Here is a 144,108-nt window from a genome sequence, read left to right on the forward strand (position 1 = left end):
CCTTTCATTTTCTAATGCAAGTGTCTTTTTTTCTTTTGGCCCCATTGATTGGGCATCCCAATCATGATTTTGAATGAATGTCTCAAAGGGTACCCAAATTTTGAGTTAGGTGACATGTCGTAATTGGGATATTTAATCTGTCGAACTTCAATTATATTAAAAAATTTTATATATTTATATTATTGAAATTTAAAAAATAGAAAAAAAAAATCTTATTTCCATAACAAAGGTAAGATGGGGCCACTTCCATTCACACTAAGCCTGTTTATTTGAAGCTTTGCACTTGGATGGAGTAACTAGTGAGCTTGCTCTTGGACTACCACCATGTGATTTGCTTAGAGTTTGTCAGCCAGATATTTACATGAGCTTCTTCTTCTTCTAATTTTTCTCTTAAGATATTCTTATAACAAGCACACAAATCTAAGATACACACATAAAATGTACAATCACACAGTATTGAAAATAAAAGAAGAATAATACAGGATTTAACGTGATTCAATCATAAGATTTACGTCCATGGTCAAAACAAGAGAAAAAGTTTAAGAGCAAGATACAATCAATCAAAACTCTCAAACTCTAGCTCCACTGTGTTTTCTGAATATCTCACAACTTTACTGTAAATAGTAAAATATTACAATATTTATATTGGTCAATACCGCGGGGGCGTTGCCCTCGCACCCCAAGGAGACCAGTGGTGGGCTTCGGGCCCAGATCTATCGGCCCGTGCTCTGCGCAACCATCACAAATCTCACTTTTTATTTCAATCGGATCGCTATGCTAAACTTTAAGTTGGGTCATAATTCGGGCCCATGAAAACATATCTAAATATTAAAGCCACAAAAAATAAGAGATACCAATTAAGTGATAAACTGATTAGTTTTTCTCCACCTTTAAAATACAAAAATAAGAAATCTCGTGTTCACAGATTGACATTTAATTCTATCACATAACATAATAAATACTGTTTGAAGAACTTTTTGTTGGAAATAGGTACTAAAACTCATATCGGTTCTCTAACTTTTCTTTTAAACACTAGGGAAGTCTTTAGTGTTTTTTGTTCTGGTAATAGTTCTTTTTTTTTGCCTCTTCAAATGGCGAATGATGGGTGTTTCTAAAATTGATTACCTTTAACCGAACAATATTCAAAAATTAAATCACATTAATCAACATGGATTGATTACTTGTTTTTATGTACAATGAGAACACAAATTAAAACCTACTGTATGCATGCGGATTCCCTTATTAACCCCATGATTGAGCTGGTTTAACCTTCGGATTGATGGAGCAATATTAACACTTTGGATTCTTGATAGCCACAAGACAATGATTAGCATATTGTAAATGATTAATTATCAATCGGATGGTTATAATCATTTTTTGTAGGCCACTTCATGGACTGATATATACATCTCCAATTGTGTATTTGCTGACCCACATTACATTTGCTCATAGGAGCATGATAAGGGTTTCTTTGTGTGAATAAAAAGAAGGAGTTGCAGGATGCAGATCAGCTAGCAAAACATGAAAAAGATTATGAAATGCCCCACTTTGACTTGGTTGCAACTTACACATCAATCCTGTTCTCAAGTTCCCACTTGTTTCTTTTGACAAGGATGGACTTCTTTACAAGTAGTCACCTGTTTGGTTCAGCAATTTTGATTAATTGTTGGTTATGAACTGTAAATTATTTAGACGAATGTCTGACTTAACGGATTCAATTAACCAGCAGATCCTATGATTAGAAGGAACATTTGTATTTCCTTTAAACGTCCATGCTTGCAAGTTAAAAATTGTTGTGTAGTGTGTCATGCCGAGTTCATAAATGACATCATATAGATTGTTCTTCATGCTAACTAACAAAGTATAATTGCTATATTGTAGAAACTTTTGCCACCCTGATACGTTTTTTTCAAAAAAATCCTATAAATTAGTGCTTCTATGAGTATGGAGAGACCCACAGCATTACGTTGCATGATTGACACCCATACTTCAATTTTCTTCCCTGACAATGAAATTCTCCATTTAAAAGTAATGAATTTTTGGTAATTGGTACTACCAAGTTCCTTAATGGATTTATATTCCCCGTTTGGATTTAATTCAATTCATTTTAATTTGATTAATTTTGATATTTTAAATGAAAAAAAAAATTAATTTTTTAACTTATTTTTTTTTTTAAATAGAAATTAAGTGTAGAAATTTGATTAAAATTCTTTTTTTATAAATAAATTATTTTAAAAGAAGCCATTATTTTCTGAATTATGATTGTTAGCATGTTTGATGATAAATGATCATTATATTGAATTTTCAATTTTTACTTGTGCCCATGATCAATGCATATCTATTTTGATTCTGAAATTTTATTTATTTTCCAGGAAAATAAAAAGGTATATTTCATTTTTTATTTTAAATTAATTAAATAATTCTTTTCAGGCTTATCAATTTTGTCACGACCCAACCTATGGGTCGGACCGGCACTAGGACCTGGGCCAGCCTAAAGCCCCCGAGGCCCGTAGTAAGCCTAACTGTTCATTAACCCAACTCTAAGGCCCATTTGGGCCCAATTTCAAGAAACCAACCGGACAGAGTCCGGCCATAAAGTGAACCTTTCAACGGGGAGTTTTTGACTCACCCGACCTGTAAACAAAATATATCATCAATTGGGGAGCTCAGCTCACCCTCCACATACTCATATCGGCATAAAAATAAATAGGAGCTCAGCTCCCTCATCCAATCCATCAAACATGCATATAATTTTACAGGTCCACATGACAATTTATGTTACAGACCCGAATCATTTAAATATTTCTAACACATGCGGAAATTCTAGGAGTAAATAAAATTACAAAACTATTGATAAACAACCTGCGAAGGAGAAAAGCAGGTTAACCACAATAAAATCCTCCTCATTCTGAGAAAAATATTGAGCGAGGAGTGGCGTTCGACTCGAGAGTAAAATATCAATTTTAACCATAATCTCTATAACTATCTAGAACTAATGCAACCTTTGTGGAGTGAAATGCAACAACCATATTTTCACATCATAACAACAAAAGGTAATTTGAAGCACTCACGCACCTGTAACATCAATCATAATATATGGAGCCGATCCCTATCTGACTCTCTTAAATCCAACTTGGTGCCCGAAGAACTCATTTCGGACTTCCAATTAATAACCAAATCGGGGTCCCAATGAAGAACTCAAGCGTGTCTACCAGAAGGACCGGGTCCCATGAAGATCTCAAGCGTGTCTACCCGTCCTATCCATAGTCCACACCACATCACACGCACGCCAACGCACGCGCACCGCTCCAAATTACCACAACAACATCCATGGCACGCTATGATTATGAATGCAACATAAATCGTGCCTAGAGTTTAACTACATAAATATTTGCATATAAGTGATGCATGGGCATGCTTGAACATATAATAATATCGAAATTACAATTAAAATTAATATTTTACTCACAGACTTGACGGCAATCACTGTGGCGGCTGGGCGGAGGAAGAAGGCTGTCCCAGCTCACCTGACAATTATATTACAATTATTTAATACAAATGACCCAATACAAATCAAGAAAAGACCCAATACGTCCTAAGTCGTGCCGAAAATCCGGCAGAATCTCCCCTATACCTAGGACCTACCCAACCTGCAAAAGGGCTCAAAACACACTTCTATATCCACAATCCATATATCCACAACTCAATCACATCACACAGCCCCTCCTGGGCCCATCAAATCAATCATTCATCACAATATGTAAAATTTCAATTTAGTTCTTATAATTGATCATTTTTGCAAAAACTGCTCAAATAAGCTCTAAAAATTATAAAACTCTGCCCCGCGGTCCTTAGAAATATTACTAAGCTATTGCAAAAAGAATCGTAATTTTCTAAGCTACCACGAATATTTTATGGATTTTTAATCCTATTTAAGCACTAGAAAATTACGAAAAAACAAGGTTCGGGTTTACCTTTGCCGATTCCGACTTCGGGAACGCTCTCGAGATGCCTGACAATGGTGGGGTAGCCAAAACCTCGATCCAATTCGGAGACTTTTCCGGTAGTCGATGCATGTAGGAAATTCACGATCCGGACAAGCTCGAATTTCCGTGAATTGAGGATACCTACACGAAGCCCAATAATAATATATAAAAAATCAGGGGTGTTACATTCTTCCCCCCTTACAGAAAATTCGTCCTCGAATTTTACACAAGGCAGAATAAAGTACATGATTACACATTGAACAGATAAGGGTACTTGCTACGCATGTCCCGTTCTGACTCCCAGGTGCACTCTTCCACTGACTGGCTCCTCCACAAAACCTTAACCATAGGGATCTATTTTGATCTTAGCTGTCTCACTTGGTAGTCCACTATGGCTACAGGTTGCTCCTCAAATGTCAAGTTCTCCTTTAGTTCTATTACATCCGACTGTAGTACATGAGAAGGATCGGGAATGTATTTCCTGAGCATAGAGATGTGAAACACGGGATGAACGTGAGAAAGGTTGGGTGGTAGCTCCAACCGGTAGGCAACTGCTCCAACTCTATCAGTAACCTCAAAAGGTCCAATATACCGAGGTGCCAACTTGCCCTTCTTTCCAAATCTCATGACTCCCTTCATTGGAGAAATCTTCAGGAATACATAGTCGCCCACTGCAAACTCCACATCCCTCCGTCTGGGGTCTGCATAACTCTTCTGCCTACTGAAAATTTGTTTTGATCGTTCACGATTAAAGGAACTATCTCTGAAGTGTACTGCACTAGGTCTACATCATGCACCTTTGCTTCCCCCATTTCCGTCCAACACAGAGGAGACCTATACTTTCTTCCATATAGTGCCTCATAGGGTGGCATCCCTATACTGGAGTGATAACTGTTGTTGTAGGCAAACTCCACCAAAGCTAGCTGCTCATCCCATTGATCTCCAAAATCCAAAACACTCATGCGAAGCATGTCTTCCAGTGTTTGGATTGTCCTTTCGGACTGTCCATCTGTCTGAGGGTGGAAAGCCGTACTGAAGTTCAACTTTGTGCCAAGTGCCTCCTGCAACTTTCTCCAAAACCGAGAAGTGAACTGGGGCCCTCTGTCAGATATTATGGAAGCCGGAACTCCATGCAATCTGACTATTTCTCGAATGTAGAGCCGCGTCTTGTGCCACGTAATATGTAGTCTTCACAAGAAGTGAGCTGATTTGGTTAGGCGGTCAACAATTACCCATATCGAATCATATCCTCGCGTGGTACGAGGCAACCCAGTCACAAAATCCATAGAAATCATTTCCCACTTCCATTCTAGGATAGGGAGCTCTTGTAACTTCCCTGACGGTCTCTGGTGTTCAAACTTCACCTTCTGACAAGTCAAGCACTTGGACACAAAGTCTGCTATGCCTCTCTTCATGCCATTCCACCAATAGCTATCTCTCACATCATGGTACATCTTGGTGGAACCTGGGTGGACACTGTACAGTGTATAGTGTGCCTCTCGCATGATTTCATTCCTGAGGTTGTCCACATTGGGCACACATATCCTAGAACCTTGCACTAGGGCGCCATCATTGGCAAATCCAAACTCACCACCTTCACCCTGCTGTACTCTTTCTATGATCTTCATTAATTGTTGGTCTCTGTGTTGGGAAACTCTAACTCTATCTCGCAAGTCTGGCCTCACTGAAAAATGAGCCAACAAGACCCCCTCATCTGAAAGATCTAGGATTAAACCTTGATCCATCAACTCATGTACTTTCTGAATCAACGGTCTCTTCTCTGCTGAAATGTGCGCCAAACTGCCAGAAGATTTTCTGCTTAAAGCATCTGCTACTACATTGGCCTTCCCAGGGTGGTACTGGATGGTGCAATCATAGTCTTCCAGAAGCTCCATCCATCTCCTCTGTCTCAAGTTTAAATCCCTCTGTCTCAAGTTTAAATCCCTCTGTTGGAAGATGTACTTATTCCTTAATTTTTAGTCCTATCTCATCCTTACACATTTTCCTTCAAAGATGTCTATCCCATCATCAACTTTAACTTTCATTTTGTTTCTTAGTCTTATCTTGATTACTAGTTCTATTACTTCAGGAATTCTAACCTTACGATTTACTCCTATCAGCACATTCTTCACCTTATGTAACACTTGTAATTAACCATAGAAAATTTTCCTTGTATCCCCCTTTTCCCAACTTAACTATCAGAATATTATCATTCCCTACCAGCCTTAGTAGGAAATTGCTTATCCTGGATGGATATGAGCCCCAGAACTATAAGTTCCATCTGAACTAACACGGCTATGGAAAATGTGTGCCATGCCTTAATTCTAAACAAGATACTTCACATGTTCATTCTCCTTAATATAATCACATATATTGCCCATAGCTTTCCAAACTCCAGCCTCAACTTTTCCCATTAGTAACAATTTCATCTATTGAAACTCATCCATAAATAGTACTTCATCTAGCTCATAGTTTAGAACAGTCGCAAACCTTAGTAGCTAACTCAATTTAACTCTGTCATTACTCGATCGTCCTTTCATACTTAACACTAGGTATGCACTTACTGTCATTCTCATATCAGAAATTGTATATGAATTGGTGCCTATTAAAATCTCAAATAACTAGGTCTCCTTGCCTCAATTTTTGTTCCTTATCTGACCCTCTAGAACCAATAGCACAAGCTAAACTTGGATAGAAAGAAAAATGTCCTCTTATATTCAACTACGCTGGATTGTCCATATAACAACATTTAACCTATGTTTCTTGGTCTTTCTCTTAAAATTTCATCATCTCCTAGCACAATTGTGCTCTACCTATAAGATGTCATGCATGAACTCTTTACCGAACCATTGTCCTTCCTGACATAATATTTTATAATTTATTAACTTTACTTATACTCGACCTCTGATTCATATCCATCATCGTTTATATTGTGCCTTAACTTTTGTTGATTCCTGAAAGATTTCTCTTACTAATAGATTCTTCCAACACTAATTCTAATCTTATCTATGGTCATTAGTTTGATCCTTGAACTTTCTAGTGATTTATAACCACCCAGACTTGTCACTTCTCGTTCTACCCCTCTTTGTCATGTCGTTATTGCTTCACTACAAAGTGATTATGTTGATCACACTAAAAATGTTTGCCTGACATTCATAATGAACCTCTAACTACCTTGTCACTATCTCAAAAGTCTAACTTAAAGCCTCTGTGTCATTATCTATCATTCTTTTCCTCTCATCATACCTTTTTGATCCCTTAGATTAATTTTTATTAAACTTACTACTTACTAACTTCTTCTTCTCTGCCTAATTAGATAGTCCACAATATCATCGCACACCTTCTAGCTTTTACTCATTATTATTGTATTCCATACCTCCATCACTGTTCTTACTAATGTGGTCCCATTTTGGGTTTTCCATCATTGTCATTCTCCTTGCCAAGAATAACACTTAGCCTACCCTATATCTTAACTTCGTTCCTTTTGTTACGCGCCCTTTAGGTTGTCCTTTCATTTATTTCCTTTTTCTTATCCAAAATAGAACTTAACTATTCTATCCCTGGTTCCATTCTTCTTCCTAACATGACAGCTGGACCTGCTAACTATATCTTTCAGAGTCTCTACCACGTTATCACATATCTGTGCTACTCAGATTTGGTCCTTTGACCACTCTAGCTAGTACTTCCACTGGCATTTAGATTATATTGCATCTGTAATCAATTATCCAAACCTTCATTCTGCACTTCCTCTATCCATTGGCCTTCTATAATTTATCTTCGCTAATTTATTTCTCTTAACACTATTATAATTAGATTATACTATTGTTTTGAATAATGTGAAGTTAAAAAGGAACTCAGGAAATTACAGTCATACTTTTATTGTAGGATCTCTATTCTTATCCTTTAGCTTACATAATATCCTTACTACCTCGAGAACTGATTCTGCAATAATTTTATTTATTTGTTATTATTATTATTTTTTTTTTTCTATATTTACTCAATTCGCCAATATTTAAGATTCCGGGCACCCAAACCTGCCATCCAATTTAAAGGATTTACATCCATCATGATCTTGACTATATATGATTCCTATAATGGGACTTGTATCCTCTCCAGGATACCCGAGCCAACTACTCTCTACCACACTCTACAGTCCCATCTGGGGCACTATTTTGTTGGTCCCCATTGTTAATAATAACTTTCGATCCCTTCTGAAAATATAGGACTATACCCTAACTTGCTGCAACAAAGGTACTACATTTACCACGTTGCCCAAACCATGTCAAATTAATGACTCTCCTATCATATTATAGCTCTGTGAATCATTAATTCATAGTTTCGACCTTCCCTAAGTAGTAGGGTTGTACTTTATTCCATACTAATACACACAAGGTATACTATTCTCACTAAGCTCTAAGCAAAATATTTGTCATACTGCAAAAATCATCCAAAATTCCATACCGAAGACTAGATGGTCTCACTCTATAGGTGTCACCTTTACTTTGCAACTAGTCCGAAACCTCTGGTCTGATGGCAACTCTTACTGTAACTCTAGCTCATGCTAGGGTAACTGAGTCACTGACTCTAGTTACCACCCAACTGTGACCTTTCGATATTTTAGCTCTAGACTCTTAACCAGGAGTTCCCAACTCCTCTGCAGATATAAAACTCTGTTCTGGTATTACTGTACCAAAACAGAGACTGCCTGCAACATCCTCATCATAAGCACTACAGGGAAGTACGTAGCTCTACACAATAATCTCATGTCGGTACTGTAATCTGCAGCTTACAGAGCAGACATCGAGAACATTGTATAGTTACTACGATACGTCCTGACCGACTAGGTCTCCTAATTTCTTATCTCTCTTGAATCTTCTATTATCATAAACTTATTCTGACTGGGTCACCCACTGATGACTGCCAGCAGTGGTATCCTCATCTTTATCTAGGGCAACTGTACTTTCAAGACTCACCTTTATGTACTCGTGCCTTGCACGAAATAGGCACACCATTTAAACCCATACAGACAGAAACATAGCATTTCTTGGAGTACGTATCTTCATGATAGACCTCAACATGTCTGCTAACTCTATTTCACATTTCTATGTACTCCATGAAAATCAAGACACTAACTGAGGTACTTTTATATTTCCCGAGGTATAACGCAGAATCTAGAAACAAAGAATTACAGAAAAGACAAAACAGAATCCTATGCTCCGCATGTAACATCCTAACAAGACTCTTTTTTACACTCCCAATTATATTCTTTCCCATGAATCTAGAGCCTAAGCTCTGATACCACATTTGTCACGACCCAACCTATGGGTCGGACCGGCACTAGGACCTGGGCCAGCCTAAAGCCCCCGAGGCCCGTAGTAAGCCTAACTGTTCATTAACCCAACTCTAAGGCCCATTTGGGCCCAATTTCAAGAAACCAACCGGACAGAGTCCGGCCATAAAGTGAACCTTTCAACGGGGAGTTTTTGACTCACCCGACCTGTAAACAAAATATATCATCAATTGGGGAGCTCAGCTCACCCTCCACATACTCATATCGGCATAAAAATAAATGGGAGCTCAGCTCCCTCATCCAATCCATCAAACATGCATATAATTTTACAGGTCCACATGACAATTTATATTACAGACCCGAATCATTTAAATATTTCTAACACATGCGGAAATTCTAGGAGTAAATAAAATTACAAAACTATTGATAAACAACCTGCGAAGGAGAAAAGCAGGTTAACCACAATAAAATCCTCCTGTAGCCTGAGAAAAAATATTGAACAGGAGTGAGCGTTCGACTCAGAGAGTAAAATATCAATTTTAACCATAATCTCTATAACTATCTAGAACTAATGCAACCTGTGGAGTGAAATGCAACAGCAATCATATTTTCATATCATAACAACAAAAATGTAATTTGAAGCACTCACGCACCCTGTAACATCAATCATAATATATGGGAGCTGATCCCCTATACAGCTCTCTTAAATCCAACCTGGTGCCAGCGAAGAACTCAGCTCGGACTTCCACTTAATAACCAAATCGGGGTCCCAGCGAAGAACTCAAGCCGTGTCTACCCCGAAGGACCGGGTCCCAGCGAAGATCTCAAGCCGTGTCTACCCGTCCTATCCATAGTCCACACCACATCACACGCACGCCAACGCACGCACACTGCTCCAAATTACCACAACAACATCCATGGCACGCTAACAGTTATGAATGCAACATAAATCGTGCCTAGAGTTTAACTACATAAATATTTGCATATAAGTGATGCATGGGCATGCTTGAACATATAATAATATCGAAATTACAATTAAAATTAATATTTTACTCACAGACTTGACGGCAATCACTGTGGCGGCTGGGCAGAGGAAGAAGGCTGTCCCGGCTCACCTGACAATTATATTACAATTATTTAATACAAATGACCCAATACAAATCAAGAAAAGACCCAATACGTCCTAAGTCGTGCCGAAAATCCGGCAGAATCTCCCCTATACCTAGGACCTACCCAACCTGCAAAAGGGCTCAAAACACACTTCTATATCCACAATCCATATATCCACAACTCAATCACATCACACAGCCCCTCCTGGGCCCATCAAATCAATCATTCATCACAATATGTAAAATTTCAATTTAGTCCTTATAATTGATCATTTTTGCAAAAACTGCTCAAATAAGCTCTAAAAATTATAAAACTCTGCCCCGCGGTCCTTAGAAATATTACTAAGCTATTGCAAAAAGAATCGTAATTTTCTAAGCTACCACGAATATTTTATGGATTTTTAATCCTATTTAAGCACTAGAAAATTACGAAAAAACAAGGTTCGGGTTTACCTTTGCCGATTCCGACTTCGGGAACGCGCTCGGGATGCCTGACAATGGTGGGGTAGCCAAAACCTCGATCCAATTCGGAGACTTTTCCGGTAGCTGGTCTGTCTGGCCGGAAATTCACAGATCCGGATAACTGTCGAATTTCCGCGAATTGAGGATACCTACACGAAGCCCAATAATAATATATAAAAAATCAGGGGTGTTACAAATTTTTTTTTCAGTTTATATATGTAAAGATAATTAAAATATGTTTCTATTAATTAAAATATTAAAATTAAATATATAATATATATACATGGTATAGCCAAGTTTTTCTCATTATTAATTAAAATATTTAAATTAGACATGCAATTGAGTACTTGGGAAAAAGAATATTCCAAAGAGCTTTTCAAGCTTTAACAAAACTTGATCTCAATAAACCAAGAAAACAAGAGCTTTTAGTGTTTTTCTGATGAATAGTTAATTAAAATTTAATACACATGCAAAGGATCAAACGAAAAACAAACTAATGGGCTAATTTGAGCTCTTGAACCTGAAGCAGACAAAGCTTTTAGAAAATTTAGTATTTTAATAGAAGATGAGAACCCAAATCAGTAATGGTTTGTTTTGATATGGGAGATTCTGTTGATCCACTAACCACAGTGACATTTGGAACAAAAAGGAAAAACGTTCAAGAAAAGAGAGAATCAAGAATGGAATGTCAATAAACTTGCAGGAAATAATAAGGAAAAGAATCATGTAGCTTCGTCCCAGCATGGATTAATGTGTTGGTTATGATTTTCCATCCATACTTCCCTTCCCTCCACACGTATTCTTCGCCACTTTCCTTTTATATTTCAGGTCCATTTTCAACCTTCTTCCAATAGCTAGTCAGAGAAACAAAGAAAGATGGCAAATCTTAACGTGCTTTTACCTATTCTGCTGATTCTTCTCACTGTTTCTTCAGGTAATTAATAAATCTTTTCTAATTTTTATTTTCTGATCTTTTATGTTTAATGGGTTGGTCATTATGTATGCCTTTCTATTTATGTAAGTTCTTTTTAGCTCACTTTAATTTATTTTTTTTTTTTCCCTGGATTCTCATAGAGATAAAAGTGATTGAATGTGAACGAATTTTTACCATGATAAACTATTGCAAAGAGACAATATGGCCTGCAATCTTCCCAGGTAGTAATTTCAACGGAGGTGGATTTGTATTGAGATCAGGTCAAGCCATTGTGTTCGAAGCCCCAGTTAGTTGGGATGGCCGGATATGGGCTCGAACCGGTTGTAATTTTGACAAAAATGGTAATGGATCATGTCAAACGGGGGCCTGCGGCACATCACTCAAGTGTGGGGCTTCAGGTCAAACCCCTGCTTCACTAGCTGAATTCAATCTTCCAGGAGGACTGGATTTCTATGATGTTAGCCTTGTGGATGGGTTTAATGTGCCAATAGTTGTTACACCAATTAATGGCAAAGGAAATTGCAGTATTGCTGGTTGTGATATGGATCTAAGGTCCAGTTGCCCATCCGAGCTCGCCGTGAAATCTAACGGAAAGGTTATCGCTTGCCGGAGTGCTTGTGATGTGTTCAATACTGACGAGTATTGTTGTAGAGGAGTCTATGGGAATCCTGTAACATGTAAGCCTACATTTTATTCCAAGAAGTTCAAGGAAGCATGCCCGACTGCTTATAGTTATGCATATGATGATCCCACCAGCATTTTTACCTGCTCTGGAACTGATTATATCATCAGCTTCTGTGCATTTAGGTGAGTGATGAACATGAAACACACCAAAAAAACAAGTGAAATCTAACATTATATTAATAAAAATATTATTTTGTTTGGGTGCTTAATTTCATATGATTTGTGTGTTTACTTGTTAATAATTTCAGGAATCAACAATCTTGCACGTATCATGATCACAAGCTTGTTTGCGGTGGTGGGTCTCGTTCTCAAGGATTAAAATTGTCGATTGGAAGATGGTGGCCTCTGATGCTTGCGTTAATTGGTGGATTGTATAGTATTTAACACACATCTTTTGGTTTTTGATTAAGCAGAGCCTAGTGCTTCTCATTCTTTGATGATTAAGATTGCCTTTTACTACGTGTGAAATGATTTGCTCTTCTCTTTTCCAGAGAAGTGTCTAATTCAATTTTAAAATAATTAATAAAATTATCATAAACAAATTAAATTTTCAAATTTCATCAACGTTATCATATGTTATCCTCTAAACTTACCTTTCTTATATAGTCATATTTATTATATAAATGTATATATAGCTCAATGATTAAGTAATTATCATATAATGCAAAGTTAAAGGTTAAAAATATGATAATTTCATTCTTTTAAAAAAATTTTCATTTATATATATATATATATATATATATATATATATATATATATATATATATTGAATTGTATGGATTTAATTAAGAGTAGGTCATAATTAGGATTCAACCAGACCAATAAAATTGAAGCACAAAATTATTGATTGTTCATTATTCTAACCCAATTTAAAATCAGCAATTCCAAGAATTGGACTCAATTTTGCCATCCTCTGGATCATAACCAACAGTCAATCCGGTTTAACCCATTAATTTCTTGAAAAAAAAAAATCAATTGTTGGATTATTCCAACCAAAATCCAACTGCACTTAAATGCTTATTTTATATTATGTTTAGAAAGTTAAAATTATTTTTTTAAATAAAAATAATATTTTAAATATTAAAAAAAATTATTTAAAAAAAATTATTTTATTATTTTAATATTTATATAATTAAAATTTATTAAAATTAATTTTAAATTATTTTTAATATTTTTTATTCAATATATTTAAAAAAATAATTTTTTTAATATTAATTTTAACAATAACGGCAAATAAACCTTTAAACTAAAATCAGAAATCTCTGGAATCAAGAAGCAGTTTTAAGCTCATTGATTCCAGTCATCTCTTTCCAATCTCTCCGATTGGTTCACTTTATTAAGTTTCAGGTCCAACGCATGTCTAAGAAATTCCCTTTGGCAGAATCTAACGTCCTCAAAATTCTAATAAATTAAGGGTGTTTAATATAATTATTGAATATATCTAATAATTAATAAGTATTTAAATAATTAAAATAAAATATAATAAATCTTTAAAATAATAATTAATGGATAACTGATAATATTTTGTATAATTTTATAATTTGAGTCGTTCATAAACTGCTTTATTTATTTGATATTTTGACAAAATTAACCCTACTCTAAGTTACTCTAATGTTCTCGTCGGTGCATACGAGGTTCATCAACTAGGGGCAAATCCTTCTCAATTTATGCATGATTTAGGAGTGATCTTGTCACGACCCAACCTATGGGCCGGACCGGCACTAGGACCTGGGCTAGCCTAAAGCCCCCGAGGCCCGTAGTAAGTCTTAACTATTCATTAACCCAACTCTAAGGCCCATTTGGGCCCAATATCAAGAAAACAAACGGACAGAGTCCGGCCATAAAATGGACTTTCCAACGGGGAGTTTTCGACTCACCCGACCTGTAAACACAATAAACAATCCATTGGGGAGCTCAGCTCACCCTCCACATACTCATCAACATAATAATAAATGAGAGCTCAGCTCCCTCATCCAATCCATCAAACAGACTTAAAATATTAAGTTTACAGGTCCAACATGAATATAATATTACAGACCAATTTCAAATAATTACTGCTAACACATGCGGAAATTCTAGGAGTAATTAAAATTACACAATATTGATAAACAACCTGCGAGGTAAAAAGCGAGTTAACCTGAACAAAATATCCTCCTGTGGCTGTAAAAATTTTTGAGCGAGTGGCGTTCGACTCAGAGAGTAAAATATCAATCTTAACTATAATATCTATAACGATCTGAAAATAATGAAACTTTTAGAGTTTAATGCAACATACACAACATTTTCACATCATAACATCAAAAGGTAATTTGGAGCACTCACACACCTGTAGTATCAATCATAACATATGGAGCCGATCCCTATCTGACTCTCTTAAATCCAACCCGTGCGTGAATTACTCAAGCTCGGACTTCCACTTAATAACCAAATCGAGGGTCCCAGAATTACTCAAGCCGTGACTACCCCTCGAAGGAACGGGTCCCCGAATTACTCAAGCGTGACTACCCCGTCCTATCCATAGTCCACACCACATCACACGCACGCCAACGCACTTACCGCTCCAAATTACCACAACAACATCCATGGTACATCATGATTATGAATGCAACATAAATCGTGCCTAGAGTTTAACTACATAAATATATGCATATAAGTGATGCATGGGCATCTGAACATATAATAATATCGAAATTATAATTAAAATTAATATTTTACTCACGGACTTGTGACAAATTCTTGTGGCGGTGGCGGAGGAAGAAGGCTGTCGGCTCACGACAATCATATTACATTTATTTAATACAATCTGACTCAATACAAATAAAGAAAAAGACCAAATACGTCCCTAAGTCGTGCGAAAATCGTGAGTCTCCCTATACCTAGGACCTACCCAACCTGCAAAAGGGCTAAAAACGCACTTCTATACTCACAATCCATATATCCACAACTCAATCACATCACACAGCCCCTCCTGGGCCCATCAAATCAATCATCCATCACAATATGTAAAATTTCAATTTAGTCCTTATAATTGACCATTTTTGCAAAAACTGCCCAAATAAGCTCTAAAAATTCTAAAACTTTGCCCCGCGGTCCTTAGCAATATTACTAAGCTATTGCACAAAGAATCATAATTTTCTAAGCTACCACGAATATTTTACGGATTTTTAATCCTATTTAAGCACTAGAAAATTACGTAAAAACAATGTTCGGGTTTACCTTTGCGATTCCGACTTGAGGCAGCGCTTGGGACGTCGACAATGCGGGCTAGCCAAAACCTCGGTCCAATTCGAAGACTTTTCCGGTAACGGGTCTGTCGGGCCGGAATTTCACAGACCCGGTCAACTGTCGAATTTCCGCGAATTGAGGATACCTACACGAAGCCCAATAATAATATATAAAATCAGGGGTGTTACATTCTTCCCCCCTTACAGAAAATTCGTCCTCGAATTTTTACACAAGGCAGAATAAAGCACATGATTATACATTGAACAGATAGGGGTACTTGCTACGCATGTCCCGTTCTGACTCCCAGGTGCACTCTTTCACTGACTGACTCCTCCACAAAACCTTAACCATAGGGATCTGTTTTGATCTCAGCTGTCTCACTTGGTAGTCCACTATGGCTACAGGCTGCTCCTCAAATGTCAAATTCTCTTTTAGCTCTATCACATCCGGCTGCAGTACATAAGAAGGATCGGGAATGTATTTCCTGAGCATGGAGATGTGAAATACAGGATGAACGTGAGAAAGGTTGGGTGGTAGCTCCAACCGGTAGGCAACTGCTCCAACTCTATCAGTAACCTCAAAAGGTCCAATATACCGAGGTGCCAACTTGCCCTTCTTTCCAAATCTCATGACTCCCTTCATTGGAGAAACCTTCAGGAATACATAGTCGCCTTGCAAACTCCACATCCCTCGTGCTGGGTGCATAACTCTTACGCCTCTTGAAAATTGTTTTGATCGTTCCCTGATTAAAGGAACTATCTCTGAAGTGTACTGCACTAGGTCTACATCATGCACCTTCTATTCCCCCATTTTCATCCAACACAGAGGAGACCTACACTTTCTTCCATATAGTGCCTCATAGGGTGGCATCCCTATCTTTGGAGTGATAAGCGTTGTTGTAGGCAAACTCCACCAAAGCTAGTGCTCATCCCATTGACCTCCAAAATCCAAAACACTCATGCGAAGCATGTCTTCGATGTTTGGATTGTCCTTCAGTTGTCCGTGCATGCGAGGGCGGAAAGCCGTACTGAAGTTCAACTGTGTGCCAAGTGCCTCCTGCAACTTTCTCCAAAACCGAGAAGTGAACTGGGGCCCTCTGTCAGATATTATGGAAGCCGGAACTCCATGCAATCTGACTATTTCTCGAATGTAGAGCCGGGCGTACTGTGCCACAGAATATGTAGTCTTCACAGGCAAGAAGTGAGCTGATTTGGTTAGGCGGTCTATAATTACTCATATCGAATCATATCCTCGCGTGGTACGAGGCAACCCAGTCATAAAATCCATAGAAATCATTTCCCACTTCCATTCTGGGATAGGGAGCTCTTGCAACTTCCCTGACGGTCTCTGGTGTTCAAACTTCACCTTCTGACAAGTCAAGCACTTGGACACAAAGTCTGCTATGCCTCTCTTCATGCCATTCCACCAATAGCTATCTCTCACATCATGGTACATCTTGGTGGAACACAGGTGGATCTTGCATGCGATGTATAGTGTGCCTCTTGCATGATTTCATTCCTGAGGTTGTCCACATCGGGCACACATATCCTAGAACCTTGCACTAGGGCGCCATCATTGGCAAATCCAAACTCACCACCTTCACCTTGCTGTACTCTTTCTATGATCTTCATCAATTGTTGGTCTCTGTGCTGGGAAACTCTAACTCTGTCCCTCAAGTCTAGCCTCACTGAAAAGTGAGCCAACAATACCCCCTCATCTGAAAGATCTAGGATTAGACCTTGATCCATCAACTCATGTACTTCCTGAATCAATGGTCTTTTCTCTGCTGAAATGTGCGCCAAACTGCCAGAAGATTTTCTGCTCAAGGCATCTGCCACAACATTGGCCTTCCCAGGGTGGTACTAGATGGTGCAATCATAGTCTTTCAGAAGCTCCATCCATCTCCTCTGTCTCAAGTTTAAATCCCTCTGTTGGAAGATGTACTTTAAACTCTTGTGGTCGGTGTATATCTCGCACACTTCACCGTACAGGTAGTGTCTCCAGATTTTAAGTGCAAAGACTACAGCCGCCATTTCCAAATCATGGGTGGGGTAGTTCTGCTCATGCCTCTTCAGCTGCCTTGAAGCATAAGCCACTACCTTTCCATTCTGCATCAAAACACACCCTAGGCCAACTCTGGAGGCGTCACAGTACACGGCGTATCCTTCACCACTCACAGGTAGTGTCAACACAGGGGCAGTGGTTAGACACTCCTTATCCTCATTATTATAACTGACTCTATCGAGCTCTCTTCCTGTCCTTTGCATCTTATCCACTTCCCTTTTCCTATTTTTGGTATTGTTGGTATCTTTTCAACCTGCTGTACTTATTCCTTAATTTTAGTCCTATCTCATCCTTACACCTTTTCCTTCGAAGATGTCTATCCCATCATCAACTTTAACTTTCTTTTTATTTCTTAGTCTTATCTTGATTACTAGTTCCATTACTTCGGGAATTCTAACCTTACGATTTTCTCCTACCAGCACATTCTTCACCTTTTGTAACACTTATAATTAACCATAGAAAATTCGTTTTTGTAACCCCTTTCCCAACTTAACTATCAGAACATTATCATTCCCTACCAGCCTTAGTAGGAAATTGCTCATCCTGGATGGATAGGAGCTTCAGAAACTATAAGTTCCATCTGAACTAACACGGCTGTGGGAAATGTGTGTCATGCCTTAATTCTAAATAAGATACTTCACGTGTTTATTCTCCTTAATATAATCACATATACTGCCCACAACTTTCCAAACTTCAACCTCAAATTACCCATTAGCAATAATTTCATCTATTGAAACTCATCCACAATTAGTATTTCCTCCAGCTCATAGTTTAAAACAGTTGCAAGCCTTAGTAGCTAACTCAATTTAACTCATGTCATTACTCTATTCGTCCTTTCATACTTAATACTAGGTATGCACTTACTGTCATTCTCATATCAGGAAATTATGTATGAATTTGTGCCTACCAAACTCTCAATAACTAGGTCTCATTGACTCAGTTTCTGTTCCTTATATAACCTTCTAAAACCAAAAGCACAAGCTAAACTTGAAAAGAAAGAAAAATATCCTCTTATATTCAACTACGCCAATTGTCCATATAATAACGTTTAACCTATGTTTCTTGGTATTTCTCTTCAAATTTCATTATCTCTTAGCACAATTGTGCTCTACCTATAAGATATCATCTGCATGAACACTTTACCGTACCATTGTCCTTCCTGACATAATATTTTATAATTTATTAACTTTACTTATACTCGACCAATGATTCATATCTATCATCGTTTATATTGTGCCATTAACTTTTGTTGATTCCTGAAAGATTTCTCTCACTAATAAATTCTTCCAACACCAATTCCACCCTTATCTATGGTCATTAATTTGATCCTTGAACTTTCTAGTGATTTATAACCACCCAGACTTGTCACTTTTAGTTCTACTCCTACTGTTGTTCTGTCGTTATTGCTTCCCGCAAAGTGATTCGGTTGATCACACTAAAAATGTTTGCCTAACATTCATAACGAACCTCTAACTACCTTCTCACTATCTCAAAAGTCTAACCTAAAGCTTATGTGTCATTATCTATAATTCTTTCCACTCATCATACCTATTTGATCCCTTAGATTGACCTTTATTCAACTTACTACTTACTAACTTCGTTTTCTCTACCTAATTAGGTAGTCCGCAATACCATCGCACACCTTCTAGCATTTACTCATTATTATGTTATTCCATACCTCCATCACTATTCTCACTAATGTGGTCCCATTTTGGGTTTTCCATCCTTGTCATTCACCTTGCCAAGAATAACACTTAGCCTACCCTATATCTTAACTTTGTTCCTTTTATTATGCGCTCTTCAGGTTGTCCTTCCGTTTATCTCCTTTGTCTTACCCAAAATAGAACTTAACTATTCTATCCCTGGTTCCATTCTTCTTCCTAACATGACAGCTGTACCTGCAAACTATATCTTTCAGAGTTTCTACCACGTTATCACATGTCTATGCTACTCAGATTTGGTCCATTGACCACTCTAGCTAGTACTTCCACTAGCATTTAGATTATATTGCATCTGCAATCAATTGTCCAAACTTTCATTCTGCACTTTCTCTATCCATTGGCCTTCTATAATTTATCTTTGCTAATTTATTACTCTTGACACTATTATAATTAGATTATACTATTGTTTTGAACGATATGAAGTTAGAAAGGAACTCAGGAAATTACAGTCATACTTTTTTTTGTATGATTTATATTCTTAGCTTACATAATACCCTTACTACCTCGAGAAGATTCTGCGTAATTTTAGTTAATTGTTATTATTATTATTATTTTCCATGTAAAATCAAATAGAAAAAACTAAAGATTCCGGGTACCCAAACACGTCATACAATTCAAAGTATATAAATCCAACATGATCTGATTATATATGATTACTATAATGGAACTTGTATCATCTGCAGGATACTGACCAACTACTCTCTACCACACTCTACGGTCCCATCTGATACTATTTGGTTGGTCACCATTATTAGTAATAACTTTCGATCCCTTCTGAAAAGATAGGACTACACCCTAACTTGCTGCATCAAAGGTACTACATTTACCACCTTGCCCAAACCATGTCAAATTAATGACTCTCCTATCATATCATATCTCTGTGAATCATCAATTCATAGTTTCGACCTTCCCTAGGTAGTAGGGTTGCACTTTACACCTTGCTAATACACACAAGGTATTCTATTCTCACTAAGTTCTAAGCAAAACGTCTATCGTTCTGCAAAAACCATCCAAAATTCCATACCAAAGACTAGATGGTCTCACTCTATAGGTATCAACTTTACTTTGCAACTAGTCCGAAACCTCTGGTCTGATGGCAACTCTTACTGTAACTCTAGCTCATGCTAGGGTAACTGAGTCACTAACTCTAGTTACCACCCAACTGTGACCTTTCGATATTCTAGCTCTAGACTCTTAACCAGGAGTTCCCAACTCCTCTGCAGATATAGAACTCTGTTCTGGCATAATTGTACCAAAACAGAAGCCACCCGCAAACACCCTCATTATGGAGCACCACGGGGATGCACGCAGCTCTATACAATAATCTCATGTCGGTACTGTAATCTGCAGCTTACAGAGCAGACATCGAGAACATTGTATAGTTACTACGATACGTCCGGACCGACTAGGCCTCTTAATTTCTTATCTCTCTCGAATCTTCTATTATCATAAACTTATTCTGACGGGGTCATCCACTGATGACTGCCTGCAGTGGTATCCTCATCCTTATCTAGGGCAACTGTACTTTCAAGACTCACGTTTATGTACTCGTGCCTTGCACGAAATGGGCACACCATTTAAACCCATCTGCATGAAACATAGCATTTCTTGGAGTCGTATCCTCATGATGGACCTCACATGTCTACTAACTCTATTTCACATTTACGTGTACTCCACGAAAATCAAGACACTAAGCGAGGTAATCTTATACTTCAGAGGTATAACGTAGAATCTAGAAACAAAGAATTACAGGAAAAGACGAAGCAGAATCCTATACTCCATGTGACTCCTAGTTGACTCTTCCGTACCCTTTGATAATTTTTCCCTATGTATCTGGAGGCTAAGCTCTGATACCACCTCTTTAACGACCCAACCTATGGGCGGACCGGCACTAGGACACAGGCCACCTAAAGCCCCGAGGCCCGTAGTAAGCCTTAACTATTCATTAACCCAACTCTAAGGCCCATTTGGGCCCAATATCAAGAAAACAAGCGGACAGTCGGCCATAAAATGGACTTTCCAACGGGAGTTTTCGACTCACCCGACACTGTAAACACAATAAACAATCCATTGGGAGCTCGGCTCACCCTCCACATACTCATCAACATAATAATAAATGGGAGCTCGGCTCCTCATCCAATCCATCAAGCAGACTTAAAATATTAAGTTTACAGGTCCAACATGAATATAATATTACGGACCAATTTCAAATAATTCTTGCTAACACATGCGGAAATTCTAGGAGTAATTAAAATTACACAATATTGATAAACAACTGCGAGGTAAAAAGCGAGTTAACCCGAACAAAATATCCTCTGTGGCTGTAAAATTTTTGAACAGAGTGAGCGTTCGACTCGAGAGAGTAAAATATCAATCTTAACTATAATCTCTATAACTATCTCAAAACTAATGCAACTGTAGAGTGAAATGCAACATACACAAGATTTTCACATCATAACATCAAAAGGTAATTTGGAGCACTCACACACACCTGTAGTATCAATCATAACATATGGGAGTGATCCTATCTGACTCTCTTAAATCCAACACGTGCGTGAATTACTCAAGCTCGGACTTCCACTTAATAACCAAATCGAGGGTCCCAGAATTACTCAAGCCGTGACTACCCCTCGAAGGCAGGTCCCAATTACTCAAGCCGTGACTACCCGTCCTATCCATAGTCCACACCACATCACACGCACGCCAACGCACGCTGCTGCTCCAAATTACCACAACAACATCCATGGTACATCATGATTATGAATGCAACATAAATCGTGCCTAGAGTTTAACTACATAAATATATGCATATAAGTGATGCATGGGCATCTTGAACATATAATAATATCGAAATTATAATTAAAATTAATATTTTACTCACGGACTTGACGACAAATTCTTGTGGCGGTGGGCGGAGGAAGAAAGGCTGTCCGGCTCACTGACAATCATATTACATTTATTTAATACAATCGACTCAATACAAATAAAGAAAAAGACCAATTACGTCCTAAGTCGTGCAGAAAATCCGTGAGTCTCCCTATACCTAGGACCTACCCAACTGCAAAGGGCTAAAAACGCACTTCTATACTCACAATCCATATATCCACAACTCAATCACATCACACAGCCCCTCCTGGGCCCATCAAATCAATCATCCATCACAATATGTAAAATTTCAATTTAGTCCTTATAATTGACCATTTTTGCAAAAACTGCCCAAATAAGCTCTAAAAATTCTAAAACTTTGCCCCGCGGTCCTTAGCAATATTACTAAGCTATTGCAAAAAGAATCATAATTTTCTAAGCTACCACGAATATTTTACGGATTTTTAATCCTATTTAAGCACTAGAAAATTACGTAAAAATAAGGTTCGGGTTTACCTTTGCCGATTCCGACTTCGGGAACGCGCTTGGGACGTCTGACAATGGGGGCTAGCCAAAACCTCGGTCCAATTCGAAGACTTTTCCAGTGCATCGGTAGAATTTCACGCACCAGTCAATCGTCGAATTTCATGAATTGAGGATACCTACACGAAGCCCAATAATAATATATAAAATCAGGGGTGTTACAGATCTCCCTGATCAATTATTTTGTCATTTTCCCACTAGACTTGTGTGCCTTCTAGTTTCATCTTTATGTAAAACTACATAGACGCCAACATAACATATTAACCATGTTGATTTGATTGGAATTCGTAGTCTAATATTGACAAATAATAATTATTAAATTTTCATTAATAAATATTATTCACTATAATTTTAAATTTAAATAATATATAATTTAAGCACATTTAAATTATGTATTACTTTAGGTATTTTACTTTTTATTTATTTACTTTAATAATAAAATATATGATAATGATATGATATAATAAATTGATAATTATATATTTATTTTAATAAACTCAACTCAACTAGATCTTTATCTTAAAAATTTAGAGTCGGCTATATAAATTATTTTTTTTCTCTAAATGATTTTGGGTTAAATTCTCGAAAATGTGTAATGCTTTTAGGTCATGTTGTACTATTCTCCTAAAAGTCAGTTTATGTCTACAACTTTTTTTCTTTCTATTAATGTATTTTACTTGTCTAACTGGAGTCTCAGTATGTCTACGCTTCACATGACCAAACCATCTTAATCTCTCTTATCTCAATTTATCCTCTATCGCTCCTATCTTTTCTCTATTATTATTTTAATAATAAAATAATACATATAATATATATTTTTATTAATTATTTTATATATTAATAATAATAATTAAATATAATTTTATTAAACACAATCGGTTATCTTTAAAGCAAACAGAACTTAAATAGTATGGAGAGTTGTATTAAGTCCTTTAGTAATTAATTACAAAAGAAAGGACCAAACAGTATTCCAGTACCATTGTACTGGAGTTGTATTAAGCCCCAGTAGGAACCAAAATAATGGTAGAATTTATTTTTTAAAATGAAGGCAATAACCAAGCAATTGTCTTGATGTGGCAGATTCTGTTGATCCACTGACCACAGTTAAATTTGGAATCAAAAAGTATAAAAAGGGAAGAATGGAACCTGCATAAGCTTGCAAGAAAGGATTAGGGAAGGAATCATCTACCTTTTCCTACAATGGGCTAATGGTCGGTTGTGATTTTATCATCCCTCCCTCCGCACGTATTCTTCACCACTTTGCTTTATATTTTAGCTTCATATTAAATCTTCTAGCACAAAGAACAGACAAACCAAGAAAGAGATGGCAAATCTTAATGTGCTTTCAGCACTTCTGTTTATTCTGCTCATGATTTCTTTAGGTACATATTTTCTAACACCTTGTGTTTTTTTTTTTTTTTTTTTTTCTTTCTGTTTAGCTTTCTATTTTATGTAAAGTGATTAATTTATTTTAAATTATTGTTAGAGACAAAAATGATCGAATGTGCACGAGTTTTTACCATAATTAATGACTGCAAAGAGACAATATGGCCTGCAATTATGCCAGGCGAAAACTTCAATGGAGGTGGATTAGCATTGAAATCAGGACAATCTATTGTTTTCAATGCCCCGGTTGGATGGGTTGGTCGAATATGGGCTCGCACCGGTTGCAAGTTCGACAAAAACGACAATGGATCATGCCAAACCGGTGCCTGTGGCACAACTCTAAAGTGTAAGACTTCAGGTCAAACCCCAGCTTCGCTAGCTGAATTCACTTTGGCAGCTGTGGATTACTATGATGTTAGCTTAGTGGATGGGTTCAATTTGCCATTAGTTGTTACACCGATTAATGGTCAAGGGAATTGCAGCATTGCCGGTTGTGACATGGACTTAAGGTCTGATTGCCCATCGGAACTCGCTGTCAAGTCGAAAGGAAAGGTTATCGGTTGCCGAAGTGCCTGTGATGTGTTCAATACTGATGAGTATTGCTGTAGAGGAGTTTATGGGAATCCTGTTATATGTCAGCCTACATATTATTCCAACAAGTTCAAAGAGGCTTGTCCTACTGCTTATAGTTATGCATATGATGATCCCACCAGCATTTTTACTTGCTCTGGAACTGATTATGTTATCACGTTTTGTGCATCTAGGTGAGCAAACCTTTCGGATTACGAGTTTTAATTTTGACAGGAATTGAGTATATTTTATTGTTATTTTTTGTTGATAATCTTTCAGGAAGCAGCCAGTTTGCACATACCATAATAACAAGCTTATTTGTGGTGGATCACAAGGATTAAAATCCTTAATTGGAGGATGGTGGGCTCTCATGCTTGCACTGCCATTGATGGTTAATTGGTGAATTGTATAGTAGTTTATCTTTTGGGTTTTCAATTAATCAGAGCGTAGTGGTTTTATTCTTTGATAATTAGGCTTTCCCAGTACAATTTGTGGAAGGATTTTGTTCTTCTCTTTGCTGGATAAAATGTCCAACGGGGAAACTGTAATTATAGATTTGTTATTGTTTTTTTTTTTTCTTCTTGTCCAAGGCCATAAACCATTTGCAATTATCCATCCAGATGTAATGTTCAATTCAATCTAACATTTTTAATTCTGATTTTCTCTTTATGTGCTTGCTAATTAAAGGATATAGTTAAATAAAGTTTTAATAAAATAATAAATAAAATTTCATTTTAATTTATTATTTATATTATATTATATTATTCTAAATATACACTAAATTTATATAAGATCCATTGGGCGTCAACAGATAGAAAATAAATGACAAAGGCCCAAAAAAAAAAAGGACAGTACCGCCTCCGGGTTGTGTCATAAATACGCGCCGAATACACGACAGTATGTACCATATATTAATACACTGGAATAAGAAGGACAAACATAGCGGAAGTAAAAAAGTTCGACATGGCGAGCAGTGGTGCTGCTACTGGCGGTGGAGGAAAGGTCTCCTTCAAAGTGACGCTCACCTCCGATCCCAAGCTCCCTTTCAAGGTGTACGTATAATCCTTTCGATTTTATACTTTACTGATTCGCTTCTGTCCTTGTCTTCTTTGTTTTCCCTTTCCGATTATGCCTAATTGGAGTTTTTGTTGTTCTGATTTTAGGTTTAGCGTACCGGAAGCAGCCCCATTTACCGCTGTTCTGAAATTTGCAGCCGAGGAATTTAAAGTCCCTCCCCAAACCAGCGCTATCATCACCAATGGTATATGATAATCTTTTTTGTTATTCTAGGTGTGAACATTCACACATTGATTATGGTTGATTTTGTGTTTTTGTCTTTTTTCCCGAAATTCTTATGAAAAGAGATCATTCTCAGGACTCTCAATTGATTTCTTTTCTACTTCTTTTAATGCTTTGGGGAACAAAGATCTTAATTTTTACATGTTGCGCTAGTGATGCATGAACACTGAACTGAGTTACCATATACGATGTGGTATTTAGAGCCTGGAAGATAATGTTATCCTGAAAACTAGCTGCTGTTTCACATTCCGGTTCCTGTATTTCTTTTCCTTCCAAAATTTTTCTAAGGTTTCAGTTTTATTGTTTTATAGATTGCATATGTTTTTGTTGAGTGCCAATCTTGAGTTTGGAAGAGAATGTCATTATTTAAACTACGTGTTGTTTAACAATCTAGTTTCTGTATTTCCTTCTTCTTCTTCTTCTTCTTTTTTTAATTCTTCTGTTTATTTCTTCAGCAAAGTGATAATTTTCAGGACTTTAAGAAGCTTTCATTTTTATTTTTATTTTTTTAAAGATTGCACATGGTCTCATTGAACACTTATTTTGTTCATAGAAGATAATGTTATTCTGGAATCTAATATTTCACAATGCTGTTCCTGTACGTTTTTTGTTTTCAAAATTCTTCTTGTTTTTCTAGAAAACGTTTTTTGTTTTCAAAATTCTTCTTGTTTTCTAGAAAAATGATGATTCTCAAGGCTTTCGGAAGGTTTCATTTTGTTTCCCCCATCTTTCACAAGCAAAGTTCCTGATTTGTGCAAGCAAACGATTAGGCCTATATTAAGTCTTCTTTTGAAGTTGAAAACTTACTCCACAACCCAGGGGAAAAAAATTCTGAAAACTACCTCATCCTTCACAATCTAGTCCCTTTATTTTTCCCCTAAAATTCTTCTCTTATTTCTCAGAAAAGTCATAATTTTAAGAATTTTCAGAACGTATCATTTTAATTTTTCTAAAGATTGCATATGGTTTCATTCGGTGACAATTTTGAGCTTGAAAGATAATGTCCTTTTGAAAACTACCTGGAGCCCCACAATCCAGATCCTTTATTATTATTTTTTTTTTCAAAATTCTTCTGCTTTTTTTGGTTTTAGAAAAATGATCATTCTCAGGACTTTCAAAAGGTTCCGTTTTGAAGTTTTAATGTTTTGAGGAACAAAGATTCAATCTTCTCTGCAAGCAAATAATTAGTCATGTATTAGCTCTTTTACGGAAATTGAAAAGTTGCTCTACTGATGCATAAACACTAAACTGAGGTGCAACATGCAATTTGGTATTGTAGATTGCATATGGTCTCTGGTAGTGCCAATTTTGAGCCTGTAAGATAATTTCATTCTGAAATCTAACTGGTGTTTCATAATCCAATTCTGATTGTCATTGGAAATATGGATGTCTTTTGGACTTGGATTGTCTATAGGCCTTGATTATTATATGTGATAATAGCAATTGCATTGGTTTGGCATTTGCTTCATCCTCCCCCAGATACAAATGGAATCTAGTCTCTATATTTTTTTTCCCTAAAATTCTTCTTTTTTTCTCTGAAAATTTATAATTTTCAGGACTTTGAGAAGATTTCATTTTATTTTTCTAAAGATTGCGAATGGTTTCATTGAGTGACTATTTTTTTTTTTTTAAATTCTTCTGCATATTTTTTAGAAAAATGATAGTTCTCAGGACTTTCAAAAGGTTCCCTTTTGAAGTTTTAAGGCTTTCAGGAACAAAGATCCTAACATTTTAGTGTTTTGAGGAACAAAGATTCAATCTTCTGCACAAGCAAATAATTGGTCATGTACTAGTTCTTTTACTCAAATTGGAAAGTTGCTGTACTGATGCATAAACACTGAACTGAGATGCACGTGCAACGTGCAATGTGGTATTGTAGATTGCATATTGTCTCTTCAAGTGCCAATTGAGCTTAATCTAACTGAGTGTTTTACAATCCAGTTTCTGAAGTGAGTCTCATCAGAAAGTTGGATTTCTTTGGACTTGCAATGTTTCCAGGCCATGATTTTTATAAGTGATAATAGCTATTTCATTAAAATCAAGTACACTTTCTATTCCTCTTGGACATAATTGGTTTGGCATTTGCTTCATCCTCCCCCAGATACAAATGGAATCTAGTCCCTGTATTTTTTTTTTCCTAAAATTCTTCTTATTTCTCAAATAATTGATATGTTTCAGGACTTTCAGAAGGTTTCATCTGTATTTTTCGAAAGATTGCATATGCTTTCGTTGAGTGACAATTTTGAGCTCTGAAGATATTGTCATTCTAAAAGCTGCCTGGTGTCCCACAATCCAGTTCCTGTATTTCTTTGTTTTCAAAATTCTTTTCCTTATTTTTTAGAAAAATGATCATTCTCGGGACTTTCAAAAGGCTTCATTTTTATGTTTTAATGCTTAACAAAGATCCTAATGCTTTTAGGAACAAAGATTCAATCTTCTGCGCAAGCAAATAATTAGTCCTGTATTAGTTCTTTTACTGAAATTGAAAAGTTGCTCTACTGATGCATAAACACTGAACCGAGGTGCAACATGCAATGTGATATTGTAGATTGCATATGGTCTCTTCAAGTTCCTATTTTGAGCCTGGAATAAAATTTCATTCTGAAAGCTAGCTGATTTTTCACAATCCAGTTCCTGTAATGATTGTCATCAGAAAGTTGGGTTTCTTTTGAACTTGCAATGTTTCCAGGCCATGATTTTTATAAGTGTTAATAGCTATTTCATTAAATTCAACATTCGTACGCTTACTATTGGACAAATTTGTTTGGCATTTGCTTCATCCGTCCCCAGATACAAACGGAATCTTGTCCCTGTATTTTTTTTCCTAAAGTTCTTCTTATTTCTCTGAAAAGTGATATGTTTAAGGACATTTGAAGGTTTCATTTTTATTTTCAAAAGATTGTGTATGGTTTCATCGAGTGATAATTTTGAGCTTCAAAGATAATGCCTTTCTGAAAATGATCTGGTATCCCACAATCCTGTCCCTGAATTTCTTAGTTTTCAAAATTCTTCTACGTATTTTTTAGAAAAATGATCGTTCTCAGGACTTTCAAAAGGTTCCATTTTGAAGTTTTAAGTCTTTCAGGAACAAAGATCCTAATGTTTTAGTGTTTTGAGGAACAAAGATTCAATCTTCTGCACAAGCAAATAATTGGTCAAGTGTTAGTTCTTTTACTCAAATTGGGAAGTTGCTGTTCTGATTCATAAACACTGAACTGAGATGCACGTGCAACATGCAATGTGGTATTGTAGATTGCATATTGTCTCTTCAAGTGCCAATTTTGAGCTTGGAAGATAATTTCATTCTGAAAACTAAATGGTGTTTTACAATCCAATTTCTGAAATGAGTCTCATCAGAAAGTTGGATTTCTTTGGACTTTGCATTGTCAAGGCCTTGATTATTATAATGTATAATAGCTTTTGCATTGAAATCAATTTTCTCACACTTTGTATTCCTCTTGGACAAAATTGGTTCAGCATTTGCTTCATCCTTCCCTAGATGCAAATGGAATCTAGTCCCTGTATTTTTTTTCCCTAAAATTCTTCTTATTTTTCAGGGAAATGATAAGTTTCAGGACTTTCTGAAGGTTTCATTTGTATGTTTCTAAAGATTGTGTATGCTTTCATTGAGTGACAATTTTGAGATTTGAAGATATTGTCATTCTAAAAGCTGCCTTGTGTCCCACGGTCTGGTTCCTGTATTTCTTTTGTTTTCAAAATTCTTTTCCTTGTTTTTTTAGAAAAAAGATCATTCTCGGGACTTTCAAAGGGTTCCATTTTTGAGTTTTAATGCATTAATGTTTTGACGAACAAAGATTCAATCTTCTGCGCAAGCAAATTATTAGTATTGTGATAGTTTTTTTACTGGAATTGAAAAGTTGCTCTGCTAATGCATAAACACTGAACTGAGGTGCAACAAGCAATATGGTATTGTGGATTGCATATGGTCTCTTTGAGTGCCAATTTTGAGCCTGGAAGATAATTTCATTCTTTAAACTAACTGGTGTTTCACAATCCATTTGCTGAAATGATTAAAAGTTGGATTTCTTTTGGACTTGCATTGTCTCCAGGGCTTGATTATTTTAAGTGATAATAGCTATTGCATTGAAATCAATATTCTTACACTTACTATTCCTCTTGGACAAAATTGGAATGGCATTTGCTACATCCTTCCCCAGATACAAATGGAATCTAGTCGCTGTATTTTATCCCCCTAAAATTCTTCTTATTTCGATGAAAAGTGATAAGTTTCAGGACTTTCAGAAGTTTTCATTTTTATATTTCTGAAGATTGCATATGGTTTCATTGAGTCACATTTTTGAGGTTGGAAGATAATGCCAAAACTACCTAGTGTCCCACAATAATGTTCCTGTATTTTTTTTTTTCAAAATTCTTCTGCATATTTTTTAGAAAAATTATCATTCTTGGGACTTTCAAAAGGTTCCATTTTTATGTTTTAAGGGTTTGAGGAACAAAGGTCCTAATGTTTTAATGTTTCAAGGAACAAAGATTCAATCTTCTGTGCAAGCAAATTATTTGTCCTGTGTTAGTTCTTTTACTGAATTTGAAAAATTGCTCTACTAATGCATAAAAGACTGAACTGAGGTGCAACTTGCAATGTGTCATTGTGGATTGCATGTGGTCTTTTTGAGTGCCAATTTGAGCCTCGAAGATAATTCTTCTGAAAACTAACTGGTGTTGCACAATCCGTTTCCTGAAATGGTTGTCACCAGAAAGTTGGATTTCTTTTGGACTTGCATAATCTCCAGGCCTTGATAAATAGCTATTGCATTTAAATCAATATTCTTACAGTTTCTATTCCTTTTTGACAAAATTGGTTTGGCATTTGCTTCATCCTCCCCTAGGTACAAATGGAATCTAGTCCCTGTATTTTTTTTTCCCCTAAATTTCTTCTTATTTCTCAGGAAAGTGATGAGTTTCAGGACTTTAGAAGGTTTCTTTTTATTTTTCTAAAGATTGCGTATGGTTTCGTTGAGTGCCAATTTTGAGCTTGGAAGCTAATGTCATTCTGAAAGCTACCTGGTGTCCCACAATCCAGTTCCTGTAATTTTTTTTTTTTCAAAATTCTTTTGCTTATTTTTTTAGAAAAATGATCATTCTCGGGACTTCAAAAGGTTTTATTTTTAAGTTTTAATGCTTTGAGGAGCAGAGATCCTAATGTTTTAATGTTTTGAGGAACAGAGATTCAATCTTCTGCACAATAAAATAATTGATCCTGTATTAGTTCTTTGACTGAAATTTAAAAGGTTTTCTACTGATGAACAGAGGTGCTACTTGCAATGTGTTATTGTAGATTGCATATGGTCTCTTCGAGTGCCAATTTTGAGCCTGGAAAATAATTTCATTCTGAAACTTACTGGTTTATAACAATCCAGTTCCTGAAATGATTGTCATCAGAAAGTTGGATTTCTTTTGGACTTGCATTGTCTTCAGCGCTTGATTATTATAAGTGATAATAACTATTGCATTGAAATCAATATTCTTATACTTTCTGTCCCTCTCGGGCAAAATTGGTTTGGCATTTGCTTCGTCCTCCCCCAGATATAAATGGAATCTAGTCCCTGTATTTTTTCCCCCCTAAAATTCTTATTTCTCAGAAAAGTGATAACTTTCAGGAGTTTCAGAATGTTTTATATATATTTTTCTAAAGATTGCATATGGTTTCATGGAGTTACTATTTTGAGCTCAGAAGATTGTCATTCTGAAAACTACCTGGCATCCCAACAATCCGGTTCCTGTATTTTTTTTTTTTTTCAAAATTCTTCTACTTATTTTTTAGAGAAATGATCATTGTCAGGACTTTCAAAAGGCTCCATTTTTAGGTTTTAATGCTTTGAGTAACAAAGATCCCCAATGTTTTAATGTTTTGAGGAACAAAGATTCTATCTTCTGCGCAAGCAAATGATTAGTCTGGTATTATTTCTTTTACTGAAATTGGAAAGTTGCCCAAGATAGTTTCATTGTGAAAGCTAACTGGTGTTTCACAAAATATTTACTGATATGATTGTCATCGGAATGTTGGATTTCTTTGGGATTTGCATTGTCTCCTGGCCTTGATTATTATAAGTGGTAATAGCTAACGCATTAAAATGAATATTCTTACACTTTCTATTCCTCTTGGACAAAATTGGTTTGGCATTTGCTTCATGCTCCCCCAGATATAATTGGAATCTAGTCAACTATGGTTTCATTGAGTGACAATTTTGAGCTTGGAAGATAATATCATTCTGAAAAATACTTTGTGTTCGATAATCCATGTCACGACCCAACCTATGGGCCAGACCGGCACTAGGACCTGGGTCAGCTTAAAGCCCCCGAGGCCCGTAGTAAGCCTAACTATTCCTCAAATCCATAACCAGGCTCACAATGCATATAAGATAATTTAAATTAAACTGTTATAATTTCATTTCGGGCCAACTTAGCCTAGAAATTTTCAGAAAACTAAAATCAGGGGAGCCCAGCTCAACCCTGTCACGTCATTTACAAACTGTTTAAAATACCATACAAATCTTCATTTATAAATCTCAAAAATTTAAATTAACAATTTCTAACAAGGTCCACACTATTACTAACACATGCGGAGTTCTAGATTTTAACTTTAGAAAAAATAGTAAAACAATTAAATAATCGACGTTAAACCTGCGAGGAAGAAAACAGGTTGCTCTGTAAAATAACTCCTCCTGTGGCCTGGAAAAAAAATATTGAACAGGAGTGAGCGTTCGACTCAGAGAGTAAAATATCAATTTTAACCATAATCTCTATAATTATCTAAAGCTAATGCACCCTGTAGACATCAACAACAATTGCACATCATAACATCAAAAAGGTAATTTGGAGCACTCACACGCCTAGTAATATCAATCATAATATATGGGAGCTGATCCCCTATACAGCTCTCTTAAATCCAACCTGGTGCCAGCTAAGAACTCAAGTCGGACTTTCGCTTAATAAACCAAATCGGGGTCCCAGCGAAGAGCTCAAGCCGTAACTACCCCCGAAGAATCGGGTCCCAGCGAAGATCTCAAGCCGTGACTACCCGTCATATCCATAGCCAACACCACATCACACGCACGCCAACGCACGTACACTGCTCCAAATTACCTCAACAACATACATGGCACTTTAACAGTTGTGAATGCAACATAAAACGTGCCTAGAGTTTAACTACATAGATATATGCATGTAGGTGATGTATGGGCATGCTTGAACATATAATAATATTGAAATTACAATTAAAATTAATATTTTACTCACAGTACACCGATGATTATTGTGGCTACTGGATGCAGGAAAATAGCTGACATCGATCACCTAATAATTAAATTATAAATTTATTAGTACTAAGTCAAAATAAAACTCCAAAGAGGCAACAGACATATTAATTTATGCCGGAAATTCGGCAGAGTTTTCCCTATACCTGGGACCTACCCAACCTGCAAGAAGGCTCAATTAACACTTCTAAATTCAACTCATATCTCATCATCATTATATGGCCCCTCCTGGGCCCTCCAAACCAAGCAATACTCAAAACCTTAAAAATTACGTTTTAGTCCCTATAATTGACATTTTGTAAAAATCCACTCAAACATGCTCTAAAAATTTAAAATTTTATCCCGTGGTTCTTAATAATATTATAAGGTTATTGCAAAATGAATTGTAATTTTCTAATCACCCATCAATATTTTATTCAAGAATTTTACTTGATTCCATTAGTTTCCAACAGCTAACATATTCTTAATTCAACCTAATTCAATATTCACATATTTAAACCTCCATCCTCAAACTTCAACCAATTATATAAAATTTAAATATCTTAATTTCAAATAATCTTATATGCCCATATGCTAAAAATCTAACTAAAATTCATTTATATTTCTCAAAAATATTCTACAATCACTCAAAAATTTAACTAACACCATAGAATATCTCCAAATAATTTTACTTTCATCATATATTTTTCTTAGAATTTTTCTCTAATTTTTCCTGTTTAAGAAACACTGTATTTATGCTCCACAGACAGAGAAATAATAAAAATAGTCTAACCCGAAGTTTATCTGTGTCTCAAAAATTTCAAAAATTTATGAGGAAGCCTCTGGAAGTTGAATCATCTCCATAGCCCACCGGAGCCACTGCCGGAACCACCGCGCATGGTGGCCGGCCGCCGGCCGCCGTCGACATTTGCCGGATCTGATCATATCACCATGTTCCTCTCCTCTTCCTCAGTCCATAGATGGTCTCGGATCGTCGATCCAACCGTCGGATCGTCGTAGATCTAACGAAAAAGCTTGAAAAACCCGAAACTTCTCTCCTCCATATCTCACTCATCCGACCTCCATTTGTTGCAAAATTGGTATCAAAAGAAAGCTTTCGGAACAAGCTTTCCAACGCCACCTGAATCGCCTCGATCGGACGTCGGATGAAGCCGGAATCGCGTTGGAAAGTCGTTGCCTACTGTGCACGCGTTTTCTCTCTCTTCTCCCTCTCTTGTCGCCGTTTCTGGTGGTCTGGCCGTCGCCGGAGGGTCGCCGGCCGGATGGGGAGCCGCTTGGGAGTTCGCCGGCCGGTCACCGAAGAAAGAATGAAGAAGAAGAGAGGGGAGGAGAGGAGAGAAGAGAAAATGGGGATGGGGAGGGGGGGTTCCTCCTGTTTTTGATTTTTTTTTTTTTATTTTAATTGAAAAGGCTGGCTGTGACAGTGGAAGCCCACTGTCACACGCCAAAACCCCATCATTCTTTTTTAATAAAGAATGATGGGGTTTTGGCGTATGATCTCGGAACAAGCTTTCCAACACCACTTGAATCGCCTCGATCGGACGTGGAATCGCGCCGGAAAGTCGCTACCCACTGTGCGCGCGTTTTCTCTCTCTTCTCCCTCTCTTGCCGCCGTTTCTGGTGGTCTGGCCGTCGCCGGAGAGTCGCCGGCGGAATGGGGAGCCGCTTGGGAGGTCGCCGGCCGGTCACCGGAGAAAGAAAGAAGAAGAAGAGAGGGGAGGAGAGGAGAGAAGAGAAAATGGGGAGGGGGTTCCTCCTCCCGTTTTTGATTTTTTTTTTTTTTTAATTAAAAGGGCTGGCTGTGATAGTGGAAACCCATTGTCACACGCCAAAACGGAATCATTCTTTTTTAATTGATTTTTTTTTTTAATTAAAAAGCCTGGCTGTGATAGTGGAAACCCACTGTGAAACGCCAAAATCCCATCATTCTTTTTTAAAGGCTGGCTGTGACAGTGGAAACCCACTGTCACACGCCAAAACCCCATCATTCTTTTTTAAAGGCTGGCTGGGACAGTGGAAACCCATCATTACGCCAAAACCCAACCGACCTTTAAAAAAGAATGATGGGGTTTTGGCGATAATGACGATGAGTTTATAAACCCCATCATTCTTTTTTAAAAATTTGTGTGGCGGTGAAACCTTCGTCTGCGCCAAAACCCCATCATTCTTTTTTAAAAATTTGTTTGGGGACGGTTGGAAACCCATTGTCTGCGCCAAAACCCAACCGACCTTTAAAAAGAATGATGAGCGATAATGACGATGGGTTTCATCACGATAACTTTTAATTAAAAAAAAATTAATTAAAAAAGAATGATGGGGTTTTGGCAATGACGATGGGTTTCACGGCCCGACCTTTAAAAAAGAATGATGGGGTTTTGGCGTGTGACAGTGGGTTTCCACTATCACAGCCAGCCTTTTTAATTAAAAAAAAAAAAAAATCAAAAACGGGAGGAGGAACCCCCCCTCCCCATTTTCTCTTCTCTCCTCTCCTCCCCTCCCCTCTCTTCTTCTTCTTTCTTTCTCCGGTGACCGGCCGGCGACCTCCCAAGCGGCTCCCCATCCGGCCGGCGATCCTCTGGCGACGTCCAGACCACTAGAAATGGCGGCAAGAGAGGGAGAAGAGAGAGAAAATGCGCCCACAGTGGGCAGCGACTTTCCGGCGCAATTTGGCTTCATCCGACGTCCGATCGAGGTGATTCAGGTGGCGTTGGAAAGCTTGTTCCGAGAGCTTTCTTTTGATATCAATTTTGCAGCAAATGGAGGTCGGATGAGTGAGATATGGGGGAGAGAAGTTTCGGGTTTTTCAAGCTTTTTCGTTAGATCTACGACGATCCTACCGTTGGATCGACGATCCGAGACCACCTATGGACTGAGGAAGAGGAGAGGAACATGGTGGTGTGATCAGATCCGACAAATGTCGCCGGCGACTGGTGGCCGGCCACCGTGCGCGGTGGCTCCGGTGGGCTATGGAGATGATTCAACTTCCAGAGGCTTCCTCATAAATTTTTGGAATTTTTGAGACACAGATAAACTTCGGGTAAGACTATTTTTATTATTTCTCTGTCTGTGGAGCATAAATACAGTGTTTCTTAAACAGGAAAAATTCTAAGAAAAATATATGATGAAAGTAAAATTATTTGGAGATATTATATGGCGTTAGTTAAATTTTTGAGAAATATAGTTGGATTTTAGTTAGATTTTTAGCATATGGGTATATAAGATTATTTGAAATTAAGATATTTAAATTTTATATAATTGGTTGAAGCTTGAGGATGGAGATTTAAATATGTGAATATTGAATTGGGTTGAATTAAGAATATGTTAGCTGTTGAAAACTTATGGAATCGAGTAAAATTCTTGAATAAAATATTCATGGGTGATTAGAAAATTACAATTCATTTTGCAATAGCTTTATAATATTATTAAGGACCACGGGACAAAATTTTAAAATTTTTAGAGCATGTTTGAGTGGATTTTTACAAAATGTCAATTATAAGGACTAAAACGTAATTTTTAAGGTTTTGAGTATTGCTTGGTTTGGAGGGTCCAGGAGGGGCCATATAATGATGATGAGATATGAGTTGAATTTAGAAGTGTTAATTGAGCCTTCTTGCAGGTTGGGTAGGTCCCACGTATAGGGGAAACTCTGCCGAATTTCCGGCATAAATTAGGCTGTCTGTTGTCTCTTTAGAGTTTTATTTTGACTTAGTATTAATAAATTTATAATTTAATTATTAGGTGATCGATGTCAGCTATTTTTCTGCATCCAGCAGCCACAATAATCAGAGTAAAATATTAATTTTAATTGTAATTTCAATATTATTATATGTTCAAGCATGCCCATGCATCACCTATATGCATATATCTATGTAGTTAAACTCTAGGCACGTTTTATGTTGCATTCACAACTGTTAAAGTGCCATGTATGTTGTTGTGGTAATTTGGAGCAGTGTGCGTGCATTGGCGTGCGTGTGATGTGGTGTTGGCTATGGATAGGACGGGTATTCACGGCTTGAGATCTTCGCTGGGACCCGATCCTTCGGAGGTAGTCACGGCTTGAGTTCTTCGCTGGGACCCCGATTTGGTTTATTAAGCGAAAATCCGGCTTGAATTCTTCGTTGGCACCAGGTTGGATTTAAGAGAGCTGTATAGGGGATTAGCTCCCATATATTATGATTGATATTACTGGGTGTGTGAGTGCTCTAAATTACCTTTTTGATGTTATGATGTGCAATTGTTGTTAATGTTGCATTTCACTCTACAGGGTGTATTAGCTTTAGATAGTTATAGAGATCATGGTTAAAATTGATATTTTACTCTCTGAATCGAACGCTCACTCCTGTTCAATATTTTTTTTCCAGGCCACAGGAGGAGTTATTTTACAGAGCAACCTGTTTTCTTCCTCGCAGGTTTAACGTCGATTATTTAATTGTTTTACTATCTTTTCTAAATTTAAAATCTAGAACTCCGCATGTGTTAGTAATAGTGTGGACCTTGTTAGAAATTGTGTTAATTTAAATTTTTGAGATTTATAAATGAAGATTTGTATGGTATTTAAACAGTTTGTAAATGAGGTAACAGGGTTGAGCTGGGCTCCCCTGATTTTAGTTTTCTGAAAATTTCTGGGCTAAGTTGGCCCGAAATGAAATTATAACAGTTTAATTTAAATTATCTTATATGCATATTGGGTCTAAATTGTGGGCCTGGTTATGGATTTGAGGAATAGTTAGGCTTATTATGGGCCTCAGGGGCTTTAAGCTAGCCCAGGTCCTAGTGCCGGTCCGGCCCATAGGTTGGGTCGTGACAATCCAGTTTTTTTTCCCATAATTCTTCTGTTTATTTTGTAGAAAAATGATCATTCTCTGACTGTCAAAAGGTTCCATTTTTTAAGTTTTATTGCTTCGAGGAACAAAGAATGTAATGTTTTGAGGAACAAAGATCCAATCTTCAGTGCAAGCAAAAAATTTGTCCTATGTTAGTTCTTTTACTGAAATTGAAAAGTTGCTCTACTGATGTGAGGTGCACATCCAATGTGTATGGTCTCTTCGAGTGCCAATTTTGAGCCTGGAAGATAATTTCATTCTGAAAACTAACTCAGTTTCACAATCCAGTTCCTGAAATGATTGTCATCAGAAAGTTGGATTTCTTTAGGACTTGCTTGGTCTCCAGGCCTTGATTATTATAAGTGATAATAGCTATTGCATTGAAATCAATATTCTTACATTTCTATTCCTCTAGGGCAAAATTTGTTTGGCAGCCTAGATATAAAAGGAATGACAATTGGTTAAGACTGCTGGAAAGAGAGATCATAGAAAAAAAAAATGCACAAAGGAGGAAAAAAAAAAAGGTTGTGTGTCATAAATGAATTGACTATACTAATCTCTGCTCATATATTTCTAGATTTGAGCTTTTTATAGCTTAAATGTAATGTATGTCTTCTTTCTTCAACTGGCCTACAGCATAGTTTAGTCAAATTCTACAATATAAGGACTTGTCAGCATTTTTAACTAATCCTTTATTATTTGTCGTCTTTCATCAAACTATTGTGTTTACGTCCAGATGGGGTAGGAATCAATCCTCAACAAAGTGCAGGTATGCTAATACATTCTCTATACCAATAAACTTTGTGATTTCATTTGATTTGCTTTTCGTGATACTTATGTGGGTTTTGTTGTACTCTACTTTGTGTAATACCACTGTGTGTAAGATCTAAATTCCACCACTCCAGAAAGAAGGTTATGGTTTAATCTATAGTATGAGCAGCACTTGCTTAATTTTGATAACATCAACATGACACCGCATAATAAGATTGTGATATTGTAATTCTGCAGTTGTTGCTTATTAGTCAAATTTTATGATTCTACCATGATTGAATATTTGGTGGTTCCATTATGTCAATGCTATTTTAGATATTTCTTTTCACATGAATGTGATTGGCTCAGGCAACGTCTTCCTTAAACATGGTTCCGATCTGCGCTTGATCCCACGGGATAGGGTTGGAGCTACTGAGTAAAGAAAGCAACAGTCTGGATGACTTTTTTATCATTCTGGTTAATCTAGTTTTGTTTTCTGCGTACAAACTGGAATAATGGTGAAAGCGTCCTTTTGGGCATTATAATGTTTAACTGATACCATAAAGTTTGTGAAATACTGAGATTGATACGAAAGTTGGCTACATGTCGTAGCTGTTTAGTTAATAATTGAGGCTCTAGTTGTTTACCTGCTCTCTTTGGACTTAATAAGATACTAATAGCATTGTTCTATCGTGGCCAACTTATTGAAGTCCGGGCGCTACGGTATTTAAAGCGGATCATCCAGACCCAGAAACGGCCATGTCTTACTGCAGATCAATAACTAAAATGAAGGCCCCATTCAGAAATCTCACATGATCGTATTTATGGCTTTACCAACAATGTGGACTTAGCATCCAGGCATTCAATGAATGCTCCTGTTTATAAACTGTAAAATCATTTCTAGTCTTTATCTTGTCATTTTGCATTTAATTCTAAACCTGATCTGTTCTTTGAGAGGTGTTTAATTGTGCATAAGGAGTTGGAGTTTAATACGTGCACCCGTAGACGGCTGGGAGATGACGAGCTGTGAAAACGATAGATATCCTAGAGAATTCAAAAAGGTAAAGATTGCGTTCCAGTCTCTTTCTCGCTCTTTGGTTCAGCGTTTCCTCCGCAAGCAGCCAGCGAAGCCATAATCTAACAAGTCGGTAATAGAGTGGCCTAATGAAGAGGAGGTCCACCATGAAGACCATCGTCATTGCAATTGTTATTGTGGGATCGTATAAAGTGGGTGGAGGGTGAATGAGGACGAATGCACTTGAATCTGTAAGCAGTGGGCATCATCACTTTCAGTGACCTGTTAACGTCCTAATTAGACAACAGTATGGATGGAGGGCCCCATGGTATTTCAATTGTAGTGCCCAAAAGGTAGACACGTCTCTCCATATCCTAGTGCACTCGGCACTCATGGCTATTATTTTTCTGATTTTTTATGATTTTTTTTTCTTAGTTTCTAGTCCTACTTGGTATATTTGCTATCCCTCTTGGGTTTTTTTTTTTTTTTACTACATTTGAGATTTTATTCTCGTTTTGCGCTCTAGGTGATTTGAGTTTTTCAATTTTATCTTAGATCAAGCGATGTTGTGTTCTTGAGGAGGAATCAGCTGATAAGAATTTTGTTTGGATGATCTAATGGCTAAGTAAAGGTGATATAATTAGAGCTTTGATCAAGTTTTGGTGGCATTTACGGAGGGTAATGTGACTGCTATTTAATGCTTAAGTATGTAAATGAATTGAGCGGTTTAAAATTTGGTTCGATAAAATTTTTGATTTAATTTAATTTGTTTAAAAAATAGGTGAGTTTGAGCCTTATTTTTAGAATTATATAATAAATGTGTAAAGTGTGAGCTTATTGATATTTTGGCTTAATAAAAATTGCGAGTTGGCACAGTTAAAGTTTCGTGAACATAATTATTTAATAAGTTTATGAGCTAACTCGTTGGCTCATTTAATAATTGTGAGTTAGCTTGATAAATTATATTTTAATTTAAATTTAATAAAAATTATATTTTAATTTAATATAATAATATTAATGAACTTGAGTTTAGTTTATTTATAATATAAATAAAATATTTGACACCAATCGTGTTTAAATTTAGTATATTTAAAATGAATTAAGCTCAAACTGTAATATTAAAGTTCAAGTCAAGCTTGAGCCTTAGGTTTGGGTTGCTTCATTTACGTTCCTGTTAATGCCTCTAAGTGTAATTGAGGGGGAGACTTTCCTCTCCTCCAAGGTCCAGTTTTTTTTAGCTGTAGGAGCTGTCTAATTTAATTGGAGTACCCTTGTCTTTATGAGCCTAAAAATAGATTGAATGCATAAAATAACTTTTAATGTTTATCAAAAAAAAGTTTAGTAGCATTCTTAATTTTAAAAATGTCTCATCTCATTTTTAAACTGTAATAATTTAATAAATTTAAGGATGTTGAATACATTAATTAACCTCTGATTTTCATTAAAAAAGTCTAGTGATATCCTCAATTAATTTAATCGCTCCTTTAATTTTAATGTTGATTGGGATCATAAGATTCATTTAATCTCACTTTTTTAAAAATTGAGTTATGAGAGAAAATATTTTTAAAAATTAAATGCCACTAACTTTTCAGATAAAAGTTAATAATCAAAATGTACTTAGTCCCTTAAAAATATGGCGGTCTAATAAGATTAAACATCTTCTATAGCAATAATCTATAAATTTTTTATGCCATTTCAAATGTTTTGATTGTTGTTTTCTTGACAACTTATTTTCTAGGCTTTATTGATTTTACGTGATGATATATTGATCTGTAATTTCAGCCTCCAATGACTGTTGATTAAATTATATTATGTGCAAAGAAAACTTGGTAGGACTTTATTGGGTAATTTTGATGATATATATATATATATATATTAGTTGATGATTAGAACTTAAATTCTAACGGTCCTAAATAATACTAGTTAAAGCTTTTTAAAGACATTTTTTATAAATTAAAAAATAATAGATATTACGATGATATATGTGTGTGATTTTTCATAAGTAATGAGAAGTAAATTTTACATTTATGTGAAGTAAATTTTATATTTCTGTAAAGTAAATTGAATTTATTATCCTTAATAGTAATTTATTTGTTTTTTTTTTTATATGAATATCCGATTTCACATCAGGTTTATTTTGTCTTCTCTATACTATTTCTATTTGAAGCATAGACTATAGTCTAAGTCCATATTCGACAACAATTTTTAAGATAGCGTTTAGTGTTTTGACCATAGTCAAAGTACTAGCTACCCCTCTTATTTATATCATTTAATAACAATGTTTATATTAGTGTTTAGAGATTGAGAGAGTGGTTTATAAAAAATTATCCTTCTTAAATTTTAAGGTTAAGAGAGTATTTTGATCAAGGTCAATAAGATGACACAAATATTATTATATTTAACAACTAATCTAATTATTTTTATCGAACACTTCTGCTTTTAAATGTTAATATAAACAGTTAATTATTAACAATTAGTAAAACAATTAATAATTACTGAAACATATTATAATAGTTAATATTATCAAATAAAACCTAAGTTTATAGAGTATTGAGGTAATGGCTTTGTTAGGACTAGGAGTATTATTGCAACAAACATATCTTTTATTTCTTTCAAGTTCATTTATATAGAATATATAATGTACATGGGCCAATTACAAGAAGCCATCTTAGTGGCTCACCCAAATGCTTAAAGCCCATAAGGAAAGCCAGAACTTACTCAATTAACCCTAAGGCAAGAAATGGGTATTCGACCCAAATAGAATCATAATCTAGCTATCATTTGTATCAAACCTCTTAATGCCACTACCATCACCAAGCCAACCCTTCATCCATAAAGACAGACTTAAACCACACAGAGAAGCATCGGATAAGTCTCTTCAAAGCAAAATAGTGGGCATCAAAGTTATTTGTTCCTGTTCATGCTCAAAGAATGTTCTCTTTCCCGTCACTTCCCGATAGCCTCTAGGAAGATAAACCAGAATCGAAACAACAGGTGCTCCATTGGATGCAATACAACAAAATCGATAAGAGCAGAGGACAAGCTGCAATGGTGTTTTTTAGCGTCCCAATCGTGCCTTCCAAGCCAGTCATCTAGCTTGCCCGTGAGCAACCACGACAGCCTCTCGTTACATCTTTCATCACTGGAGCTGTAAACTTGCAAGACTAGAAATAGAAACAAAACAAACCAGTGCAAAAAAATAGCAACAGATCACTCATGAAAAACTCTCCCTGCAACTCAAAATAGAAACTCAAAAATTATGTACAATCCCTATCCCCAGTGAGAAGAAGGTTAAATCCACAATGCAAGTAGAGAAGAGTAGCTCCCCTTGCTCGAAAGGGACAGAGAAGCCACATACTAATGACAGACAAAGAAGCCAACCTCCTAAATGCGAACAAAATTCAGAGAAAATTCTCTTTCTAAAAACTAGAGAGAGAAAGACCCTCCTCCCACTAACGCATGCAGCAAACTTACCTACGACTAGGACATGCTATTATTATTATTATTATTATTATTATTATAAATTTTGGCATTGAAATTGATTATTTATTATAATATTTTAAATTTAAAAGATATATTTTATTATAAATATTTTATTATTATTTGTTTACTTTAGAAAAGTAATATTCAATGAATTAATTTTTAATCAAGGATTTTTATTTTCAGTCATTTTTTTAAAAATTGTTAAATTATTATTGATTTAAATCTCAAATGAAAGTAAAAATTAGTTAGGGGGGTGACACGTAGAAAGCGGTGATGTGTTCCAAAATCGTTTGATGCCCACAAAAAACGGTGGACTTGTCAACCGAATACGTGCAGGGCACATCGGTCCAAAAACGATAACCATGAAGTGATGGAAGCGTCATGGCCCCTGGCGCTGCCCCTGTCCCTTTCCCGTGGGGGTGTTAACGGAGCCCGAGACGCACTTGCTGACGGACTTGTAACCCGTTATTTCCCGTCTCTGGCGACTGGCATGCGACACTGACATGACTGCCCGTTCCGTTCTTTCGCTGTCCGTTTATGATTCTGTCCTTTAAATTCGTCATTAATTGCATAATCACGGTTTAGCAAAATACTGTTAGCATGAGCATGACGTATTAGTCAAAGCTGCGAATGTGATTCTTAGGCATGACAAAGTGTGAAAAGTTGGTAATTTTTAATATATCTAATAACTTTGTCTATATTTCATTTATTAATAATAATTTTTGTAATTGGCCTACTATTAGAACAACAATTAAATTAAATTAATAATTTTTTGCTAAACAAATATATGTTTATTATGGGGCCATGTGGGGTTTGACGAGTTAAAAAAGTGAACTCATTAAATAAAATGTTTTTTTTTTCTCAATTTTGTTTTAGTGATGGACTGATTGTAATCAGTTCAAAAAGAAGTGATTACTTAAAATGTTTTCATTTAGGTATGTTTTGTAATAGTTTTTAAAATAGTTTTTAAAATATTATTTTTTTATTTATATTATTTGATAATATAATATTAATATTTATAATAATATTTTTACAAATTAAAAAAAATGATTCATAAAAAATTAATTTAATAATTATTTTTATTAAATATATTTATTTTAAATTATTGTATAAATAATTGACTAAGAACCTTAATATTGTAATTAAAATTAGAAATTAATGATTAATAATTATAGAAAAATAATGGTAATTAAAAATATTTACTTTTAAATATGTTGTTAAATTATAGAAGAAAACTATATTGCAGAAAAGACATGTAAGCGCTGGATTTTTTGTGGTTCAAATCAGATTGTTAATTCAGTTAAGGCATGGAAATCCAAAATCCCAGGAGTATGCCTCTCTCTCTCTCTATCTCTCTCTCTCTCTGTGCACTGTTCTAGTGTTCTCTGAACGCGCACAAAAAAAAAATAAAAATCCTGAAAACGGCATTAGAAAAAGCAGAAGCTCCGTGCGTCACTGCACCGCATATAAAATCAAAACCCATATTTTTCATTTTCTCCACTCACTAGAAACAGACTACTCTCTCTCTCTCTCTCTCTCTCTCTCTCTCTCTGTTGGCATGGCGATAAACACTGTTACTGTAGTGAAAGCCGCGGTCAACAATGGAATTGGCAATACCGGCTGCGCCAGCGAGGGCATCGCCGACAGCAACTCTCCTAGCCCTCCGCCGTCGCCCCGCCGTCGCTTCCAGACCGGCATCTCTCAATGCCGCCGTCGGCTTCGCTCTAAAGTTCAGTCTCATTTTCGCCGGGAGAACTTGACTGCTGGGATCCTTCTCCGGTGGAACATCCGGTATTTGCTGGTCTTGCCCTTGCTGTATATTTCTGGTTTGATCATGTGTGTGGGGCCCTTCTCCGCTTTGCTTCGGCCTACTCTTCCCGGTGCGGTGTATCGGAGCCATGAGTTGTTTGCAAAGCTCTGGCCTGATATTGCAGCTGATAATTCTAGTGCAATTGAGGTTTCATTTTACACCTCTTATTTTAGTTAATTTTCGCCCCTTTTTTGGTCTTATTTTCTACTGGGTTGTTGAGAAAAAGTGGAAAAAGGAAAGCAGAGGAAGAAATAAATAGTTTGTGACCGTTGAATTATCACTTGGGACCGAAGGTAAAATGAAAAAAGAAAAATGAAAAATTGAAAGCTATGATTGTTCCTGATGGAACTCGATGGAACTCAGTAAAATGACATTTTAGTATCAAATGATTTTGTTTGAACTTTTGTTTCTAATTTATTTATGATGTAAGGATATTCTAGTTACTGTTGCTGCATTTGGGCTTCTTGAAGTTGAGTTAACTAGTCTTTGTTATTTCTGATCACGAATGATTGGATCACTTGATATTTTAAAGGGGTCTTAGATTTTTCTGCTTTAGGTGAATTACTAATTTCTATTAAGGGTAGGGTTGATTTGAGATGAATTTGATGATGTTATTTGTAATGCTATTTTGCCTATTACATTATAATTGGCAAAGGTGCCATTTCTTGCTACAGTTATCATCTGTATGGAAATTCAAAAGGAGGTTGAAAGTGCAGAAACCATGTCGCAATTCAACTGCTAGGCAACAACATTTTGCTGCAAATGAAGGTTAGCTAAATTCAATTTCTGGCACAATGTTTGAATTTGTCTTACGGGCAACTTTTAACCTAGGAGTTGTAGCTACTTGCTAAGGCATATTCTTTTGGGTGTTGCAAGCAGCACGGCTTTAAACGCTCGAATTGGATGAAATATACAGAAAAAAAAAATTATATACCTTTTTCTCTTTACTACGATTATAAGCAAGGGGCCATCTTTCATCTCTTACCCTCAACCTACAAGTGCTTATGAACTGTGCGAGTTGTGACAGTGACATATTACCCCCTCTTTTAAGATAACTTTCGCATGTTGCCTTGGGAGAAATTAGCTGTGTTATGTAAATTAAAGCTTTTATTTGTCTATTGAATTGCAGAGTCAGCTGGCCCTAATGGTTACTTGATTATTGAGGCAAATGGTGGTCTCAACCAGCAGCGTTCTGCAGTATGTTATTGCTTTGATATTAATTACTTGCCAGTTTTTATCTATCTCAAGTCATTATAAGCATGCATAAAGTAACTGATATGTCAATATCTGCTACTTTCTTGTTCCTCATGGTTTATGTTTTGGTGTAGATCTGCAATGCAGTTGCTTTAGCTGGACTTATGAATGCAATACTAGTCATCCCTCTCTTTGAATTCAACAGTGTTCGGAGAGATCCAAGGTAAGACCAAGTTGCTGTTAAAGATCAGATCTGAATTAGTCTCTGAAATAGAGAGATTAAAGCAGAATTATAGAAGATTAGATGAGAAGAGAATAGAGATTTGGATGAGAAAAGAATAGAAAAATATTGAGGAAGAGAGAAAAGATTTCTGTCATTGATTCTTGAATGAATGAATACAGGAAAAGACTTCCCTTTTATACAAGAGAAGTGTAACTGCTTGTACAACAGAGTAGTGTAACTGCCTCTAACAAACAACAGAAAAGTCAATTATTAAAGTATCTTTTCCCTCCAAAAATCTCAGCTACCCAACTCTCACTACTTATTACTATTCTTCTTCCTCTTCCTATAATATATAACAATAACCACACCCCTCCTCCCCCCCCCCCCTCCCCCCTAAAACAGTATCTTCTTGTCCCCAAGAAGATTGAAACTCAGGAAATTGAGAAAGAATAAAGGTTTGATCCTCCCAGGTAGCTTCTTCTTCAGGTAAATTCTTCCACTTGATAAGTCCCTGAAGAACTTGCTGATCATGCCTGGTAATTATTCTGATATGCAAAACTTTTTCTGGAGCCACTACCATTGTATCATCCTGGAAAAGGGGTAGATCCTGAACAATCACAATATTGTCTCCTACATTTTTCTTTAATAACGAAACATGGAACACAGGATGTACAGTGGAATTAGGGGGTAGTTTCAGTTTTTAAGCCACAGTACCAACTTTAGCTTCCACCTGAAAAGGCCAATAATACCTTGCTGCCAGCTTGAAGTTTTTCCTTAAAGCTATAGAACTATGCTTGTACGGTTGTAATTTGAGATACTCCCAATCCCCCAATTCAAAAATTCTTTCATACCTCTTTTTATTAGCATATTGTTTCATTCTATTATGTGCTGCTAGCAAGTTATCTCTAATAAGCTGAGACATGTGCTGTTTATCTTTCACAAAATCAGTCGCTGCACCTACTGAAGCATTCTCAAGGGGCAAAAAAGTCAATGGAGCTGGCTTGTAACCATATAAAGCTTCAAATGGAGACAGCTTCAAGGCACTATGATAGCTGGTGTTATACCACCACTCAGCTAAAGGAAGCCATTTAACCCATGAATGAGGTGCTTGAAAACAAAGACACCTCAAATACCCTTCCATACTCTGATTTAATCTTTCAGATTGGCTATTTGACTGAGGGTAATAGGCTATACTATAAGCAAGCTTAGTTCCCATCATTTTAAACAATTCTTTCCAGAATAAACTTGTAAAAATCTTGTCTCTATCAGTGATAACAGTTGAGGCTGTGAAAGGATGTTGTAATGGAATAAAGTGCCCATACTTTGTAAGTCTGCAAATCACCACCAGAATAGTATCCTTGCCTTGAGATTTTGGTAGTTGCTCCACAAAATCCATTGTAACATGCTGCCATGCCTGAGTCGGAATAGATAAAGGTTGTAAAAGCCCTGGAGAGGCACGTGTTTCTGTTTTACACCTAGCACAAGTATCACAGCTTTTAATCCAGTCCACCACTGATTTCAATATACGAGGCTAGTAAAAATGTCTGCTCAACCTCACAAAAGTAGCATTAATTCCAGAATGGCCTCCCAGATGAGAATTATGGTAAAGAACCAGCAAATGCTCTCTCAAATTAGCATTGCTGCCCACATACAACCTATCCTTATGGAATAGCAATCCATTTCTATAGGAATAATCAGAGTGGGCTTGCTCATCTATTGACAAATGTGAGATGAATTCAACAATCTTAACATCCCCTTCATAGCTATGAATCAATTGTGTCATCCAAGTAGGCTGCAATGAAGAGTGTAAAGCATAAAGTTGACCATCCACAGTAGGTTTCCTTGATAAGGCATCGCCAACTTTGTTTTCAACCCCTCTTCTATATATAATTTTATATTGCAGCCCCAATAATTTTGAAACACCCCTCAATTGCAAATTAGTGTGCAACCTTTGCCCCAATAAATGTTTGATGCTCTCATGGTCAGTCTTAATAAAGAATGGCCCCTGCTCTAGGTAATGTCTCCATTTAGAGACAACAAAAGTAATGGCTAGCAGCTCTCTCTCATAGACTGACAGTGCTTTAGTTCTTGGGCCAAAAGCCTTAGAGATAAAGGCTATAGGATGTCCATTCTGCCGCAAAACTGCCCCCATACCTGACCCACTAGCATCAGTTTCAACAATGAAAGGTTTATTGAAATCTGGAAGTGCTAAACTGGAGCTTGAGACATGGCTATTCTGAGATGATCAAATGCTCTTTGAGCTGTCTTACCCCACTGAAAAGCATCTTTCTTAAGCATGTCAGTGAGTGGTTTACTGATAATACCACAGTGTTGAACAAATTTTCTGTATTACCCAGTTAATCCCAAAAAACTCCTCAACTCTTTGACTAAAGTTGGTACTGGCCAAGACAAAACAGCTTTAATCTTGGTAGGGTCTGTTGCTACCCCTTCCCCTGATATAATATGGCCTAAATAATCAATCTCACCCTTGCCAAATGAACATTTACTAAGTTTTTCAAACAATTGTTGCTGCTACAAAACTTAAAAGACTAATTTCAAATGGTGCAAATGTTGTTTCCCAAGATGAGCTATAGATCAAAATATCATCACAGAACACTAATACAAACTTCCTCAAATAAGGCTGGAAGATGTGGTTCATGAGTGCTTGAAATATTGCAGGGGCATTTGTTAGTCCAAAGGGCATGACAGTAAATTCATAATGCCCATGATGTGTTCTAAAAGTTGTTTTGTGAATATCAGAAGGATTCATCCTAATCTGATGGTATCTAGCTTTTAAATCAATCTTAGAAAAGATTGAAGCACCATGAAGCTCATCTAGAAGATCATCTATGATCGGAATTGGGAACTTATCTTTAATGGTAAGATCATTCAACTTCCTGTAGTCAATGCAAAATCTTCAAGTGCCATCTTCTTCTTGACAAGTAGTACTGGAGAAGAATATGGACTAGTGCTAGGCTGAATAACCTCATTTTGTAACATTTCATCCATAAGTTTCTCTATTTCTGTCTTCTGGAAATGTGGGTACCTATAAGGCCTGATATTGACAAGTAATGCAGAAGGTACCAAGGGAATTGAATGGTTGTGACTTCTGAAAGGTGGCAGCCCTTTTGGATCCTCAAAAATCCCATGATACTCATCTAATAATGACTGCAATTCAACTAAATAAGGACTTGAGGGTGCTACAGTACCTTGAAATGCAACAAAACTACTTGAGGATGCTGCAGTGTTTGGAATTACTGAAGAATGTGACTCAGAAACTTGTATACAAAACAAGGGAGTTTGAAAATCCTTCCCTGCTTATGTAAAAGTTGTTGACAACTCATACAATTCAGTAGATTAGAGTGAGAATCCAAATCACTAATTCCTTGCAAAATTACTGATTTCCCATCCTTCTTAAAACTGATTTTTGAATTTTGAAAATCAAACAGAATGGAATTACATGTTTTCATCCAGTCAACTTCCAAGATCATATCAAAACTTCCCATTTCCAACAACCTCAAGTCAAAATTGAAAGAGTATTGTTGAATCTTCCAGCTAAATGCAGTGCACACACTATTGCTTGTAATTTTTCTGCCATCTACTACTGTAACAGATATTGCAGGGACTTCTACCAATGGGACCTTCAATTCACTCGCTACTTTAGCATCCAAAAAACTGTGAGTAGTACCACTGTCTACCAAAATCAGTAGCTCCCTATTTTGATGCCTCCCAATGACCCTTATAGTTTCAGCTCCTTGAATTCCCTCAATAGCATGGACTGAAAGAGTTATTGCCTCTATACTATCAGGCATATCCCCTTCCATTACATCATGCCATTCCTCCTCTCCTTCCTCTAATCCTTGCAATTGAAAAACTTCTCCTTCTTCTTCAGACATTTGCAAGGACATTAATGTTTTTTGCTTGCATTGATGGCCAAGGAAATATATTTCTCCACATTTAAAGCAAGGTTTGGGCTGTCTGATGTAGTTAGAAGCATTGGAGTTGGTGAAATTGGGTTTAATAGCTGGTTGGTTGACAGAAGATTGACTAGTGGTGAGTAAAGTTTTCTGTGTAGACTGATTTTGATTGGTGAAATTAGGCTGTTTCAAATGGAAATTCTGGTCTGCATTAGGTGGTTTAGGGGCATAAGGATATTATTGAGAATTTTGAACAGTTCTGCGGGTAGTAGGTAATGAAGATTGAGAATTATTAGGTCTATAATTGCTTTGGTAAGATCTAGAATAGGCATTAGGTTTTCTGGTATTATTCAAAAGCTGCTCTTGCAATCTTGCAGTTTCAATAGCTTGAGAAAGAGTTGTTGGTTTGAACATTTTGACCATAGGTCGAATATCATCCCTCAATCCACTTACAAAGCTGGACAGAAAATAGGTTTCTCCTAAATGAGGTATTTCCCTTTCCAATCTAATTCTAATGTCTTCAAATTTGTCTTGATACTCTTCAAGAGTACCTTCTTGCCTCATTCTCATAAATTCTTCAATTATATCCCCCACTCCTTCATCTCCAAATCTACTACACAACTTCTTTTCAAAATCTTCCCAAGAATGTCCTCCATCCCCCTTAATCCAGTTATGGTACCATGAATCAGCCCTATCCGCCAAAAATAAACTTGCTATTCCCGCCTTTTGATCGTTGGGAACATCATACACTTCAAAATATTTAATACATTTCCTAAGCCAAGCCCTAGGTTCTTTGCCATCAAAAGTAATCAACTTAATTTTGGGCAAAAATTTGGACATACCTTCAACTTTAGTTGTAGATCCAGCACTATTAGCCCCTCTCTAACTTGTATTAATGTTCTCCCTTGGCACAGGAAGAATTCCCCTTCCTCCAAGAGTAGCCATAGAAGTACTAGCCTCCTCATTGCATGAATTTGCACCAAACAAGGATCGGAACTCCTCCAGGATAATTTTCCTGGTATCAATTGTAGATTGCTTGATTTCCTCCCTTAATTCTATTGCAGATTGCTTGATTTCCCCACGCGATTCCTCTTTATTCTTCTTAAAATCCTCCTGTAAAACCCTAACTTGTTCCTCCAACTCTGAAACCCTATATTCTTGAGTAACTGTCCCAGATCTAGTCATCTTGCGACACTCCAGATCTGAAATTGGCTGGTTCCGTCATGCTACAAGCTCTGATATCAAATTCTTAAAGATCAGATCTGAATTAGTCTCTGAAATAGAGAGATTAAAGCAGAATTATAGAAGATTGGATAAGAAGAGAATAGAGATTTGGATGAGAAAAGAATAGAAAAATATTGAGGAAGAGAGAAAAGATTTCTGTCATTGATTCTTGAATGAATGAATACAGGAAAAGACTTCCCTTTTATGCAAGAGAAGTGTAAACAACAGAGTAGTGTAACTGCCTCTAACAAACAACAGAAAAGTCAATTACTAAAGTATCTTTTCCCTCCAAAAATCTCAGCTACCCAACTCTCACTACTTGTTACTATTCTTCTTCCTCTTCCTATAATATGTAACAGTTGCTAATGTTTGTAATGACAGAAACACCTGCATGCACATGTGCAAGCACGCACAACACATTGCTACACCCTCACTTTTAGACAGCATCTTATATAGGAAGATTGCAAATGAATTTGACATCCCTGAATGTAAATTGAGACTAAATGGTTGTGGATTCCATGAATTTGCGAGGGATGGCACTTCTGTTTTTCTTAGGGTTGTATCTCCAACTGTGGCTAACTAAGAATTGATTTCTAAGCACTAATTGATTGCCAAGCATATCTCCTACCTTATAACGGACATAATCAAAATTTCTTGTTATCATCATAAGCTCATTGTTTTGGATAAAAGCATAGGGACTTGCCACAACAATCTTTCAGGTTGAACACCATTACTCATTTAATATGCATTCCTCTCTAAATTGCTAGGTGCTTCAAATTGTTCCATTCATCCACTGTCAATTGCATGATCCAAATACATACAAGTGCTACACAGACATTCCAACAAATCAATTTTTGCTGGGAGAGAAAACCTCAGCATTTGAAAGCTTGCTAAAAATGCATTTTCTGGAGTGAAAAATTATGTAAATGATGAGTTCAATGTCACCCCCTTGTCTTAATTGTGATGAGTTTGTTTTGAAATGGGTCCTTTGCAGTGAATTTAGAGACATATATGATGAGGACCACTTTATAGCCACCCTTGAGGGTCATGTGAAAGTGGTTAAAGAGCTACCTGATGAAGTGATGGAAAGATATGACTACAACAGTAGTAATATTCCAAACATCCGTGTCCAAGCTTGGGCTCCGGCTAATTATTACCTGGGTGAAGTTTATCCTGTCCTTAAGGAGAAAGTGTATGTTGGAGTATTTTTTTGTAATTCCATTTTCTCATGTCTTGTGATAAAAAAATCATTGTTTGGAAAGTGAGACTGGAAACACACAAATACTTTAAAGGATTGCCAATATTCAACTTGCTACTTCATTACATGTATCTTAATTGGTTTCTGTAACTATATTATCTAAACAATCAGTAGAAATAAAATTCCAGGTTGTTTCTAATTTTTGCTGTCTGAAAGCTGGGTTATCCGCATTGCTCCCTTTGCCAATAGATTGGCAATCAGTGTCCCACCTCATATTCAGTTGCTGAGATGCATGGCAAATTATAAAGCGCTCAGGTTCTCTTCCCCTATATCAACACTTGCACACAAACTAGTAAACAGAATGATTGAGAAGAGCTCAAGGACTGGTGGAAAATATGTCTCTATCCACCTCCGCTTTGAGGAGGTGCAAATATTATAACTTGTTATCTTTTAAACAAGTTTCTGTAGTTTTTGTGTGTTATATTTAAATATCTAGATCAACTTAAGATGGCTACTAAATATCTCTTAAATTCAGGACATGGTGGCCTTCTTATGTTGTGTGTATGATGGAGGAGAGGCTGAAAAGCTCAAAATGGATTCAATTAGAGAAATAGGGTGGAGGAGAAAGTTCAAAAGAAAAGACCGTGTCATTATACCTGGTCTCAATCGTATTGAAGGAAAATGCCCTCTAACTCCCTTGGAGGTAGGTACCCCATATATACGCATCCTCTCTTGCTTTTTGGGCCTTTGACATTTTGATTTGAGCTCTTTTTGCAACAGCTTTGGCTAGGATTTTCCTTATCATTGAAGCAGTTGCTATTGTGCTTTGCTGACAAGCTTAAAAGAAATTTCTCTGGTCTTTAGCTTTTTCTTGTAGCATTAGTTATTTATTTCAACATTCTGCAAAGCATGATGGGAGCATCAGATGAAACATTCTTTTAAGGCTGTAGGTAAGAACATAATGGCCTGGGGTTTTGTGGCCAACTCAAATAGTTATTTGTACGTTTTGATTTTTTATATTCTGGCTTGGTGTAGGCCATTTTGTTCCCCTCCAAATTTTTTTATGTTTCAAAATGTTAAGAGTTTCATTTTTTATACTTGTTTTACGCATGTAATGTTAATGTAGCCTGAAAAAGACGGACTTTAGAGCCTTTCTAAGTTCATAGCTTATTGAACTCAACTTCATTTGGATCCTTCTGTTTGATATTTGCAATCCATGCATTACCATGTGAAAAGTGAAACAAGATATTTGAACACCGTTTTATAATGTACAAACTAAAACAGAAGTAATTTTGATGCTATGTTATTTTTGCATAACATGCCATGCTTGCTACATTTGGTTAACATTTTACGTTTTCTTTCAATTACACCTTGCTGATTTTCATTCATGCTAATCTATTTTGGCAAAACATAAATCTTTTTGTTGCATGATATTTTTACTGTCAGCATAGGTTGGGATGATGCTGCGTGGTATGGGATTTGATAACAACACGTCAATTTATTTAGCATCGGGGAAAATTTACAAAGCAGAAAGATATTTAACTCCTTTGTTGCAGATGTTCCCCCTTCTTTACACCAAGGACTCTCTTGCAACCCCAGATGAGCTTGCTTCTTTTGAGGTATCTGTTAATTCTACTTGCTATATATGGTTGAAGGAATCTCCTGGTGTTGTTGGTTTTGAAAATTGACCAGTGTTAACATCTAGATGCCATATCTTAATACTATTTTTGTCTGAACTCTGAAGCATGAGTCACTGGATGGCTAAATCCAACTATGGCCTTTTCTCCCTATAAAGCCATTCTGTTTTTTCCTATATTGATTGGCTTCATAAATTTATTAGAAAGCAATGTATCAGGTAGGCAATTCATTCAACATGGTGCCATAAAAACTGATCATGGCATCAAACTGAAGTGCATCAATTAGACCATTCGATCATTAGAAAATGGTCCCCAATGTTATTTCTTTTGAATTGTTTCTTTGAAATAAATGGTCTTGTGTTTCAATCAGTTGAGTTGGATTTTTGGAATTTTCAGGGATTACTTTAATTAATTTAACAACTGACCACGCATAGACTGGCTAGATTGTTGCATTTTTTTTTTTATCTCTCAGAATTGCTCAGTGGAAATTCTCAAAAAGAATTACTGAGTGGAATGAACAGATGAAGTAAATTATTATAATTTGCTGATTCAATTCATTCTCTATTGATTTGCTCTTCACTTTTCTCTCCCTGTTGTTAGGGCTATTTTTCGAGGTTGGCAGCTTTGGATTACACTGTATGCTTGTTTAGTGAGGTTTTTGTGACAACTCAGGGTGGAAACTTCCCACATTTTCTGATGGGTCAACGGAGATTCCTTTTTGATGGGCATGCAAAGACTATTAAGCCTGATAAACGCAAGCTTGTTGTTCTCCTGCAGGATATGGAAATCAGGTATCTTACCCATGCATTATTCCTCATTACTACTGATGTTTCAAGGAATTTATGCATGTCAGATAGTGTTTCAAAATTTTGACTTGACCCTTCTATCTTGACCACTTGATGATATTATGACTTTTGCCAGACCGTAATTCAATAGGAAATAGTGCGTATCATGATGTTTGGTAACTCATAGGGATAGAGATAGGGTGGCAGTGTCGCACTTAGAATCTGTGGTTTGTTATTTAAAGTAGAAGTCCTATTGATTGGGCTAATTGGAATGCTCTAGTTACATGGCGTGGGTTGAACATCACAGTTAAACTATAGAAGAGTTTTTTTTTTTAAATTATTTTTAAATATGAAGGTTTTTTTTAACTGACTTAGGAGCTTGCGGTAAAAGTGATGTATGTTTTGTAAGATATGCTTGGGTTGTAGGCTAAAAGCTACTCAACTCAACTCAACTAAGCCTTTATCCCAAAAATTTGGGGTCGGCTATATGGATTCGCTTTTTTCACTCTGAACGATTTTGGGTTAAATCCTCAGAAATGTGTAATGCTTCTAAGTCATGCTGTACTACTCTCCTCCAAGTCAATTTAGGTCTACCCCTTTTTTTCTTTCTATCCTCTAGCCTAATGTGCTCTACTTGTCTAACTGGAGCCTCCGTATGTCTACGCTTCACATGGCCAAACCACCTCAATCTCCCTTCTCTCAACTTATCTTCAATTGGCACCACTCCTACCTTTTCTCTAATACTTTCATTACGGACTTTATCTAGTCTAGTATGACCACTCATCCACCTTAACATTCTCATCTCTGCAACTCTTATCTTAGATGCATACGACTCTTTCAGTGCCCAACACTCACTACCATATAGCATAGCCGGTCGTATGGCTGTACGGTAAAATTTTCTTTTTAATTTATTGGGAATCTTACGATCACATAAAACTCCCGTGGCACGTCTCCACTTCAACCATCCGGCTTTAATCCTATGACTAACATCCTCCTCACATCCCCCATCTACTTGAAGGACTGAGCCTAGATATTTAAAGTGATTACTTTGGGACAGTGCCACTCCATTCAAACTAACTCCTTCCCTATCACCGTTTGGCCTTCTTGAACTTGCAATGCATGTATTCTGTCTTCGTTCTACTTAACTTAAAACCCTTTGACTCTAGAGTACTTCTCCAAAGTTTTAGCTTCCTATTGACTCCTTCTCGTGTCTCATCTATCAGAACAATATCATCCGCAAACATCATGCACCAATGAATACTCTCTTGTATATGTTTCGTCAGTTCATCTAAAACTAATGTAAAAAGGTAAGGGCTTATGGCTGATCCTTGGTGTAATCCAATTGAGATCGGAAAATCTCTTGTGTCCCCTCCCACTGTGCGCACAATAGTAGTTGCTCCTTCATACATATCTTTCAATACTTGTATGTACCTAATAGATACCCTCTTTTGTTCTAACGCATTCCATAAAACCTCTCTTGGAACACTATCATAAGCCTTCTCCAAATCAATAAAAACCATGTGTAGATCTTTCTTCCCATCTCTATATTTCTCCATCAAGCTTCTAATGAGAAAGATCGCTTCCATAGTTGAACGACCAGACATGAAACCAAATTGATTGAGAGAGATAGAAGTATCATGACGTAGTCGATACTCCACAACTCTCTCCCACAACTTCATAGTATGGCTCATGAGTTTAATTCCCCTATAGTTTGAGCAACTCTGTATGTCTCCCTTATTTTTAAAAATAGGTACTAAAATACTCTTCCTCCATTCATCAGGCATTTTCTTTGAGTTTAGAATCTTATTAAATAATTTAGTTAACCATGCCACTCCCATATCTCCCAAATACTTCCACACTTCAATTGGTATTTCATCGGGTCCACAGGCTTTACCTACTTTCATTCTCTTAAGTGCTTCCTTTACTTCTAAAGATCTAATCCTTCTAGTATAATTTACATTCTTTTCTATTGTTCTATAATCTATATTCACGCTATTTCCATTTTGACTATTATTAAAGAGATCATTAAAATAATTTCTCCATCTTTCTTTAATGTCCTCATCTTTCACCAACACTTTTCCTTCTTTATCCTCAATGCACCTAACTTGATTGAGATCTTGACATTTCTTTTCTCTACTCCTTGCTAATCTATAAATATCTTTCTCCCCTTCTTTAGTTCCAAGTTTCTCATATAACTTTTCAATGGCCTGCTCTTGCTTGGCTAATCGCCTTTTTGCCTCTTTCTTTGCTATCTTGTCTTTGTTCATATGCCTCATTATTATCACATTTAGGTAATTTCTTATACCATTCCCTTTTTCTCTTCACTGCCTTTTGTACTTCCTCATTCCACCACCATATCTCTTTTGAGGGTGGTCCATGTCCTTTAGACTCCCCAAGTACTTTTCTAGCTACTTCTCTAATCTTTGATGCCATCTGTATCCACATATCATTGGCCTCCATATCTAGCTTCCATACTTCAGACTCAAGAAGCTCATTTTTGAACTTCACTTGCTTTACTCCTTTGAACTCCCACCACTTTGTTCGAACTACACTATTTCTTCTGACCTTACTTGAATTGTTCCTAAACTTGACATCCAAGACCACCAACCTATGTTGACTTGTTAAAGCCTCTCCTGGAATGACCTTGCAATCCTTGCATAGAGCTCTATTTGTCTTCCTGGTTAAGAGGAAGTCGATTTGACTTCTATGTTGCCCACTTTTGAAAGTCACTAAATGTGACTCTCTTTTTATAAAGTAGGTATTTGCTAGTATTAGGTCGTATGCCATAGCAAAATCCAGGATGCTTTTTCCCTCCTCATTTCGACTGCCAAAACCAAAACCTCCATGAACATTCTCATAACCTTGCCTATCACTTCCTACATGTCCATTCAAATCTCCACCAATGAAAACATTCTCTTCATTCGGTATGCTTTGCATTAAATCATCCATATCTTCCCAAAACCTTTGTTTACTCTCACTGTCTAGTCCTATTTGTGGGGCATAAGCACTAACTATATTTATTGTTTCTCCGTCTAGTACTAGCTTTACTAGTATAATTCTATCTCCTACTCTTTTCACAGCTACTACTGCGTCTTTCAATGTTCTGTCTATGATTATACCCACTCCGTTCTTGTTTCTCTCCTTTCCGGTAAACCACAGTTTGTACCCTGAATTACCCACTTCCTTACTTTTCTCTCCTACCCATTTAGTCTCCTGAATGCAAGCAATATTCACCCTTCTCCTTTTCAAGGTATCCACAAGCTCCATTAATTTTCCTGTAAGTGATCCAACATTCCAAGTACCAACCCTGATCCTCCTCCTATCCTGCTCCTTCCTAATTGGTCTCCTTCTATGATATCTTCTATTATTTTCTATGTCTATCTTGTGTTCTGTTCCACTATTTGTTCTATTATCTGTCCTATGGACTAACTTCTTTACCCACACCCGTCCATGATGTGGGAACCCTTGCTCACTTAACACCACACCCGGGCGCCGGCATGGCGCGTCGCTTTCGGTGAACGCCCTACACCCTTGCATATTTATCACTACACCCGGGCTCCGATGTAGCGCGTCGTTAGTAGAGGACGCCCCAACGTTTATATCATTTGAATCCATATCATAGGGTGTGACGAAATTTTTACGCTGGTTGTCACCTACCGCAACCCTCCTCCTTTATCCGGGCTTGGGACCGGCTAAGGGCAAACTACTTAGGCAGAGTTTTGTAGGCTAAAAGCTGGAGTTTAGAAATCTGAGGCAGTTGTTTCTGGGCCTTTTCTAAGGACAAAGTAGAACTCCAGGATTTTGGTGAGGGGTCATTGTAAACAAGATTGTGTTAGTCGATGATGACACAATGTCTACTTCTGATTTGCAGTTGGAAGGCCTTCAAGGATCAGATGGAAGCAATGCTTACAGAAAGTGATCGCCAGGGAGTGGTGGTACCCAGAGTCAGAAAAATTAATAGAAAAACTTCCGTTTATGCATATCCTTTACCAGAATGTTGGTGTCTCCTATCACACAAGTCATCACTTAAATTAACACGTGGTACAAGCATGCCTGATACTTTGCCAGAGTCCACTAGATAACCAACAGATTCCTTGCCCTGTTAGTTACATCAATCATGCAGCTATAACATGCGCAGCTTGGATTATTCTCTTCAATTATATTGTTCTTTCTGTGGCCCATTGATCAAATCTTGCTTGGAAAAGCGTATGGCGGCTAGATGTCATTTAGAGATTCAGGAATTCCGGTTTTGATAATTTAAGGAATTCTTCATCTTCTTTGTTTTGGTTGCAAAAGCTGCAAAAATCATTCACACTCTTCAAAAACATTGGTCAATTTTCTTTGTATCTAGAGTTTCTTTTTTCTTTGTTTTTTTTTGGGTTGATTTGGCTCCAATTAGGACTCAATTTAATATCTTATTGTCTTGGAGACGAATCTAATGACACTGAGCTTGGCTCGGTGGTTTTGTATCTAGTTTTTCAAGTGTTAATTGGCTGCAAATAGGCAATTGTTGTTTGGTGTGTGCTGCAATGCGTTTTTAGCATTCAGGAGTTGAGATGGAGAGTCACTTGCAAGCTCTGATTACTCTCTCTTTTCCCCTCTAAATTTAGATCCACATTCCCCGGTCTTTGTTTAATGTAATTATGCACAGGCATGAATCATCATCACTTCCCTCTTGTTCTTAAGCATTGATCCAGCATCAAGATTTCTGGAATGATATGATCTGTTTGGTGGTGGGTAGAGGGAAAGCATCCTTGAGGTCAATAAAAGATTGCGGCAGCTTCAGAAATTTTTGTAATTTCTTTTATTAGGTTGCAATGAAAATTGTCTATATATGTCGAATGGCTTAAAAGTGTTGGAGTTGATTTGTTTTTGGAGAATATTTGGTAGAAAATTATGCGTGGAAGAAAATGAAATATTTTGATGTCTTGTATTTAGTGTGGATTTGTTTACTTGAAGAATGCTTTCCTTAAAGAGAGTGATGCGTGGAGAAAGAGGAGGAGAAGTGTGGGGAGAGTTGATATTTAGTGTTTGTATTGTTTTGTTTTATTAATGAAACTACTGTTCTTTATCCATCTTTAATCTCTATTTGTTGTAGTAATGGGAAGCTTTTGTTTTATTTTTGATGAAAAATATTTTTTGCTCTTCTTTCTTTGTTTTTCAACATGGTATCAGAATTTGAGCCTCCATTTTCGAACACAAAGCCACTGTATGTTGATATTGTTACTTATATGAAATGCCTGATAAAAATATTGTTACTTGGATGACGATGGTCTCTGCATATACCGGCAGTGGAAAACCTTATGAAGTTTTTAAATCATACAACCAGATGTTAGATTCTGAAGCTGAGGTGCCCAATGGATTCATGTATTCTGTGGTTCTGAAAGCCTGTGGTCTTGTGGGCGATATTGAACCTGGTTAACCGATTCATAAGAGAACTTCTAGATAGAAATTGCATAATAAGAATGTCTGAATGAATACCGGAAATTGCATAATAACAATGTCTTAATGAATACCCTTTTGGATATGCATGTTAAATGTGGCAGTTCGATGAAGCAAGAAAAGTTTTGATGGTATACTTGTGAGTGCAGATTCGACTACATGGAAGGAAAATTCATGTTTAGATTCAGTCTATTATGAACTTGAGATATAAATATGCAGAACACATGCAAGGAAAGGTTTATGGAGGCAGTGCATTTTTTTAGTCGAATTCCAAAGCCAAATGCTGTTTTCTGGAATTGCATAATTGCTAGATTTGTGAATAATTGGAGTTTCTGTTCATTAGAGAATATAAAAGCTAAGAAAACTGTTGAATTTTACCAAAAGATGGTACTAATAGAGTTAAGGCCAAGTGAAGTCAGCTTTCTAGGCACTCTTACTACTAGGGCTATGCACGATTTTTCGAGTTGCAAATTGAATCGAAAAACTATATTGAATCGAATTGAAATTATTTTGATATTTCGGTTCGATTCTGATTATTTACGAAGAATCGAAACGAAATTATACTGAAATTGAATCGGAACTGTACCGAATTGGGAATCATATCGAATTGAAACTGAATCGAGAATCGAATTTATATATGTGTTTTTAGATGTATTATATAATTTTTAATATAATTATATATATATATATATATATATATATATATATATATATATATATATATATATATTTAGTTATGAAATAAATACAACATAATATTACATTTCATTTCTCTGTATTTTCTTAATAGTTTTAGTTATACATACATTAAATTACTTTATAATTATTAATTATAAATGTATTATATATGTGTGTATTAATTTATAATTATATTTGTATCTTATAGTTACATATTACATAATTAATAAATAGTTAAAATGTATATTATATGATATATTTATACTATTATATTATATAATATACTTAATTCTAAATTATATATGCACTTTATATTTAAAGATTATATATTTAAAAATAGTTAAAAGATATATTACATGATATATTATGTATTAATAATTTAATTTAAAACTAAAATACTAATTCAAATATAACTTTTTAAAGAAATAATTATATAAAATTGTTTCAAGAACTAAGAATCAAGAACTAGACCATACCAAACCAAACCAAACTAAAATCCAAGAATCGAGATTTATGAACCAGAACCAAAATAATGAAAAATCGAATTGGAATCGTATCAAAATTTTGGTTCGATTCTGGTTCTTAGACAGACTCTAAATCAAACTGCACACCCCTACTTACTGCCTGCAGACATGCTGGTTTCGTTGAAGAGGCATGAAACATATTTAAGTCCATGAAATTTGACTATGGACTTGAACCTCATATAGAACATTATTATTTCATGGTTGAACTTCTTTTGTCAAATTGGATGTTTCAAGGAGGCAGAGAAATTGAGTGGCAAGGGCCATTATGGCAACGTGTAAAAAGTATCTGTATGTAAATGCATAAAAGTTTCCTTGTAATAACATGTTGACAAATTAATAAAGTAATAGCTAATAAGGTCTGATTCGGTTGGTAAAGCTCAATTATTACTCTATTAAGTTGAGAGTTCGAGTTTTAATAAGTTTTACTTGGTGTGCATTTCGTAAATTTTACTATAATTTTTCAATGAGATATATAAATAAAAAAATAATAATAAAGCTCTATTTATTTCACAAAAAATATTTTTCATATTTTCTAACATTGAAAGCCATTATATGTTCTTTAAATTTTGATAATTTTATTAAAATGTGAACACACTTGTGTATATATATTAAATAAACATATATCATCAATTTAGCATTTCAATCAAACAACGAAAAATAATTTTTTATAGAAAATATTTTTTATATACAAGTTATTTTTCATTAAACAAATGAGTTTTAAAATTAAAATTATGATGACCTTTATGAGATTCATGTATAAATATATCACGCACAACTTATACCTCCTTCAGCATTTTCTTCTTGCCTCTTCTCTTATAGCAAGTCATTTCAAGTGCTGAAAATGACTTTTCTTTTTTAATATGTTTAGCCAAAATAGATGGCAAAAGAGGGATTCAGTCGACTTGAACAGTCGCAATTTAATAACCAATTAAGCCAATATTGGGCTGAGCCATCAAGTACCTCCTCCTGAGAGGTAATATGGCCAGTCTTAAACAGAGGCTGCCTCTCTGAGTCCAACTTTTGCAATCAAAATTTTTGCTAGGATCATGTTCTTTCCGGTGATTTTCCCAAGTCTCTCTGACTATTTTAGGTACAATTTTGATCTCATAAGAAAAGGAAAATTACAGGGGATTTTTCTACGCTCATTTTGTGATTTGCTCTCTAAAATGGTCTGTAAACGTCAACTCAAACATGATCCTAGTTTCGTTAGCAAAATGGCAATGATTAATCTTACTTATGAGCATGAACGAATGAGTATTGTACGTATTAAATGTCATTTGTCTATTCGTTCGTAGCGTGATTTAATATCACGTTGGTTAGACTGTAACACAAGCATATGCTGAATTAGAATCCTTCTAAAATTCTCAGTTTAGCAAATATATCAAATAAATTTTAATAACTATCCTTAAACTTATATAGTTGTAACATTACAGTCCTTTAACTTTAAAATATAATATAAAACCCCATAAACTTTCAAATTTTATACAGTTAGAAACTGATGTGAATAGCTTTTTCATGGCGATTAGTAACATTTCTCTCTCCTCTCTTATGCAAAGTGTAAAATTATTCTATTTATGCATGAAAAATTATTCTATCTATAGAAAGAAGAATGATTTAATTTACATATTACTTGAGAAAAATTAGAGAAATATTGACTAAGCTCTATGTTAAAATTGTCCAGGTCAGTATCTAACTGAAAACTGTTAATTGAAAATTAGAGGAATTTTACTGTGCAAAATTTGAAAGTTGATGAAATTTTATATTATATTTTTAAATTGAGAGACTATTATGTTACAATTATATAAATTCAGAGGACGGTTGTTAAAATTTATCTAATATGACCCACTCCTGGAAATTCAGTATCATTGCTTCTGACACAGACCTGCAATAGTTACTAGAGGATAAAAAATGGAATGGTCCTCGCTCTCATCCTGGTCGAGCCATATGACCACGACCCAACACAAATGAGCAAGCAACTGCAAACGGGTGTGGGTTCCAGCTGATCCAGACCAGTGAGCCCCACCAGACCATTTGTCCCAGTTGATTGCAAAGCTTCGATCCCTTGTTTTGTAAGGCTTCATTCCATTTCTGTACCAGTTGACTGTCTTAAAACACTCTTTGCAGTTTTCTCCTGCAACGTTTCTTTACTCAATCATTTCTCCCTCTATCTCTACTGATCTACATTATGAATCGTGAATGTGTTTCTTCTTGTAAGCTGTGCAATTCTCTCTTTTCCATCTTTTCAATGAATCTAAAACCAAAAGCACCGCAAAAAAGCTACCGCCAGCAGAGATAGAAAAATTCCTCTAGGACCATCTCTTTGGCGCCATAGCACAACTACAAGAACAAGGTAACAAAGTATGATAAAATTTTCCTTAGTCTAACATAAGTTGTTACGTGAACCAATTAGCCAAGGTTGAGATCTTGGAACCAAGAGATTCCAGGCTTTTGATTTATTTTATCATACTCTTTAAAGCTGTCAGAGATTTCAAAGTTGAATTTCATGTAGCTTTCCTATGAAAAAAAAATTGCTATTGCATGTTCTTGAATTGCATCTACATGATAGAGATGGGGCAACTTCATTGGCATCCACTGAGAAACCTATCTGATTTCCATTTTCAAAAACTTTTAAGTGAATTAAGTGCTTATTAAGCCCATACTTGCTCACCCTTTTGTGTTTGGAAATCAAGAAATTTCGAAATGATGAGGCAATGAGTACAAAACAAGGGTCAATTAATATAGTAAATCTAGGATGGAAAACGCAACACAAATCAAGAACCCATGCTCGACAGCAAATACAGGCTACAAAAACAAAGCTAGATATAAAACTATTGGTTATGGTGGTGCCTGACCACCCTGACCCAATGACGGTTGACCCACTAGGTATTAGCCTTGCTTTTTGGTGCATGGTCAGGGCTATATCAGCTCACATTGGGGAACAGACTGAGGGTTTCAGTCCTGTGTCCCTTCCCTCCTTCCTGATCCTGCTTCCTCAGTAACTACTCCCACTGATGTTAGGTGCCGAGCGAGCGAGTGTAATTCTTACCTACTCATGTATTCAACCAATTATCAATTTAAATAATATCATAATAATTCCATATAATAACATATTTATATAATTTTCTATTAGCATAAGTAAGAAATTTCAAGTTATTTGTAAAGTGAGTAAGTATATTTTAAATAATTCTTACTTACACTCAAATACATACACTCAGTTAATTATCAATTGTCATTTCGATTAAAATTATGATAGAGAGGGCAAATTCAAGTTTAGTCAAGGGGCACCTCTTTTTAAAAAAAAAAAAAAAAATTGCCCTCCCTTTTATGTTAAAAAATTAGATATAATGTTTTAATATTTTTGTATGTATTTAAATTATTAAAAACTTTAATTTTAATGGCTAATTTAATTAATTTGTCTTAACTTTAAATTTAAGAATAATAATTTTATATCTTACCAAAAAATTTAAAGACTCAATAAAATCAAAGGATTAAGCAAATTATTTTTATTAAAATGAAGAAAATTTCATAAAAATTATTCTATATATATATATATATATATATTCTCTCGCGATTTCTTTTTTGGCCTAGTAGTTAGTGTATTAGTAGATGAACCGAGGACTCCGCATGTTAAAAAAAAAAAGCAAATAAATAAAAAAAAATTATTGCTACGAGTGCAATGCTCTGGTAAGTCGAACAAAGCACATGCTCTACAATTAATGCTTTGTATGCTATACACCCTCCAAGCTGCACCCCAACAATTTATTGTTAATTGTTCTCACAAATCCCCAGCTGTGTTCTTGCAAATTTGCAATATCTTTTTGCTGGTGGATCCTCACATAAAGCCAAATATCATTATAAACAAAAAAAAAAATGAGATTTTCCTGGGCAAACGCACAAAGCAATCGAACAAAATAGGCAGCATCACCTTCCCTCTTATAGTCACAAATTACAAGTACTGAATTTTAGACCCTACTAAAACCCGCTATAGATAACAACAAAACAAGGCAAAATAGCCCTGGCATTAAACACATACAACTCATCCAAATTGGAGTAAACTCCCACAGCTCCAGCTAATGAGTCGTACTCCTCCATGTTACCCTCCGCGCTCTTCTTAACTCTTCCTGCTATTACCCTGCAGACCAGCATTGCCCTCTTATCACTATTGCCATTACTCTCCTCTAATATTGCAGCTTTGTCATGTGCTTTACCACTTGTTGCTGTGGTCAAAATCCCATTCCCATTGACTCCTTCAGTGCTACTGGATTCTTTAAACCCGTTCTTGATGATGCTGCATACGTTACAACGTGGGATTGAATTGCACAGATTGGATGAGCCATTTAGGCCTAGTGAGCAGGCAAAGCTGGTGCAGTAAAACCTGAGGAGCTCATTGCCATCTGCTATGCAACGTGGGTGTTTCTTTGGGAATTTGGTGGCTTTGGCTTTGATGGAGTCTCTGTACTCTTCAAATTTGGAGATGGTTCTTTGGGTATTATGGACTTTGAGGATCCTGTCTATTTGGCAAATGGGCGCTTGTTTCTTCAGCCAGCTTGACTGGAATATAATTTCCACTATGTTCTTGCTTGTGTCCTCGGGACCCAGTTCTGATACTGTAAAGTTTGATTCCAAATTGAGGGAGTTAAGGAGCTTGATTTGGTATTGGTGCATTTTCCATGGATTTATGCAATGGGCATTGAAATGAAGATAATGCAGTAAAACAAATAGCAAAAATTGAATCCAAGCATAAATAAAATGAAATTAACCCATACCTGGTTTTATCTGGCCTCAAAATTTAAGGCATATATACCGGGAACCCATGAATAAAAAATGGATCAAAAGTGAAATCAACCTATATTTGCTTCAGCAAACAAATTTATGTACTTAAAAAATAGCAGGCAAAATGAATTAGAAAATAGAAAGTTTGCAGACAGAGGAGAAAAGTGTCGTTTACAAGATGGAGGAGAGAAATTTTGATGGAAATTTAACCTGCATGTCTAAAAGCCTGATGAAGCTCCAGATTTTCAGCTTTCACGAAGATCTCACCACATTCAGGGCAAGAACAAATACTACTTCTCAAAGATGGGTCTCTGGTGAATCCAAGAACAGGATCTACCACCATTCTACACTCATAGCAGCCGGATAATCTCCTGAATGGCATTCCTCTGAAAGACCCCACATTATTAATGGATGAATTAGAAGATACAGACACTAAGGAATTAGTAGAGGAAGGAACCCCGTTAATTTCATTTAAAGGAACCTTCATGGATCTGCTTGAAGTATCATTGCTACTACTTAATCCCATTGAAGCCCTTTTTTTAAGGACTTCAGGGGAGGCTGTTTCAGGTCTGTGCATCACCTTCGTGTTGCTGCATAGTGAGCCTGAACACTTTATTTTCTTGCATTTCTTGCTGGTTATTTCCTCCAGGGCTTGCTCTTGATGTTGATGATGTTTTTTCTCCTTCTTCTTCTGCTGCTCTTGCTTTTCCTGTTGTGGTTGCCTTTGTTGCTTTAGTTCCTGCTGCTGCTGCTGCTGCTGCTGTCTTTGTTGGTCCTTACAGGTAAAAAGACTTCTAACAACGAACCATGAAGGTGGTTTTTCTGATTTTTGGGGATGCTGGTTTTGGTTCTGGTGGATTTCCTTGATGGGTTTTATTGGAGGTTTAGGTTTAGCCATTGAGCAGTTATCAAGAACTGGAGCTTGAGCTAAATAAATGGTATGGTACTTGGGGTTTTCCTCACATGCCCTAAACTGCTGGTTATTAAGATCAGAGGACTGAAGCTTTGTTTTGCAGGAGATTTTCTGTGGATTAGGGAATCATGGTGGCCTAGTGATACGGACAAATTTGTATTTATAGTAGATTAATATCACATTTACATTGTTCATGATGGGAATCTGACCGTTCAATTACGTGAGAGATACTTAGATCAGTTGCAAAAGAAATCAACATGGGTCCCTCCTATTAAATTACTGTATGAACTCTCTGCTTTGCCCAGTAAATTGATCAACAATTGCCGGCACTGTGCACATATAGTTATGCTATTTAGGTTTTTTTTTTTGTTTTTTGGTGCATTTTCAATTGCGTGACCCTATCTATTATTGATGAAGTTTCTTTTTGGTTGCCTACTCTACCTAGATCATTATACAAGATATTAATGGAGGGTCGACAGAGTAAAAAATTGATACCATGCAGGTAGCTGATTTCAAAGATTTACTACCAAAGAAGAGCTGATTTGGACTTCATAATGATTAAATTGTCATTATTTTTATATTTATGCTTTATTCAGATATTTCATAAATGAAAGCTAGCAGTAAATCCGGCTACAGTTTAATTTCGAGTTATTTGTTTGCAAAATTTTGAATTGAATTATATGATATTAGTTAAAAAGTAATTTTAGTTCGATTGAGTTTAGTGTAATTCAATTATTTTAATTAAATAATTTAAATTAAAACTTTTAATTTAGAGATTAATTGAGTATTTTGATTAGATTAATAAAATAATATTATTATTTTTATATTTAATAATTATTTTAAATTTTTAATTAATTATTAATAATTAATATTTAATAGATTAATAAGATAGTGAAACGGTTAATATTATTGAATAGAACTTTTATGGGATTTCAGACACAACCTAATCTTGGACCTTGTCCCGTGCAGGTTGAAAATTCATTGAAGAGTGCATGAAGCAGAAGTAGGCATAGGCTTGAAAACCCAAGGTGGATTTTTTGGCCGAAGAGCCACGCCCATCACCAAGAAGTCGCACACTAATTACACCAAAATGGGCTTCTTAATTATGGGGAAAAGCTGCATGATTCCTTTTGCCTCAAAATCATAAAATAACACCCCTCCCCAAATGCTCTGGAATAAAGCTTTCTACTTTAATAATTAATTACCTCAAAATTAATGGACTGTCAACTCTTGCTTTTCACCTTTACCCTCCTTTAACCCAAATATTATTCCAAAACCATTTCAACCCATGAGAAAAATGGCTCTAGTAACCGTTGCTATGAGCATTTTATCAAGACAAAAAGAAAAACAAAAAAAAAGACAAGTAGATCCCCCATTTGAATTTTGAATGCTAATGCCATGCAACATTGAAAAGCCAAAAATAAAAGAATTAAAATCACAAATTATATATATATATATATATATATATATATATATATATATATATATATATTTTGTCCACTTGGAAGCAGACTCTGAACCCACAGCAATAGTTGCCCAGAGAATATGGAGGTCTATGAAGCATTCTTCGAGGTTTTTAAAGGTCAATAGTACTATCATGTGGTAATAATTATACCCTAATTTTGCTGCCACTTAGCAAGGGGGAAATTAAATTTTCTGGCTGTTTTGATACTTTTGTAACAACTTGATGAATATAGTAAATTTTTTTTATACTAAATTTATGAATGTGATATTGGTCATTTCATGAGTGGGAAACTCCCAATACATGATGATATCTACCATATCTGATAAGAGTATTTGATGATATAGCACAAAGGGCAAAACAGTATCAGCATGTATTGGGAGAATGCTGGGCTTTGTATTACTGAACATGTTTGATAAGTAGGAAACCTCTGTGCGTACATTGCTCAGCTTTATAGACAAAACTAATCAATACTGGAGCACGCATAGCCTTTTCTATACGTGTAGGGCCTTCTCCCAAACCCAATTATTATTCCTTTAATCACAAATCAGAGCGTTGTAATGATGATCCTCACCCCTCACTTTCCCCTTTCTCGAGAAAATTTTTTTTCCAAGTTGATGCATTTAGTGGGCCTTCCATATCATATAATGTCAGGCCATTTCTCCAACAGGCTCAAGTACTGAAAACCACTTGGACCAAATAACAGGACCATTAAAGCCTAAAGCTTACAAATGAGCCCAATTACGGCCCAACAAAGCTCGAGAGCGCCAATAAGCCAATTTCAAATCAGAGTCTTCTTTCTGGCTTTTGGTTGGAACTTGGCAGTGGCCAGTTAGATCAGTGAGTGCTGTTCCGGTCCTTCACTGCTCACTCTCTGTTGAATCTCAGTTCTCCTCGATGGGCACGGCCTAAAACCTAATTTTCCCCGGTTGAATCAGTTTTGTTATCTTCATTTTCTTCTCTATTTCTACGGAAATGCCGTTGAGATCCGGCCATGGACGGGGAGGCTAAACTTCCGGTCTCAGCTGCTCCTCCACCCAGGAATTTCGTCCGTCCGATGATCAACGCTGACACGACGTCTTCCTCGTCCTCGTCTTTCTCTTCCTCCTCCCCTCCGGACTTTCTTAAGCATGTTCAAGCTGCCTTCAAGCGCCACCGCCCTCTCTGTACGTCGTTCTCTCCCTCTCTTTCTCTCTGCGTATATACGTATATGCATATGCATAGCTGTATGTGAAATGGTTTTATTGTTGTGTTTTCTTTCCCTAGGTTCGTCGTTCCTTACAATTGTGAAAAATTAGGATTTTATTTGTTGTAATTCTGGCATGCATCCCCTGTCAATTGAAGGTGAAACTTTGTATTGTTGTTGTCACTTACAGTGATAAATATAGGTTAGATGTGTTAAGTTAGTGCATTTATAGGGATTTTCTGTTGAATTTTCAACTCAGATTGTGGGCTTCTTCAAATTTTGCTCCATTCTTTCATTGCTTTGTTTTGCAAAAATGATATAGTTGTGGCGGGTGCATTCTATTAATCAGAATAAACTTGATTGGGCTAAATTATGTGCCATGAAAACTTTTGTATGTTCCATCTAGTTGATGTTTTCCATTTGGGAATGTGGATGACTATATGCATTAGTGACTCTGTGAATATAAAATATAGGAATTGCATGCCTGCTATATAAATTTGAGTTTGGAGAATTTGATGGTTGAGGAAGTTTCTTTATCCAGCAAAGAGAACACTTCAGATGTCACTTTTGGCCATTCAATTACAAAAGCTTGTCAACTTATTGAATGCTTGATACATTTATTTTAGGTACCAGGCCAACCTATAGTGTAGGGCCTAGGCGCGTGTTGGTTCAGCAACCTGAAACGTCTAAAGCTGCAGTTTCTGATGTGGATCCTAAGACAAGCATGAAGAAGCCTGAACATGTTATTCCAATGAGTCTTACTGTAAAAAATTCAATTATACAAACCAAAAATCCAGTTGCTGTCGTTAGGGAAACTCAAGAAGAGTCTATTACTCCTCCTTCCATTTTAGGCACCACCACAAAGACCTTTGATGAGAGTTTTAACCCATCTGATGTGCAGAGGAATCAATCCACATCTGTTATTGATTGTAAAGAGAATAATCCAATGATCTTGTCACATGTTGATGGCAAGAGAAGGGTCCAGTTTTCAGTGGCAAAAAATGCTAATTCCCAAGGTAATATATTGCTTGCTATTATTTTGAGTTTCTAGTCTCAAAGTCAGCTGTACTGTTTTTCTCTCACGTTCTTGAAGATGAGCAATAAAAGTTTTTGAGTTCTTGCTGATGAGAAATCATTCTTGAATTTGTCACAATGTTCTGGATATATTTTTTCCCCTTCTCTTCCAACATGCAGGGGCCGATGATGAAATGGCCACTGAATTGGAGGACTTATCTTCTCATATTGGTTCACTTGCATTGACAGAAATGGAATGGGATGTAAGCAATCAAATAGAGGCACTGAATGTTATCAATGATGAATCAAAGCATCAGAATTTTCAGAACATGGAATCTGATATCAGTTTGAGGACTGATGGTGCAACATCTTTGTTGGCAAAAAGAACGAAGCTTGTTCAGGACCAACTGCATCAATTTAGAAGCTTTTTGGGCCAACCTGCAACTCAATCTTCAGTTGTTGGCTCATCTTGTGCCACCACAACATCTGTCCATTCTACTTCAGCACCTATGCTTAACTCAATGAGTTATTATTCCCGTTCACATCCAGAGAGTGGCACTCATGGGGGAGTTGAACCATTGGGAGATATTAATATGAATTCTCAGCATGTTAATCAAAGAAATATGGAGCAGTTGTCTTATACTTCACTAAAGGACACAAATGGGCTGCTAATTGACCAGACAGCCATTGCAGCCCAAACTTCTACATCTGCTATTGATGCCCAAATTAAGGAAAATCACCTGCCAAGGGAGAAACAGGGCAATCTGGCCAAGGAGGCTGGCATTTCAAAGAATCCTTCATATGTTTGTGATAACCCAATTAAAGAGAGAGGCTCAGCAGACGGCATTCATGATGCACAAGCTCAGAATCCATTGTCAAAAAACCCATCCTCAGATGTGAAGTTGGAGCCTTCTAAACGGGAAAAGCAAGAAAAGGTCACAAGTGGTAAAGGTGTTTCAGCGGCTCGTAAAAAGAATTATGACCCTGACTTGTTCTTTAAAGTTAATGGGAAGCTCTATCAAAGGCTTGGTAAGATAGGGAGCGGAGGGAGTAGTGAGGTCCACAAAGTCATCTCTTCAGATTGTACAATCTATGCACTCAAGAAAATCAAACTCAAGGGTCGCGATTATGCAACTGCATACGGTTTTTGTCAGGAAATTGATTATCTAAACAAATTGAAGGGAAAGAACAATATTATACAGTTAATAGACTATGAGGTACTCGCTTGCTACTGAAATTTCTGCATTCATTAGCATACAGATTTAATTTACTCCAATCATGATTGCATATAGAATATTCCCATGTTATTTCTCCTATTATGCTTTGATAAGAAACTTTGGTGCGATTTGGGAAGAACATGCCTTAGATTTAATTTGGTGCTATGCTGTGGATATCAATATTTTGCTTATGATATAACATTTGATTCATCTTTGGAGCAATGTAAAATTTCCTTGCATATGATCTTTGTAATTGTGTTTCTCAATTTAGAAGTGCTATGCATATATAATGGCTTATTTATTGGTATCACACCACTTAATGCAAAATTCTTTGCATGTGGTAACTGCTGCAAATTTAAGCCATTTTTTGCTATTCTACCAGAGAGAGAGAAGGATTGTTTAAGATACATATTAATAATTAAAGATGTGATACCTCAAGGAAGACAGTTTAATGCATTTATCAATAATCAAGACATGATATATGAGGATGAATAATTGATATCTCTTGCTCTACTTCTTTATGCATATATTGGCATACTCCATAGTGGCGGTAGCACTAGTTCTCCAAGATATTGTTGAAATGGTAGCACTAGTGCTCCAAGATATTGTTGAACATTTGAAGTATCTCATGCTTTAGGGACTTACTTTCCTGCTTAATTATATGGAACTAATGTTGTTTATGAGAATCCCATATTTCAAAAGCTTAGGGTCTAAAAGGCTTTATTCTAGATTTTTGTATTGGGTGTATCTCTAATACTTCCTCTTGGTATTAGGTGACAGATAAAAATTTGCTCCGTGAAGTCGTGAATGGATCTACAAGTAACAAAGATGGTAGAGTTAAGGATGATGGGTATATATACATGGTCCTTGAATATGGGGAAATTGATTTGGCTCACATGCTTTCGCAGAAATGGAAGGAACTGGATAGCAACAATCAGATCATAGATGAGAATTGGCTGAGATTTTACTGGCAGGTACTTGACTACAATTTATACTGTCATAGTTGCTAATTATATTTACAGTATTTTGCTCTATAGCCTATAGGTCTTTTTGGGGAAATTTTTACTGGCTTATTCTGGTCAAAGTCAGTATAAACATTCAGTGATTGTGGTTACTAATTATTAAACATATGTGTTGGTCTTACTACTCGAATGAAGTCACTTTGAACTTGAAATATGGGTGCCTTGCTTTTTTTTTTTTTTTTTTTTCTTCACGGACACTAGTCTCACCAGTAGACTTTGGACTGTATAAGTTGAATAAGCTCTTACATTTGATATGAACTAGGTCGTTGCTGCTATTCATTTTCCCAATATTACATGTTTCCATTTTCTTTTTAATTTTTTTTCTTTCCAGAATAATTCTTTTAAAGGCCCTTGAACTTTAAAGAAACCTACTAAGTCCAACAACTTTTATTTTGACCTATTAAGCCCTTGAATTTTTATGTTTAAATATATTGAGTCTAATTTGTCCAAAAAAAAACTCCTAAGTCATGAGTGTCAAATATTTGTTCATGAAAGAATAAAAATGACAAGAGAAATGGGAGAGTTGGATTATTACATATCAGGATGTGGCAAAAATGGCTAGTAGTGTGCGTGTGCGTGTGTGTGTGTTATTTTGGAGATTTTATTTTTAATGTTGATATACTGAGGAGGCATAATGACATGTACTGCCATGCTAACCTTTTTATGCATATATGTGAAACAAAATCAGATCCAATAGATACAAAGAAAAAAATTCAAGGGCCAAATAGGTTAAAACAAAAGTTGAGGGTTTTTCTTAATAGGTTTTTCTTGAGAGTTTAAGGGCTCTTATATAGGTTATTCCGAAAGAGAAACTATTTTAAGTAGCTGATCATGGCATTGTCTTAATATTGTAGCACCAAATGACCTTAAGAACACAATGAACTTTTCAGTCTTTAAACATAGTGATCAATCTCATTTTAAGAAAATGAAAGACTGACATTATTTATTTAAAACATTTTGTAGCAAATACTTCAAGCTGTCAACACCATACATGAAGAACGCATAGTGCACTCTGACTTGAAGCCTGCTAATTTTCTTCTTGTCAAAGGTGCTCTAAAGTTGATTGATTTTGGTATTGCTAAAGCCATAATGAGTGATACAACTAACATCCAAAGGGATTCACAGGTAATCTTCACTTGTGCCTTCCCTGTCTCTTCAAATTATTGTTTCATTATAAGTAGATTGCACCAGGATGTAGATTGCTTCCACATTATGGTCCTCTCTGGTGACTTGCTATGTCTTGCTGTTAGGGAATACTGGCTTTTTTAAATTTTCTGGAGGCAGTGGATTGATCAATCATATTTAAGGAGCACCAGTACTACATATTTTTTTGAACGCCAAACGACAGAAACAATCTGATTACCAAGCACATTGTATTTTGTTGATTTTTTATGCTATTTTCTGTTTACCGATGTGCAATATCAGAATATAAAATGCGCATTGCTAATGCTGTCTGCCTGCAGAAGTAATGTGCTCCATATGTGTGTATATGTTTTTCTGCTTTTACTTTTTGATCTAGTAAATTTCTAAGGTAAAAATGTGCTGTTTTTAAAGGATGTTTGAATTTTTATTCCAACATGGATTATGATTTTATTGAGAATCTGGATTCATTAAATGGTAGACATGATGTTGGTCTCTTCTACAGTAGTCTATTAATTGATGTTATTGGATATTGAATAATGGTGAAAAGTTATTACGCTGGTAAATGCGTGAGTTATTTATCTTCTTATATTGTTGAATGGCTAACTTTTGCTTTTAGAATTATGAACTGTTTTATCCTCATTTTTCATTATTTTTAGTTGTCAAAGTAGCAATTGGAATTTCTAATTTAAGGTTGCTTGTTAGATCTAGAATCTGGGACTTCATATCAGCTACCAATTCTACTTGCTATGCTTTTGAGTTTATGTGGAATTCATCACCTGAGGTTTTCAGTCATACTGGTTCCTTAAAGTTTATGTTTTGCTACTGCAGGTGGGTACGCTAAGCTACATGTCTCCTGAGGCATTCATGTGCAATGAGAGTGATGCAAATGGAAACACAATAAAGTGTGGTCGGCCATCAGATATTTGGTCGCTTGGCTGCATACTCTACCAAATGGTATATGGGAGAACCCCTTTTTCAGAGTACAAGACTTTCTGGGCTAAGTTCAAAGTTATAACAGACCCGAACCATGAAATAACTTATGGTCCAGTTTCCAATCCCTGGCTTCTTGATCTCATGAAAAAATGTCTTGCTTGGGATCGGAATGAAAGATGGAGAATTCCTCAACTACTTCATCATCCTTTTCTTGTTCCCCCAGTCCCTCCCCAACTATCCTCACCCCAAGAGCAAGGCTGTATGCTGCTTCAACTTGTTGCTGAAGCTTGTGCTAACAATCAGGAGGCCTCTAAGCTCTGCTGTGGCCTCCAACAACTGCTTAGGGACCCAGTCACACCCCTAACGTTTCAGTCATTAACATCACGAGACCAACAATGTAAGTTGCTCTCAGAAATGTCTAAACTTTGCTTTCAACTGAGAGAATGTTTGACAAAGTTGGAGAGAGGCTAGGAATAGATTCAGCTGTACAAAGTGTTCAAGTGTATCAATTGTAGGAGCCATTTGGCCTGTGGGGAAATATGAAAGTCATGTTCTATCCCATTCCATTTGTTTGTAATATTTTAATAATCTCTGTTGTGTTATTGTGATCTATTGCAAAGTACAAGACCAACAAAACAAATCAATAGTGACAATGGTTATGTTTCTCGCAGAAGTGGTCAGGGTATTGTAAGCATCTGGTCCAGTTCAATTGGCAGCAGGCCTGCCTGACCATTATGAAATATAAATAAGGATATGATCACCATATCCTAAAAATATGCCAGTTGCAGATATGATCTCAGGTTTTCATGTGTTGTATCATAGAAGCCAAGAGATTTTATAGATCATTTTATAAAAACAAGAAGAATAGGGAAAAAGAAAGAACAGGAACAATGCTTGAAAACAAATTGCTTCACAAGTTGGAGCAGCTTCAGATCATTAACACAAAACCTGCCTATGCCCCATTTCTTTGGACATAATACATTCCAACCAGTTCATTAATACTTGCACCATGGCCAGTTGACAAATTGGTATAGTCATGAATTCTTCAAGACATGATTGAAAGCATTTATCTAAAGGAGATCCTAGCATAATTATAATCCACAATCCATGCTAATGTATAACAGAGTTTCTGTAATTTTAAGTTTCAAATGCCCAGTGGCAACTTTGATCTAGAAAGCAGAAAGTTTAAGCCTTTGTCCACTTCAAGCAAAGGAGATTGGTTTTTTTTGAGGGGATTTCCTCTATCCATCCTGAAGAATTAACCAAGGGAGAAAAATGGAGAACAGTGAGTTTCAGGTAACAGAATTACATCTCGAAGGGAAGAAAAACCCTAACCACTCAAGTTTTCCACTGGTTTGATATTGCAATCCAAGCAAAGGTTGAAATTCTGGATATACTTCTGCAACAATATAGAAACCTAAATTCAGGATGTCAGTGGCAATATGAATTTCAACTTTGCAACGGAATATACGGTTCAAACAAATGCAAAGTACAAGAAACATTTGATGAAAAGCACCATCCTGTGGTTATTAATAAGCTTTTGCAACCATAAGAGTGACTTCGAAGTATATACTTATGAACTTAGAATGCTGACTCAATCTGTGCAAGAAAGCTTTTAGTAGCATTTCAAGACTGACGTAGATATTTTTGTCTCTCAAAGCTTGATTCTTGAGAATATTTACCTATAAATTCATTATGTTATTGAAGGCCTGAGAATAATTAAAGCGGTGTGTTATGCATGTTCTATTTCAAGATTGAAGTTGAAGTACAGCATACTTATATGAAAACTCAATATTTTATCTATTTATTTATTCATTTATTTTAATTAACTAATAATGATTTAATATATTTATCTAAAAAAAAATATTTTATTGAATGACATGCTTATATATATATATATATAATCTAAATAATTCAGTTCAATATATATATATATATATATATATATATATATGTAATCTAAATAATTCAGTTCAATAATAACTCTTATCTCATTTTATGCCAAATAGAACTCTTAAAATATATATACCTTAATCATCTCTTTCTGCTAAATTTTGCTCTCAAAACTCGTTTATTACCTTATTTTTCTACCAAATACTCTCAACAGGTATTTTCATCATCTTTTATTTATTGTTATATATATTTACGATTTATAATTTGATGTGCGCAGAGAATTTCTAAATTCTTATTTCTCTATTCACCACCTTGAATTATGTTTTCAAGGTAAAAAAATTCTCTTGGTTCAATAATGGGTGAATTTGATTTTTATTTTCTTTCCTTAAATTGTTACAATTACTCTAGAATTTTTTTTTTCTTTGATCATTGATATTTAATTGGGTTGATCATGATTATTATGGGACATATATATATATATATTTTTATTAAATTTTTTTTATATGATATATATTCGAAGGGTCTGTCGTATTAGTTTAGTTGATCAAACTTTTACTATATTTTGAATATGTAGGAGATTCGAATATTCAATCTGTCAGCTGAAATTGTCTCTCTTTTAATTGAATATAGCTATTGTTTTGGAGGTTCAAAGTGAGTGGTAATTATAGTACATGGCACCGTTTTAATCCATTTTAAAATTTCTTAGCATTAAATTTGTTATTAAATGAAATTTTAAATCAATATTTTAATAATTATTTTATATGCGATTTTCTAGAGTATTATTTTATTATTGAATTTTATTTTGATTTTGATTAAATAATTGATTTTGTCAATTATCTTTGTATTAGAGCCATTAAGATTCCGGGAACAGACCTTTAATGTTTTTATATTGATTGATATCTGACTATAAAATTTACCGATATATTATACTGAAGTGATTTGAGATTGATTTGATCTTATTGACTCTCTGAAATTAATGAAATAAACTGTTGGAATTGCACTATCAGTTGTTATTTGCAATCTGAAATTTTTTTTGTTGTTGATTTTGATTGATTTGTGCAAATTGATCTTCTGTTTTGAATTGGTACCTATGCCCAGTATCTGTATCTGTTATCTAGCCCCACCGTGTGGACTATCACGGTATTAGATTGCATTGTTGAATCATGCATCATTGCAATTTATGGTTTGCATTAATATCATATGCATTGATAACTATGAAGGAGGAGAAATGTATCTAATATCTCGTAGCGCGCTTACCATCTGGCTTTTAGTGATGTGGAGTATCATCACCCTGGTTCACTATACCATAAAATTTTATTGAATGAATTTCTTTTATATATATGTTTTATGAAATTATTTTATTAATGATTTTGATAGCATGAACATAATTTTATTGAATAGAAAATTTATTGTAAAATTAATCAAGCGTCTGCCTGTTCCTGTTCTGTTGTGTGCTGTAATTATCATTCACTGAGCATTAGCTTAAATTACATTTTCTCTATCTGTTATCTATTTTAGATCAGCAGAATTTTGCAATTGATCCAAATATTTAGTTTATTTTCTAGAGAGAGAAAATCTTTGATTTGTTCTTATGGTATGCCCGAATTCCTATTTCCTCAGGCTAATAATTAGTTTAGTTTATTGAACAGTTTAAGTTTTTATTTGAAATCTGTAGAGACTCCGCAATTTATTTATGAAATATTTATGTTGTTTATTCAGTGTTTTGTTTATTTGGATTTTATCTATTTTTGAGATTAGTAAGTAATAATATATTTATTCAAGATACTCTGATAAGGCTTGCATGATTTAAGAATACTTAAATTATGCGTCAGTCACGACACAAAATTTTGGGTTGTGACAAAGTTAGTATTAGAGCCCGGTTTAGGTCTAGTAAACTTGCGGAGCATAGGATCCTTAGTGTCTTTTCAGTTTATCATTGCTTTAGATATTTGTGTCCTTCGTACTTTTTCACCTATCTTAATTTGGCTCACATTTTCAGATTTAATGCTTATTTATTAAAATGAATAGATGCCCGGGTCTGTTAAACGTAAGAGGAGAGCTAGGGCCAAGGGTCTTAATGGCGCAAACTTTGATCCAACAGGAGGGTACCACCTTAAACCATTAATCAGACATTTGAACAAACGCCTATGACTAAGACTGGGGCACAACCATTCCAATTAGCTACTGCAGCTCAAGCACCTAGAGTTGATCAGGTTACTGTGGCAGATCCGGTAGGAGAATTGCATGCAATGAATCGTGCTATTAATACTATAATTGAGTACCTTACAACTTAACAACAGCAACCAGTGGTTGGCCCTATTTCAGCACCAGCTCAGGATAGGGCTCAATTTCTTGACTCTACAGACTTTCTAAAGCTAAAACCAAAGGAGTTCACTGGAGAGGATGCATTAGCTGATCCCTTAGATTTTCTAGATGCAATGGAGAGGTGTTATGACACTATGGGTTGTAGTAGTGCTAAAATGGTGATGTTGGCAGGAAATCAACTTAAGGGAGTTGCTCGTGAGTGGTATCTCTCTAAGAAGAATGGGCAACCCGAAGGTTCTATCCTCTGGCATGAGTTTCACTCTCTCCTCTTAGAGCAATTTCTCCCTCCTAGTGTTCAAGAGGCTAAGGCTTTAGAGTTTGAAACCTTAAAGCAAGGCAACATGACAGTTACAGAAAATGAGATGAAGTTTACCAAATTATCCCACTTTGGTAAACACTTGATTCCAAATGAGGAGAAGAAGGCTTGCAAGTTTGAAAGGGGCTTACGAAATAGGCTAATTGATCGTGTAGCTCCTTTATGACTACCTAAATATGAGGAGATGGTTGATCGGACTAGACAGATGACGATATATAATGATGAACGTTGGGCTCATAAGCAGTGCAAGCAATTTAAGAAAGATGGTCAGGGTAATCAGTTTAACAGAGGACAGAGTCATCAGGGTTCTTATTAAGGTAATAAGCAGGGTTCTTAGTCTACAGTTGGCAATAGGGCACATCAATCTGGAATTGATCAAGGAAGTGAGCAAAGGACTCATGCAGGGAATGCTTGGTATAGTCAGATTAGCACTGGGCTTGTTTCCACTCCTTATCAGCATTGTGGTAAGCAACATAAGGGCACTTGTCATTGGGTCACTGGAGCATGCTTTGGTTGTGGATAGCTGGGACACCGTAGACAGAACTGTCCTACTAGTGGGACAACTCATGGTGTTGGTCAAGCAGAACATTCTACTCCCTTCAGGTTCAGCCAGTTTCAAAGTATAGTGGTAGAACTTAGGGTTCTGGTGGTCGTGGTCAGGGTGGTAGAGGTTCTGGTGGTAGAGGATCTGCTCAAACTCAGGGACAAACATCTGGTGGTAGAGGTCAAGCCAGGGTTTTTGCTTTGACTTAGCAGGATGCTCAGGCATTTAATGTAGTAGTGACAGGTGCACTTTCTATTTATTCATTTGATGCTAGAGTACTGTTTGATCCCAATTCCACTAATTCCTTTGTTTCTCCATACTTTTCTATGAGATTTAGTGTACCACCTACTTTATTAGAGTATCCTTTATCAGTATCAATACCTATGGGGAATACAATAGAAACTGACATGGTGTATAGGGGATGTATAGTTCAAATTGGAGATAGAGAATTAGCTGCAGATCTTGTTTCTTTAGATATGTTTGAGTTTGATGTGATTTTAGGCATGGACTGGTTAGTCATTTATTACATTTCATTGGATTGTCATAATAAAGTTTTTTCTCTAAAATTTATGGGGAGACAGAATTTCAATTTCAAGGAGATCGCAGTATAGCCTCTAGTAATCTTATCTCAGCAGTGAGTGCTAGCCGATTATTACGAAAGAGGTGTAAGGGGTATCTAGCTTATGTTAAAGATTTTCAGGCAGAAGGTGCAGGTTTGGAGAATGTTACAGTGGTTAAGGAGTTCCTTGATGTGTTTTCAGAAGATTTATTAGGTTTACCCTCGGAGCAAGAGGTAGAGTTTAGTATAGACTTAGTTCCTGGAACTGAGTCCATATCTATCCCACCTTATCATATGAAACCCGTAGAACTTAAGGAGTTGAAGGAGTAGTTAGAGGACCTACTAGATAAGGGATTTATTCGCCCTAGTATTTCTCCATAGGGTGCTTGTGTGTTATTTGTGTGAAAGAAGAATGGGTCTTTGAGAATGTGCATTGATTACAGGCAATTGAATAAGGTGACTGTGCATAATAAGTATCATCTTCCATGCATAGATGACCTGTTTGACCAACTTCAAGGTGCAAAGTATTTTTCCAAGATTGATCTTCAATCTGGGTATCATCAATTAAGGGTCAAAAAAGAAAACAGACTCAAGACTACCTTTAGGACTAAGTATGGACACTATAAATTTTTTATAATGCCTTTTGGTCTTACCAATGCTCCAGCTGCTTTTATGGATCTTACGAATAGAGTTTTCAAGCCTTTCTTAGATCAATTTGTTATAGTGTTCATCAATGACATTCTAGTATACTCAAAGAGTAAAGAGGAGCATGAGCAGCATTTGAGAATTGTCCTTCAGACCTTATGGGAACACAAGCTATATGCCAAGTTTTTAAAATGTGAGTTCTGGTTAGATAGTGTGGCTTTCCTAGGCCATACAGTGTCTAAGGATGGGGTGTGTGTTGATAAGAAGAAAGTTGAGGCAGTGCTTCATTGGCCTAGACTAACAACTGTGTTAGAGATTCATAGTTTCTTGGGTTTAGCAGGGTATTATAGACGGTTTGTTCAATACTTCTCTCGTATTGCAGCACCTTTAACTAAGTTGACGAAGAAGAATGTGAAATTTCAGTGGTATGAGGCTTGTGAAAGGAGTTTTCAGGAGCTTAAGACTCGTTTGACTATAGCATCAGTGTTTGCTCTTCTGTTTGGATCAGGACGATATGCAGTATATTGTGATGCCTCTAGAGTTGATTTAGGATGTGTTCTGATGCAGCATGGATGGGTTATTGCTTATGTTTCTCATCAGTTGAAAAGGCACGAGCAAAATTACCCAACTCATGATTTGAAAATGGCTGCAATAATTTTTACTTTGAAAATCTGGAGGCACTATCTGTATGGTGAGACTTGTGAAATCTTCACTGACCACAAAAGTCTCAAATACATCTTTGACCAACATGATCTTAATCTTAGGCAAAGGAGATGGGTAGAATTGCTGAAGGATTATGATTGCACCATACAGTATCACCCTGGAAAAGCTAATGTGGTGGCTGATGCTCTAAGCATGAAGTCTTCTGGTAGTTTTGCCCATATATCTACTAAGAGGAAGTCTCTGATCAGTGAAGTACATGAGTTGCTAGATCAGGGAGTAGAGTTTGAAATCGTATCTGGATCATTCTTAGCACATTTTTGAGTTAGGCCTATCTTGATTAATCGAATTAAGGCTGCTCAGAAGAGGGATTCTTAGTTGTGTAAGATTATAGATAGTATTCATCAAGGCCAAGCTCAAGGGTTCATGTTAGATGATGATGGAGTTCTTCGTTATGGCACTAGACTTTGTGTCCCCAGTGTTGATGAGTTGAGAAGAGAAATCATGGAGGAGGCACACCATTCTGATTACACAATACACCCAGGTTCAACTAAGATGTACCATGATTTATAAGAGCATAATTGGTGGGGTGGCATGAAGAAGGATGTTGCTAACTTTGTTGCTAAGTTTTTGACTTGTCAATAAGTTAAGGTAGAACATCAGAGACCGTCTGGGTTACTTCAGCCGTTGCCAATTCCCAAGTAAAAGTGGGAACACATTGCCATGGACTTTATTATGGGTTTACCTAGTACACGAGGTAGTTATAATGCAATCTGGGTGATAATGGACAGATTGACAAAATTTGCTCATTTCCTTCCTGTGAAGACTACATATGACTTTACTAAACTTGCACAGTTGTATATAGACAAGATTGTTAGTCTTCATGGTGTTTCAATTTCCATTGTCTCTGATCGTGGTACTCAAATTACTTCTCGATTTTGGAAAAAATTCTAAGAAGCTTTGGAAACACGAGTAGACCTTAGTACTGCTTTTCACCTTTAAACAGATGGACAGTCAGAAAAGACCATATAGACGTTGAAGGACATGCTTCATGCATGTGTTATGGATTTTGGTGGCTGTTGGGATTATCATTTGCCTTTAGTGGAGTTTGCTTATAATAACAGTTATCGGGCAAGTATAGAGATGGCTCCATATGAGGCATTATATGGTCGAAGGTGTAGGTCATCAATTTGTTGGGATGAAGTTGGAGAAAGAAGGCTTACTAGACCAGAGTTGATACAGTTAACATCAAAGAAGGTTCGGTTGATTCATAATAGACTTTTGACTGCTCAAAGTCGACAAAGAAGTTGTATTGACCCTAAGTGTAAAGATGTAGAGTTTATGGTTGGTGATCATATATTTCTGAGAGTTTCTCCTATAAAAGGAATCATGAGGTTTGGGAAAAAAGGGAAGCTTAGTCCTCGTTTTGTTTGTCCATTTAAAATTTTGGAGAGAATTGGAGCAGTTGTTTATCATTTAGCCCTTCCAACTTGTTTTGGCACATGTACATCCAGTTTTTCATATTTCTATGCTTAGGAAGTATGTACCAGATCCATCTCATGTTTTACAACCTCAGACCATACAGTTTAGGGATGATATGTCATATGAGGAGCAACCAATAAAGATTTTAGATCGATAAATTAGGAAACTCCGGTCTAAGGAAGTGGCTTTGGTCAAAGTCTTGTGGCATAATCACTTAAGTAGTGAGGCCACATGGAAGGCAGAATCTGAAATACAAGTCAAATATCCTCACTTATTTGATCTTTAGGTTAAAATTTTGTCTATTTAAATTCAGGGATCAAATTTCTTTTAAGGGGGGAAATATGTGGAAACTCAATATTTTATCTATTTATTTATTTTAATTAGCTAACAATGATTTAATAAATTTATCTAAAAAAAAATAGAATATTTTATTGGATGGCCTGCTTATATATATATATATATATATATATATATATATATATATATATATATATATATAATTAAATATATATCTGTAATCTGAACAATCCAGTTTAATGATAACTCTTATCTCATTTTATACCTAATAGAACTTGTGACACCCCTTACCCGTCTACAGTGTAGCCGAGCAAGTTATGCCACTCAGTGTGTCAAAACACCAATTCATGTTTCAATTTCAATTAATTCCTTTTTATTCATTTATTTATAATTTTTTATAAATCTAAATTTTTTTGTAAATTTTATAGAAAATCCGGCAGAGTGTCGGCTATAAATTGGAAAACAGTTCTTCTGAACCTGTTTAAAAACATTTCCAATATAATTATAATCTCAATCTCAGTCAACCACCAACATTTTTCAACAATTTCTCAAATCAATTCAGTATCTCAAAATTCACATTCATCTCATATCACACCCAATTCAATGAGAAATACTCATATTTATTTCTGAACACAGCTCATAGGTAATTACAGCAAAAATATGATTACATGAGTTTATAATATACATAACAAAAGTTTACAAATACAAAAGATTTAGGTAGCCCAATGTCCTACCAATGCACTACAATTTGTGAGGTAACTTTGAACTCTGAGTGTAGATCTAAAAACTCACCCTGTATGAGGTCTGCTGGACTCCCCAGCTATGTCTCCAGTACCTGCGCGTGGCAAAAGCGACGTGCTAAGCAATTCTGCTTAGTGTTGACAATATAAAATAAAATAAAACAAAATAATAACATATATACAGAATGTATGTTTACATTTTTTGTAGACTTAATTTCAAATATTTATTGCAATATTATTCGATTAAAGTTTGGTAAGATTTATTAATATTGCCCGAGTAACCTATATTAGTTGACTGGACTGGATAAATGGGTAAACTGGTACTGGGTACTAAGTACCTCGGACCATCACACCATCGGTCACATAGTGTCTCCCGGTGTGCAACAGAACAGCTAATAAGCTGTAATAATTATCGGGGATTAAACCCGAGCATAACAACTCAATATCATAGCCAAAGGCTATTATGTCACAGAATGGCATGGAAAGCCATGAAATACAAAATGGCATGAAGTCATATGCAGTACTGCTAACAGAACCCTATTGGCATGCCAACCTATCCAAACCAATCACATTAGGCCTACTAGGGCATTTAACACTTTTTATTTATGTAATTCTTTGAAATTGAATTTTTATGATTACTATTCATTTCATTGGTCAACCAAAATATTGACTTTTGCATTGGCAATAGGTAAATTAGTTTAAATATCATCAACATACCACATTTTGCATTTTAAACTTGTTGGTATTGGTTGCCAATACCATCTCTAAGCTTAATGTGAATTTGACAGAATTTTTAGTTTTCAAGCTCTGGGTTACTGTTCCATTAGTTACTGTTACAGTGGGAATTTGGAAAAATGATAAACATGAAAGTTGTTCCTTATTTTGTCTAGTTGAATTTCCTTTTTTGAATCACTCCATTTGGAGTTTTGTATCTCAAGTTATAATCCAAAAACCACAACTGGCCGGATTGAAATTTTTCTGGACTGACCATATCTACAGTGCAGTGAACAGTGAATTCAACTCACTTGTTGAATAGGTTCTGGTCATAATTTGGGTTAGATTTCTTCATAAAAGTTGTTGGTATATATCTCATTGTGGGTAAAATTTCAGGTCAATTGGACCATTCTACACTGAGTTATGGCCAAATGACCAAACACTGTTCATTTGGTCATTCTGCAGAAATAGACTGCAGGTCACCCGGATTGGGGCAAGCTTTTGGTCCACTTGCTTTGGTCTTATGGGCATGGTTTCTTCACCAAAGTTGTGCCATTATGTGTCTAGTTTCATTTCCAATTAGCCAAACACCAATTGAACATCTACAATTCAAGTTATAGCTGCCCAAACCTACTGGACTCATGTCCAATTCTGAAGGTCACCTAGGGCAGCCACACTAAACCTAAATCCCATCACTCAACACACTTCATTTTTGGTTTAAATAGAACTAAATGGTCACTAATTGACCATTAATACCCATTTTCATCATCACATGGTCAAAATCCCATTTCTCCACCCCAAACCCTAACTCAAACATTACCATTCATGCATTTTCATTGCATTTCTTCAATCCACTTACAAAATGCACATTAAGGGCAGCCATAATAACCTTTTAACTTCATTAAATCATCATAAACAAACCCTAACCATGGCTGCCAAAAATTTAGGGTTTACATACTGTAGCAAGGTGTTTTGCGGTCACCTGAACGAACCCTCACCGAAGTGGAAAAGAATGAGGAGTCGCCACTTTAATTTTGAGGGAAACTAAACAAAACCATTTGTGAAGATAAATTGAGATAAAACCACTTCAAAACAGAGATTCTAAGCTCGGGGTCCGTAAACGGGTGGAGAAGGTGTTAGGCACCCCACCTCGTCCCTTAATAAGGGTAAGTAGATTTAACTTTGCATTCTTTATAAATTAGTTAGGAGGGCTTGAATGGAAATGTTAATCCTTTTAACAAAAAGGAATATTTGATTTTTCACTAAATTTGGATTACCCAGATACATAAGTAAATGAGACGACCTTAGTGAGTTACTGTTATGTGTTAATTTTGTTTGAAGGGGCTATTTGGTTAAAATTCAATTTGAGAATCGGATAAGAACTCTCCTCCGATCTCTTTTAGATTAAGATTCGAATTTTGGATCGAATAAGAACTCTTCTCCGATCACTTTTAAAATTTTGGGTTGAGAATCGGATAAGAACTCTCCTCCGATCTCTTTTAAATGTTTGTTAAAGTTTTTAAGAGAGAATCAGATAAGGACTCTCCTCCGATCTCTTTTAAATATTTATTAAAATTCTAGCTTGAGGATCGGATAAGAACTCTCCTCCTACCTCTTTTAAATATTTATTAAAATTTTTAGTCTGAGAAGCGGATAAGAACTCTCCTCCGACCTCTTTTAAATATTTATTAAAATTTTTAGTTTGAAAATCGGATAAGAACTCTCCTCCGATCTCCTTTTAAATATTTATTAACATTTTTAGTTTGAGAACCGGATAAGAACTCTCCTCCGATCTCCTTTTAAATATTTATTAACATTTTTAGTTTGAGAACCGGATAAGAACTCTCCTCCGATCTCTTTTATTTTAATGGGACTCGGATAAAGACTCTTCCGATCCCTTCGAAATTTGATCACAGCTATATATCATAAGAGCCTAAGTTTAAGAGTTCTAGTATTCAAAGATGTCAAGGGTTATAATAAGGCTTCTTTTAACTCATTGGTACTTTGTGACTAAATAAGGGATGCCGGACTGAATTTTACCGACCTCCCATGTGGTCGCCTTACCAGTATCCTATCTGTTCCATTTTACTTATCTGAGATTTAGTTTTTATTCCGCCTTATGGCGTTATGCCGGATCGCCTTCTACGTCAGCCTAGTAATTCAATTTTGCCATTTTCCTGACGTGTTATTTAGACCCTCTCTTTTAAAGAGACCCTTAAAATACAGTTACCTATGTTTTATCCAACCACTTATGCGCTACTAGGGACTAGAAGACTTGCATTTAGGAATAACAAAGATTAACGAAAAGAATAGACTGATCAATAAAGAAGTAAACTCGGGAATAACATTCTTTGGGTTTTTTTAGCACAATATGAACTTGGAGAAAATTACATACATAAAAAGAACAATGGAAATGCGTAAAATAAAAACGAACACTTAATAAAAACAGCAATATGAGCACTTACCTGTAAGGGGGCCAAATCTATTGAAATAACTACGAGATGACAAATCGCAATAAGATTGCGAGTTAATAGCCGGGAGATTAAGGTCCGCCTTGGAACAAAGAGTGCTTCTCTAAATGCAATCGAGTCAGATTTGTACCCGAGTTTAAATGGACGATGGAAGGGAAAATGAAGATAACAAGGAAATGAAAATGTGAACGTTACGGGATAATGAACGAGCCGAAAATGAAGAGTTTCGGTGTTCAAAATCTTTTTAAGAAAACACTTCAGGAAACTAGTTCCAAAAGTTCTTCTTATGAAAGCAGAGTAACGATCTGAATTAAATTTCAGAGTTCTTCCGCTATAGTAACAACCTTCTTTTTTTTTGTTCCCCCCTTGAACAGTTTTTCATTTAGGTATTTATAGGGACCGGGTGCTCCCCGTGAAGGGTCAGGATTTATCTTGAGGGAGATGGAGGGTCAAGATTTCAAAGGACATGATCGGATGCTTGAGAATTAAAGAGAATTAAAATGAACGGCTGAGATCCTCTCCAGAATATTTGTCCTTTTCCTCTTCTAATCTGACGATCCCAAACTTTGCTGACCTGGGCGATCCAAGGATTGGGAATGAAAGGCGCTGGCCTTGTCGTCTTCCTCTTTGATCCAAGGGCTCCTGGCTCGTCCTTACAAGTGGGATCAACGGTGGCGATTGAGATGTACAGGACTGTCATGACATACTCTGGCACCTGTTAGCATTGCGGGCGATTCTCAGGCGACAGTTATTGGGATTTGTCTTATTCTCTTTGCCTTCCGATCTCTCCTCTTTTCTAATCTTCTTAACACGCTCCTTTTTCGATCTTTCATACCGGTCTCCCATCTTCCGATCTCTATTATTCCAATCCTTCTGTTAATCAGGCCCGGTCTGGTCAAAGCATTAATTCCCCTCGATTCCCGAAGTGTCCGCTTCGTTTTCTGCTTAGCAATACATGCTCGATTTTCCCTATATATACCCCTGACAGAAGAGACTTTCCTTATTCGATTTTCCTCTCTTCCTTCTTACTTTCCTGTTCTAGCTGCTCCGGCAGTAGTTCCGGCCATGATTGTGGCTGTTGATCCCTTTCCGATGGACCTCTTTATTTCCCGACTGAAAATTTACGATCCCGGTGATCGAATAATCGTGATAACCTTATCTGATGATGGTGAGAGGGGAGACGGGCAAAATGTAAATCAGGCTGGGGGTGATCCTCCAGCTGAATAACTTGTACAAATTCTTAAAATGAAATGAAATGGAATGCCTCTTTTGTCCGATGAATGGTTGTGATCGGAAAATTTCTAAATTATTAAACACTTGATTGTCTGAGTATGTTGAAATAACTGAAAGTGATTATTAACCTCAGTGTGAGAGATCGGAAAACACAATGAGCATGAGATCGGTAGAGAACCAACGCTAAACAGGACTTGAGTAAAATTGGAAATTTGGCTTGAACATTTAAGATCGGAATTATCATTAAACCGGAACGGAACCTTTGATTATTCTTAAACTTTTGAAAGGGAGATCGGCAATAAAATCGGTAACAAAGACCTAGTGTTTGTCAACAGAGATCGGGAATACACTTGACTGGTCTGAAGATTCGACAGGGTTTGAGAGATCGGTGAGTGATTTACTAGACCGGTAAAGCTTAGACTGATGTGAGGACTTAGCATTGATTCAATTCCTTGTGAGGAGAGATCGGAAATGTGGTTATCTAGCAAGGAGGGATCGGAAATGTGATTATCTAGCAAGGAGGGATCGGAAATGTGGTTAGCTGTCAAAGGGAGACTTAGTACTGGGGATCGGTTTCAAAGTTTATTGATTCTGGGGATCGGCCAAAATATGGTGTCGACAGCTGCCCCTCTTTACATAATTTCTATTAAAGGGAAAAATTTACCGTGTAGGAATTATGTAAAGATTCAGACCCGTATTTTGGACGATTAGGTGTTCGAAGTTAGGGAACTAAAGCATACTTAAGTTAGTGACCTAGAAATCGGCAACAGAAGTTAAATTAAAATCAACTTGGATCAAGGAATCAGAGATTGATAACAGGAAATGTAAATTGCAGGAAATTAGAATCAACTTAGATCAAGGAACCAGAGGTTGATAACAGGAAATGTAAATTGCAAGAAATTAAAATCAACTTAGATCAAGGAACCAGAGGTTGATAACAGGAATTTTAAATTGCATGAAATTAAAATCAACTTAGATCAAGGAACCAGAGGTTGATAACAAGAATTTTAAATTGCATGAAATTAAAATCAACTTAGATCAAGGAACCAGAGGTTGATAGCAGAAAATGTAAATTGCAGGAAATTAAAATCAACTTAGATCAAGGAACCAAAGGTTGATAGCAGGAATTTTAAATTGCAGGAAATTAAAATCAACTTAAATCAAGGAACCAGAGGTTGATAACAGGAATTTAAATTGCAGGAAATTAAAATCAACTTAGATCAAGGAACCAGAGATTGATAACAGGAATTTTAAATTGCAGGAAATTAAAATCAACTTAGATCAAGGAACCAGAGGTTGATAGCAGGAAATGTAAATTGCAGGAAATTAAAATCAACTTAGATCAAGGAACCAGAGGTTGATAACAGGAATTTTAAATTGCATGAAATTAAAATCAACTTAGATCAAGGAACCAGAGGTTGATAGCAGGAATTTTAAATTGCAGGAAATTAAAATCAACTTAGATCAAGGAACCAGAGGTTGATAACAGGAAATGTAAATTGCAGGAAATTAAAATCAACTTAGATCAAGGAACCAGAGGTTGATAACAGGAATTTTAAATTGCATGAAATTAAAATCAACTTAGATCAAGGAACCAGAAGTTGATAACAGGAATTTTAAATTGCTTGAAATTAAAATCAACTTAGATCAAGAAACCAGAGGTTGATAGCAGGAAATGTAAATTGCGGGAAATTAAAATCAACTTAGATCAAGGAACCAGAGGTTGATAACAGGAATTTTAAATTGCAGGAAATTAAAATCAACTTAGATCAAGGAATCAGAGGTTGATAGCAGGAAATATAAATTGCAGGAAATTAAAATCAACTTAGATCAAGGAACCAGAGGTTGATAACAGGAATTTTAAATTGCATGAAATTAAAATCAACTTAGATCAAGGAACCAGAGGTTGATAGCAAGAATTTTAAATTGCAGGAAATTAAAATCAACTTAGATCAAGGAACCAGAGGTTGATAGCAGGAAATTTAAATTGTAGGAAATTAAAATCAACTTAGATCAAGGAACCAGAGGTTGATAGCAGGAAATGTAAATTGCAGGAAATTAAAATCAACTTATATCAAGGAACCAGAGGTTGATAACAGGAAATGTAAATTGCAGGAAATTAAAATCAACTTAGATCAAGGAACCAGAGGTTGATAACAGGAATTTTAAATTGCAGGAAATTAAAATCAACTTAGATCAAGGAACCAGAAGTTGATAACAGGAAATTTAAATTGCAGGAAATTAAAATCAACTTAGATCAAGGAACCAGAGGTTGATAACAGGAATTTAAATTGCAGGAAATTAAAATCAACTTAGATCAAGGAACCAGAGGTTGATAACAGGAATTTTGAATTGCATGAAATTAAAATCAACTTAGATCAAGGAACCAGAGGTTGATAGCAGGAATTTTAAATTGCAAGAAATTAAAATCAACTTAGATCAAGGAACCAGAGGTTGATAACAGGAAATGTAAATTGTACTTACAAAGCAAGCCTACTCTGGACACAAGAAGTTCTTCCCCGATGAAGTGTACTTAACAGAATCCCGAAGGCCAATGATTAATGGAGGACGAGTTGCAAGACTTGACCTATAACCCCATTTCTTCAAATGACCCTTTTCTGTTCTTTGACTTTCTCCGAAAAGCGCCCTTGCGGGTTTTCACTTCCCCTTCGTCTATATGACTAGAAGCGCCCTTCCGGGTTTTCACCTCTATTTTTTTTTTTTTTTTTTACATTCCCTGCAAATCTCATAGTAAAGTACATGAGGTTATTAATTGTCAAATCTTAATCTTGTGGAAAAAATTTTAACTGATTAATAGCGCATTATATAATGAGATTGCAGAAAGATAGTGTTAAAGAGTGAGTATAAAGGGAAGATAAAAACACAGGGAACGAAGTATGACTTTATTATAAAAACAAAGATAGAGTTTCAAAAGAAAAGGGTACAAGGATAGATCTCACATATTCCTTGTGGTTGGCTTTGAAATCCCTTAACTGCCATTATTTCAAGTTCTCTGAAGTCTCGTGCCGTGACAGTTTGCTCTCCATCCTCAGTTTCCTGCCTTATTCCTTATTTCTCCCTTTTGGTTCTTGGGATGCCCTTTCGGGTTTTCACCCCTAGTTCCCCTCTTTTTTTTTTATTTTTTTTTTTAAGGCTCGCTTTTTCAGGACGCCCTTTCGGGTTTTCATCCTTCACTCATTTTACAGAAAGTGCCCCTTCGGGGTTTTCGCCTTCTTTCACACATTTTGCTAGGAGCGCCCTTTTGGGTTTTCTCTCCTACCCTTTTTTTTTTTTTTTTTAGGCATAGTATCTCTTAACGGTGTCAGCATTCACAGGTCTTGGGAATTCTTTACCGTCCATTTGGTTCAAGATCAAGGCTCCTCCAGAAAATGCCTTTTTAACCACATAGGGTCCCTCGTAGGTTGGTGACCATTTGCCCTGGGGATCGTTTTGATTCGGCAAAGACTTTCTTCGTAACTGTGTCCCCAGGTTGGAATTCGCGTGGGCGAACGCTTTTGTCAAATGCCTTAGCCATTCTCCTCTGGTATAATTGCCCATGACATGCTGCTGTTAACCTTTTCTCATCCAGCAAGTTTAACTGATCCAACCTTGACTGGATCCATTCTGACTCATCAATCCCTGATTCCTTCAGAATCCTTAGGGAAGGAATTTTAACTTCAATAGGTAATACTGCTTCCATCCCGTAAACCAGTGAGTATGGAGTTGGCCCGATTGAGGTTCTTACAGAAGTCCTGTATGCGTGAAGGGCGTAGGGAAGCATATCATGCCAATCCCTATATGTGACAGTCATTTTCCATATTATCCTCTTGAGATTTTTGTTTGCGGCTTCCACAGCTCCATTCATCTGGGGACGGTATGGGGAGGAATTGAGATGTCGGATTTTGTATTGATCACACAATCTCTGAATCTTTGGACCATTGAGATTCTTGGCGTTGTCAGTGACGATTTCATTGGGGAGACCATGCCGGCAGATGATATTGTTTCTGAGGAATTTGAGAAACGTGTTCTGTGTAATATGGGCGTATGACGTGGCTTCGACCCATTTAGAAAAATAGTCGATTGCTACCAGGATAAACCTGTGCCCATTGGATGCCTTAGGGTTGATGGGACCAATCACATCGATGCCCCACATTGTGAAAGGCCACGGTGAGACAAGGTTAAACAACTTGTGAGTGGCACATTTATCGGATCCGCATAAATCTGACACTTATGGCACTTTCGGAAATACTCGATGCAATCCTTTTCCATTGTAGTCCAAAAATACCCACGTCGCATGATTTGCTTAGCCATCATGTGCCCATTGGCATGGGTTGCACAATTTCCCTCATGAGTCTGAAAAAGGATCTTGTTCGCCTCTTTTACATCCACACATCTCAATAATCTGCCATTGGAGCTCCTCTTGTATAGGGTTTCTCCACTGGGGAAGTATCCCAATGCTAATCTTCGAATCATCCTCTTTTCGTTCTTGCTTGGCCCCGAAGGGAATTCTCTGGTTTTGCAGTAAACCAGGATGTCATGATACCAAGGTTCACCATCTGGTTCTTCTTCAATCATGAAGTAATAAGCTGGCTCATTCCTTGCCTTAATCTTCAATATCTGAGTCATCTGCCCTTCTTCGATTTGAGCCATAACAGCTAGAGTAGCTAAGGCATCAGCAAATTGATTCTTGTCTCTACTAAGATGAGTGAAAGAGATTTCTTCAAATTTCTTAATCAGCTCCAGTAAGTATTTCTGATAAGGGATCAGCTTCGGATCCTTAGTTTGCCATTCTCCCTTGACCTGATAAATAATCAGGGCTGAGTCTCCGTATACTTCCAACTTCCTGATTTTCATTTCGATGGCAGCCTGTAGACCCATCACACAAGCTTCGTATTCTGCGACGTTGTTGGTGCAGTCAAATCTCAACTTGACAGCCATCGGAAAGTGTTTTCTATCCGGGGATATCAATACAGCTCTAACTCCATTATCGGACAAATTGACAGCTCCGTCGAAATACATTTCCCATACATCGGCTGGCCCCTCTTCTTCGCAGTCTACTTCATTAATATGCTCATTAGGAAACTCAAAATCCAGAGCTTCATAATCCTGGATAGGGTTTTCTGCTAGGAGGTCAGCGATCACGCTACCTTTCACCGCTTTTCGGGTCATATAGACTATGTCATATTGGGAGAGTATGACCTGCCACTTGGCTATCCTACCTGGCACGAATGGGCTTTCGAATACATATTTGATAGGATCCATCCTGGAGATGAGCCATGTCTTGTGATTCAACATGTAGTGTTTGAGGCGATTTGCTGTCCAGGCTAACGCGCAGCAAGTTTTCTCTAGGAAATAGTACCTCGACTCGCAATCATTGAACTTTTTACTCAGATAATAGATAGCCCTCTCCTTTCGGCCAGTATCATCATGTTGTCCCAAAACACATCCCATCGAGTTCTGTTGGACTGCCATATACAGGATCAGAGGCCTCCCCGCCACGGGTGGAACCAATACTGGTGGGCTTGACAGATACCGCTTGATTGTCTCGAAAGCCTCTTGACAAACTGAATCCCATTGAGTGGTGTTGTTCTTTCGGAGTAGTCTAAAAATAGGCTCGGCCTTAGCGGTGAGATTGGAAATAAATCTTGATATGTAGTTCAATTTTCCCAGGAAACTGCGCACCTCCCTTTCTGTTCTTAGGGATGGCATCTCTTGAATAGCTCGAACCTTGTCTGGATCTACCTCTATTCCCTTCTCGCTCACTATGAATCCCAACAATTTCCCTGACCTAGCTCCGAATATACATTTGGCAGGGTTCAGTTTCAACTGATATTTCCTGAGTCTCTCAAATACTTTCCTCATCACCTGCATGTGGCTCTCTTCTCCCCTAGATTTGATGATCATATCATCCACGTACACCTCCACTTCTTTATGCATCATATCGTGGAATAATGTGACCATAGCGCGTTGGTAGGTGGCGCCGGCATTCTTCAACCCGAAAGGTGTAACACCCCTCACCCGACTACAGTGTAGCCGAGCAAGACGTGCTACAATCGGTGCCGGAGCACCCTAACTTATTTTACTTTATTTTTTTAATAATTTTGAATTTGTTTAATTTAATATTAATTATTTTTCGACGGAGAAACCAGTGGAGTTTCCCCTATTTTATTATCGTTTGGCGTATTTCAGTATTCACCTGTTTGAGGTTCAACAATATTTTAAAAAAAAAAAAAAATATCTCATCTATGCTAATCATAATTATCTCATCAATCATTCTCATAATTTTCTCATATTTCAAATCTCATCCATACATTTCAATTTCATGATCATTTCCATACTCATATCATCATTTGGAAAATCATTATGTAATTCAAATCTATACTCATTTGTACAAATTCATTCATGCTCCATTCTTATAGCAAAATTCTCAAATTTGCATTAATTTAAATCATTTGCAATAATTAAATAAATCCTTAATTTACATGATATACAAATTAATTACAATTTGCTAATTTATATTATAATGTAAGAAATAAATAACATACACAAAATACATGATATGCTTAATGTGAGCCCTATCTACATGCATTGCTGAGGAGGTGACAACCTTGAACGCTCTACAGATCAGAACTCCAAAATCTCTGTTTAGTATTCGCTGAGCTTTAACTTCAGTACCTGCGCGAGGAAACAATTCCATCGCGCTAAGCATTGCTGCTTAGTGGTGCAATAATATACAAGGAAATAATATACAAATAAAGATAGAAATAAAACATAATTTAAATAATTAAGATTTATTTATACTTCACATGTGGTTCTAAAAATTTAATATGTTTTATCCTAATTTAGTCTTCTTTGAAAGTATTTATTTCGCCAATGTACAGTAATAATGTATAAAGAAAAATGATCTGAAAATAATAAATTTATTCTTATATTATTATATAAGTCACATTTGCAATATTTATTTATGTTATAATTTTCTTTGCTAATCTTTTAGCGTTTTCTCTATACTTGCTAGGTTGTCTCAGATTATCTCATAATAAGTAAATTTTGATATCGATCCAGTTCATTTCGATTCTTTCTAATAAATAACTATCCTAATTTATTCTAGGTCATCTTACTCATTTACTTTATTTAATTTCTAATATTTTTAATTGCTAATATTCTTAACTTATCTCAATAAATTTCACTGCCCAAGTAACCTATGACAGGCTGACTAAACTGGATAAGGGGTCGTTGGCACTGGACACCGCGGTGCCTCGGGCCGTCATACCATGGGTCGCAGAATGTCAACCACGTATGCAGTCAGTATGGCTAAAAAGCCATGATAACCCATAATTGGGCATAAAAGCCATGAATGTTGGCATAAAGCCATGAATACGGGCATAAAGCCATGAATACAGGCATAAAGCCTTTCGCAGTACTGCTAAAACAATACCCTATTGGCATGCCAATCTATCCAATCTGACACACGTGTCTAGGAAATACAAGGGCACATAATATCATTAAATATTAATATATTGTGTTTTATGACTTCATTATTTAATGATAAAATTTCAATTATAATTCATACATTCATTTGATCATTTATATGATCACAATTCACATCAATTATCCTTTTTTACCATTGTACTCAAAATACTTCTCCTCTCTATAATAATGAGAACTAATGTCTCATTCATACATTAATATGGTTCATTTATTCATTCATTATGTTATTCATATTGATCACACTTCTAAACAATGGTTCACATGTACCATTGTTGTAACATCCTCCCGGTAGCAATTCCGCACAGTCTACTGTTCCGGTGACCAGTGTCGGTCCGGACAGCTAGACCTTCTGGAAAAATATTTAAACTAAAGTTAGGAATCATAATTAACTCAAATATTAATAAGAAACACTTAGTAAAAATTTTAGAATAAAATACAACCAAGTCAAATGAGCCGGTGCCCAAGCGATGGGTAACCAGAGGGAAGTTGCGGTTCTCGTAACGAAGAGCCCTAGACCCGGGGAAAAATTCATAAAATAATTTTTGGGACTCTAGAGAAGGGTTATTGAGGTTCCCATGGCATTAGAATGCCAAGAAAATACCTAGAAAAATTTTTCAATCGATACAGCCAATTTTGACCCGTTAAGCCAAACGGAGGGCATTTTGGTCATTTCGCCTTCAGATGTGATTTTTGGCCGACTTGTCCAGTTAAGTAAATAATTATTATAATCTAAAATATGAATAAATATTGCTAAAAATTGAATTGAAAATGAGTAGAAAAGAAAAGAAAAGAAAAATGAAAGAAATTGAGAATAATGACATCACATGATGTCATTGCAATGCCCTCCACCAATCAAATTTCAACAAGCACTTTAAAAGGAGATAATTGAGACAAAAATTGAAAAACAAAATCTGCATCTTCTCTCCCAAAACCAGCCAGCAGCCACCTCTCCCATTTCCACCATTGTTATCCTTCATTACACCTTGCTAACTTTGAATTTTTCACCATAAAATCCCTACCTTTCTTCATAAAAATTTAATATTACATCTTGAGCAAGTGATTGGCTGCCAAGAAAGTGAAGGAAAATTAAAGTTTGGCTAAGAGAAAATTCTGCCCTCTTAAGGTTAGTGCTAAATTCTTACTTCTTCCTCTTATAATGATGAAAATAAAGTGAATTACACTAGAATTACATGATAAATGATGAAAATAAAGTGAGTTACACTAGGATTACATGATAAATGTTGAAATTGATGGATATATGTTAGACTAAGAATCCAGCCAGCTTGTGTAGGAGTAGGATTTGAAGTGTTTTATTGCAAATAAAATGGATAACTTGTTTGGTTATGATGAGAAGTGTGATTAGTATGTTTAATTGGTGTGTGTTGTGTGAACCTTGAATTTGAGCTAGGGTTTTGAGAGAGAAACTTAGACTTTGCTTGTGAAATGGTGAGTGAACATCCTAATGGTCAATTAGTGACCATTTGAGGCAAGTTAATCATAATTTGAAGTGAACTAAAGTGTTACAAACCCAATTGGTAGGCTGCCTAGTGACAGCAGTAACAAGGCTGTGAGTCCAGCCTGTTTGGACTGCCATATCTTTGGCTGTGTAGGTCCAATTGGTGTTTGGCCAATTGGACATGAAACTAGGCTTATAATGGCACATTTTTGCTGAAGAAACCATGCCCAAAAGACCAAAGCAAGAGGACCAAAAGTTGGCCCCAATCCGGATACCCTGCAACAGCACCTGCAGAAATGACCAAATGAACAGTTAACTGTTCATTTGGCCATAACTCACTGTAGATATGCTCAATTATCCTGAAATTTTTACAGTAACAAGATATGATATAGACAAACAACTTTCATGAAGAAACCTACCCCAAATTATGCCATTAACCCATTCAAATTATTGAACAAAGTTGAGTTATCAAACCTGCAACTCTGCAGATTTACATTTGAACAGTAATGTTTGGATGGCTATAACTTTCTCTAGAAAACTCGGATTTAGGTGATTCTTGAACCGATGGAAACCTAAGGCATGGTAGAAAATTTCATATGAAGAAAGTTAGACCAAATTATGAACTTAACTTGGTCAAATTACTGACCAAAGTTGGACCAAAATCTGCCAAAACCCAAAATTTCAGCAGGAACAGTACACGTGAACAGTAAACTTATTTTGGCCATAACTTGAGCTACAAAACTCCAAATGGAGTGATTCAAAAAAGGAAATTCAACTAGACAAAATAAGGAACAACTTTCATGTTTACCATTTCCTCAAATTCCCACTGTAACAGTGCTTAATGGAATAGTAAAGTTAAGCTTTAAAAATCGAAAATTTTGTTTCTCTTGGTTTAAGCCTAGAAATGGTAATGGTGATCACTTCCAACAAGTTTTAAATGAAAAATGCGGTATGTTTGAAGTGCCAAAGTCAATGTACCTACTTTCTATGCAAAAGTCAACTTCCTTGTTGACCAATGAAATGAATAGTGACACCAAAAGTTAAAATTCAAAGATTGAAGAATTTTAAAGTATCAAATGCCCTAGTATACCTAACAAGGTTGGTTTGGATAGTTTGGCATGCCAATAGGGTATTGTTTTAGCAGTACTGCGAAAGGCTTTATGCCTGTATTCATAGCTTTATGCCCATATTCATGGCTTTTATGCCCGTATGCATGGCTTTTATGCCCGATTATGTGATATCATGGCTTTTTAGCCATACTGACTGCATACATGGTTGACGTTCTGCGTCCCATGGTATGACGGCCCGAGGCACCGCGGTGTCCAGTGCCAACGACCCGTTATCCAGTCCAGTCGTCCAGTATAGGTTACTTGGGCATGGAAAAGTATAACTGTGGTTGCACTGATTATTAAAGAAAATACGAAAAATTAAGTATCAGGAATGATTACAAAAATACAAAGAAGCTCAAGATCATGAAGAAAATAATTAACAAAATGCATGAAGAAATTAATATCATAAAACATGATTTGCCCTCGACTAAACAATAAGTTAGTAATTATTCATTTCTTATGAACACAATAGCAAGGAAATTATTATTTTTATTTGCATATTATATTTTCTTGTATTATTGGCACCACTAAGCTTTATGCTTAGCGCGTCGCTTTTGCAACGCGTAGGTACTGAAGATTTGGACAGAGGGCCCAGTAGACCACAGATTTGGTAAAGTAGTTCATAGTTCTGCATAGTGTCCGTGTCACCTCACCATCTACAGTGCATTGGTAGGACACTAGGTCCCATTTTGTATTTTGAGATTTTTGTAAATTTTGTAATTAAACTATTATTTTATCATGTGTATTTGAAACAAATGTAATATAATTTTGTATTAATGTAAGTACTTGTAATTTGTGATTATAAATCACATGTGAGAATTTATTTATGATTTGAGTCTAATGATGATGTGAAATGAATGAATGACAAATAGAGGAATTGTTAAGAAAATTGTGTTTGTGAAAGGAAAAGTGAATACATAACTATGACTTGTACATGATTATCACATGAGATGAATGATTGAGAAATGAATGGTGAAAAATGTTGAGATTTTGATATTGAAGTTTGAAAGTGATGAGATGATTGAATATGATCATAGGAAGTGTTTTTCACAGGTTCCGAAGAACTGTTTTCTCTATTTTTAGCCGGTACTCTGCCGGATTTTCTATAAAATTCTCAGAACCTCAAATAAATTATAATTTCGATAAAAGGCTTAAATAAATTATATTTCACAAGTTATATTCAAAAGGAAGAATAAAAATGAATTAAGATAAAATAGAGTGTTCGGCACACTGAGTGGCATAACTTGCTCGGCTACACTGTAGTCGGGTAAGGGGTGTCACAATTGTATTCAAAACATTTTTCCTTTCTCATTTATACATTTAAGAATCTACTTATGTAGTCACAAATTTTATATTTCAAGTTGAGTTATTAATATTTTATGAATTCCATTTGTGATGGGCATATAAGCCCTAACTATCTATTCACAACAATTAGGTGACTTATTTTTTATGTTTCAAGTAATCCATGAATATTTCATGGATTTCAAATTTATGGCCTTAATTTCTTTTTTTAACAATTTTGACTAGGATGCATAGTCCACATTTGTCATACAATTCTAAGCATTTAAGCTTAGAATTGGTTCTAGGTCTTCGTCTTAATTTACTAATCATTTTGATTACTATTCACCTTACTAGTCAACCAAAATGTTGACTTTTTTATACTTAATGGATATATTAATTCTAATTACACCAAGATCCCACATTTTGAGTTTTACATTTGCTAGTATTAATTGCCAATTGCAATTTAAAGTCCCCTAGATGCATTTCTAATTTTAAATTTTGAATTTCAAGTTTTGGTGTCACTATTCACCTCATTGGTCAACAAAAATGTTAACTTTTGGATAGAAAATAGGTACATTGGTTTTAACACTCCCAATGCACCACATTTTACATTTTAAACTTGTTGGAATTGATTACCATTACCATTTCTAAGCTTAAAACAAGAGGGCAGAATTTTCAGTTTTGAAGCCTAACTTTACTGTTCCATTAAGCACTGTTTTAGTGGGAATTTGAGGAAATGGTAAACATAAAAGTTGTTCCTTATTTTGTCTAGTTGAATTTCCTTTTTTGAATCACTCCATTTGGAGTTTTGTAGCCCCAGATATGGTCCAAAAATCACAGCTGGCCAGATTAGAAAAACTGCAGAATTACCAAATCTATAGTACAATGAACAGTGACTGTGACTGCCATTTGGGTTAGGTTCTGGTCATAATTTGGGGTATGTTTCTTCATGAAAGTTGTTTGTCTATGTCTTAACTTGTTGCTGTAAAAATTTCAGGTCAATTGACCATTTCTACAGTGAGTTTACTGTTCATTTGGTCATTCTGTAGAACCTGTTTGCAGGGTATCCGGATTGGGGCCAACTTTTGGTCCTCTTGCTTTGGTCTTTTGGGCATGGTTTCTTCAGCAAAAATGTGTCATTATAAGTCTAGTTTCATGTCCAATCAGCCAAACACCAATTGGACCAACACAGCCAAAGATATGGCAGTCCAAGTGGGCTGGAATCACAGCCACCCTGCTGCACTCATTGGGCAACATACTCATTCACTTTGCCATGCTATATTTCAGTCCAAATTATGGTCAAATTTCCTCAAATGGTCACTAATTGACTATTAGAATGTTCTTTAACAATTTCATAAGCCAAGTCCACATTTTACTCCCAAAACCCTAGCTCAAATTCATGGTTTACACAATTCACCTTAGTTAACTACTAATTCATTATTCTTATATTCATATACTTTAAACATGATTTCTAGTTCACTCTAAGTTCATCAAAAACACTCATTCCTATTCCTTCATTAGGGTAGCCGAAATTCATGGTGGACATACACACAATTTTTATTCATTTAAGCTACAATTTCTTACTTAATTCAAGTCTCTTATCATGGAAATAAAGAGTTTAAGGTGTGTATATGCACTAACCTCTTGTAGGGCAGAATTTTCCAAGCTCAAACTTCACTTTCTTTCCTTTTCTAGGCTACCAAACACTTTCCCAAGATGAGTGGACAAGTTTTAGTGAAGGTGACTTAGGGTTTAGTAGTGGAATTTTATGGGAAATGGAAGTAATTAAAGGAAACATTCATGGAGGGTTATGGAGGAGAGGTTCACGTCTTGAGGAAGAAGAAGAAGAAGAGCAGAATTTTTTTGGTCTTCTTTGACTCTTTTAAGTGATTTAAGAAAGCTTGTTAAATGGTGATTGGTTGGGAGAAAGTAAATGACATCATGTGATGTCATTATCCTTAATTTCCACTATTTTTCTTTTCTTTTCTTTTCTACCACATTTCAATTTAATTTTTAGCAATATTTATTCATATTTTGAGTCATAATAATTATTTACTTAACTGGACAAGTCGGCCAAAAATCGTATCTGAAGGCGAAATGACCAAAATGCCCTCCGTTTGGCTTAACGGGTCAAAATTGTCTGTACCGATTGAAAAAATTTTCTAAATATTTTATTGGCATTCTAATGCCATAGGAACCTCAATGACCCTTCTCTGGAGTCCCAAAAATTATTTTATGAATTTTTCCCCGGGTCTAGGGCTCCTAGTTGCGAGAACCGCAACTTCCCTCTGGTTACCCATCGCTTGGGCACCGGCTCATTTGACTTGGTTGTATTTTATTTCTAAAATTTTTACTAAATTTTTCTCATTAATATTTGAGTTAATTATGGTTCCTCACTTTAGTTTAAATATTTTTCCGGACGTTCTAGCTGTCCGGACCGACACTGGTCACCGGAACAGTAGAATGTACAGAGTTGCTACCGGGAGGATGTTACAAAAGGCATAACCCGATAGTAAAATACCCCCCATTGAGTGATGAAAGCGGTTTTCTCTTTGTCTTCCTCATCCATTGGGATTTGATTGTACCCAGATGCCCCATCAATGCATGAACACCTGCCCAATCCCGCAGCATTGACTATTAACACATCAATGTGAGGGAGAGGGAAATCATCTTTTAAACTTGCTTTATTAAGATCCCTGTAATCAACGCACACCCGAACTCTCCCATCCTTCTTCATTACCGGGACCACATTAGCTACCCATTGGGGATATTTGACTACTTCCAGGAACCCAGCATCATACTGTTTCTTGACTTCATCCCGAACTTTGAGTAGTGTGTCAGGATTCATTCTTCTTAGTTTCTGTTTCACCGGGATTGTCCCTGGAATAAGGGGAATTTTGTGTGCCACTATTTGGGGGTCCAAACCAACCATATCATCATAGCTCCATGAAAATACATCTAGGAATTCTCTGAGCAAACTGATCATATCTTCTAATTCTTCACTTTCCACCACCTTAAGTTCCCTTTTCTCTTCTTTCGTGCCTAAGTTTATGGTGCGTGTTTTGTCTTCACGAGGCACGAGGGAAGGTTCATTCCTTTCATTGCTTTCTTCTGTGAGATCTTCCTCAGAATCACTTGAAGTAATGGCAGTTATGGAGATTTCAAAATTAACCAGAAGAATTTCTGAGTCTATTGAATTATTAGGTGTTAATTGATGAATGGTCCTGAATGAATGAAAATAGAACATATTATAAGGATGGAATTCAAAAGGAAAGAAAGAGAGAATTGGATTTAAAATGCGCTATTAATTAATTAACATTTTTGCCATAAGAAAAAGGTCCATTTACAGTATTACACTTGCCACCATGGACGAAATGATCAAGTGTAGATAACCAAAGGTACTTTACTCGAAATTGAGTACAGGGATGTCCTCTGCTGTCCAGTTGTCCAGTTCTTGCCCCTCAGCTGTTGGCGAGACCAGAGCCTCATAGAAGGAATCCAGGTGGATGATATCGATGGATGGCTCATCGGGGAATTCTTTACTTTCATCCCCAGGTTCTATCATATTTATACCATTGCCCGCATTATGGTTGGGCAATGGGTTTGAGGTAACATTGGGGAGGGAACCATTTCCCTCAATTTTCAGTCACCCGTTCCGGATTAAAGCGTGCACCCTCCCCCTGAGTGCTCCGCAGTTGTCAGTTGAATGCCCTTGTGCCCCTCCATGATACTCACAATGGGCAATGGCATCATACCACCTGGGATATAGAGGCTGAATTGGGTCTAGGGGAACTGGTACAATTTGGTTTATACCGACAAGGTATCAGTATATTTCACTGAGCGGGAGAGGAAGAGGTGGATCAGGGTTTCTTGGGGGTCTTGGGTTGTTTTGTGGTGGCCTCGGTTGAGCAGGAGGAGGAGGTGGTCTAGGTTGGTAATTTGAAGGTGGGGGATACTGTGGGCGCGGGTGTGGATAATTCGGGAAAAGAGGCGGAATGTTTGTGATAGTTTGGCCATGAGGGGAAGGATATGGCTTGTAGTTATTTTGGGGAAGTGGGGAGTAATTATTCTGCCGAGTGATGGAATGCACATCACCCTCCTTTTTCTTGCCAAAATTGCGCCTTCTTTGTGGTTCTCACCAACTCCAATGTCCCCATTCTTAAGTTGGCCTCTATTCTTTCACCGGCCTGGATGATGTCAGAGAAGCTGTTGGAAGTGTTTCCAATCATCAAGTTGAAGTAAGGAGCCTTCAAAGTCTCGATGAATAGAGAACATAGCTCATTGTTGGTCACCGGGGGGTGTACTTCTGCCGCCTTTTCTCTCCATCTCTGGGCATACTCCTTGAAGCTTTCCCTATCTTTCTGCACCAGGTTCTGGAGGTCCCTCCTTGTGGGGGCCACATCGCAATTAAATTTGTACTGTTTCAGGAAAGCATCTGCCAAATCTTTCCAGGAGTGCAGTTTACTCCTGTCCAACTGAATGCACTACCTCAGGGCTACCCCGGAGAGGCTCTCATGAAAGAAGTGGACTAGCAGTCTGTCATCATCTGTCAGAGCGGACATCTTGGCGATATAGGTGGCCAAGTGAATGCGAGGGTCTGAATTCCCAATGTACTTGTCGAAATCAGGGACCTTGAACTTGGGCGGCACCACCACATCAGGAACCAATCTAAGCGATGCCACATCGACTGAACCATACATATTCAGTCCTTCGATCGCTCTCAATCTCTCTTCTAGAGCAAATAGTTTCTCGTTTTCTCTCGTCTTATTTTCTCCTCCCACTGCATGAAATGCTCCCCCAGTTGGGAGATGAGGAGTGGAGTGAACTAGAGGGATTAGAATTGAAGGGTATGGGTCGGTGTTTGAAACGGTTGGGTAATGAGAGTAAGGTAGGTCATTATTCATGGTAGCTGGATTGACAGTGATTGTCGGGTCCGGAATAGGTGACTGAAAGGTAAAAGAAGTTGAAGCTTGGTGAGGATCCATTGTTGTAGGAGGTGGAGGAGGTAGTGGTAAGTTAGGTTCTGCTGTGGGTTTATTCTGGGACATTTCCCTCATTAGTCTCATAAGTTCTGAGACCTGATCCTTCAATTCGGAAACCTGCCCTTGTAGGTTCTGTACTTGTTCCTGATCTTCCATTATCTTCTTTGTTCGAGATCTTGTTAAGTACACTCGCTTGGGTTGAACTGTGTGCTTGGATAGACTTGCCTTGTTTGGAGCAATGTTGATTTCCTGTAAGGAGTAAAAAAAAGATTTTTAATGAATTTCGAATTTTGTAAAAAACTAAAAGTCCTGGTCCGGACGAAGGATACAGTGGCATTTGGGAGCCAAAATGGGGTCTGGAGAAGGATAATTGCATCAATTTTATCATGGCATTGTTCGATAGTCTGACGGTGAATGACTGGATTGAACACGCCTCTATGGTACTTGTCCATATGGCGCTTCCAACTTTTCGCATAACCCTAACGAGGGAGTACCTACGGGAGTCATACTATCCATTCACAATTTTGCTAAACCATGGCCCGAACCGCCTCATAGGTTCAACAATGGTTTAGTATTCTGTTCTGGTCTAAGAACTTCTTCTGCCAACTGACTCGAGAATGCCATGTTAAAAATGATGCTTATCTTTTACAGACCTTAATTTAGTGATGTCTGTAGGAAAAACTTATTAGCGGGATAGATTCAGGTAATCTTGGATTATACTGTTGGCAGAGTGACACCTACACATTTATCAAAGTAGGAAAGTGTGTAGGTTTACTTAACAGTATGATCCAAGATTACCCTTAAAAATAAGAACTAAATAGAACATAAGAAGAATAGGGTAAGAGTAAGTATGCCCCTTTTGTCCTATAATAGGGAAAATCCTAGTACCGGGTGGGTGCTACCTAATTGGATAGTTCTATCTTATAGGGTAGCTTGCTACGGTTTCCAGCTATCGTGATAGTTTAGCTCAAGGTCTAATTTTCTAAAAGCCACAGGTTCCCAAATTGCCCCTACTGTAAACAGTAGAGCCCCATTCTATAACCATGATATTGTCGGGAAAATTCCACGGGTATCACAGTGGATAGAACGAGTTTCAATCTGAGCAGAAGCCTTCACGGATACTAACAGGGTAGAACCCACGGGTACCGCTACATGACCCCCTCCTACTTTCCTAAAAGGGTAAGAAAGCCCGGGTATAGGGCTGAAGTGTGTAAGGACATCGCGTGAGTGTTTAGTGTGTGAAGGGACATCTTTACCTCTTCCCAATTCAGGGGGATTTTATTTTTCCATTTTTCTTCTTTTCTTTTTTTTTTTCAAACGAAGAGCACTGTAAGGAGTAAAACAAGCAAAACAAGCGGAACAGTTAGTAGGAATAAACAATAATTAACACATAAAATATTACCGGGTGAGCTCACCTAACTATAATTTGATCGAAAAATTAAATCTACTTTTGGACCTCTAGACCAGGGTTAAGTCAAACGTCCCCAGTGGAGTCGCCAAGCTATCGCAAGGTGCTTTGCGGTCGCCTGAACGAACCCTCACCGAAGTGGAAAAGAATGAGGAGTCGCCACTTTAATTTTGAGGGAAACTAAACAAAACCATTTGTGAAGATAAATTGAGATAAAACCACTTCAAAACAGAGATTCTAAGTTCGGGGTCCGTAAACGGGTGGAGAAGGTGTTAGGCACCCCACCTCGTCCCTTAATAAGGGTAAGTAGATTTAACTTTGCATTCTTTATAAATTAGTTAGGAGGGCTTGAATGGAAATGTTAATCCTTTTAACAAAAAGGAATATTTGATTTTTCACTAAATTCGGATTACCCAGATACATAAGTAAATGAGACGACCTTAGTGAGTTACTGTTATGTGTTAATTTTGTTTGAAGGGGCTATTTGGTTAAAATTCAATTTGAGAATCGGATAAGAACTCTCCTCCGATCTCTTTTAGATTAAGATTCGAATTTTGGATCGAATAAGAACTCTTCTCCGATCACTTTTAAAATTTTGGATTGAGAATCGGATAAGAACTCTCCTCCGATCTCTTTTAATTAAAATTTTGGGATGAGAATCGGATAAGAACTCTCCTCTGATCTCTTTTAAATGTTTGTTAAAGTTTTTAAGAGAGAATCGGATAAGGACTCTCCTCCGATCTCTTTTAAATATTTATTAAAATTCTAGCTTGAGGATCGGATAAGAACTCTCCTCCTACCTCTTTTAAATATTTATTAAAATTTTTAGTCTGAGAACCGGATAAGAACTCTCATCCGACCTCTTTTAAATATTTATTAAAAATTTTAGTTTGAGAACCGGATAAGAACTCTCCTCCGATCTCCTTTTAAATATTTATTAACATTTTTAGTTTGAGAACCGGATAAGAACTCTCCTCCAATCTCTTTTATTTTAATGGGACTCGGATAAAGACTCTTCCGATCCCTTCGAAATTTGATCACAGCTATATATCATAAGAACCTAAGTTTAAGAGTTCTAGTATTCAAAGATGCCAAGGGTTGTAATAAGGCTTCTTTTAACTCATTGGTACTTTGTGACTAAATAAGGGATGCCGGACTGAATTTTACCGACCTCCCATGTGGTCGCCTTACCAGTATCCTATCTGTTCCATTTTACTTATCTGAGATTTGGTTTTTATTCCGCCTTATGGCGTTATGCCGGATCGCCTTCTACGTCAGCCTAGTAATTCAATTTTGCCATTTCCCTGACGTGTTATTTAGACCCTCTCTTTTAAAGAGATCCTTAAAATACAGTTACCTATGTTTTATCCAACCACTTATGCGCTACTAGGGACTAGAAGACTTTCATTTAGGAATAACAAAGATTAACGAAAAGAATAGACTGATCAATAAAGAAGTAAACTCGAGAATAACATTCTTTGGGTTTTTTTAGCACAATATGAACTTGGAGAAAATTACATACATAAAAAGAACAATGGAAATGCGTAAAATAAAAACGAACACTTAATAAAAACGGCAATATGAGCACTTACCTGTAAGGGGGCCAAATCTATTGAAATAACTACGAGATGACAAATAGCAATAAGATTGCGAGTTGATAGCCTGGAAATTAAGGTCCGCCTTGGAACAAAGAGTGCTTCTCTAAATGCAATCGAGTCAGATTTGTACCCGAGTTTAAATGGACGATGGAAGGGAAAATGAAGATAACAAGGAAATGAAAATGTGAACGTTACGGGATAATGAACGAGCCGAAAATGAAGAGTTTCGGTGTTCAAAATCTTTTTAAGAAAACACTTAAGGAAACTGGTTCCAAAAGTTCTTCTTATGAAAGCAGAGTAACTATCTGAATTAAATTTCAGAGTTCTTCCGCTATAGTAACAACCTTCTTTTTTTTTGTTCCCCCCTTGAACAGTTTTTCATGCAGGTATTTATAGGGACCAGGTGCTCCCCGTGAAGGGTCAGGATTTATCTTGAGGGAGATGGAGGGTCAAGATTTCAAAGGACATGATCGGATGCTTGAGAATTAAAGAGAATTAAAATGAACGGCTGAGATCCTCTCCAGAATATTTGTCCTTTTCCTCTTCTAATCTGACGGTCCCAAACTTTGCTGACCTGGGCGATCCAAGGACTGGGAATGAAAGGCGTGGCCTTGTCGTCTTCCTCTTTGATCCAAGGGCTCCTGGCTCGTCCTTACAAGTGGGATCAACGGTGGCGATTGAGATGTACAGGACTGTCATGACATACTCTGGCACCTGTCAGCATTGCGGGCGATTCTCAGGCGACAGTTATTGGGATTTGTCTTATTCTCTTTGCCTTCCGATCTCTCCTCTTTTATGATCTTCTTAACACGTTCCTTTTTCGATCTTTCATACCGGTCTCCCATCTTCCGATCTCTATTATTCCAATCCTTCTATTAATCAGGCCCGGTCTGGTCAAAGCATTAACTCCCCTCGATTCCCGAAGTGTCCGCTTCGTTTTCTGCTTAGCAATAAATGCCCGATTTTCCCTATATATACCCCTGACAGAAGAGACTTTCCTTATTCGATTTTCCTCTCTTCCTTCTTACTTTCCTGTTCTAGCTGCTCCGACAGTAGTTCCGGCCATGATTGTGGCTGTTGATCCCTTTCCGATGGACCTCTTTATTCCCCGACTAAAAATTTACGATCCCGGTGATCGAATAATCGTGATAACCTTATCTGATGATGGTGAGAGGGGAGACGGGCAAAATGTAGATCAGGCTGGGGGTGATCCTCCAGCTGAATAACTTGTACAAATTCTTGAAATGAAATGAAATGGAATGCCTCTTTTGTCCGATGAATGATTGCGATCGGAAAATTTCTAAATTATTAAACACTTGATTGTCTGAGTATGTTGAAATAACTGAAAGTGATTATTAACCTCAGTGTGAGAGATCGGAAAACACAATGAGCATGAGATCGGTAGAGAACCAACGCTAAACGGGACTTGAGTAAAATTGGAAATTTGGCTTGAACATTTAAGATCGGAATTATCATTAAACCGGAACGGAACCTTTGATTATTCTTAAACTTTTGAAAGGGAGATCGGCAATAAAATTGGTAACAAAGACCTAGTGTTTGTCAACAGAGATCGGGAATACACTTGACTGGTCTGAAGATTCAACAGGGTTTGAGAGATCGGTGAGTGATTTAATAGACCGGTAAGGCTTAGACTGATGTGAGGACTTAACATTGATTCAATTCCTTGTGATGAGAGATCGGAAATGTGGTTATCTAACAAGGAGGGATCGAAAATGTGGTTAGCTGTCAAAGGGAGACTTAGTACTGGGGATCGGTTTCAAAGTTTATTGATTCTGGGGATCGGCCAAAATATGGTGTCGACACATACAATTGGTATTCAACAATTTTACTTTGTAATTTACACTCATTTATACTTACTCAACATAAATTTGAAGAGAAACATAAGTTTAAGTCACTAACCTCTTTTAGCTCAAATCCAAGCCAACCAAAACTTTAATTTTTCTTCAAAATTTTGCTGCCCAAACCTTCCTCAAGGTGTGGGGTGAATTTTTTGTGAAGACAACTAGGGCTTTTATGGTGTGGAAGCTAGGGAAAATCAAGCTTGAAAAAGCTTGTCCATGGAAGTTAGGGAAGAAATGGTTTACGGCAAGGAAGAAAGAAGAAATGAGAAATCTGGTTTTTCTCTCATTTTTCAGCCCATTTGTCTCTTTTAAATATAGTTATGCAATGTGTCAACATTGGGTTGGGTGAAGGCACACTAATGACATCATGTGATATCATAAATTCTCATTTAATTCATTTTTTTCTTTTTCTTTTCTACTCATTTTCAATTCAATTTTTAGTAATATTTATTCACATTTCATGTCATAATAATTATTTACATAACTGGACAAGTCGGCCAAAAATCATCTCTGAAGGCGAAATGACCAAAATGCCCTCCGTTTGGCTTAACGGGCTAAAATTGTCTGTACCGATTGAAAATTTTTTCTACGTATTTTCTTGGCATTCTAATACCATAAGAACCTTAATAACCCTTCTCTGGAGTCCCCGAAATTATTTTATAATTTTTCCCCCGGGTCTAGGGCTCCTAGTTGCGAGAACCGCAACATCTCAATAAGTTACCCATCGCTAGGGCACCGGCTCATTTAACTTGGTTGTATTTTATTTCTAAAATTTTTCCTAAATTTTTCTTATTAATATTTGAGTTAATTATGGTTCCTCACTTTAATTTAAATATTTTTCCGGATGTTCTAACTGTCCGGGCCGACACTGGTCACTGGAATAGTAAACTGTACGGACTAGCTAAAGTGAGGATGTTACAGAACTCTTGAAATATATAGACCTTAATCATCTCTTTCTACTAGACTTTGCTCTCAAAATCCATTTATTACCTTCTTTTTTTTATCAAATATCCTCAACAGGTATTTTCATCATCTTTCATTTATTGTTTTATATATATATATATATATTTACGATTTATAATTTAATGTGCACAGAGAATTTCCAAATTCTCATTTCTCTATTCACCACCTTGAATTATGTTTTCAAGGAAAAAAATTCTCGTCCTTTGTTAAATAATGGATGAATTTGATTTTTATTTTTTTTCCTTGAATTGTTAGAATTACTCTAGAAATTTATTTTTTTCTTTGACCATTGATATTTAATTGGATTGATCATGATTATTATGGGATATATATATATATATATATATTTTGTTGTTATATTAAATTTTTTTTATATAATATATATTCAATGGATTTGTCATATTAGTTTAGTTGATCAAATTTTTACTATATTTTGAATATGTAGGAGATTCGACTATTCAATCTATCAGCTAAAATTGTCTATCTTTTATTGAATCTATCTATTATTTTGGAGGTTTCAAGTGAGTAGTACTTATAGTACATAGTATCGTTTTAGTCCCTTTTAAAATTTCTTAACATTAAATTTATTATTAAATAAAATTTTAAATCAATATTTTAACAATTATTTTACATGTGATTTCTATAGTTTTATTTTATTTTTGAATTTTATTTCGATTTTGTTTAAATAATTAATTTTATCAATTATCTTTGCATTAGAGCCATTAGGATTTAGGGAACAAGCCTTTAATGTCTTTATATTAATTGATATATGACTATAAAATTTATCGATGTATTATACTTAAGTGATTTGAAATTGATTTGATCTTATTGACTCTCTGAAATTATTGAAATAAACTGTTAGAATTACATTATCAGTTATTATTTGCTATCTGAAATTTTTTTTGTTGTTGATTTTAATTGATTTGTGTAAATTAATTTTCTGTTTTGAATTAGTACTTGTGCTCAGTATCTGTATCTGTTATCTGGTCCCATCATGTGGACTATCACGGTATTAGGTTGTATTGTTGAGTCATGCATCATTGCAATTTATGGTTTGCATTAGTATCATATGCATTGATATCTATGAGGAAGGAGAAATATATCTAGTATCTGGTAGTGCGCTTACCATCTGGCCTTTGGTTATGTGGGGTATCATCACCCTGGTATACTGTACCATAAAATTTTATTGAATAAATTTCTTTTATATATATATTTTATGAAATTATTTTATTAATGATTTTAATAGTATGAGCATGATTTTATTGAATAGAAAATTTATTATGAAATTAATCAAACGTCTGCTTGCTTCTGTTTCATTGTGTGTTGTAATTATCATTTACTGAGCATTAGCTCAAATCATGTTTTCTCTGTCTATTATTTGTTTTAGATCAATAGAATTCTGCAGCTGATCCAAAATTTAGTCTATTTTCTGGAGAGAGAAAATATTTAATTTATTCTCACGATAATTAATTTAGTTTATTGAATAGTTTAATTTTTTATTTGAAATCTATATAAACTCCATAATTTATTTATGGGATATTTATATTATTTATTCAATATTTTATTTATATAGATTTTATCTATTTTTAAGATTAATAAATAATAATATATTTATTTAAAATATTTTAATAAAATTTATATAATTTAAAAATATATAAATTATGTACCAATCGCGACACAAAATTTTGAAGCCTGACGCTTTCTTACAGAGGAATGGTCAATTTGCAATATGACACAGCTTCTCTCCAGTCTTCCAACTCCATCAACATCTGATAAAGCCTCTCAACATTTGAAACAGCTAAACGCCGATCTTGAAGGCCTCTTTGCGACTCCTCTATTGACACGCACGCGGCACGCTCTCTTCTCCTCCTGCCACCAGAACGTTCAAAATGCCCACTGTTATAAAGTAGCAAAAAGTTACGAGTTAAGCCGTCTCAACCGAACCATGAATACGATGGGTCCCATACTTATTAAAATCTACGGCTGTAAAGCCGCCTGTGAGAAAATATTTTCAAGCATTGCTGTGCCAATAACTCTTATAGTTTCCTCCGTCCCTGTAATGAGAAAAGCCTCCTTCTCAGAATAACCGAAGGAGAACTTCTCTGGCTCATGCCACCCTTGAGTTGCCTCCTACGATTTACCTCTCTGTCGTTTCGCTTTCTAGACAAGCGCATATCTGAAAGAACCAAAACGAACTACGCCCTCTGCCGATCAGTAGCCTCCATGGATAGCGGCGGCGGCGGCAGCAGTAGTAGCTCGACCTGTACGCTGGTATTATCTGGAAAATCAACAGCAGAGAAGGAAATCGCTGAATCTGTGAAGAAGAATAGTGCTATCAAACTCCCTGACAATAACGAAGTTTCCATACTCTTGGAATCGGAGATTGCTAAACTGGACAAAGAAGAGCCTTTCAATGTAGAGCTGTTCTTCAATTCTCTTTCCACTAGTAGATTCGGTAGGTTCCTCATTTGGTCTCCTCGATTAACTTCGACTCACGATGTCGTTTCGCAGTAAGCATCACCAAATTGAAATCTTTCCTTCCCTCGTTTGCGTGCATAATTGAACGTTTTTGTTATGGTTTGGTTTTTGAAAGCAATTTCTGTGAGCTTCCAATCGGCGCAGCTTGTGTTGCTGATGTTCAATATAAGGGACGAGGTTTGGAGTTATAATTCTTTTGTTTGTGACTTGGCGGTTCTACATGCTTTTCTAGTTAGTAATCGTTTATTGATTGATTGCTAAGGTCGATCAAAGAATGTGTGGGAATCTCCATTAGGTTGCTTGTTGTTTTCGTTTACTGTTCAAATGGAGGATGGGCGAGTTGTGCCTTTGTTGCAATACGTGGTGTCCCTTGCTGTTACAGAGGCAATAAAAGATGTTTGTCACAGAAAAGTAAGTAGTTTTCAATAATGAATTACCATTTAGTGAGTACACTGAAATTTGTTTTCTAAATTTATCGGAGTTGCAACCTTTTATACTGATTTTTAGTGTCTCTTTAGCGATGCTTGCGTAAGTAGGGAAAATGATGACTTAAATAAGTGGATTTTGTTAAGTTGTGTCTTATAGTATGTGGTAGAGATTGAAGTTACAGGAACTCATTAGAGCGGTGTATAAATGAAAGGCAAGAGTTATAAGAGTGATGATGTTGTGTTACAAAAATGGATTATTTTATAGTATATTATCATCCATAAACAAGGTACTAAAAGCTAATGGAACTTTTGTTATCTTTAATAGCTTAGCCATTTTTAAGATATCAGTTAGGACCAAGCCAAGAATTTATTTTAGATTATCTTTCTGATGAGAAAAAATATATATTCCATTTTTTTGCTTTTGGCACTCGGACCATTGATGCTTTGCATGATAATTATGTTATAATTCTTTTAGCCAATTTATGAATTTTTAAGACACTGCTATGCTCATTTTGGCAATATCACCCATTTCAGGGCTTGCCATTTCTCGATGTTAAGATAAAATGGCCAAATGATCTTTACCTAAATGGCCTTAAAGTTGGTGGCATCCTATGCACTTCAACATATAAATCAAAGAAGTTCAATGTTAGTGCTGGTAAATACATTATTTTTTTCTGTTGTTCTGAGTACTCATGCTTCTGTATAGCTGGCTGTAAGCTGTCCATAATTTATCCTATGCAGAAGAGGCCAGTTGTAAATTCTTCTGCATGATCGAAATAATGTATCATCCTCCCTCTTGCAGGTATAGGTTTGAATGTCAATAATGAGAAACCAACGACATGCTTGAATGCAATAATAAGAGAATTATCTGCTGCTGCTTTCCAATTAAGAAGAGAAGAAATTATTGCAGCTTTTTTTAACAAATTTGAAAATCTCTACGATCTTTTCATAAATCAAGGTGAATTTATGTTTTCAATTGTTATGAAATCAATTCCAAATGTACTATTTTCAATGATCAGTTATTCTGTGGAAACATCACCTGACTGTGCAATCTGATGCCTTCTCTGATTTCATGCCTGTCGAAACTATTATTTACTAGTGGAAATTGAATAATTTATTCAAAACAGTAAGTTGTGCCTAAATTTGTTAGTTTATAGTCTTCTGAAGAAACAGATATAGATTATACACTATTTTCCTCTCATTCTCTAAACTTCATGAAAGGAAGAGAAATACGGTAATGACAAATAAAATTTAGAAGTTATAGGAGTTGCATTAACATATAATGTTGGATATTAAGGAAAAGCTAGCCTGAATTTATCTGTTTTTTTAGTCAAACTATTGAAGGGACTGAACTTCTCTGCAGAAGCCGAATACTTGCTTTTCATGATAACCCTTTTTTGCCCTCAAAGAAATTACGATTCTCCCCTTGTTTACAAAAGTATTCATAGCCCTTAAAATAAAATCTGAAATTAAAATCCACTTTAGTCGTATATTAATTAGGACTCAACCTATCAAAAATGAAACAGCAAACTGCTGGCATCAGGCATGCCGCCTGCTTGAGAATATCTAAATATTAGTTGAAATTAATTAGCAAAAAGTATTTCCCCTGGCAGCACGAGAAAAACTTTAAGAACCGCAAATTGTTTCACTGAATAGCATAATTCTTTGTCCTAACTACAAACTGTATGTATGATGATGGCAAGTTTTATTGTATATGATTCAGGATTCCAAACTCTTGAGGAGCTGTACCATAGAACATGGTTACACAGGTGACATGTGCAACTTTTTTCTCTCTCTATCACCTACATATGTATCACTTTTATTATTGGTACACATTCATGTCCATCAGAACCTTAGAGAGTTTCTCATGGTATCATTTTCTCCTTCAAATGTCATGTCCATACATGTTGTAAAGCAGAGAAATCTTGAAGGGTGTTTGATTGATGACCATGTGTCCAATAATTCTGCGGCAATTAAATGTATTGAAACCCCCATAATCCTTCACATTTTGGTTTTATAAACCTTCATCACTGAACTAACCTTCAAATAACTTGACTGAACCAGGAAATCCTTCTCTGTACAACCATTGAAAATGAAAAGAACTCTTTGAAAAAACACTTACACAAGCTATATGGGAATAGGTTTCATTTGCACAGCTTGCATATAGTTAAATCAACAAGCTTTTCTTCTCTTCAGTCATTGCTAATTTAATCTTCTCTCATATGTTTTAAGTTCTGATTGCTGTTTATCAGTCTTTATCCTTGTAACTGCTTCACTTCTTTGCTCATCAGGCTAGATGACTGCTCACTTTTTGTTCCATAATTGTTGTGGACTAAAGCTTTTAAGTTGCACGAACTGTAGGCAAACACATTGTAAAATGCTTATCTCCAGAACATCCTCATTTTTTCTTCAATCTGTTTTGGCAAGGATGTTTCCAAATATGCAAGCTTTCTTGTCAGAAGAGCATCCGTTTTTCCTGTCTTGAAGCTATAAACTTGTTCTTCACTTAACCAAACTGAACTCTTGAATGTTGTTGTCAAGATGAAGGTTTAATATATCCTATACTTTTATCAGCAAGCTTTCTTGTCAGAAGAGCATCCATTTTTCCTGTCTTGAAGCTATAAATTTGTTCTTCAGTTAACCCAACTGAACTCTTGAATGTTGTTGTCAAGATAAAGGTTTAACATGTCCTATACTTTTATCATCTTTTGCAAGCATAGTTGTGATTTTTGTTTTTTTGTCATGTGCATGTAGTGGGCAGAGAGTCATCATACAAGAAAATAATGGGGATCAAGTAGTGGAGAATGTGGTCACTATCCAGGTATAGCCAATTGAAAGAGTTTCTAGATCTGTTGCTACAGTGCAAATTTGTGCATGCATGGCATATACAACTCAACTAAGCTTTATTTGAAACTGATTGGGATCAAATATATGAATCATTTTCCTTCATTTCACTTGGTTTAAGCCTGAATATGCATGCACATGAACATTAAATTGTCTATGCACTTTGTTCCAATGTAGACTGAAGGCAAAGGGTTTTGTTAAAAAACTTGGGATGTCATGCTTTTTTTTTTTTTTATTCTTTGTTTCAAGTAAATTTGCTTGAGTATTAGTTACCATAAGCCTATTTTTCTTAGGCTTTAAGCTTACAGAACAACATGTTAGCTCTGCAATTAGCTTCTTGCTAGCTCTGCAATTAGCTTCTTGCTTGACCATCTGTAGCCACCTGGTTTTTATTTCTATTTTTAGAAAAATTAATATGCAGGAGATCTTATAGTTTTCTTCCAAAACTAATAAAACTTGTAGATAATTTGTCAAATTGAGTTTAGGATTCCAATTAAGTTGCTATAACCTTTTTTTATTTTCTTTTGAACACTGGGACTTTTGACAATCTTTCTATGCATGGAGATCCTTAATCCGATGGGAATAATCAATAAGAATGTCTTTAATTGGGGGAAAATACAATGTAAGTGGTTCAGGTGCCATCACATTTCACAAGGGGTACTGTTGCTGGGACTTGAAAGAATGCATTCTTTTGTATTTAGTTCACTCTTTTATTTGCAGGGCTTGACATCCTCAGGGTATTTATTCGCTATTGGCGACGACAATCAAATTTGCGAGCTTCATCCTGATGGCAATAGGTGGAGTTTATTTTCTCGTTGAAGATTGCATTCAATGTCTTGTGATAGTTTCCAATTGAATATGAAGGGACTCTGGTTTTTGTAGTGCTAAGCTATGCGTGAGAGTATTTACCAAATAAAAAATCTGGGACAGTTTAATTTTGAGAGACCATGTGATGAACAAATAAGTCCTGGTTCTATGACATGCCAATTTCTTTTTTTCCCTTGGAGGAAAAAAGGTTTATATGGATTCCTCAATTTTGGGTTATGTAGGAACGACTGGTACCACCGTGCTAGTGGCAAAGGCTCTCATTATCCAAACTCTAAAGTTAAGTGCTGCCAAATAAAAGTCATTCTACCCCTTTTCTTTCTTAAAGGCTCAAAACATGCAAGAGGCGCACAGTTTGGAAAATTTTCTATGAGCACAATCGATATACCTATTCATTTCTGCATAGAGAGGGAAAAAGACAGTTCAAATGTTGACTATCAGTTCTTCAAGTATATAATGCTAGATTCACTATGGGGCTGTAGCTAGATTCCATTACTTACCCTTTACCCTTTATCAGGGGCTTATGTATATTTTAGGTGTTTAGTAAGATAAGCTATTGGAACTTAAAAATGATGACTTTTGATATTTGGAAAAAATAGTTTTGCTCTGGAACATATCTTCAGCTTTATTTACCAACACCATGAGGAACATCTCAAAGACTTGTATTGCCAGCAAGTAGCACCACAAAAGGTGATTACTCTCATGCATTTTATTGATTTTTTATTGTCTTCAAAAAGGGGCATCCATCAGTGGCCTAACTGAGGTTGTAACATCTCATATTCGTTTTGCTTTGTATAATTCTGTTTTCCCTGGAATTGCAATTAACTTCCACAGTTCCAGCCGTCATTGATCTCATTAGTGTAGCTTTTCAAATGCTCTGGTAAAATGTGGAAGAATTTTTTGTCGAATTACAAATTTTAGTTGATCATCCATGGATAATGTAAGAGAAAAAATCAGGCTTACATTTCTCAACCTAAACCTTGTCATCTTTATATTTTTATCAATTGCCATTTAAAGAGTACCATATAAGATCTTTAGAAACTCTTGAATATTCCATCTCATCTTTGAAAATTTTATTGCTTGCTTTCTCATTATTGATGAGCACTTGAGCTTTTTTGTTTGTCCTCATCTTTCCATGAATGATTAGGATCAATAATGTTGGCTGAATGACTCACCTGATTTTGTTAAATGTTATTATGTTATGGTCTCTGTCGACAACATTGAAGGATATATGCTTGGAGACTGTACTTTTAAATTGTTTTTTTTAGTCCCTTTCTTGAGAAACCCTGCAAATAATTTTTCTGGTTTTTGCATTTTCAGTTTTTCCCTTCTTTTTTCTGCCCAAAAGCACAGATTTTTCTTTTTGAAGGGGGAGGTGTTCTAACGTTTTCACCCTTTATTTTATCATTGTCTTCAAAACTACATATTTTAGAATGCATACTCGCTCATGGTTCGTATCTCAAGGTTTGTTCTCTAGGTAAGACTATCATGTTTGATTTTGCAATATCTAGTACTTATTACCTAATTGTATGTGTGCATAACTGCATATAGATAAATTTAGGTGGGTCTTTGTATATGTGCTTATGTCTAGCATCCAGTCCAAAATCTCTCCTCTAATAATATATGGCTTTCTCCTATCTTTTGAATAATTTGGAGTAACCAACGTAGAATCTGATGTGTCTTGGTGTAGCTATACGTGGAAAAATATGTATTGATCTCTCCTATTTTCTCTCTCTGAGAATTTACAATGGGCCCTTATGCATCAATGAGTAAAATAATTTCACTCAACCTGGATGCCTTGTTCTGCCACCTGCTGCCAATATTTTGTATGTGAAGCTGAGGAAGGTCATTGGCAGCTTCCTTACAGCTTTCAGAATTTTTCTGGTCATCAGCTAAGCAACTAGAAAATCTTAATTATAGTATGCTTGTATCAATAAGCAATTATTTCCGCGTGATTTTACATTTGAAGTTCTGTTTCTATATATCCCTGTTCCGATTGTTGTCTTGCTGGAAGTAATCAAAGTCTTGTTTCTCATGTGGCTGCAGTTTTGACTTCTTCAAAGGACTGGTCAGAAGGAAACTTGAATGAAGAACATTCTTTCAGAACCATCAACCGGAAGCAACTTGAACAGTCGTGTTGGAACATGTGCACAACAGAGGGCGTTTTATGAACTTCCCTTTTGTCTTTTGTTCTACACTTATTTAGTTTAATAAAATAAAATGTTTAATATTCAAGTAGATTTTTTAAAATGAGATCTGGTAACAATTATACAAATCTATCTTCTTTGTCCCCTTTTTCTAATCATTAATCTTTCTTTATTTAATTAGGTCAGATTTTGTAAACTATGACCATTGTGCAACTTTTTTGTACTGTTGCAAACTGAAATCACATATTTTTTGGTTTTTGAATCACAGGAATTACTTTGTGGAAATTGAGTCAAGATCTATCACTTAATCAATCATTTGTTGGAAATTTGGTCTCTTCTATGACATGTATGAAATGATATGAAATAAGCAGCTGTATAATTGATTACGGTTCAATGTCTACATCGTTTGGGTTCAAGGGCCATTGTTGAAAGATATGCTTTAATTTGTGTAGCTGGCTCCATTGACCCTATAATGACCCAGGTGTCAAAAGAACATTGTTTAAGGGGTTTGTCATTGTTACATTACCATTATTACTGTTGCTTGGCTGAAATGTGCAAGGGTAGAAGTTCTTCTCCCGAGGCTGATTATCACAGAGGATATCTTATTCTCGACTATGGAGCAGTCGAAATCACTGGTATGTTCTATATTCTACGATTGTGGGGGCCACTGTCCCTTTTTCTTTCACTTTCCTAACTCTCTGCTTATATGTGTACCGTGATCATGCTTTATGTTTTGAAGGAAAAGAAAAAGTAAAAAGAAAAAGACCCCCCACTGTAACCCTCTGAAACACTAGTTTCTACATGGAACAAAAGGTTCTAACTTTGATATTATATTATTGGAGTGTCCAACACCCATTCCAAGGTTCCAACTTGCGAACATTGTCTCGTTCATAATTTGTAATGATATATCTCAAGGATCATTCTTCCTCAGAAGGCTGCAAAGCAACCAGAGAGAGAAGTTAATACGTTCTATTTATTTGTCATTTTATTAAAGCTTTTTTAGGTTCCATTTCCAAGTTTAGGGTCCCCCCAGTATGCCAAACGCGTCAACCTACAGCTTTTGTCTATCATAGTTTTGTCTTTGCATGAGTTGTGTCCATTTGCACAGACGTTAGGGATAGCATGCTCTTCTTCTTATTATTATTATCTCTCTAGTATAATACAAATGTAATGTTCTTTCTAGTTTTGGGATGCCGTATAAAAGTGTCTGATTATTGTCTGTAGCTGTGATCGTGAGACAAGTGAATCATGGATTAGATTCAGCAAAAATCTGTCCTTTTTAATTATTACTGTGTCCCATCTTGATTAAGTAACCAATGATGTGATATTAGCCCTTTTTTTTTTCCTTCGGATTATTTATATGCTTAATTAAGAGAGGATGCTTGTGTGGATGGAACGGAATTACTGTAGCTTTCTTAGCTTTATCATGAAGACTGGGGTTTAAAAACTGTGTCTTATTTCCACGATGAAGAAATAAAGACTAGGGTGTAAATATAATGGACCCAAGTGAAGTTAATACCAAGGTGGTTTCTTTGCTTTACCAAGTTGCTTATTTGGATTGAGCAAGTGTTGCCCTTAATTAAGATCTTCATATGGTCTGCAAAATGATTCCCGTTATATTCTTCTTTCCTTTTGTGTAATAGTAGGAATAGGGTCTCAACATAAAGAAATGGAAAAAGGATAGGTCATGATGAGAAAAATTAAAAAAAAATAAATAGAAGTTGAGGATTTCACATTGAGAGAATGTACAAGAAGAGCAAAGTATGATAAACTGAATAAGAAAGGAATAATGAGACGAGTCAAAGCCATCCTTGAGGTTAATCACATGGCCAGCAGGCATGGTGGACCGAGGTGGGTATCTATGAGAGAATCAACATGATGGCGGGTTAATATTTACAGATAAAGACATAAGAGGAAACACACAACAAAGATGCCGTCAGGTGGGACGGAATAGAAACTAAGCAAATTATATTCACAAAGGCACGTTGCTAGTTTCTGAAACCACAGTTTTACTTGATGATTATTCTGCCTTTTTCTTTAATTCAATTTTTCCATGGCGTAGTGGGGCACCAATTCCTGATATGCTCATTCTAGTCCATTGAGAGCTAGCATGCATTGGGTGAAGGACAAAGATCAATTTATTCATGATCATTTTGGTGTTTAATGCCTGATATATGTCAAAGTCAGCAAACCACTCTCAAGAAAATAAAAATATAATAATAAGAAGAAAAAGAAAGACAAAACATGGCACTTCTGTCTTTCTCCATATCCTTGGATTTGCGTGTTCGGCGTTTACAAGCATGCAACTATGTAAAGATTCAATTGATGATGATTAAGAATAATGGGCTTCTCATGGAGTCCGGAGAGTAGTCAAAAGGCACATGGTTAGCTCCAGCTAATTAATTAAATAGTGGATTGCTTTATCATGCCCTGTCATTCTTCTAATTTATATAACAATCATGTCTTGTAATTAAAAAAATAATTTTTTAAATATGTTAACATCAGATAATATTAAAAATTTAATTTAAAATTATATATTTAATCATAAAATTCTAAATTTATTAAGTAATAAATTATTTCTTAATTGCATATAAATAATATTTTAGAAATATTTTTTAAACGAAATCTTAATTTTGTCAAAACATAAAGTGTCAGAAATATTGTTAAAAATATAATACTTAATAATATCTTTTTAATACAAAAAGAGCGTTAGTGGATAAGAATAGGATTAGAATGTTACTAAAATTATAGTAATTTTAATATAGTTTTTTATTTTATATAACTCATACATAAACACTCTCATCACATGATGTGAAATCTCAAAATACTAGTTTCTGGGTATACTCACTAACTCGCTGATCTCAACTAAGGCCACTATCATGGACTCTTACCTCTCATGTATTTTTATTCAGACGGTTACTTTTTTTTTTGTTGAAGGAAGAGAACACACACGAATGAGGAACATGATTGGATTGCTATTAAAACTTTTACAATTTTAACAGATTTCTTAATCCTATATAACTTGCGCACATACACCCTCACCATATAATATAAAATCCCGAAGGAGTAGATTTGTAGGTTGCATAGTGGGTACTAAAGTATCCATATACATCTAGCATGAAAAATTAATATTTGTTATAATTTTTACAAATTGTATAAAATAAAACTTTGATTGATTTATGAATTAAATTAAATACCTGTTTAACATTGGTGTTAAAATTATTGTTGATCAAATTATTTTTTTAAATATATTAATTAGAGAATATAAAAAAATTAATTAAAAATTAAATTTAATAAATTTTAATCATAAAAATATTAAAATAATAAAAATATTTTTTTAAAATTATTCCTTTTAACAACATCTAAAATAAAAAAAAAATTTCAATTTTTAAAACTCAGTACTTAACCGGCTGTAACCGGCTGTCCTCCACGTTATATATATTTCCAGATAATCACAGAAAATCGGATAAAGATAATGTTAGTTCAATTCATTTCAAAAATAATAAAATTAAAATATATTAAATAAAGTCTTTATTTCATTTTATATTTCTCTTTTAGTTTAATTATATAAAAAGTTGTGATGATATTTTTCATTTCTGATAACTTTAAATAAAAATAATTCATGGTGTTAAATGATTTTTATTTCAAAGGTATTTATATTTTTTTAATTAAAAATAAAAGAATAAGATTTTTTTTAATAATTTAAATTTATGCAGTAAAAATAATTATTTAACAAAAACTATATTATAGACACGTGACATCTAATCACACGCAAAGATCAAATCTTCATCAATGGTCCCGATAGACAAGCCACGTCAGCGTGTAAGTGGGGACAAAAGATTAACGGGGGATGATAAAGGAAGACTTGTTTGAACGGTAGTGATGCAAAAGGGCACAGGTACAACCCAAAAAGCAGAGAAGCTATAGAAGAGCGCAAGTGCCGACAGCACGGTTGTATTATAACTACTAACGAGCGACAGCCACGTGTTGTCAGGCAAAAATTTGACTAAGTTCGGTCAAATTACTGGTTGATTAGGAATGTACCAGTGATCCTCTGTTTTCTGGCACACGTTAACAAGCAGTGTTGCGGCTCTTCCTTTTTCTCTGGATTATCTGTGACTCTGACACGCCCCCACCTGAAAGTGATATCCCAACACGTGTTTCCTTTAAAGCACCCAACAACAATTGTCTACTTGACGAATTCTCAACACTGCTATATTTTTAATATCTCCGAAATTTAAATATTATAATTAAATCAAATTAAATTAAATATAATATGATGTAATTAAAATATCAGGTCGGTGCAGTGTTGCATTTTGTGGTTAACTTGGCAATTTCAATTGCAAGAAATTATGATATAAATTTATTTTTATTTTTATTTAATATTTATATACAACAATTTTTACATTGTTTGGTGAATGGAGAAAAGAAAATGGGATTTTGGGATCTTTTCAAAGGGAGATTCCATATTCTTTCTTTTCTTTTTATTCTGAAAAGACCAAGCCAAAAGGAGGGAGGGAAAAAAAATCCTATAAGCATAAGCATATTGAGAGGATAGGATTCCAAATTCTTTTTCGCCATTGCTTTGATTTTGATGGCTGCAAAGCAAATGTGAAGTTAATAGGCTTACATTTATATGCCTATAAAAAAAATTTATTATATTATATTATACATTAAAGTATTTAAATATAAATGATCATATTATAATATATATTAAATAAAATAAGAAAAATCGTTTAAAATAATTTGATCATATCCAATATAAATAAATAAATATTTCTGTATGAAAATATAATAAATTAATAGGAAAAAAAAGTAAGAAGAAAAAAATAAATACTCCTAAGTGTAAGTCTTTTTAAAAGATTTACTATAAGTATTGAATATTGATATATAATTAATCCCTAATGAAGTTGTATAATGAAGAATGATTCATATTTTCAATATAATTAATTTGAGATTAAAATTTAATTGTTATTGTAAGAAGAATAACTAATCCAACCTATAAATCAAGAAAACGCAATGCAATTTTTTTGGTTTTTTCTTCAAAACAAAGAACTTACATGAGGCAATTTTCGGATCTTTCTTAAACAATATTCTATTTTTTTTTTTTTTGTTTGTAATATGATGCATGGATACTCCTTGAAGGCTTTGTTTGGGTACTAATATGCTATAATTTATTCTTTTGGATGAATAATTAGATCCATCCGCTTAATAATATAAAAATTATTTATAGTTGTTGATTATTGAGATAATTAACGGGAATTGATTCCAATTTTTTTACAATTTTTTTATTACTCAGTAATTATTTTGGTTTTATTTTATATTAAACTTGTAATTCTTTTAACTAGTATTTTCAACTACTGTTTGTTTGATTCAATCAACCCATAATATGAAAAATATATCTAAAATAAAATATATCATTCATAATTACATATCAACCATATTTGTTAAATAAATTTCCTCAAAATGATTAATATTATGACCTATAAAATAAAGCTTAAAGGCAAACCTCATCAAAGTTTTCATCAATACAGTAACATCCAAAATATTTAAATGTTTGATATTTTAACCTAATATAAATTATTATTCACTAGAATGAATATCTCACTTTTTTTAAATTACATTTTTACTAAAATAAGAATATATTATAATTATACGGCTCATTTAAATAAGAGTTTACTTGATATTTATATAAGATGCTCAAATTTTCATAGTCAAGGATATATATTTTTTGAAGGAAGCCAAGTTTGAATGAGTGTTATGGTAAGGAAAATAAATAAACAAATAAGAAGAAGCATATTTGCAACCAGGGACGGTGTCAGGTGTAATAGAAAAAGATTACTCCTAGCACGAGAAACACCTACAAATATTGACTTCCTAATCACACTCATAAGAAAGTTGGCCATAGAAATAGAAATATATTATATTTTTTTATTTATTACCAAATGGAAAAGCATCCACTATATATTAACTTCAACTTATGGTATGTGCTGTTTGGAGGGAAGGAAAATAAGGAGAAAATAATTTTAAAGGAAAATAAATTTATTTTTTACTCTATTTGTGTTTAGTTAAGAAAAAAATATAGAAAAAAATTTTAAAAAAATAAATGTTAGATTTCACTCTATTTTATGTTTATAGAAGGAAAATGTTTGAAATTATAATTAAAATATATATCCCTATATTTTTAAGTTTTTATTTGAATATTTAGAGTAAAATTATAATTTTATTATTTAAAAAATAACTTTTTTTATCTCTTTTTAATATCCAAACATAAAAAAAATATATTTTTCTTCTCATTTTATTTTTTTTATTATTTTATTTTCTTTCATCCAAACATAGTGTTAGTTTATACAATATTTAGAGTACTGTTTAGCTATAATATACATTTTTATACTATTTTATTTTTATCGATTGCCAAAGAATATCAAATAGTTTGTACGATTCACAAAATATTGGACCAAGGCTTTCATGAGTTTTGTATGAAAATTGAAAATATATTTGCCAAAATCCAAAACGCATCGTTTTGCTCCTAATTTTTTCCTAGTTCTTTAACATTTATTTAGTGACATTAGACCACTAAATGGTTATTATATATATATATATAAACTAAAGTATAAATAGATTCACAAAATCATGTCACATGCTTAAGAAAGTAATATAAAATTTTGCTATTTGTCATTTTCTAAATACAATTATCATTAATATCTGTTAAAATATATAATATTTGACAAAAAAAGTCACTTTTTAAACTAATTTTATTTTAAAATATAAAATATTTAGAATTTAAATAATGTAAAATATTTAAATTTTCATGTTAGTTAACTTTTTTTTTTTTAATTATTAGTTATAAAAAATATTTAAAATTTTAAAAATAAAAATATTTATTGAACAAAAATATTAGATAAGTAGTTGAAATTTCATTTTAATTTATCTTTTTTAATTGTAAATTTAATTAAAAGTATTGGATAATGTTTGACTTAATAATCTCATTTTAATCATTATTGATATTAGATTAAAAAAATATATTTGGCCAAAAGATAAGATAATAAAAGTTTTCACAAGAGTACCCATTTTCATGCATCTCCTTCAGACTGGCCAATGATACCAATGATAAAAAATTTAATAAAATTTAATTTGCATAAATAAAATTTTAATATGATTTTTAAAGATACAAAATATAAAAATAAATATTAAACTATATTATCAAAATAAATAAAAAATAATTTGCGTGATACATGGACAATATAAGTAGTTAAGCTCTTATTTAATAGACTTAATGAAAAATATTATACTTATGCAACAATATTCTAAAAAATTAAAAAAAAAGAAAATAATAAACATATTAGATATATCTTTTTTCTTCTTTAAATGTATGAGTGTAAAGAAAAAACAAGCACAAAAGTAATAGAAAATTTTTCTCCCCTGCCCCCCAAACAAGCACATTAGGGCTCATTCAAACAAGCAAATTAGGGCTTTTTCAAACGAGCAAAAGAATATAGATAATACCGAATTTTACATTATTCCATGTCAACCAGTTAAATAGAACGACGTTAGTACCTTAGACTTACGGATGACAGCCAGGAGGGAACACAAGTATCGTTATTTGCTCCGTCGCAACGGATCGGATCTTTGCCTTGGCCTAAACTCCTAGATGTTACCAAAAAGAAATAAAATAACAGTAGTTTTCATAATTTCTCCAAAAGGTATATGCCACGTGTATCATCCCGTTTCTCCCCAAACAAAGCCCTGTCCCAGTTGTTACTTGGTAATAATCTGTGACGCACAGGGCCACGGCTCAGTTTGAAACTGAGATTGTGATGTCAAAAAAATAATTTATGTTAAAAAAATTTGTAAAATTTAAATTAAAATGCTACTATATAATTCGCTCCTTTGTAACCAGACCGAAATTTAAACCGGTTCACTATTGGAACACTACGTCCCGCGTCCTCCAGCGGTCGCCCAGTTGCCCGTCAAACACCCTCACCACACGTTTACCCGCTGAGCACCTTCCACGTTTCAACATCTTCATCCTTTACGTCATTATCCTGATTAGCCGGCGGCAAATCCCTATCTTCTTATCTGTATCCCTCCACATACAAACATCACCTCCCAAAATCTAAAAAAGAGACGGAGAGCGAGCGAGCGAGCGAGCGAGAGAGTCCTAAGTCACAAACTCGCGTAACCAACCGCTTCGCATTTTAAACTGCCTCCCTCCCGTGTCCCGCATTATTATATATGTATAATCTAATCTGATTTTTGTTGTTGAAAATTTTCGAATTTTAATTTCAATTCTCAAAGCGAAGCAATTCAATTGAATTCAATTCATAGTGGATTTGAATTCCTTCTATTCGTTTCCTTCCCTAAATCCACTTTGTCTCTCTCTAAAATTCTGGCCCTATTCAACCTAAAATCTTTTAACGGAATCAATAGTCCCTTCTATTTCACGCAATTTCTCTGTAACCGTTTTATATTGCTTTTTCTCAGGTATACGTTTCTTTTCTCTCTCAACAAAACATGAAAAAACTTCTCACTATGATCTGCTCGGATCTGTTTCTCTGTTCATTCTGAATTTCCCTCTCCTATGCATCATCTTTGTTGTATTTCCACCGTCTCCGACCATTCCTCGGCCCATTCCTTACCCATGGCAATCACGTCTAGATCCGACCCGATTACCCGATCCCTCTCTGCCAATAACAACCACCAGGCTCATTTATTGAACCATCCCAACCACCACCACAACGGCATCGATTGTAATAACGGCAATAATAATCGGCCCAGCCAGAGAGTCTTGGCGGCTGCTTTGGCTGTTAATACGGTGTCGTTGCCGCGAGAGCAGCAGGTTGATGTCAGGATAAATGATATAGTTGGGAATGGAATATCGGGCATTCTGTATAAGTGGGTGAATTACGGGAAAGGCTGGAGGCCGAGATGGTTCGTTTTGCAGGATGGTGTGTTATCGTATTATAAGATTCATGGGCCCGATAAGATCGTCGTTAATCGAGAGACGGAGAAAGGATCCAAAGTCATTGGGGAAGAATCTATGAGAAGGATTTCGAGGCCTAAAAATGGTAACACTCAGCTCAAGCGCAATCCAGTCGGCGAAATCCATCTCAAGGTCCTTTTTAATTATTTCGTAAATCAAATTTTTTTCCCCTTTATTGGATTTCAATTTTTTTTTTTAAATAAAAAATGGATCGATTTTTTAGGTGTCATCGATCCGTGAGAGCAGATCAGATGATAAGAGGTTCTCGATATTCACCGGCACAAAGAGGGTCCATTTGAGAGCGGAGACGCGGGAGGATCGTTTGGCGTGGATGGAGGCATTGCAGGCAGTGAAGGACATGTTCCCTCGCATGTCCAACAGCGAACTAATGGCTCCGATAGATAAAGTGGCCGTCTCAACGGAGAAGTTGAGGCAGCGGCTTCAGGAAGAGGGCGTGAGGGAGGAGGCAATCCAGGATTCCGAGCAGCTTATGAGGAGCGAATTTGGATCGCTGCAGAACCAGATTGTGCTGCTCAAGCAGAAGCAATGGCTCCTCATCGACACGCTGCGCCAGTTAGAGGTACATGTAGTTATAAGCAGAAAAGAGCATGTCATTCTAATTCGGAATTCTTGTGCTACTACTATTTCTTTTTCCTCTGCTTCTACTTCTACTGTTTTTCCTACCATGCAGAATTGTGCAAATTCCATATGATTTAAGACCATAGAAGTAAATTGAACATATAGAAGGCAGAGGTGTTGAGGTGGCGTTTAGAACATTGGTGTATCGTTATGAGATAATAATCAATAATTGTTAGAATTTTGATTCCCTGATTTTAGGGGTTTGTGAGTGGTCTTCTGATTAGAGGCTACATCTATAATTTTCTCACCTTTATCTTTTGCTGTTTGTAGGCCTGGCAAGACAATTTTATATGCTTTTTGTCTTTGATTGGCCTGAGAATTGCCATAGGCTCTGTGGTGTATACTTTATACTGAAACATGAAATGCCTGTATTTGAAGGCTGAATATAGCATTTCTTATTCATTTATGCCATATATACGCACTTACTTCATCATGTTGGTGTGCTTCCAAAATTTTTTAGTGTTTAAAATTATACATTAGTTGCTCTAACAGTTTTTAATTGTTAACTGTTATGATGTTCACTGATCTAGATACTTTTTCTTACCAATGAGCGAGTTCCATAGGACATTCTTGTAAATTATGGTTTCTGTATTAAGCAAAAGATGTAGCTTTTTTTTTTTTTACGCGCCTTATTGAGAAACAAGAATGATAAAGAAGGGATGCCAAGTTTGCATGCATATGTTTTTTATGGATAATGGCTATCCTTTTTGTAATATGAAATAAATAAGGATTGATCATGACTTTGCATTTTCCTGCACAGAAGCATTATCCTTATAGTGAATTTTTGGTGTTAGTTGATTTTGGAATATTGATTTCTTTATTGTTGTTGTGATTTTAGGATCACCTTCAATCACCGTTTTTTGGAAGTTGGCTCATGCAACTTGTTCTGTTGTTTTGTGAATCATTACCCTTTCATGTTAATCTAGGTTTCACGCTAAATTTATTTAAAAAATAATTTATTACTGGTTGATAGAAAAGGCAGAGCTTTTAATATACTAACTGTTAAGGCAGGCTTGAATAGTTGCCAGCGTAACTTCTTTTTGGCTAAGACCTATGGAGTAGAGAACATTGCGAAAAACTTGACACCATGAAGCTTTTAGGACAGGAATACTAACAATCTGCTTCTGTCGCTTGTTATTATTATTTTTATGGTTTTGACAATTTAATGCTGAAAGATAGACAATGAATTCTGTTTTCAATGGCTATTTTAATATTTGGGAAATTTGATGCTTGATAGTATATATTAGCTAAAGAAGCTATTTGAATTGCAGGGGCTGTATTCACATTTTATTGATCCATACATCATGGCGGAAAAGTTTTGTTAATTCGTGATGCTTCAATTAAACTATAGTTCCGTAGGACACAATTAATATCTCAGTTACTGTCAATTCAATTTATTAACAATTTGATTTACAAACTCAGTAATATTTCCATTTGAGTGTCTGAAATAAATTTCTGTGACCTTGTTTCTGGTTTGAGGTTATTTGTATCACAGGTTCTCAAGTTCTACTGAGGAACTGCTTTTTATTTTGTATTTTGTAGACAGAAAAGGTTGACCTGGAAAATACAGTGGTTGATGAGAGTCAAAGACAGTTCAATGATCAAGAGGCTTCTTCTATCTTAAGACAAGTCCAGTCCAGTGGTAAGTGGTTTTACTGTGAAATTGTTTAATCGCAGATGTTGATTTTACTGGCACTATGATATGGACCGTTCAGTTAATGATAGCAACTACAGCATGGCACTTGCATCTGATTGATTTTATAAATAGTCCTTCATATTTCAGTTATATAGTGTCTGGGCATTTTTAAATCATATTCTGAACTGCTATCGATGTTCTCATGAGCCTATAGTTTACAAGATCGGCAAAATTGATTGAGTTTGCCTGCTGAAATTTATTAGCGGAAAAGATAACCTGGTTAAATCTTCCTAGGGTTGTTATTGCTTTTCATCAAGTTAGTTATTTACAACTAACCGTGCAACTTCCTTTGTTAGTAGTGTCAATGGTGATTCAACTTGGAATCTGAGAGTATTTATAGTCTGCTAGGCTGAATAGCAGAAGACATATAATTGTTAACTTACAGGATTGAGGTAGTTGCAGTGTTAAGATCTGAACTTGATGCTGAGTTGACTCAAAATGGATATTCTTTCATCTCTCTTCATTTTAAGTTTTAATTGCTGGTTACTTGTTGAATGGTAATTTAATAATGCTTTTTCCCCCTTGTCTTTAATTTCTTGTTTCACTATTTTGCTTTAACTGTCTTTTTAATTTGCTTTTAAATAACTCCTTCATTTTTAATGGTAAATCATGTATTGAAGTAGTTTCAGATATCCATGGTTTTATGGCATTTTGTTTTGGTGGTTATTGTCTTGGCTACATTATAGAATATCTGATTGAAATTTTTTTTTTTTTTTTTTTTTTTGGTTTTTCCTTCCAGAAGCAAGTGCAACTGAATCTGATGATGAGAATGAAAGAATTGATGCTGCAGAGGAAGAAACTGATGATGATGAGAATACCTTCTTTGATACTCGTGACTTTCTATCATCATGTTCCTTCAAAAGCAGTGGATCTGATTTTAGGACATCATCTTTCTCTTCTGATGATGAAGGGATTTATGCATTTGAATCAGAAGATGATATCGATCCTTCCATTAGACCTGTTGGGAAAAATTATCCTTGTGTTAAGCGGCGTAAGAAGTTACCTGACCCAGTTGAAAAAGAAAAAGGTGTTAGCCTTTGGTCAATGATCAAGGATAATATTGGGAAGGACCTCACTAAAGTTTGTCTTCCAGTTTACTTTAATGAACCCCTCTCTTCTCTACAAAAATGTTTTGAGGATTTGGAATACTCGTACCTCCTTGACCGGGCATATGAATGGGGAAGAAGGGTAAGTCTCCTTATGGTAGATTTGTATCTTTCTCTCTTCTTCTTCATCCTGAAAACAGCATGGTAATTGTTATTCATGTCTTTGCTTCATCAACTCATCAGTAGTTAGGAACTCACAGCTTCTACTTCATTTATGCAAGGTGCTGTTTCTTTTATGAAATTTGATATACTTCTCAGATTGTCCATTATTTTGATATAAATGTTTTTATCACTTGCATGTTTGCAGGGAAAGACACATATTTCTTTCTGAAATTCTATTGAGTTTCATATAATTCTAGTTATTTTAGATATCTAGTGAGACCATCTCCTTGTTGCATAACATATTGCTGTTGTTGCCAATAATGGCTGTTATTGAATTTCATAGAATGTACTTCATGGATTCTCTTGCATACTTCATCAATATCAAGGTTTAAACACTATCACAGTACTCATCCACCTGAGGAAAGCCCTCCAGATTACTATTATATTGTTAGGGGAAATTACTATTTTGTCCCTGCATTATGGAGAAATTAATGATTTGGTCCTCGTGCATTGAAAAACCATTAGTTTATCCCTAAGTTTTGATTCCATCATACGCTTTTATCTCTCTGTCTATTTTTCTCAATTTTTGCCATTAATGATAAACCTTTTCCTTCCTAAGTTCTTACCATTATTCCCTCATTTGACCACCTTTTAGACTCTTAATTAACGGTTAAATTGACAAAAATGGACGGAGGGACCAAATAGTTAATGGAATCAAATGTGAGACTAATTCATGTATTTTTGAAAATATGGTGGCCAAATCATTAATTTTAACATAGTCAAGGGACTAGAGAGTAATTTATCCCATAGTTAGTAGTCACTGTTCCACCTGAGGAAAGCCCTCCAGATTACTGTTATATAGTTAGGGAAAAATTACTATTTAGTCCCTATATTATGGAGAAATTAATGATTTGGTCCTTGTATATTGAAAAAACATTAGTTTGTTTTTTGATTCCATCATAAATTTTTATCCCTCCATCTATTTTTCTCAATTTTTGCCATTAATGTTAAACATTTTCATTCCTGAGTTTTTTACCATTATTCCCTCATTTGACCACCTTTTTAGTCTCTTAACTAATGGTTAAATGGACAAAAATGGATGGAAAGACCAAATAGTTAACAGAATCAAATGTGAGAGACTAATTCATGTATTTTTGAAAATATAATGGCCAAATCATTAATTTTAACATAATTAAGGAACTAAATACTAATTTACCCTATAGTTAGTAGTCACTGTTCCTTGGTGGCCTTTCAGTGTAGCAATGATGTTAAAAGCACTGCACTCTCTCTCTCTTTCTCTCTCTCTCTCTCTCTCTCACTCTCATGGGTTAGATATTTGGTACATTTACATTCTTAATTGCCTCAGGGTAATAGCCTTATGAGGATTCTTAATGTCGCTGCTTTTGCTGTATCCGGATATGCTTCAACTGAAGGAAGAATTTGCAAACCATTCAATCCATTATTAGGGGAAACATATGAGGCTGACTATCCAGATAAAGGCATTCGATTTTTCTCTGAGAAGGTTAGGCATCTTCCTGATAGTTCAAATTGTACTATCAGTGTGATCTATTTTACAATTTTTAGCTCAGGTAAAACCCATCCTAAACTTAAGAAACAAAGATTATTTGACCTGCCACTTGATTGTGGGTGGAAAGTAGGTGTAGGTTTTAGTTGATCTTATGGACACTTTTTATTATTATTGTAAAGTTCTAATATTTCTGTTACTACTATTAGACACCGCTGCTGTCTATTACAGTGAGAAAAAAGATATAGAATGGTGCTAGTTTTGAATTTATTTATTTTCTTTTTATGAGAATCTATAATGAACAGAAAGACAATAGAGATTAGGGAAGATAAATCATGAAGATGATGAACCTTGTTAGAAGGGGGAAGTTATAAATTATAATTAAGAACAAACTTATGGGGCAGTTAATCAACCACTAGAACAAAATATGTATGTCAGGAGTACCAGGAAGATGATGTCTCCTCTTTTGGCAGGGAAATTGGCCTTGATGCTGTTGCATTATTACTGGCTAGTGATCCCTGAAAAAGAATACTTCTTTTGTTAATCTTTGGTGCAATTGACTTCTTGTTATTTTGGTTACTATTTTCTTTTCCTTTTTCAACTTCTTTATAAAAATTCCATGTGTCAAGAAGCTTACTGTTGTTGTCAGGTCAGTCATCACCCCATGATTGTTGCATGTCATTGCGAGGGTACAGGATGGAAATTTTGGGGAGATAGCAATCTAAAGAGCAAATTTTGGGGTCGCTCAATTCAGCTTGATCCTGTTGGTCTTTTAACTTTGGAATTTGATGATGGAGAAGTTTTTCAATGGAGCAAGGTAAACATCCAGACTATATATATTTTTTTCTGTCGGGATCCAGTCTGAAATTTTATTTTTTTAAAATGTTAGGTTACAACATCAATATACAATCTTATATTGGGCAAACTGTACTGTGATCACTATGGTACAATGCGAATAGATGGAAATCGTGAATATTCATGCAAACTGAAATTTAAGGAGCAGTCCATCATAGACCGAAATCCTCACCAGGTGTGCACTCTCTCTCTCAACTGCTAACTATGTCTCTGACCTCTATATGTGTCAAAGATCTGTTGAAGTGCGATGATTTTTTATATTCCATGGCCAAGGGATGCACAGATAATTTTAACCTGTTGGTAATGCTTGTTGATCCTGTAATGTTCACAGATTAATTTTTGCTCATCAAATATGATTAAAAAGTGGAAAAGTTGAAAAAATTACTCTGTAATTTAAAACTTCTGCACTTTGGGGGCTTTTGTTTTAAGAAATAAATAAGATAAATCATTTTAGCGCCTTCTGATTTTCATATGTTATCACTTTAGTACCATCTTTAGCTAATATCACTGAGATAGTACCTGCATAGCTTCAACATACATAAAATAACTATTAACTTTGGGTACTAGACATATGGGCCTAAACGGGGCAACCAAGTGGTATATCATGTTAACAAGTAGTTTTTAAAATCTGTCAATTTTGCATTTTGCCCAATGGTTCTCTCCAATGTCATTGATGTGAATATTGGTCATCGTGGCATTGTGTTTCACACTCCAGTGAAACTTTTCTTTCAAATGCTAAAATTTAATGAATGTTGTCGGAAGACATATACAATTTCCTGATTCTAGATGCTATTAAAAAGAGAGAGAGAGAGAGAGAGAGAGAGAGAGAGATTCTATACTTGTTTTAAAAAGTAAACAAGGATATTTGCTTCCACTAATGTGTACTAGAACCATTGTCATGGACACTATCAGTTTATGGATACTTCGTTTTTTTGCAGGTGCATGGAACAGTTCAAGACAGGAATGGTAAAAGAGTGGCAACTCTTTTTGGAAAGTGGGATGAGAGCATGCATTACATGAAGGATGACTGCCCTGTGAAGGGAAAAGGATTTGAATCTCTAAAAGATGCCCATCTGCTTTGGAAGCAAAGCAAGCCTCCTAAATTTCCCACCAGATATAACTTGACACGCTTAGCCATGACATTGAATGAACTCACCCCAGGACTTAAGGTTATTTTCATGCTGTTGTTGCCATTTTATAGCTTGCTACCCATCTTGTTTAATTAGGTGTTTATGCACATTACAATAGAGTGAAAAGCTGGTTATCAAATCCGGTGTTCAATTGCTTTTAAACATGTGCATGCAGAGTCAAACCTGAAGTGTTATATAATAAATTGAAAGAACACAAAATACTTGAATGTTACACTGGGCTTTCCTTAGTGAAAGTGAACAGCCCCATATAAATCATTTAGAGAGCATACTGTTTGTTTCTACCATTTCTCACGTCTATGGAAAATAATAGAAATATAAAAAGAAAAAGAACAGGTTTTTTTCTATGAATCCCTTGGACCTTCATAGCAGCCTCTGTAGTTCCTTGGAGCATTGATTTCTGATATTAATTGTTTTATGCAGGAAAAGCTGCCGCCTACAGATTCTAGGCTTAGGCCCGATCAAAGATACTTGGAAAATGGTGAATTCGAAATGGCAAATTCAGAGAAACTGAGACTCGAGCAGCGGCAACGCCAGGTAAGTTGCTCCCTCTCCACCTTGTGTTTGTTTGAGTAATGAATTCCATAAATGAGCACTAGATTAGTCGACTGTCTCCCCCCAAGGTGTATAATTTGACACCTAATCTTTTAATTGAATTCCAAGCAACAATGCCTGTAATATGCCCTTGTATCATGAGAGTTTGTTTAAAAAGGATTGTTGACTCAATTAACTGGTCAAATTTGAGAAGATGATGCGATGCACAATGATGTACTCGTAATTAAGGTTGTATGCCTAAGACATCATGACAGGTGTTATGTTGCAAGGTCATTGATAAGCCATTTCTTGTTATGTTGTTCTGATGATGTATTGTTTGGGTTTGTATTAGGCCCGGAAGATGCAAGAGAGGGGTTGGAAGCCAAGATGGTTTGCAAAAGATAAAGGAAGTGATTCATATCGATATATTGGCGGATATTGGGAGGCCAGGCAACAGGGAAATTGGGAGTCATGTCCTGATATATTTGGCCAAGTTACTACTGATCAGGATTAAAGTTCAATTGCCATCAAATTCTTTTTCAATTTTTTTGGGGATAGAGATAGCGGACAACTGCTGTTGTTTGCAGTTCAGGTGCCCATGAAATCCCTACAAGTAAATTAAGATCCGGTAATAACAGATTCTTTTTTTTTTTTTTCAAATCACCCTCTTCTCGCCCATAGAATCAGTAAATTCGCCTCGTGTTGTGGATGTCATGGTAGAGGTACATTTTTATAATATGAGAAGTAAGAAAGCATATAGATCAAAAGCTTAAACACTGCTTTATGTGTTACTCTACATCTCTACTAGTTTGGAATTCTAGATTATAACGCATAGGACTTTTGTGTAGTATCTGACAAGACCATGTATGGGTCTTTCTTCTAGTTCCAGATATAGCCCAAGCTCGCAAAATCGCACACTGGTTGGTTTGTGAGATCACGCTTGGTACACTATTTGTATAGTATCTGACAAGACCATCCTTCCTTCGTCAAGGTAGAGCCCAAGCTGACAAAATCGTAACACTGCGTGGTTTGTGAGATGACGCAATGGGTGGTATTTTGTATTCTGACAATGACAATTGAAGAAGAGGAAGATACCATTTGCTGCTAACAAAAGTCATCTTCTTCTGTTTTCTTTTTTTGCATGCTAAGATTAGATGGATGGTGACTAAACAGTACCCCATATCCCTACGGCGTGATCTAGCCGTCCAATCAATCAGGATCGTTCAATCGCTTGCTTTACAAGAGAACTAACAAACTAGCCGGCCAGCTCTTAACAGCTAAACAAAAAAAAAAAGATTATTAATGTTCCCAGTTCTGCTTCTCTCGCGTCAGAATATCAGATTCTTATTATTTCTGGATTTGTTATTTTAAAGAGCCAAGATTTTCCAGAGAAACCAACATGCTCGCAGATCCTCTAAACAAGCATACTCTCACTTAATCTACAAATTCTGCAAAACGAGGCGCTCGGTTTTTTTGGGAAAAAAAAAAAAGTTCCATGTAATGTCATCTCGTGTTTCCCCGCCTCTCTTATCGCATCAGAGTTTATAGAATTTCCTGACGTGTTTCTTGCAAGATGTAGTCACTGAACTTCGTTACAAGCCAGCAGAGAGGCCAGATAGCATGGTGCGGGGCTTTTTTCATTTTGATTTTTGAATGCTACTAGATCGTTTGGTCTTGTCTCTCGAACTGAAGATACCCTTTTGTTGTGAAAGATAAAATCAGTTCAGTTATCTTTTTTTTTTTTAACTTTTAATACAATGAAGAAAAGAACACCACTAATCACTACAATGCCTAGAACAGGCAACTCCTACCATACCATGAAGTATCAGCTTCTCAAGAGCCGCCGGCGGCACCTCAATCAAATGAACACCCAAGAGAAAATTAGCCAATTAATCTGCACAAATATTAGCCTTTCTAGAAAAATACGAGATCCTGACTTCCCCGTTGAATCTCAACACCAATTCCCTAAAACTAAGCAGACAGCCAAATTGGGAACAAAACTACCTTGCCAGTAAAAATATTTCATTACTTCCCAGTAGAAATACAACACTTTCTTTGAAGTTGAGCGTAGAAGGCAAGTCTTTGTTATCATTAACAGCATGTAAAATGAACTGCCAGAGAATATTCATCTACCTGAAACAAAATATGAGAAAATAAGATATGGTGAGTTGTCTGTCCATCCGGGTATATTTTCAGCTGCATGGTACCTGTATTTAATTTCATTACAAGACAAAATGTTGCTCTTAAAGCTGGTGGTTGTATCCCTTAAGTCATCTTTTGGGACCATACCAGGTCCATTAACGACAACCAATGACACCTGAGCTTCTGCTCATGCCAGAAAAATACAGTTTTAACAGTGAAAGAACCCTCATTGTGTTTTCTTAGCTAAGCTCCTATTCTCAGAACAACATTGGAATTTATGATATATGTGTCTCATACTAAATTCTCTCTCCACCATATTAGGAGTATACTTTTACTCAGATTGATTTAGTACATTTAGTACTATTACTCAAAATATTATTCAAAGAAATAAAATTTTAAATGATAAATATTATTTTATTTTTATAAAGTATTTACTCCATAATTTCATACAGAATGCACTATATTTAAAATGTATGAAAAATATTGAATAATTATGTAATTTGATTCAGTACATTGGCTAAAAGTATATTATTAACTTAACAGAGCCATTTTTGAGTTTCTACTCATCCAATTTCCCACTAAAACAAATATTTACCTAAAATAGTAACAGTAACCTTTCAATTTAAATGACTACAACCGCTAAGATAGTAACAGAATTCAAACACCATTTCCTTTTGTGAACTGTCCACTGGACCAATTTTTTTCTCTCACAAGGATTTGGGGAGGAGATAAAGATAGGTCACATGGTTGGTGGGCCTAATGGAACTGGAGTGCGTAAACAGTAAACCCCACCGATCACCGTGTAGTTTCCTACACGCCGGTCACGAGTGTCATACATCGGTCGAAACCACCACCCAATTGCGTGTTTTGTTTTTGTTTTTGTTCTCATCATCTCTGTATACGCATATGCTTATCCATGTTGATGTTCCTTTTTTTCATCTTTGCTTTGACATTTCTTCTATTTTCTATTTTGAAATCAATCCCACCATGAAATTTTTTGCCTCACACTGTGACCTCATTTTGCAGAAACTTTCTTCTTATATTTGACGTTTCGATCTTGACATCTTCCCTTTTTTCTATTTCCTTTCTTCTTTATTCTGTAAATATGTGCTAATTGTAAAATTCAGGGAGACTATCAGTAAATTAGACATTAATTCAACTTTTAATATAAATTTCTATAAATAATTAAATTATTTATATATATATTTTTTATATTTTAGGTGTTTATATTTAATTAATTTATAATTATTATATTAATTAAAATTATGATAGGTTTCAGCTAATGTAAATTGGCTCTCATTGGAGTCAACTAATATATGGACCTTTTTTTTTTCCAAAAATTCCCTATACACCGCCCATAAATGTTTTTAAAGAAACACGTGGATTGTTCTATTTGGTGACACAACTGTACACGTGGCAAAGAAACGCGTGGAGCGGCAGAATTTTATACAGGAGCAGAACACATCCGATCCAACTTACAAGGAATACGTGGCTTATTTAAAATGTCCTCCTGGACACTTATGAACGACGATAATGTCCACGTTGAACAGTCGAGTTGGCAGACAGCGTCGCACGTCTGACTGTTAAGAAAGCAACGTCGTAACAAGGCCCCACACACAGACAGACAACTTATGAAGGAAAAAAAGGAAAAACAAAGAAAAACAACGCAGGTCCCATGATTCTGCCAGCTCAGGCCGCCCCTTTCCAACAGTAACAGCGACTGTTTGGCTGGATTGTTTCCATTTAATTTAGAACATAGAAGGTAACCCAATTAATTAATTAATTAATTAATTATAAGATCAAACATTAAAAATTATTAAAAAATAATTCAAACCTAAATATTCATATTTTAAATGGAATATCACCATCTCATTAAAAAAAAAAAAGAGTTGTGCGTTGAAATTAGCTATGGAGATGCATGGCCAAAAATGATTAGAGGGTGATTTCTCTAGTATTATTTTTAATATTATAGAATTGCCAATGAATTAATTGGAATTATTTTATTTTATCTGAACGAATAATCAATGCTCTAATTAATTTATAGTTAGACTTAAATCAGGGAGATCATATCAATGCCACCAACTAATTTGGTTTTCATTGGTACTAATTATGATTATAATTACAATTGAAAGAGATTAATCAACCTATAAATTATTGGCGAGCCATCGTAGGTTTGTGGCAATTGTATCAATTCGACGAGGCAGAGTCAATACGTCATTCTCATTGTCATAAAGTATTTCTTTTTATTGTTTTTTTTAATTTTATTAATATTTTGTTGTTTCGGGAAATTAACGAATGTTAATGACAGGAAAATCCAAATTAACAGGTTTGTTCGTTACTGGCTTGTCCTAAATCTTCTGCATGATATCTCCATAGTAATTGTTTGGTCGACTTCTACTAAGAAAATATAAGATTCTTTTCTTTCTTGATAATCCCTTTTAATCTTTTTATTTTGATTTTTGATTTATTTATTTTTTATATAATAATTTTAATTAAAACTTTAGGTGAAAATTTATAATCCTGAAAATAATTTAAATACCATTATATCATTCAGACAGTAGGAGATAGGGTTCCTGCTCTTTCATTTTCTTACTGTGAACATGGCCAAGTTGTAGAGAAATGTAAAGATAGTTATGCCATTAAATGAAGTTCTTCTTTCTTCCTATTTTGTCTCCATTGTCATGATTAAGTAGTCACAGATTTGATAAAAAATAATAGTCATAGATTAATTTTGAGAAATGTGAGTCCTTCAACAATATGTTTTTTTTTTTATTTCTAAAAAAGTAAAAAATAAATAAATTAAATTAAATTAAAAACAAAAGAATCATAAAAGACACTTTAAAGAAAATGATATATACCCATTTCTTTTACAATTCCCTTTTTGTTTTATTATTAATTTAAAAAAAATTATTAAAGATTATTTTTGTTCAACATGAATCTTGTGTCATATATATTTACGCCAACTTGAGCTATTAAATAAGGAAAAAAATGATGGGCAAAGATTGCATATACATTGGAGTCTTCACATGTCGTGGATCTCTAGATGACAATTCAAGAAGTAAAAGAACCAAAGGAGAATGGAGATATATAAGAAAGGGGAGATCTTAAAAATCCTAATTTTATATTATTCATGCAATAATTAATGCAATAAAATATGGATTTGCATGGTCTTCGCGTTTTCATTATTGTAATTTTAAAATTCATTTTTTATGAGCTCAATCTAAATTAGGATAACTTTTTATGAAAATAAAACCCTTTATTTAATTATACTATCATTTAAAAAAATGTCAGTAAAAAAATTAGCGTTTAATCTTTCATTAATAACTACTAAACCTCAATTGTCTTTAATTAAATAGAGTCATTAAGTTATATTTCATTTATTGATTACAATAATAGTAACAATAACTAAATATTAATCTTAAATTAATTAAAATCAACTATATAAATTATTTTTTATCGATCAATTTTATTTGAAATTAATTACTCATCAATATTAAAAAAATTATATTATTTTCTCTCTTACTATTTTAAATTTTTTCTTATATTTTTATTTATCATATAATTAATTAATCACATTTTTATATTAAAATATGATCAAAATTAAACAAAGTGGGTAAATATGTAAAATAACATTGGATTCAAGCTTAAACCAAATAGAAAAATGACTACTTTGAATACAACAATGCAAAGTTAAAGGTGAAAATGATGTTATGTCACTTCTCAATCTTTCCTGTACCCCTTCCACATTTTACAAATTCCATTTGGACAACTCACTCACGTTTTGGGATGGGCTTCAAGGTGGCCCACACCATTGGCGCACCAACATTTCCAAATTCCAAGGTTTTTTTTTTTTTTTTTTTTCAGTTTGGCTGCGACTAAAGTTGAAATTTGAGACTTTACCATATAAAATCGATTTCATTGATAAATTCTAAGACCATTACATATTCACGTACAGCGACGAATTTAATTTATTTATACGGTACATTTATTATAAATTTAATTTTTTATAAAAATAAATTAAAAAATTATTATATTAATAATTTATATTAAAATTTATATATATTATAAATATACAAATATATATATATTTTATAAAGACACGTGTGTGTATATATATATATAAATATTTAATTTAATAATAATTAAATTTATTTTTATATGAATTTAAACTCTTTATAATTACATATTTTTATCATAAATATATTTGTTCTCATGTTACATGTTAATGTATACGATTAATATGCCTTTCCAATAAATCTATAGTTGAAATCCGTACAATTACCATTTAATTTCGCTCATTAGAAAATTTATATGGGTAGCAATGAGATTTTCAAATACAAGAAAAAGAAATGGGTTTATAAAAAAAAAAAAAAATTGATGCAGTAACTCAATTGAATAGGAATCATCATCTAAATCAATAAATACAAAATTTCCAACCAGGCTGTAATAAACAAATTCCAACAAATTGCTTTATTTTCTAAACTTCTAAACTGACAATCCAACAAATTGTAGAATTTTCTAACTTTATGTGTTCTAATCTCACAATTGCATAACTCTTCTAACGTTGGCATCATAGCAAGCTCACTCTTGCTCCCACCACTAATCTCCTTCGAGAAGATTATGAATGGCAATGATGGGATTGAGAGCAATCCTCTTCTTGTAACCACACTGCCATCAAAATCATTTTGACGATCTTATGTTGCTAAACAACAACCTTAACAAGAGGTTAATAAATTTATAGGCACCATATCTTTATAAGATAATTTTTAGGAATGAGCTTATATTATATGACTTATTTTTCACATGGTTTAATCTCTGCAACTCGTGGTGCTCA

At 35.4% G+C, this 144,108-nt stretch overlaps 8 protein-coding genes and 2 long non-coding RNA genes across 29 annotated transcripts; 7 read left to right on the plus strand and 3 right to left on the minus strand.

Annotated features, from left to right (window-relative positions):
• Window positions 1-9,497: 9,497 nt before the first annotated feature.
• Window positions 9,498-11,035, minus strand: LOC131174539 (uncharacterized). Its single transcript, XR_009144909.1, has 3 exons — window positions 10,839-11,035; window positions 10,334-10,391; window positions 9,498-9,758 (listed from the first exon to the last, which is right to left on the minus strand). It is a non-coding gene; the product is annotated as an uncharacterized LOC131174539 (long non-coding RNA).
• A 617-nt stretch (window positions 11,036-11,652) lies between these two features.
• Window positions 11,653-13,009, plus strand: LOC110665587 (pathogenesis-related thaumatin-like protein 3.5). Its single transcript, XM_021825785.2, is given in 4 exon segments — window positions 11,653-11,781; window positions 11,922-12,588; window positions 12,714-12,817; window positions 12,820-13,009. Coding segments are annotated over 4 exon segments (852 nt in total). The 5' UTR covers window positions 11,653-11,723; the 3' UTR covers window positions 12,843-13,009.
• An 11,125-nt stretch (window positions 13,010-24,134) lies between these two features.
• On the plus strand, window positions 24,135-25,494 carry LOC110665586 (pathogenesis-related thaumatin-like protein 3.5). Its single transcript, XM_021825784.2, has 3 exons — window positions 24,135-24,265; window positions 24,370-25,033; window positions 25,119-25,494. The coding sequence occupies exons 1-3, from the start codon at window positions 24,208-24,210 to the stop codon at window positions 25,240-25,242; spliced, it is 846 nt and encodes a 281-aa protein (XP_021681476.2). The 5' UTR covers window positions 24,135-24,207; the 3' UTR covers window positions 25,243-25,494.
• Window positions 25,495-25,728: 234 nt separating this feature from the next.
• Window positions 25,729-40,674, plus strand: LOC110665569 (ubiquitin-fold modifier 1). Of its 9 annotated transcripts, XR_009145032.1 has the most exons (6): window positions 25,729-25,891; window positions 26,003-26,100; window positions 37,792-37,839; window positions 38,990-39,022; window positions 39,714-39,891; window positions 39,980-40,674. XR_009145032.1 is itself a non-coding variant. In XM_058138819.1 (5 exons), the coding sequence occupies exons 1-5, from the start codon at window positions 25,803-25,805 to the stop codon at window positions 39,782-39,784; spliced, it is 339 nt and encodes a 112-aa protein (XP_057994802.1). In that variant the 5' UTR covers window positions 25,729-25,802; the 3' UTR covers window positions 39,785-40,674. The 9 variants fall into 9 exon arrangements, 8 of the variants coding, with proteins under 8 accessions (XP_057994802.1, XP_057994803.1, XP_057994801.1 ...); XM_058138819.1 differs by having other exon boundaries at window positions 39,714-40,674; XM_058138820.1 differs by lacking the exons at window positions 39,714-39,891; window positions 39,980-40,674 and adding an exon at window positions 39,138-39,306 and having other exon boundaries at window positions 25,730-25,891.
• LOC131174814 (uncharacterized) lies at window positions 32,706-34,329 on the minus strand. Its single transcript, XR_009145033.1, has 3 exons — window positions 34,203-34,329; window positions 33,414-33,470; window positions 32,706-32,846 (listed from the first exon to the last, which is right to left on the minus strand). It is a non-coding gene; the product is annotated as an uncharacterized LOC131174814 (long non-coding RNA).
• Window positions 40,675-44,868: 4,194 nt separating the features above from the next.
• On the plus strand, window positions 44,869-60,004 carry LOC110665568 (O-fucosyltransferase 10-like). Of its 4 annotated transcripts, none has more exons than XM_058138855.1 (10): window positions 44,869-45,458; window positions 45,986-46,079; window positions 46,441-46,508; window positions 46,640-46,728; window positions 52,864-53,061; window positions 53,287-53,491; window positions 53,603-53,770; window positions 54,519-54,686; window positions 55,377-55,495; window positions 59,361-60,004. In XM_058138855.1, the coding sequence occupies exons 1-10, from the start codon at window positions 45,060-45,062 to the stop codon at window positions 59,569-59,571; spliced, it is 1,719 nt and encodes a 572-aa protein (XP_057994838.1). In that variant the 5' UTR covers window positions 44,869-45,059; the 3' UTR covers window positions 59,572-60,004. The 4 variants fall into 4 exon arrangements, with proteins under 4 accessions (XP_057994838.1, XP_057994840.1, XP_057994839.1 ...); XM_058138857.1 differs by having other exon boundaries at window positions 54,624-54,686; XM_058138856.1 differs by having other exon boundaries at window positions 44,870-45,458; window positions 54,624-54,686; window positions 55,305-55,495.
• A 6,033-nt stretch (window positions 60,005-66,037) lies between these two features.
• LOC110665567 (uncharacterized) lies at window positions 66,038-67,962 on the minus strand. Its single transcript, XM_021825762.2, has 2 exons — window positions 67,117-67,962; window positions 66,038-66,740 (listed from the first exon to the last, which is right to left on the minus strand). Exons 1-2 carry the CDS (start codon window positions 67,802-67,804, stop codon window positions 66,106-66,108), a joined length of 1,323 nt encoding a protein of 440 aa, XP_021681454.2. The 5' UTR covers window positions 67,805-67,962; the 3' UTR covers window positions 66,038-66,105.
• A 2,134-nt stretch (window positions 67,963-70,096) lies between these two features.
• On the plus strand, window positions 70,097-76,469 carry LOC110665566 (serine/threonine-protein kinase MPS1). Of its 3 annotated transcripts, none has more exons than XM_021825760.2 (6): window positions 70,097-70,447; window positions 71,094-71,483; window positions 71,662-72,698; window positions 73,472-73,672; window positions 74,684-74,845; window positions 75,692-76,469. In XM_021825760.2, exons 1-6 carry the CDS (start codon window positions 70,276-70,278, stop codon window positions 76,265-76,267), a joined length of 2,538 nt encoding a protein of 845 aa, XP_021681452.2. In that variant the 5' UTR covers window positions 70,097-70,275; the 3' UTR covers window positions 76,268-76,469. The 3 variants fall into 3 exon arrangements, with proteins under 3 accessions (XP_021681452.2, XP_021681453.2, XP_057994540.1); XM_021825761.2 differs by having other exon boundaries at window positions 71,731-72,698; XM_058138557.1 differs by lacking the exon at window positions 74,684-74,845.
• A 37,147-nt stretch (window positions 76,470-113,616) lies between these two features.
• LOC110665565 (biotin--protein ligase 2) lies at window positions 113,617-120,829 on the plus strand. Of its 4 annotated transcripts, XM_021825756.2 has the most exons (10): window positions 113,619-114,332; window positions 114,416-114,477; window positions 114,563-114,711; window positions 115,263-115,383; window positions 115,531-115,686; window positions 116,452-116,497; window positions 117,483-117,549; window positions 118,293-118,369; window positions 118,997-119,087; window positions 120,444-120,829. In XM_021825756.2, exons 1-10 carry the CDS (start codon window positions 113,932-113,934, stop codon window positions 120,447-120,449), a joined length of 1,176 nt encoding a protein of 391 aa, XP_021681448.2. In that variant the 5' UTR covers window positions 113,619-113,931; the 3' UTR covers window positions 120,450-120,829. The 4 variants fall into 4 exon arrangements, with proteins under 4 accessions (XP_057993378.1, XP_021681448.2, XP_021681451.2 ...); XM_058137395.1 differs by having other exon boundaries at window positions 113,617-114,332; window positions 118,997-120,829; XM_021825757.2 differs by lacking the exon at window positions 118,997-119,087 and having other exon boundaries at window positions 113,625-114,332.
• Window positions 120,830-128,418: 7,589 nt separating this feature from the next.
• Window positions 128,419-138,274, plus strand: LOC110665564 (oxysterol-binding protein-related protein 1C). 4 transcript variants are annotated; one of them, XR_009144765.1, is made up of 11 exons: window positions 128,419-129,659; window positions 129,751-130,107; window positions 131,709-131,808; window positions 132,602-133,050; window positions 134,437-134,592; window positions 135,245-135,412; window positions 135,485-135,625; window positions 136,389-136,619; window positions 137,022-137,135; window positions 137,485-137,760; window positions 138,016-138,274. XR_009144765.1 is itself a non-coding variant. In XM_021825753.2 (10 exons), exons 1-10 carry the CDS (start codon window positions 129,126-129,128, stop codon window positions 137,644-137,646), a joined length of 2,412 nt encoding a protein of 803 aa, XP_021681445.1. In that variant the 5' UTR covers window positions 128,419-129,125; the 3' UTR covers window positions 137,647-137,906. The 4 variants fall into 4 exon arrangements, 2 of the variants coding, with proteins under 2 accessions (XP_021681445.1, XP_021681447.1); XR_009144764.1 differs by having other exon boundaries at window positions 138,022-138,274; XM_021825753.2 differs by lacking the exon at window positions 138,016-138,274 and having other exon boundaries at window positions 137,485-137,906.
• Window positions 138,275-144,108: the final 5,834 nt, after the last annotated feature.

This window comes from Hevea brasiliensis, chromosome 16, assembly GCF_030052815.1.
Source record: "Hevea brasiliensis isolate MT/VB/25A 57/8 chromosome 16, ASM3005281v1, whole genome shotgun sequence".
Classification (NCBI taxonomy): Eukaryota; Viridiplantae; Streptophyta; class Magnoliopsida; order Malpighiales; family Euphorbiaceae; genus Hevea; species Hevea brasiliensis.

What these genes read in the sequence shown, in the direction of transcription:
- LOC110665586 (XM_021825784.2), top strand. Translation starts at nt 24,208, where the DNA reads ATGGCAAATCTTAATGTGCTTTCAGCACTTCTGTTTATTCTGCTCATG. An exon ending in TCTGCTCATGATTTCTTTAG is followed by an intron (nt 24,266 to 24,369) that starts GTACATATTTTC and finishes AATTATTGTTAG; the next exon opens with AGACAAAAATGATCGAATGT. An exon ending in ATCACGTTTTGTGCATCTAG is followed by an intron (nt 25,034 to 25,118) that starts GTGAGCAAACCT and finishes ATAATCTTTCAG; the next exon opens with GAAGCAGCCAGTTTGCACAT.
- LOC110665567 (XM_021825762.2), bottom strand. Translation starts at nt 67,804, where the DNA reads ATGGCTAAACCTAAACCTCCAATAAAACCCATCAAGGAAATCCACCAG. An exon ending in TCAGGCTTTTAGACATGCAG is followed by an intron (nt 66,741 to 67,116) that starts GTTAAATTTCCA and finishes CAAACTTTACAG; the next exon opens with TATCAGAACTGGGTCCCGAG.
- LOC110665569 (XM_058138819.1), top strand. Translation starts at nt 25,803, where the DNA reads ATGGCGAGCAGTGGTGCTGCTACTGGCGGTGGAGGAAAGGTCTCCTTC. An exon ending in CAGCGCTATCATCACCAATG is followed by an intron (nt 26,101 to 37,791) that starts GTATATGATAAT and finishes TTTTTTTTCCAG; the next exon opens with GCCACAGGAGGAGTTATTTT. An exon ending in CAATCCTCAACAAAGTGCAG is followed by an intron (nt 39,023 to 39,713) that starts GTATGCTAATAC and finishes AACTTATTGAAG; the next exon opens with TCCGGGCGCTACGGTATTTA.
- LOC110665568 (XM_058138854.1), top strand. Translation starts at nt 45,060, where the DNA reads ATGGCGATAAACACTGTTACTGTAGTGAAAGCCGCGGTCAACAATGGA. An exon ending in ACATTTTGCTGCAAATGAAG is followed by an intron (nt 46,080 to 46,440) that starts GTTAGCTAAATT and finishes ATTGAATTGCAG; the next exon opens with AGTCAGCTGGCCCTAATGGT. An exon ending in CTGCAGGATATGGAAATCAG is followed by an intron (nt 55,496 to 59,360) that starts GTATCTTACCCA and finishes TCTGATTTGCAG; the next exon opens with TTGGAAGGCCTTCAAGGATC.
- LOC110665566 (XM_021825760.2), top strand. Translation starts at nt 70,276, where the DNA reads ATGGACGGGGAGGCTAAACTTCCGGTCTCAGCTGCTCCTCCACCCAGG. An exon ending in CAAGCGCCACCGCCCTCTCT is followed by an intron (nt 70,448 to 71,093) that starts GTACGTCGTTCT and finishes CATTTATTTTAG; the next exon opens with GTACCAGGCCAACCTATAGT. An exon ending in ACATCCAAAGGGATTCACAG is followed by an intron (nt 74,846 to 75,691) that starts GTAATCTTCACT and finishes TTGCTACTGCAG; the next exon opens with GTGGGTACGCTAAGCTACAT.
- LOC110665564 (XM_021825753.2), top strand. Translation starts at nt 129,126, where the DNA reads ATGCATCATCTTTGTTGTATTTCCACCGTCTCCGACCATTCCTCGGCC. An exon ending in TTCGATTTTTCTCTGAGAAG is followed by an intron (nt 134,593 to 135,244) that starts GTTAGGCATCTT and finishes TGTTGTTGTCAG; the next exon opens with GTCAGTCATCACCCCATGAT. An exon ending in TCGAGCAGCGGCAACGCCAG is followed by an intron (nt 137,136 to 137,484) that starts GTAAGTTGCTCC and finishes GGTTTGTATTAG; the next exon opens with GCCCGGAAGATGCAAGAGAG.
- LOC110665565 (XM_058137395.1), top strand. Translation starts at nt 113,932, where the DNA reads ATGCCACCCTTGAGTTGCCTCCTACGATTTACCTCTCTGTCGTTTCGC. An exon ending in CGATCTTTTCATAAATCAAG is followed by an intron (nt 115,687 to 116,451) that starts GTGAATTTATGT and finishes TATATGATTCAG; the next exon opens with GATTCCAAACTCTTGAGGAG. An exon ending in AGAATGTGGTCACTATCCAG is followed by an intron (nt 117,550 to 118,292) that starts GTATAGCCAATT and finishes TTTTATTTGCAG; the next exon opens with GGCTTGACATCCTCAGGGTA.